At 40.5% G+C, this 144,179-nt stretch overlaps 14 protein-coding genes, 1 non-coding gene and 1 pseudogene across 16 annotated transcripts; all 16 read left to right on the plus strand.

Annotated features, from left to right (window-relative positions):
• Positions 1–17,073: 17,073 nt before the first annotated feature.
• On the plus strand, positions 17,074–20,866 carry PCDHB4 (protocadherin beta 4). The gene has a single exon (XM_037802040.1). It carries the CDS (start codon positions 17,224–17,226, stop codon positions 19,621–19,623), a length of 2,400 nt encoding a protein of 799 aa, XP_037657968.1. The 5' UTR covers positions 17,074–17,223; the 3' UTR covers positions 19,624–20,866.
• A 7,056-nt stretch (positions 20,867–27,922) lies between these two features.
• PCDHB5 (protocadherin beta 5) lies at positions 27,923–30,794 on the plus strand. Its single transcript, XM_037801270.1, has one exon. It carries the CDS (start codon positions 28,129–28,131, stop codon positions 30,514–30,516), a length of 2,388 nt encoding a protein of 795 aa, XP_037657198.1. The 5' UTR covers positions 27,923–28,128; the 3' UTR covers positions 30,517–30,794.
• A 9,573-nt stretch (positions 30,795–40,367) lies between these two features.
• LOC119507940 (protocadherin beta-17-like) lies at positions 40,368–48,492 on the plus strand. 2 transcript variants are annotated; one of them, XM_037801272.1, is made up of 2 exons: positions 40,368–41,387; positions 46,215–48,492. In XM_037801272.1, the coding sequence occupies exons 1-2, from the start codon at positions 41,070–41,072 to the stop codon at positions 48,264–48,266; spliced, it is 2,370 nt and encodes a 789-aa protein (XP_037657200.1). In that variant the 5' UTR covers positions 40,368–41,069; the 3' UTR covers positions 48,267–48,492. The 2 variants fall into 2 exon arrangements, with proteins under 2 accessions (XP_037657200.1, XP_037657199.1); XM_037801271.1 differs by lacking the exon at positions 40,368–41,387 and having other exon boundaries at positions 45,376–48,492.
• Positions 48,493–50,731: 2,239 nt separating this feature from the next.
• On the plus strand, positions 50,732–54,901 carry LOC119508063 (protocadherin beta-13-like). The gene has a single exon (XM_037801507.1). It carries the CDS (start codon positions 51,356–51,358, stop codon positions 53,732–53,734), a length of 2,379 nt encoding a protein of 792 aa, XP_037657435.1. The 5' UTR covers positions 50,732–51,355; the 3' UTR covers positions 53,735–54,901.
• Positions 54,902–57,184: 2,283 nt separating this feature from the next.
• On the plus strand, positions 57,185–60,110 carry LOC119508064 (protocadherin beta-16-like). Its single transcript, XM_037801509.1, has one exon. It carries the CDS (start codon positions 57,512–57,514, stop codon positions 59,882–59,884), a length of 2,373 nt encoding a protein of 790 aa, XP_037657437.1. The 5' UTR covers positions 57,185–57,511; the 3' UTR covers positions 59,885–60,110.
• Positions 60,111–62,349: 2,239 nt separating this feature from the next.
• LOC119507909 (protocadherin beta-13-like) lies at positions 62,350–66,529 on the plus strand. The gene is given in 2 exon segments (XM_037801211.1): positions 62,350–64,494; positions 64,496–66,529. Coding segments are annotated over 2 exon segments (2,379 nt in total). The 5' UTR covers positions 62,350–62,973; the 3' UTR covers positions 65,354–66,529.
• A 2,273-nt stretch (positions 66,530–68,802) lies between these two features.
• LOC119507911 (protocadherin beta-16-like) lies at positions 68,803–71,729 on the plus strand. The gene has a single exon (XM_037801212.1). It carries the CDS (start codon positions 69,131–69,133, stop codon positions 71,501–71,503), a length of 2,373 nt encoding a protein of 790 aa, XP_037657140.1. The 5' UTR covers positions 68,803–69,130; the 3' UTR covers positions 71,504–71,729.
• Positions 71,730–73,968: 2,239 nt separating this feature from the next.
• On the plus strand, positions 73,969–78,035 carry LOC119507910 (annotated as a pseudogene).
• A 93-nt stretch (positions 78,036–78,128) lies between these two features.
• Positions 78,129–83,342, plus strand: LOC119508298 (protocadherin beta-16). Its single transcript, XM_037801928.1, has one exon. It carries the CDS (start codon positions 80,745–80,747, stop codon positions 83,058–83,060), a length of 2,316 nt encoding a protein of 771 aa, XP_037657856.1. The 5' UTR covers positions 78,129–80,744; the 3' UTR covers positions 83,061–83,342.
• A 993-nt stretch (positions 83,343–84,335) lies between these two features.
• LOC119508411 (protocadherin beta-10-like) lies at positions 84,336–87,825 on the plus strand. Its single transcript, XM_037802020.1, is given in 2 exon segments — positions 84,336–86,164; positions 86,166–87,825. Coding segments are annotated over 2 exon segments (2,319 nt in total). The 5' UTR covers positions 84,336–85,340; the 3' UTR covers positions 87,661–87,825.
• Positions 87,826–92,281: 4,456 nt separating this feature from the next.
• Positions 92,282–92,388, plus strand: LOC119508612. The gene has a single exon (XR_005211515.1). It is a non-coding gene; the product is annotated as a U6 spliceosomal RNA (small nuclear RNA).
• Positions 92,389–96,000: 3,612 nt separating this feature from the next.
• LOC119508452 (protocadherin beta-12-like) lies at positions 96,001–99,052 on the plus strand. Its single transcript, XM_037802046.1, has one exon. It carries the CDS (start codon positions 96,393–96,395, stop codon positions 98,772–98,774), a length of 2,382 nt encoding a protein of 793 aa, XP_037657974.1. The 5' UTR covers positions 96,001–96,392; the 3' UTR covers positions 98,775–99,052.
• Positions 99,053–102,710: 3,658 nt separating this feature from the next.
• LOC119508322 (protocadherin beta-14) lies at positions 102,711–108,165 on the plus strand. Its single transcript, XM_037801956.1, has one exon. The coding sequence runs from the start codon at positions 102,959–102,961 to the stop codon at positions 105,338–105,340; it is 2,382 nt and encodes a 793-aa protein (XP_037657884.1). The 5' UTR covers positions 102,711–102,958; the 3' UTR covers positions 105,341–108,165.
• A 6,373-nt stretch (positions 108,166–114,538) lies between these two features.
• On the plus strand, positions 114,539–117,716 carry LOC119508416 (protocadherin beta-18-like). Its single transcript, XM_037802022.1, has one exon. The coding sequence runs from the start codon at positions 114,862–114,864 to the stop codon at positions 117,235–117,237; it is 2,376 nt and encodes a 791-aa protein (XP_037657950.1). The 5' UTR covers positions 114,539–114,861; the 3' UTR covers positions 117,238–117,716.
• A 2,526-nt stretch (positions 117,717–120,242) lies between these two features.
• LOC119508093 (protocadherin beta-15-like) lies at positions 120,243–123,998 on the plus strand. The gene has a single exon (XM_037801538.1). The coding sequence runs from the start codon at positions 120,575–120,577 to the stop codon at positions 122,855–122,857; it is 2,283 nt and encodes a 760-aa protein (XP_037657466.1). The 5' UTR covers positions 120,243–120,574; the 3' UTR covers positions 122,858–123,998.
• A 206-nt stretch (positions 123,999–124,204) lies between these two features.
• PCDHB15 (protocadherin beta 15) lies at positions 124,205–129,070 on the plus strand. The gene has a single exon (XM_037801537.1). The coding sequence runs from the start codon at positions 125,347–125,349 to the stop codon at positions 127,735–127,737; it is 2,391 nt and encodes a 796-aa protein (XP_037657465.1). The 5' UTR covers positions 124,205–125,346; the 3' UTR covers positions 127,738–129,070.
• Positions 129,071–144,179: the final 15,109 nt, after the last annotated feature.

Here is a 144,179-nt window from a genome sequence, read left to right on the forward strand (position 1 = left end):
CATTCAGATTATATTTCAGTGCTGTTGATTGCATTCACGATGTGGTACCATCATCACCATCCATTACCAGAATATTTCCATCATTCTAAATAGGAACTGTACATTTTAAGCCTTAACTTCCCACCCCATCCCCTAGTAACCTCTTTTCTAGATTCTGACTCTATGATTTTGTGTATTTGAATTGTTTCAAATCAGTGAGATCATACAATATTTGTTCTTTTGTATCTGGCTCATTTCACTCAACGTGATATCTTCCAGGTTCATCCATACTGTCACATGTATCAGGAGTCCATTCCCTTTTAAGACTGAATAATATACCATTGTATGTACATACCACATTTTATTTATCCATTTGTTGGTCGTTGAACACTAGGGTTGCTTCCATCTTTTGGCAATTGTGAATAATGCCTCTATGAACATCAGTGTGAGTCCCTACTTTCAATTCTTTAGGGTATATACTCAGTAGTAGGATTTCTGGGTCACATGGTAGTTCTATACTTAGCTTTCTGAGAAACTACCAAACTGTTTTCCACAATGGCTACACCATTTTACATTGCCATCAGCACTGAATGAGTGTTCCTATTTCTCCTCATTCTCTTCAACCTTGTTATTTTTCATTTTTAAATAGCTGCCATTCTAATGGGTGTGAGATGGTATGTCACTGTGGTTTTGATTTGCAGTACACTGATGACTAGTGACGAAGAATGTATTTTCATGTGCTTTCTGGCCATTTGTTTATCTTATTTGGAGAAATGTCTGTTCAAGTCTTTTGCCTATTTTTTAAATTGTGTTTTGTCTTTTTGTTGTTAAGTTGAAGAATTTCTTTATGTATTCTGGATATTAATCCTTTATCAAATATGTGGTTTCCAAATATTTTCTCTGATTGTGTAGGTTGCTGTTTTACTTTCATGATACAGTCCTTTGAGTAACAAAAGTTTTAATTTTGATGAGGTCCCACTTACTTGTTCTTTCTTTTGTTGCTTGTGCTTTGGGTTTACAGTCTAAGAAACTGTTGCCTAACACAAGGCCCTTAAGATATTAAGCTGTTTCCCTATGTTTTCTTCTAGGAATTTGATAGTTCTGGCTCTTATATTTAGGTCTTTGATCCATTTTTAGTTGATTTTTGTATATGGTGTGAGGAATGGTCCTTTTTTTTTTGCAAATGGATGTCCGGTTTTCCAAGCACCATTTGTTAAAGAGACTATTCTTTCCCAGCTGAGTGGTCTTTGCCACCTTGTCAAAAATCAGTTGGCCATAAATGTGAGGGTTGATATCTGAGATCCCAATTCTATTCCATTGTTCTATATGTCTGTCCTTGTGCCAGTACCGTGCTGTATTGATAACCGTGACTTTGTAATAAATTTTAAGATCATCCCCCATTAGATTTTAAATGCAATTTTATTGAGGTATACTCACAAACCATATAATCCACCCAAAGTATACAATCAGTGACTCACAGAATCATCATATAGTTGTGCATTCATCACCACAATCAATTTTAGAACATTTTCATTACTCCCCCCAAATAATAAAAATTTAAAAAATAAAAATTAAAAAGAATACTCAGAACATCCCATACCCCTTTTCCCCCCTATTATTTATATATATTTTTTGTCTTTATTTTATTACTCATCTGCCCATACATTGGATCCAGGGAGTGTCAGCCACAAGGTTGTCACAATCACACGGTCCCATGATAAAAGCAATATAGTTAACAATCATCATCAAAAATGAAGGCTGGAGAGGCGGGGCAAGATGGCAGACTGGTGAGCTGTATGTTTTAGTTACTCCTCCAGGAAAGTAGGTAGAAAGCCAGGAACTGCATGGACTGGACACCACAGAGCAATCTGACTTTGGGCATACTTCATACAACACTCATGAAAACGTGGAACTGCTGAGATCAGCGAAATCTGTAAGTTTTTGCGGCCAGGGGACCCACGCCCCTCCCTGCCAGGCTCAGTCCTGGGGGAGGAGGGGCTGTCAGCTCCGGGAAGGAGAAGGGAGAACTGCAGTGGCAGCCCTTATCGGAAACTCATTCTGCTGATCCAAACTCCAATCATAGATACACGGAGACCAGACACCAGAGAATCTAAGAGCAGCCAGCCCAGCAGAGAGGAGACAGGCATAGAAAAAAAACAACACGAAAAACTCCAAAATAAAAGCGGAGGATTTTTGGAGTTCTGGTGAACATAGAAGGGGGAAGGGCAGAGCTCAGGCCCTGAGGCGCATATGCAAATCCCGAAGAAAAGCTGATCTCTCTGCCCTGTGGACCTTTCCTTAATGGCCCTGGCTGCTTTGTCTCTTAGCATTTCAATAACCCATTAGATCTCTGAGGAGGGCCTTTTTTTTTTTTTTTTTTTAAATCCTTTTTTCTTTTTCTAAAACAATTACTATAAGAAGCCCAATACAGAAAGCTTCAAAGACCTGCAATTTGGGCAGGTCAAGTCTAGAGCAGAACTAGGAGAGCTCTGAGACAAAACGCAATAATCCAGTGGCTGAGAAAATTCACTAAACACCACAACTTCCCAAGAAAAGGGGGGTGTCCGCTCACAGCCATCATCCTGGTGGACAGGAAACACTCCTGCCCATTGCCAGCCCCATAGCCCACAGCTGCCCCAGACAACCCAGTGTGACGGAAGTGCTTCAAATAACAGGCACACACCACAAAACTGGGCGTGGACATTAGCCTTCCCTGCAACCTCAGCTGATTGTCCCAGAGTTGGGAAGGTAGAGCAGTGTGAATTAACAAAGCCCAAATCAGCCATCATTTCAGCAGACTGGGAGCCTCCTTACACAGCCCAGCAGCCCAGAACTGCTCTGGGGGGACGGCACTCACCTGTGACATAGCACAGTCATCCCTCAACAGAGGACCAGGGGGTGCACGGCCTGGAAGAGGGGTCCACTTGCAAGTCTCAGGAGCCATACGCCAATACCAAGGACTTGTGGGTCAGTAGCAGAGACAAACTGTGGCAGGACTGAACTGAAGGATTACACTATTGCAGCAGCCTTAAAACTCTAGGATCACCAGGGAGATTTGATTGTTAGAGCCACCCCCCCTCCCTGACTGCCCAGAAACACACCCCATATACAGGGCAGGCAACACCAACTACACACGCAAGCTTGGTACACCAATTGGACCCCACAAGACTCACTCCCCCACTCACCAAAAAGGCTAAGCAGGGGAGAACTGGCTTGTGGAGAACAGGTGGCTCGTGGACGCCACCTGCTGGTTAGTTAGAGAAAGTGTACTCCACGAAGCTGTAGATCTGATAAATTAGAGATAAGGACTTCAATTGGTCTACAAATCCTAAAAGAACCCTATCAAGTTCAGCAAATGCCACGAGGCCAAAAACAACAGAAAATTACAAAGCATATGAAAAAACCAGACAATATGGATAACCCAAGCCCAAGCACCCAAATCAAAAGATCAGAAGAGACACAGCACCTAGAGCAGCTACTCAAAGAACTAAAGATGAACAATGAGACCATAGTACGGGAGACAAAGGAAATCAAGAAGACCCTAGAAGAGCATAAAGAAGACATTGCAAGACTAAATAAAAAAATGGATGATCTTATGGAAATAAAAGAAACTGTTGACCAAATTAAAAAGATTCTGAACACTCATAGTACAAGACTAGAGGAAGTTGAACAACGAATCAGTGACCTCGAAGATGACAGAATGGAAAATGAAAGCATAAAAGAAAGAATGGGGAAAAAATTGAAAAAATTGAAATGGACCTCAGGGATATGATAGATAATATGAAACGTCCAAATATAAGACTCATTGGTGTCCCAGAAGGGGAAGAAAAGGGTAAAGGTCTAGGAAGAGTATTCAAAGAAATTGTTGGGGAAAACTTCCCAAATCTTCTAAACAACATAAATACACAAATCATAAATGCTCAGCGAACCCCAAATAGAATAAATCCAAATAAACCCACTCCAAGACATATACTGATCACACTGTCAAACACAGAAGAGAAGGAGCAAGTTCTGAAAGCAGCAAGAGAAAAGCAATTCACCACATACAAAGGAAACAGCATAAGACTAAGTAGTGACTACACAGCAGCCACCATGGAGGCAAGAAAGCAGTGGCACGATATATTTAAAATTCTGAGTGAGAAAAATTTCCAGCCAAGAATACTTTATCCAGCAAAGCTCTCCTTCAAATTTGAGGGAGAGCTTAAATTTTTCACAGACAAACAAATGCTGACAGAATTTGCTAACAAGAGACCTGCCCTACTGGAGATACTAAAGGGAGCCCTACAGACAGAGAAACAAAGAAAGGACAGAGAGACTTGGAGAAAGGTTCAGTACTAAAGAGATTCGGTATGGGTACAATAAAGGATATTAATAGACAGAGGGGAAAAATATGACAAACATAAACCAAAGGATAAGATGGCTGGTTCAAGAAATGCCTTCACGGTTATAACGTTGAATGTAAATGGATTAAACTCCCCAATTAAAAGATATAGATTCGCAGAATGGATCAAAAAAAATGAACCATCAATATGTTGCATACAAGAGACTCATCTTAGACACAGGGACACAAAGAAACTGAAAGTGAAAGGATGGAAAAAATATTTCATGCAAGCTACAGCCAAAAGAAAGCAGGTGTAGCAATATTAATCTCAGATAAAATAGACTTCAAATGCAGGGATGTTTTGAGAGACAAAGAAGGCCACTACCTACTAATAAAAGGGGCAATTCAGCAAGAAGAAATAACAATCGTAAATGTCTATGCACCCAATCAAGGGGCCACAAAATACATGAGAGAAACACTGGCAAAACTAAAGGAAGCAATTGATGTTTCCACAATAATTGTGGGAGACTTCAACACATCACTCTCTCCTATAGATAGATCAACCAGACAGAAGACCAATAAGGAAATTGAAAACCTAAACAATCTGATAAATGAATTAGATTTAACAGACATATACAGGGCATTACATCCCAAATCACCAGGATACACATACTTTTCTAGTGCTCACGGAACTTTCTCCAGAATAAATCATATGCTGGGACATAAAACAAGCCTCATTAAATTTAAAAAGATTGAAATTATTCAAAGCACATTCTCTGACCACAATGGAATACAATTAGAAGTCAATAACCATCAGAGACTTAGAAAATTCACAAATACCTGGAGGTTAAACAACACACTCCTAAACAATCAGTGGTTTAAAGAAGAAATAGCAAGAGAAATTGCTAAATATATAGAGACGAATGAAAATGAGAACACAACATACCAAAACCTATGGGATGCAGCAAAAGCAGTGCTAAGGGGGAAATTTACAGCACTAAACGCATATATTAAAAAGGAAGAAAGAGCCAAAATCAAAGAACTAATGCATCAACTGAAGAAGCTAGAAAATGAACAGCAAACCAATCCTAAACCAAGTACAAGAAAAGAAATAACAAGGATTAAAGCAGAAATAAATGACATAGAGAACAAAAAAACAATAGAGAGGATAAATATCACCAAAAGTTGGTTCTTTGAGAAGATCAACAAGATTGACAAGCCCCTAGCTAGACTGACAAAATCAAAAAGAGAGAAGACCCAAATAAACAAAATAATGAATGAAAAAGGTGACATAACTGCAGATCCTGAAGAAATTAAAAAAATTATAAGAGGATACTATGAACAACTGTATGGCAACAAACTGGATAATGTAGAGAAAATGGACAATTTCCTGGAAACATATGAACAACCTAGACTGACCAGAGAAGAAATAGAAGACCTCAACCAACCCATCACAAGCAAAGAGATCCAATCAGTCATCAAAAATCTTCCCACAAATAAATGCCCAGGGCCAGATGGCTTCACAGGGGAATTCTACCAAACTTTCCAGAAAGAACTGACACCAATCTTACTCAAACTCTTTCAAAACATTGAAGAAAATGGAACACTACCTAACTCATTTTATGAAGCTAACATCAATCTAATACCAAAACCAGGCAAAGATGCTACAAAAAAGGAAAACTACCGGCCAATCTCCCTAATGAATATAGATGCAAAAATCCTCAACAAAATACTTGCAAATCGAATCCAAAGACACATTAAAAAAATCATACACCATGACCAAGTGGGGTTTATTCCAGGCATGCAAGGATGGTTCAACATAAGAAAATCAATCATTGTATTACAACACATTAACAAGTCAAAAGGGAAAAATCAATTGATCATCTCAATAGATGCTGAAAAAGCATTTGACAAAATCCAACATCCGTTTTTGATAAAAACACTTCAAAAGGTAGGAATTGAAGGAAAGTTCCTCAACATGATAAAGAGCATATATGAAAAACCCACAGCCAGCATAGTACTCAATGGTGAGAGACTGAAAGCCTTCCCTCTAAGATCAGGAACAAGACAAGGATGCCCACTGTCACCACTGTTATTCAACATTGTGCTGGAAGTGCTAGCCAGGGCAATCCGGCAAGACAAAGAAATAAAAGGCATCCAAATTGGAAAAGAAGAAGTAAAACTGTCATTGTTTGCAGACGATATGATCTTATATCTAGAAAACCCTGAGAAATCGACGATACAGCTACTAGAGCTAATAAACAAATTTAGCAAAGTAGCGGGATACAAGGTTAATGCACATAAGTCAGTCATGTTTCTATATGCTAGAAATGAACAAACTGAAGAGACACTCAAGAAAAAGATACCATTTTCAATAGCAACTAAAAAAATCAAGTACCTAGGAATAAACTTAACCAAAGATGTAAAAGACCTATACAAAGAAAACTACATAACTCTACTAAAAGAAATAGAAGGGGACCTTAAAAGATGGAAAAGTATTCCATGTTCATGGATAGGAAGACTAAATGTCATTAAGATGTCAATTCTACCCAAACTCATCTACAGATTCAATGCAATCCCAATCAAAATTCCAACAACCTACTTTGCAGACTTGGAAAAGCTAGTTATCAAATTTATTTGGAAAGGGAAGATGCCTCGAATTGCTAAAGACACTCTAAAAAAGAAAAACCAAGTGGGAGGACTTACACTCCCTAACTTTGAAGCTTATTATAAAGCTACAGTAGCCAAAACAGCATGGTACTGGCACAAAGATAGACATATAGATCAATGGAATCGAATTGAGAATTCGGAGATAGACCCTCAGATCTATGGCCGACTGATCTTTGATAAGGCCCCCAAAGTCACTGAACTGAGTCATAATGGTCTTTTCAACAAATGGGGCTGGGAGAGTTGGATATCCATATCCAAAAGAATGAAAGAGGACCCCTACCTCACCCCCTACACAAAAATTAACTCAAAATGGACCAAAGATCTCAATATAAAAGAAAGTACCATAAAACTCCTAGAAGATAATGTAGGAAAACATCTTCAAGACCTTCTATTAGGCGGCCACTTCCTAGACTTTACACCCAAAGCACAAGCAACAAAAGAGAAAATAGATAAATGGGAACTCCTCAAGCTTAGAAGTTTCTGCACCTCAAAGGAATTTCTCAAAAAGGTAAAGAGGCAGCCAACTCAATGGGAAAAAATTTTTGGAAACCATGTATCTGACAAAAGACTGATATCTTGCATATATAAAGAAATCCTACAACTCAATGACAATAGTACAGTCGGCCCAATTATAAAATGGGCAAAAGATATGAAAAGACAGTTCTCTGAAGAGGAAATACAAATGGCCAAGAAACACATGAAAAAATGTTCAGCTTCACTAGCTATTGGAGAGATGCAAATTAAGACCACAATGAGATACCATCTAACACCGGTTAGAATGGCTGCCATTAAACATTCAGGAAACTACACATGCTGGAGGGGATGTGGAGAAATTGGAACTCTTATTCATTGTTGGTTGGACTGTATAATGGTTCAGCCACTCTGGAAGTCAGTCTGGCAGTTCCTTAGAAAACTAGATATAGAGTTACCATTCGATCCAGCGATTGCACTTCTCGGTATATACTCGGAAGATCGGAAAGCAGTGACACGAACAGATATCTGCACGCCAATGTTCATAGCAGCATTATTCACAATTGCCAAGAGATGGAAACAACCCAAATGTCCTTCAACAGATGAGTGGATAAATAAAATGTGGTATATACACACGATGGAATACTATGCGGCAGTAAGAAGGAACGATCTCGTGAAACATATGACAACATGGATGAACCTTGAAGACATAATGCTGAGCAAAATAAGCCAGGCACAAAAAGAGAAATATTATATGCTACCACTAATGTGAACTTTGAAAAATGTAAAACAAATGGTTTATAATGTAGAATGTAGGGGAACTAGCAATAGAGAGCAATTAAGGAAGGGGGAACAATAATCCAAGAAGAACAGATAAGCTATTTAACGTTCTGGGGATGCCCAGGAATGACTATGGTCTGTTAATTTCTGATGGATATAGTAGGAGCAAGTTCACAGAAATGTTGCTATATTAGGTAACTTTCTTGGGGTAAAGTAGGAACATGTTGGAAGTTAAGCAGTTATCTTAGGTTAGTTGTCTTTTTCTTACTCCCTTGTTATGGTCTCTTTGAAATGTTCTTTTATTGTATGTTGTTTTCTTTTTAACTTTTTTTTTCATGCAGTTGATTTAAAAAAGAAGGGAAAGTTAAAAAAAAAAAAAAGAAAAAGAAGGAAGAAAAGAAAGATGCAGTGCCCCCTTGAGGAGCCTGTGGAGAATGCAGGGGTATTCGCCTACCCCACCTCCATGGTTGCTAACATGACCACAGACATAGGGGACTGGTGGTTTGATGGGTTGAGCCCTCTACCACAGGTTTTACCCTTGGGAAGACGGTTGCTGCAAAGGAGAGGCTAGGCCTCCCCATGGTTGTGCCTAAGAGCCTCCTCCCGAATGCCTCTTTGTTGCTCAGATGTGGCCCTGTCTCTCTAGCTAAGCCAACTTGAAAGGTGAAATCACTGCCCTCCCCCCTACGTGGGATCAGACACCCAGGGGAGTGAATCTCCCTGGCAACGTGGAATATGACTCCCGGGGAGGAATGTAGACCTGGCATCGTGGGACGGAGAACATCTTCTTGACCAAAAGGGGGATGTGAAAGGAAATGAAATAAGCTTCAGTGGCAGAGAGATTCCAAAAGGAGCCGAGAGGTCACTCTGGTGGGCACTCTTATGCACACTTTAAACAACCCTTTTTAGGTTCTAAAGAATAGGGGTAGCTGGTGGTGGATACCTGAAACTATCAAACTACAACCCAGAACCCATGAATCTCGAAGACAGTTGTATAAAAATGTAGCTTATGAGGGGTGACAATGGGATTGGGAAAGCCATAAGGACCACACTCCACTTTGTCTTGTTTATGGATGGATGAGTAGAAAAATAGGGGAAGGAAACAAACAGACAAAGGTACCCAGTGTTCTTTTTTACTTCAATTGCTCTTTTTCACTCTAATTATTATTCTTGTTATTTTTGTGTGTGTGCTAATGAAGGTGTCAGGGATTGATTTGGGTGATGAATGTACCACTATGTAATGTTACTGTAAACAATCGAAAGTACGATTTGTTTTGTATGACTGCGTGGTATGTGAATATATCTCAATAAAATGAAGATTAAAAAAAAAATGAAGGCTAAAGCATTACAGTTCAACAGTTTCAGGTATTTCCTTCTAGCTTTTCTAGCACACTAGAACCTAAAAAGGAATATCTATACAACGCATAAGAATAACCACCAGACTGACCTCTTTATATTTGAAATCTCTTAGCCACTGAAAAACTTTATTTTGTTACATTTCTTTTCCCCCTTTAGGTCAAAAAAGGCATTCTCAATCCCATGATGCCAGAGCCAGGCTCATCCCTGGGAATCTTATCCCACATTGCCAGGGAGACTTACACACCTGGGAGTCATGTCCCACATAGTGGGGAAGGTAGTAAGTTAAGCTGCAGAGTTGGCTTAGAAATACAGGCCACATCTGAAAAACAACAGAGGTTCTCTGGGGGCGACTCAGGCATAGTGATAAGTAGGCTTAGCTTAGCCATTGGGGAGAGAACTTTCATAAGGGCAAGTCTATAGATTGAGGGCTTGGCTTATTAAATTGGGAGCCCCTGTTGCTTAAAAGAACAGCAGGAATCCCCCAGGTGGGGAAGCTTAATATTTCCACATTTCCCCCCAGTCCCTCAAGGGAACTTTGCAAATACTTTTTTGTTTTCTGCCCAAAATATTCTGGAATGTATTGGAGTATTACTGGTTTTAATAATCTAGTGAAAGGGAGATGGAGAGGAAAAATCTCCAGGTGGTTTCAGCTCCAGTTTCTGCAAGTCCAAGTCTTAGTTAAGAAGCTTAGCTCTCTTTGCTACATACAGGTAGAAGTATTGGACCAACCCCTACAGATGTGTCTGAACTGAGCCCAAGGTTCCCTTAGGTAGGACTGCTTTGCATTTTCCCTATGAAGCAAAAATCTCAGGGAATTCATTTTCTTGGTTGTCATGGTGTCTGCTTAGGTTGTAGACCTGAAAGCAAACAGAGAAATTTTTAATATTTTCATCTTCACAGTAAGCAAACTAATTCTGAGGAAGATTGAGTCTCATTGGTTGTAACTGAAATAATTGATGCATGGGGAATGCCTACTGGACAAAATCATGGTCTTAGTTCAGGAAATGAATATGTATAACAATGCACAGAAAGAGAAAATACAATCTAAAATACCTCCCCTGAAATAGTGGCTGTGAGTTTTTAGAAAATGGGACTGAATTCCAGTGATAATGCAAAACTGACATGTTCTATCCAAGACAATCTCCCACTCTGTTCTAGTGTGCTAATGCTGCTGGAATGCAAAACACCAGAAATGGATTGGCTTTTATAAAAGGGGGTTTATTTGGTTATACAGTTACAGTCTTAAGGCCATAAAGTGTCCAAGGTAACACATCAGCAATCGGGTACCTTCACTGGAGGATGGCCAATGGTGTCCGGAAAACCTCTGTTAGCTGGGAAGGCACGTGGCTGGCGTCTGCTCCAAAGTTCTGGTTTCAAAATGGCTTTCTCCCAGGACATTCCTCTCTAGACTGCAGTTCCTCAAAAATGTCACTCTTAGTTGTTCTTGGGGCGTTTTTGCTCTCACAGCTTCTCTGGAGCAAAAGTCTGCTTTCAACGGCTATGTTCAAACTGTCCCATCATCTGTAGCTCCTCTCTCAGTTCCTGTGCATTCTTCAAAGTGTCCCTCTTGGCTGTGGCTCCTCTTCAAAATGTCACTCACAGCTGCACTGAGTTCCTTCTGTTATGTCAGCTCATTTATATGGCTCCACTGATCAACTTAGACCCACCCTGAATGGGCGGAGCAACACCTCCATGGAAATTATCCAATCAGAGTCATCACCCACAGCTGGGTGGGGCACATTCCAAAGAAACACTCAAAGAAATCTAATCAACACTGATAATCTCTGCCCACACAGATTACATCAAAGATAATGGCGTTTGGGGGACACAATATATTCAAACTGGCACACCCTCCTTATGAAAATATCTGTCAAGAATTATTACATTCTTGTAACAGAGAAGTAAGTACTGAGTACCAACTCTGTCACCAGGGTGGGTGTCCTCCAGACAGAAGTACAGCATAACATAATCGTACTGGACTTTGACATTGATGACAACTCCCTGGTCTTTATCCAAACCTTGTTCACCTTATTAGTCCACAATAAAAGCAGTCCTACTTTGCAAATTGGTAACATCAGTGCCAAAAATAGAGGCTACCTAGGGATTGGCACTAAATTCATCTTCTCACTGCTGTCCGAGAACACATACTTCAACCCTATTTGGTATCAATCAGCATAGAAAAATGGAAACTTGTTTTCTTTGAGTTCCTGGTTTTTGAAGACCATGAAGAGTTTGAGTATTACAAGAGTTTGTTGCTCGCTGGGATTGTTACAGTTGGTGATTTTGGATTTTACTATCAACTTTCTGGATGACAAAGAAAACCCACTGCAAAGCAATTCTGCATTTTGTACTAAGCCAGTACTAGGTCTACTGGGACAGGCTACCTGGAACAAGATGGTAGCCTGGATGGCAACTTGGGCCAGAATTCATGACTACTTTACCAGTGACTCAAGGCCTCAGAGCCCTGGATGTTTAGCATGTGGGCCTACAACCTGAAAGTATGACATATGTGAAGCACATCTAGGTGACAGAGACACATAAAGCCATAATCTGGCATTGTTATCAAGGACAACTGGAAGCCAACTTTGTCTACCATGGTCATCCTACATACTGTTTAGGACCTCTCCCATACTTACTTTCCATTCCTTGAACCATCCACAGAAGCACACTCAAACTTTTAGGTCTACCATCTTTTGATTATTGACTTGGCTCAATCTTCTTTCAATTCTCTGTGCTCCTGTTTAATGTTTTCAAGTTTGGGAGGATGAACAGGAAACTTTTAGTGAACTGATGCTCATCAGAAGGCCCCTTTCTAAGCCTCTTTGGTATATCAGCACCACCAGGACTTAGTTACAGAGCCGTTAAGTGTGAGCATTTTCTTATTAGAATATCAAGTACAAGTGGGTTAAAATTTCTGAAGTCAGATTTGTTGGAAGATGCTGGAGTAAAGAGCTTCAGGACTTAGTCCTTCCACCAGAACAACTATTAAACAGGCAGGAACTTTCTGAACAACTATTTTGAAACTCCAGAGGCTAGAAGAACACTGTACAACATCCAGGGAAGAGTGGGAGAAAGAGGTTCATAAACTACAATAAAGAACAGTAAACTGGGTGGGTGGCTACCAATGCCCATCTCCCACTCTCGAGGCAGGCCACCATGGTGTCCAGCCCCTGGCTATCCCACTGGTGATAGAAAGGGACATAAAAATCCTTTTCCCCAAGACAAGTGGTGGACATGGCCTATCAGTGACCATGGCTTTTGATTAGCAACTTTGGATCATTGGAGACCCAGCTCTGAGGGAGACCACTGTTTTAACCCAGTAAGGACAAACGTAATGTCAGCCATTGTTTCAACCCATCCAGCTGAGTTGGGGAGACTTAAGATGCTATGCTTCCCCAGGGCTATGGGGGACAGTTAGTTGAAGGGCTGCATCTGCTGGGCAGGCAAAGAAAGTCCAGTTTTGTGGAACCATGGTAAAAGCTCTTGGCACCCTTCCTGATCCCTCTCCCAGGGCACTTTGGAACTAGTCTTTGTCTCCTTCGTGGGTCCCTGGCCCCGTTTGGGCTGGGAAGGACTGACTTGGGAAAGTCCTGTCCAGCATGCCCTATCTTCCAGAATTTGCCTCCAGGTAAATAGAAGCTTCGAAAACGTCTAACATATTCCTGCAAATCTAAAAGGATACATACATGTGTAGGGCTGTGTGTATGCCAGAGCTGTACACATGCTCAGGTAAGAGCTAAAAAGGCTGTAAGTTCTCACCTCTTGCTAACCTTGAGGATCTGTACAAGCAGGGAGTGAAGGCTAGGGCAAAGTTGACAAATATCTAGCTGAATATTGAAGGTGTGCCACAAAATGCACATAGAGACCCTTGGCAAAGACTGAGATAGCTGTTGGTTCCATAAATGTAAGGAAATCTCTGTCCAGTCATTAACTTACTACTAAGCTAACTGAGCAGAGACTTCAGTAGCCACACAGAATTAGTTCCTAAAAGTCACAAAATAAACAACAACAAGCAGCAACAGTGAACCCCAAAAAGAGGGGGAGAATCTGGTTTCCAGAGTTTGCACATTATATTATTTAAGACGTACACTTTTCAACAACAAATAGACATGCAAAAAAACTAGAAAGTATGAACCATAAAGCAACCAACAGAAGCTGTCCCTGAAGAAGCCCAGATTGGGCTTACTAGAGAAAATTTTAAATCAGCTATTTTAAATATGTACGAAGAATCAATGGAAACCATGTCTAAAGAATTAAAGGAAAGCATTAGAAAAATGTCTTACCAAATAGAGAATATTAATAAAGAGATGGAATTATTTTAAAAATAGAAATACTGGCGTTGAAAAGTACAATAACCAAAATGAAAATTGTATTAGAGGGGCTTAATAGCATTTTTGAGCAGGTAGAATGAAGAAAAATGAACAGAGACCTGTGGGACACCATCAAGCATATTAACATACACAAATAGGAGTCCTAGAAAGAGAGGAGAGAGGAAAGGGGCATAAAGAATAGTAGAAAAGATAATGGTTGTAAACTTCCCAAATTTCTCAAAAAACATTAATCTGCATATCCAAGAAGCTCAAGAAATCTCAACTGTAATAAAGTCAAGGAAGTCTATGCATTGGTCCACTATGATCAAACTGTCAAAAATCAAAGACAAAGAAAGAATCTTGAAAGTAGGAAGAGAGAAGCAACTCATCACATACAAGGAATTCTTAATTAGATTAACATCTGATTTCTCATCAGAAATCATGGAGGCCCAAAGCTGGTAGGATGACATATTCAAAGTGCTGAAATAAAAGCTATCAACCAAGAATTCTATATCTAGCAAAACTATCTTTAAAAAATGGAAGTGAAAATAAGACCTTTCCAGATAGGTAAAAACTGAGAAAATCTATCTGTCGTTAGCAAAACTGCCCTACAAAAAATCCTAAAGGCAGTTCTTTGGGCTAAAATGAAAGGACACTAGACAGTAACTAATCCACTTAAAGAGCACCAGTAAAGGTAACGACATACATATATTTAAAAGACAGTATAAATGTATCTTTGTAACTTTTTTCTCCTATATGATTTAAAAGACAACTACATAAAACAATAAGTAAGTTCTATGTTGATGGGCATGCAATGTAAAAAGATGTAATTTTTATAACGTACCACACAAAGGCAGGGAAAGGCAATGGGGCTATATAGGAGCAAAGTTTTTGTAAACTTTGGAAATTTTTTAGATCAGTCCAAACTAGATTGTTATCAGTTAAGATGTTAATTGTAATCCCCAGGGCAATCAATAAGAAAATAACAACAACAACAACAACAAACAGTTAAAGAAATGACAAAGGAATTAAAATGGTACACAGTAAAATATCTACTTAAAAAAGGATAAAGTAACGGAGGGATAGAAGAACAAAAAACTCTACAAGAGATATGAAAGACAAATAGCAAAATGGCAAACATGAAGTCTACATATCAATAACTAAATTAAATGTAAATGGATTTCCTACTTCAATCAAAAGAGATTGGTAGAATGGAATTTTAAAAATGTTTGAATTATATGTTGTCTACAAGAGACTGATTTAAGACTCAGAGACACAAATAATTTGAAAATAAAAGAATGGAAAAAGATATACCATGCAAACAGTAACCAAAAGAGAGCTAGAATGGCTATATTAATATCAGACGAGATAGACTTTAAGACAAGCTTGGTTACTAGAGACAAAAAAAGGATATTTTTATAATGATGAAAGGGTCAAGCCATCAAGAAGACATAGCAATTTAAAATATATGCATATAACAACAGATACATAAATACATAAAACAAAACTGTCAGCATTGAAAAGAGAAAAAGATAATTCAACAATAATAGCTGGGACTTCAATACCGCACTTTCAATAATGGATAGACAAGATATCAATAAGAAAACAGAAGACTTGAACAACACTAAAACCAACTAGACCTAACAGACATTGTGCCATTGCCAAATCCCTTACAAGAATTAACAGGAATAGAATCAAAGTAAATTAATTGAATGTTCTTAGCACGTATTATATTCTCATATCTTGGAATCCTGTACTCATTTTCAGACATGTTCATGGCTGAGTGAGTGATCTGATAATAATGCTTAAATAGTCAAGGACAATTATATGAATGGATTAATTTACATATTCAACTGATAATTGAGTGACTACTGTAATCCAGGCTTCAGGATTATTTTTGCTCATCTTTTTCATCACCATAAGAATCTAAGATTATTGACATTCTTTAAAAAGTATTCATCAATCCAAATTATTTGCTTTTATTATAAAGCAAGTTAATGCATTGGAGATCTCACTTCATTTTTTCTGTGTAGTTTAGTCTAAAAAGGCAGCTACATTCATGAATTTCGATTGAGGGTTAAAGAAGAGATTTTAAGGGGAAAAATCTGTTTATGCCAAGGTAAGTGGTATTCCATTCAACATCCTAACAGTAAACAATAAACTAGTTACTGCGTCTCAGTGGTGCCCTCTTCCTCACTGTATCTGGGCAGTCTCAACAGCTGCAGACTGTGCCGGAATCCACTTTATAAATGAGTTTCTCCCCTTTGCCATCTATAAGTGGGCAAAGACTGAGGCACTCTTTGCACACAGATTAAAATGTTTTAAATCTGTACTTCGTGTTTTGCACAGAATCAGCTGGTCAAGGAATATGATAACTGGGACACAGGATGGTTATGGTAACAGGAAATCTCATAAAATATAAATTGTATCTATTTAGCTAAATAAGTTGAAGCTTAAATCCTTTTTGTTAACAAAATTCCATGATTTTTTTATCACATGATTTTTTATATTATTCTGATAGTAGCTAAATAGAATAATCAAGTCCTACCACCCTCTGAGCTTCAGTTTCCTTATCCGTAAAAGTCCTTTCATTTCCCCTACATTTCTAAGAATCTGTGATTCTAATACTATTTGCCTTCTAAACTGAATGTGAGTTCACATTGTAAAATGAGTTATGACAAAGCAACATGCCCCTTCATTTAACTGCTTTATGTTTGCAGACCAGCCTAGGAAATACAATCCATGGTACAAAAAAATAGTTCCCCTTTAGGTCTGTAACAAACTTTTGCATTATCATAAAGTACTCACATACTTGGACAAAAACAGATATATTGAAATTTTATAGGAGCTTACCTCCCATGCTTCAAGTGTGCAAAGGGGAAATGCAGTTCTTTGAAGCTGCACTGATAGGGTTGTGGAGAGACTGAGAAATCCTTTTGTTTTGTACTCACAAAAATTCTTGTTCATACAATTTAATGGAAAAACTTTATAAGTTAGGCAACTTTATGTAATAAAGTTTGTAAAAACTCTACATACTTTTCAAAAGTGGGTTTCACTTGGACATTTCCAAAATGTGCTTTGACTTGAGAACATTAAGACGCAGGGTGGCGCTGCAGGCTAAGATTGTAAATAAAGACCCCTAAAGAGCTCGCAGATTCCTTTGTGCTGGGGCGGAATCAAAAACACACGAAGCAGCTTTGCAAGCAGCTCGGGGTTACCGACAGATTTGGGGCAGCAATATACCAGGTGAAATTAAGGTTAAAGGCAACTTTGTTACGACTCCTCCAAGCAAGAAATCAGGATCGAAAGTTCCAAGTTTTTTTGGTTGCTGAAATGGATTTTATGCACTCGGATTCCAACATGAAGACTCAAAAGAGAATTCAACCAAACAGGCAAGTGATGGCTTTTATTTTGGTGGTGATTTTGTCTAGGGCTTGCTCCGAGCCTATTCGTTATTCTGTGCTGGAAGAAACAGAGAGCGGCTCCTTTATAGCCCATCTAACCGAGGACCTGGGCCTGGGATCTGGGGAGTTGGCCGCCAGGTCGGCCCGGTTGGTTTCTGACGATGACAAGCAGCGTTTGCAGCTGGACCGTCAGAGTGGAGATTTGCTTCTGAGGGAGAAACTAGATCGGGAAGAGTTATGTGGTCCTATTGAACCATGTGTATTGCATTTCCAAGTGTTTCTGGAAACACCAGTGCAATTTTTTCAAGGAGAATTATTGATCCAAGACATAAATGACCATTCTCCAGTATTCCCTGATAGGGAAATGCTGTTGAAAATACCGGAAAACAGCCAGCCAGGGAATATATTTCCGTTGAAATTAGCTCAGGATTTGGATGTGGGCAGCAATGGTCTTCAAACATACACGGTCAGCCCTGATTCTCATTTTCACATTCTCACTCGAAATCATAGTGACAGCAAGAAATACCCAGATTTGGTGCAAGCCAAACTGCTGGATCGAGAGGAACAGGATGAGTACAGCTTAACTCTAATGGCTCTGGACGGCGGGTCTCCACCTAGGTCTGGGACTCTCATGATCCGAATCCAAATAATGGATGTCAATGATAATGCTCCTGAGTTTGTGCACTCGCCATATAAGGTGCAGGTCCTGGAAAACACCCCTCTAGGCTCCCCAGTAGTTAGTGTCTTGGCTAGGGATGTAGATGCTGGAAACTTCGGGAGTGTTTCTTATGGCTTGTTCCAAGCAACAGATGAAATTAAACAAACTTTCTCAATAAATGAAGTAACAGGAGAAATTCAACTGACAAATAAATTGGATTTTGAGAAAATTAAAACTTACCATGTGGAAATTGAGGCTACAGATGGAGGGGGTCTATCTGGGAAAGGCACTGTTATCATAGAGGTGGTGGATGTGAACGACAACGCCCCGGAACTGACCGTATCTTCACTCACCGGCTCCATCCCAGAAAACGCTCCTGAGACCGTAGTCTCTATCTTCCGAATTCGAGATAGAGATTCCGGAAACAATGGAAAGATGATTTGCTCTATTCCAGATAATCTGCCATTCATTCTAAAACCGACTTTTAAGAATTTCTACACCCTGGTAACAGAGCGCCCTCTGGACAGAGAGAAAAGAGCCGAGTACAACATCCCAATCACCATCACTGACTTGGGTACCCCCAGGCTGAAAACCGAGCACAACATAACCGTGCGGGTCTCCGACGTCAATGACAACGCGCCCATCTTCACCCAAACCTCCTACACCCTGTTCGTCCGAGAAAACAACAGCCCCGCCCTGCACATCGGCAGCGTCAGCGCCACTGACAGAGACTCGGGCACCAACGCCCAAGTCACCTACTCGCTGCTGCCTCCCCAGGACGCGCACCTCCCCCTCGCCTCCTTGGTCTCCATCAACGCCGACAACGGGCACCTGTTCGCGCTCAGGGCCCTGGATTACGAGGCCCTGCAAGCGTTCGAGTTCCGCGTGGGCGCGGCCGACGCGGGCTCCCCGGCGCTGAGCAGCGAGGCGCTGGTGCGCGTGGTGGTCGTGGACGACAACGACAACTCGCCCTTCGTGCTGTACCCGCTGCAGAACGGCTCTGCGCCCTGCACAGAGCTGGTGCCCAGGGCGGCCGAGGCGGGCTACCTGGTGACCAAGGTGGTGGCGGTGGACGGCGACTCGGGCCAGAACGCCTGGCTGTCCTACCAGCTGCTCAAGGCCACGGAGCCCGGGCTGTTCGGCGTGTGGGCGCACAACGGCGAGGTGCGCACCGCCAGGCTGCTGAGCGACCGCGACGCGCCCAAGCACAGGCTCGTCGTGCTGGTCAAGGACAACGGCGAGCCGCCGCTCTCGGCCAGCGTCACGCTGCACGTGCTGCTGGTGGACGGCTTCTCCCAGCCCTACCTGCCGCTCCCGGAGGCGGCCCCGGACGAGGCCCAGGCCGACTCGCTCACCGTCTACTTGGTCATTGCTTTGGCCTCGGTCTCGTCGCTCTTCCTGTTCTCGGTGCTGCTGTTCATCGCGGTGCGGCTGTGTGGGAGGCGCAGGGCGGCCTCGGTGCCTGAGGGCCACTTTCCGGGCCACTTGGTGGACGTGAGCGGCACCGGAACCCTGTCCCAGAGCTACCAGTACGAGGTGTGTATGACTGGAGACTCGAGAACTGGTGAGTTCAAATTCCTAAAGCCAATATTCCCCAACCTCTTGGCTCAGGACACTGGGAGACAAATGGAAGAAAATCCCAACTGCAGGAATAGCTTTGTATTCAGTTAAGTATTATATTTGGTCAGTGAACTTCTCATTTTAATTTGGCAAAATTAACTCCTACTGCGATGCCTTTCTTTTAAAATATTGTATTGCTATCTAAATATCATACCACTGTTCCAAACCTATGCATGTCCTTCATAGTACTAATTTTCTGCTTTTTTATTGGTTTTAATCGCATTTATTATTTTTAGTTATACTAGATACTGAGTATATATTTTTGGTATATTTGACATTGTCTTGGTGATTAATGTTTCCAAAAGTCTAAATTACTCAAGTACAATGAAAAAAATTATTTTAATGAATTTCTTAAATTAGTTAATATACCTTATTAATGAAAATTTTAAAGGTTTTATGTAATCTTGAATTTCTATATGTTTTGGTTGTCTTTGCCACATAATTTTATCTTTGCAAGGCCAGTGTGTTTGAAATTCTTTATAGCTACCTAGGCCTTTCTTCTTAACTGCTCATGGCTAAACCACCTGAATAACATGAGCATAAAATTTAGCGTGCTTATTTATTCCAAATGTTATATAAACATGCACTTCATTAAAATATTAATCCACTAGAATTGTGACCATTCTCCCATTACAAGCACCATATATGCTAGTGTCCTATTTATTTGGTTGCTACCTAATGCCATCTATGTAGCACATTGTAAGTGCTTCATAACACTCCCTACTACTAATTTTTTTAAACAAAGATCATTTCTAAGTAATAAAGAGTAGAGCTCACATAATTTGGCATCTCCTTCATTAAATAAAACTGTTAAGTCACCACTTGATATAACCCTTTAAAAACAAATCTCAAAGCCTTTAATAAACCCTAAATCCTTTCAGAGCATTCAAGGGCATCCAGTCTCCTTGCTCTTCATTTTGCCCTATAAAAAAAAGTTCACTTGTAGATTAATGTATATATTTCTCTGTTTTCCTGCAGCTTTTCTCACCTTTAAAAAGATTCAGGGAATTTCTTTTGAGTCTTGGCTATTCTGTTCAGCTCTGATTATTGGGTAATATCAGATTTTTCACTTTAAGTTACTTTATAGATATGGACAATCTTTATCGACTAAATAGTGATTTCTTTTTGATGTTCACGTTATCTTCCATTTTGTTCTTCAGTGTAGACTTCAGGCATTTCATATAAATTTATTTTTTTCAGTCATGCTCAAGTTGCATTTGTATGAAATAAGTATTCATTTGTCCCTGAATAAATAAGACTAGTAATGAATTTATCTGAATTATAATTGTTTTTTGTTGTGTTCAATGAGTCAAGTAAGCTGATCATGTGATTCCCAAGCAGTTGAATTTATATGGCTATAACTTTAAACAGACTTAGTTGGACTTTTGGCACAATGTGAGCAATGAAAGAGCTTGCTTTATAATCTAAAATATTTATTTTTCAATCTCAAATATCACTCTACTGAAGTTTAAGTACACACATTTCCACCATTACTCTTTTTCCTAAGGATATAAGGAAATAGAAAGTGGAATTACTGAATGTTAAGTTTTATTCTAGAAACAGCTTTTGGTCTTGATCCAGTCTAAAAGTTGAAGTGAGGAACTGACAAAAGTGCAAACCAAATTAAATACAAACAAATATATAAGATATAAATATGGCAATATTTAATTAATCCATTTATCACTAGCTATTTAAATTAAATTGATTTTATGTGTGATGAAAAGTAAGACATTTGATTGACGTTTTCACCAATCTATTTAAACATCATGGAAATCGAAGTTCACTTTTTTTATTTATGTCAAGAAAGTCCAATTTGAATATTCACCCACATGACACTGCCCAGATAACCTCCGGAACCCACCTCATTCCTATGCGTACTCATAAAGCATGAATCCTTCCTTACCAGCTAGGGGCCATCACTAGACTTTGGTGTGGAATAGATAGATCCACATTTTGAAATTCAATTATTCAAAATTCAATTATTAGAATTTAATAGTAAGTATGATCCAAATGCATACCTTAAGAAAACCAGGCCAGTTCTATCGTTGCAAAACAAAACAGAGCATGGAAGCCTAATATCTTGATAATAACAACCATTTCAATCTTATTTTCTCAAATGCTTCTACAATATATACCTACTTTACAATTTTTTTGTTTTTGTTATTTTTAGGCATGGTATTATAGTGAGTTTAACACATGCTGTTTGGGGGGCAGAAGTTCTACTGGGGGCAATGAAGCCCACAATTACTTTGCTTCTTTCTTTACTATCAGAAGTTACAAAAATAGATTTTAAATAATCCGAGGTTAAAAGTTATGCAGATATTTGGTGAAATTCTGCTTCTAGGTTAAATGGATTATCTAGAAGTAGCAAACAACTATATAAGCTGATTAAAATTCAGAAATTATCTGTTTGAAGCTTCAGAAAGAAGATGATGATCTCTTAAGAACTGAAGGGGCCAAGATTCCTGAAAAGTAAAGTTTTTATGTGAACAGACTTCTACAGTCATTTTTACTCTGAGGAAATTTGCTAAGCCTGAGAACAGACAAAAGGCTCTTGCCATGGATGAGTAATTTCAATGGCCTTTGGTAGACTGCAGGAGTCAAGCTGATGGCCGCTTTATCCCTCAGGACACTTGTGAACTATGGGGTAGCCCAGGGAAGACAACTAAAAACCTAATTGGAAAATTTCTGAAGAGCAGATTGAATAGAATTTGGGAACTGCCATGGTTCCAAAGGCACTGTAAAGAATACACAAAGTTCTCAACTGAAAATTCCAAGGGCTTATCATGACTGTAAGGAACTTTGAGTACTCATATAGCCTGTTTGGATTAAGGTGATTTGATTAGACACTACTTTACCAAGCTAGCAGAAGAAAAGGTGAGCTCTTTTGGAGGAAGATAAAATATATGGATCCTGGATAGCTTTTTGCATACATATACAGCATTCAATAAAAAATTTCTAGGAACACATACAAAGAACTGGATGACATGAATAAAATCTGGAGAAAAAAAATAAACACAAACACTCCACAGATGATCCAAATACCATCAATAACTGACAACTATGTTGAAATAAGTACGACTAATATGTTAAAAAATTAGATAAGATAGAAAAAAAGATTAAAAGATTGGAAATTTCACCAAAGAAATGAAATTTCAAAATTTTCATTAATTCTGTAATTGAAAAATATGTATCTGGAACCTAAAACTAATTAATATTAGTGAATGCAAGACAAGTCAGTAGAAAATACCCAAATAGAAACACAGAGAAAAAAATAAAAAATACAAAACAGCATTAGAGACATGTGTGACATAATGGAAAACCCTAACATATATTCAATTGGAAACCTATAAAGAAGAGAGAATAAGAATGTGGAATAAGCCATATTTGAAAATATAAGGAACAAGAATTTTCAAAAATTGATGAAAAACCTTAATCCCTGAAAAAGCTCAGTAAAACCCAATCAGGATAAATGAAAACCAAAGGACTGTATTATAGGAACGATGATGAAGATCAAAGTCAGAGCAAAAAGCTTAAAGACAACCACATAAAATATGTTACCTTTAAAGGAGCAATAACAAAATGGAAAGGTGGCTTCTCAAAATAAATCAAGAAACCAGAAGACAAAGGAACAATGTCTTTAAAGTCCTGAAAGAAAGTAAATATTCTAACAAAAACTAGAATTGTATTAGCAGCAAACATTTCCTTCAAAAATGAAGTTTTCAGATAAACAAAAACTGAGATAATTAATTAAAGTCATACCTGGAAAATAGCCCTAAAGGAATTACAGAATGGAAGGAATAAAGAGCAACAGGAAGTGTAAATATATGAGTAAATATAAATGAATATTGACTGAATATTGATTATATGAGGCAATAATAGTAATTTGTTGCAGTATTGGAAATATTTGTAAAGTTTTTATTCATAACAACAATAGTGTAAAAGGCAGAAGGAGTAAATGGAGTTAAATAGTTCTAAGGTTCTAAACATTATCATGGAAGTAGTAAAATTAATAATTTATATTAGACTTTTGTAAGTGAAAGATGCATTACTGTAATATCCAGAACACCACTGAAAGAATAACTAAAAACTAATTAAAGGAAAAATGGAAAATAAATATTCAAATTATAAGAAGATAAAATAATGAGAAAAAAGAAACACAAAACATGATGCAAAACAAAACAGTACAGATGGGAGAAAATAATTAGGTGGCCAACATAAATGGTAAGACATCAGATATTACATTAAATGTAATTGGACTAAATAATCCAATTAAAACCCAAATTATCGGATTGGATTTGAGAAAAACAGCTATGTTCTCTCTCTCTCTCTCTCTCTGGTATTGCTGTAGTCACATAAAAGGGGATTTTAAGGAAAGATGCATTACTAGAGATAAAATGAGACATTTTATTATAATAACAAAGAGTTAAATCTACCAGAAACATCTCATTGTTCTAAGACTGAATATACTCCCATGACCCCATAAGATAACACAAAATGTATAAAGTTAAATTGACAGTACACAAAGGAGAAATAGACAAATCCACAATCATAGTGGGAGACTTAATACAACTTTTTCAATATCTATAGAATAAGCAGACAAGAAAAAATACAATAAGAATATAGAATAAATGAACAATGTAGACATCATCTTTGAATAAATTGACATACATAGCACATACATATATGCACATTCTTTGTATGTGCATATAGAATATATCAAAATTGTCCATGTTCTGGGTCATAAAGCAAGCCTCAAAAAAGAATTGGGATAACTCATGAACTCTGACCACAGTGGCATTAAGCCAGAAATAAAAAATATACCAAGAAATCCCCCAAATATTTCAAAATTAAGTTATGTAACCTATGGATCAAAGAAGAAATCACAACAGAACATTCAAAATATTTTGTGCTGGGTAAAAATTAAGATCTGACATAATCAGGGCCTACAGAGAAATTTAAAGCCTTACATGCACATATTATAAAAGAAGGAAGACTAAAAGTCAATAATCAAAACTTTAATCTCAAGAATCTAGGAAAAGAACAGCAAATCAAATGCAAATAAAGAAGGAATAAATTAACATATATATATACAGAAATCAATAAAATAGATAATAAATATGTATCAGAGAAAATCAGTAAAGCCATAGTAATTAATAAAATTAAAATCTCCTAGTAAGATTACTCATGAAAAATAAACACCAACTACCAATCTTAGGGACGAAGAAAGGAACCTCACTACCAATTCTACAGATGTTACAAAAAGACAAAAAGGGGATATTATGAACAACTTTATGACAATAAATTTGACAATTTCTGTAAAATACACAAGATCCTTTTAAAACACAATTTACAAAAATTGAAGAAATAGAAAATTTGATTAGTCATATTTGTTAAATATAGTAATATTGTTATTAAAAACCTTCCCACTCCAGTATACACTAGTGAATTTTTCCAGATATTTTTGGAGAAATTAATACCAATTCATAAAGCTCTTTCAGAGAATAGAAAAATAGGAACTATTTTCCAAATTATTTGGCTACCAGCACAACATCAATATCCAAAATCTGAGTAGGACATTATAAGAAAGCAAACTATAGACCAATCTTTTTTGTAAAAATAAACAGAAAAATTCTAAACAAGATATCAGCAAATAAAATTCAGAGATATATAAAAGGGAAATAATTTATCACAAGACATTAGGGTTTATTTTAGGAATGGAAATGTGGCTTAATATTTGAAAATTGATCAATGCAAGTCACCACACTAACAAATAAAGAAAAAATCACACCTTTATCTCAATGGATGCAGGAAAAGTCATTTGATAAAATTCAACACACATTCATGATAAAATTGTAAGCAAACTAAAATTAGAAGGGAACTTTCACAGTGTTTTTAGAAAACTTACAGTAAACATCATATTAATGATACATTATTGAAAGTTTTCCCCTAGAGATCAAGAATGAGACAAGGATGGTGGCTATCAGTACTTTGATTTGGTATTTAACACTAAGTCCTAACCAGTGGAAAAAGGCAAGAAAGAAATAAAAGGCATGGCGATTGGAAGAGAAGAAATAAAAATGCCTTTTTAAAAATTGGTATGATTGTATACATAGATAGTCAGAAAGACTCTACATCTACAGGAAAGAATAAATGATATTAGCAATGCCACTAGATACAAGATATAAATTAATACCGTATTTCTATATAGAAACAATAGACAATGAAATTTTAAAATATCATTTACAATAGCTTCAAAATATCAGTCACCTAGGAACAAAACTAATAGAACATGTGTTAAGACCTCTACACTGAAAGCTATAAAACATTAGTAAGAAAAATTAAAGATTTAAATAAATAGAGGGATATACAATGTTTATTCATTGGAAGACTCAATATTGGGAATATGTCACTTCTCCCCAACTTGATCTATAGATGCAATAAAATCCTAAACAAAGTTTCAGCATATTTTTTTGTGAAAATTGGTATTCTGAATCTGAAGTTTATATGGAAATACAAAGGGACAATAACAACTAAAGAAAATCATTAAGAGTAATAAAGCTGGAAGACTTACCTATTGGATAACAAAACCTATTATAAAGCAATAGTAATTCAGACAGTATGGTATTGCAGGATAGACAAAGAGAAAAATGGAATAAGAGTCTTGAACAGATCTACAGATACAGTCACCTGATTTTTAACAAAGATGACAGCAGAAACAATGAGGAATGCATCCTTTTAAATAGATGGTGCTAGGCCATTTGGATATTTATATGAAAAAATTTTTTGACCTTAACCTCATTCATATGAAAAAAATTAATTTCAGGTAGATAATAGCTGTAAATGTGAAAAATAAAGTAGTGAATCTTTCAAATGCATCATACTAAAATATCTTTGTGAATTCAGGGTAAGCAAAGATTTAAACAGGACACAAAAACTGCTAACAATAAATTAAAAATATTGACAAATCACGCTAAATTAAAATTAGGAAGTTTTGCTCTCCATAAGAGTTAGAATGCAAGCCATAGTGAGATATTTGCAGTACATGCATATGGAAAAGGACTTATATTCAGAAAATACAAGGAACTCCTACAAGTCAATAAGCAAACAAGCAAATCCCCAAATAGAAAAATGTACAAAAAGACAAACATTTCACGAAAGTGTATCCTAACGGCCAATAAATATGTGAAAATGTGCTCAGTTTCATTTATCACCAGGGAAATACTAATTCCAATTACAAATATGATACCACCACGTAATCACCACTATGGTGATTGAAAAAGACAATACCAAATGTTGTCAAGGATGTGGAGCAACTGGAACTCTCATGTTTTGCTGGTATTGGTACAACTACTTTTGAAAATTGTTTAATATATGTGCACAGATATTGAAGCTAAATATATGTGCACACCTTCACAGCGGTCCCACTCCTAGGAATATATTCAACATAAATGCATACATATGGTCACCAAAAGACATATACAAGCATGTACATAACAACACTATGTATAATAACCCCAACTGGAAAAACTCCATTTGTTCCTCAACTGGAGAATGGATAAACAAATTGTAGTACATTCATACAATAGAATAATATAATGCAGTCAGAATAGAGCAAATAAGAGCAACATGCATCAGAGGAATTCTACAAATATAATGTTGAGTAAAAGCCAGACAAAAGAGTAAGTACTCTATAATACCATTTATAAAAGTTGGGGGAGGGAGGCAAAAAGAAAAAACAAAAAACTATCATGATTATACATGTCAGGATAGTGCTTAATTTGGGGAGGGGGGATAGATGGGAGAAGGTAATGAATGGAATATGGCAGGAGGGGGCTTCTTGTATTTTGGTAATGTTTTATTTTTTAATTGGATTCTGCACATACCAGTGCGTCCCCTTTGTGAAAATCCCTTGAACTGTATAGCTTTAATTTGTGCCCATTGCTGGATGTATATTATACTTCAAAATAAAAATGATTTTTACAAATTTTAAAGTTTTGTAAATACCCTTTATCACTTATTTCTTGAATGTAATCAAATAAGAAACCCAAAAAAATAAGTTTCTTCATGTACTCAAAAGTCAATTTTATGGGGACTACTAATGTATCATTTTTGTTTCTTTTTTTTCAAAAGTATTCTTTCATTGAAAATACACTGCAAATGTTCGATTAGAACCTAATAACTAAGAACTGGAGATACGGGAGGCTTCTATGGCTTAAAAGGGTTTTGATACACACCAGGGTTAGAATTTGGAATGGAATAGTACATACTATGTGAAATAGTAAATGTGGACGCCTGGTGGCGCTGCAGGCTAAGAGTGTGAATAATAACCTCTGCGGATACCCCGGGCGCCATTAAGCTGGAAATCAGAGCTCTGAATGTTCACTAAAAGAAGGAAACATTTTAGGTAAGATCTAGGAACAGAGATCATCAGAGAGGACATCATTCCGGTGCAAGTCAGAGTCAGAAAGCTCTAATTTGAGGTTATTTACCCAAATCTTCTGGCCTGATTGAATACCGAGTTGAAGAAACTGCATTCTGGACCAGGACTGAACAATGGAGACAGCGCTAGCAAAAACGTCACAGAAAAGGCAAGTTGTCTTTCTTGCTGTACTGTTGCTTTTGTGGGAGGCTGGCTGTGAGTCAGTTAGGTATTCCATGCCAGAAGAAACGGAAAGCGGCTCCTTTGTGGCCAACCTGGCAAAAGACCTGGAACTCAGGGTGGGGGAACTGGCCACTCGGGGCGCGCGAATCCATTACAAAGGAAACAAACAGCTCTTGCAGCTAGATATAAAGACCGGGAATTTGCTTGTATATGAAAAACTAGACCGGGAGGTACTGTGCGGGGCAACAGAACCCTGTATACTGCATTTCCAACTATTACTGGAAAACCCGGTGCAGTTTTTTCAAGGTGATCTGCAGCTCACGGATATAAATGACCATTCCCCAGAGTTCCTAGAGAGTGAAATGCTCCTTAAAATCGCAGAGAGCGCCCAGCCAGGGAGCGTGTTTCCTTTGAAAACAGCTCATGACTTTGACATAGGTAGCAACACTGTTCAGAGCTACACAATCCGCCCCAACTCCCATTTTCATGTTCTCACTCATAATCGAGGAGATGGCAGAAAATACCCGGAGCTGGTGCTGGACAAAGCGCTGGATCGAGAGGAGCATCCCGAGCTCAGTTTAACCCTTACAGCGCTCGATGGTGGGGCTCCGCCTAGGTCCGGAACAACCACAGTCCGCGTTGTCGTCTTGGACAATAACGATAACGCCCCTGAGTTTTTACAGTCGGTCTATGAAGTGCAGGTCCTCGAGAATATTCCCCTCAACTCCTTGGTGGTCGCTGTCTCCGCCCGAGATTTAGATGCAGGAACATATGGGAGTGTAGCCTATACACTATTCCAAGGCGACGATGTTACTCAACCATTTGTAATAGACGAAACTACTGGAGAAATCCGTCTAAAAAGGACATTGGATTTTGAGGCAACTCGATATTATAACGTAGAAATTGTAGCCACAGACGGCGGAGGCCTTTCAGGAAAATGTACTGTAGCTGTACAGGTGGTGGATGTGAACGACAACGTCCCTGAACTGATCATGACCACACTCACCAGCCCTACCCCAGAAAATTCCCCTGAGACTGTAGTTGCTGTTTTCAGTGTTTCTGATCCAGACTCCGAGGACAATGGTAGGATGATTTGCTCCATCCAGAACGATCTCCCTTTTCTCCTGAAACCCACATTCAAGAATTTCTATACCCTAGTGACAGAGAGGCCTCTGGACAGAGAGAGCAGAGCCGAGTACAACATCACCATCACCGTCACTGACTTGGGTACCCCCAGGCTGAAAACTGAGCACAACATAACCGTGCTGGTCGCGGACGTCAATGACAACGCGCCGAACTTCACCCAAACCTCCTACACCCTGTTCGTCCGAGAAAACAACAGCCCCGCCCTGCACATCGGCAGCGTCAGCGCCACTGACAGAGACTCGGGCACCAACGCCCAAGTCACCTACTCGCTGCTGCCGCCCCAGGACGCGCACCTCCCCCTCGCCTCCTTGGTCTCCATCAACGCCGACAACGGGCACCTGTTCGCGCTCAGGGCCCTGGATTACGAGGCCCTGCAAGCGTTCGAGTTCCGCGTGGGCGCGGCCGACGCGGGCTCCCCGGCGCTGAGCAGCGAGGCGCTGGTGCGCGTGGTGGTCGTGGACGACAACGACAACTCGCCCTTCGTGCTGTACCCGTTGCAGAACGGCTCTGCGCCCTGCACAGAGCTGGTGCCCAGGGCGGCCGAGGCGGGCTACCTGGTGACCAAGGTGGTGGCGGTGGACGGCGACTCGGGCCAGAACGCCTGGCTGTCCTACCAGCTGCTCAAGGCCACGGAGCCCGGGCTGTTCGGCGTGTGGGCGCACAACGGCGAGGTGCGCACCGCCAGGCTGCTGAGCGACCGCGACGCGCCCAAGCACAGGCTCGTCGTGCTGGTCAAGGACAACGGCGAGCCGCCGCTCTCGGCCAGCGTCACGCTGCACGTGCTGCTGGTGGACGGCTTCTCCCAGCCCTACCTGCCGCTCCCGGAGGCGGCCCCGGACGAGGCCCAAGCCGACTCGCTCACCGTCTACTTGGTCATTGCCTTGGCCTCGGTCTCGTCGCTCTTCCTGTTCTCGGTGCTGCTGTTCATCGCGGTGCGGCTGTGCGGGAGGCGCAGGACGGCCTCGGGTGGTCGCTGCTCGGTGCCTTCGGGTCACTTTCCGGGCCACTTGGTGGACGTCAGCGGCACCGGGACCCTGTCCCAGAGCTACCAGTATGAGGTATGTCTGACAGGAGGCTCCAGGACAAATGAATTCAAATTTCTGAAACCGATTATCCCCAACCTCCAACCCCAGAGCACTGGCAAAGAAATTGAGGAAAATGCCCCCTTCCAGAACAGCTTTGGATTTGATTAGGGATCTTGATCATGATAGATCATGATATTCCCCAGATACAGAGTTTAAGAATGTAATAGTGAAAAATCCCATATTCAGGTACAGTCTTGATTTCCCTTTTGTAATGGATTTGTCCTTTGAAGTTTATCTTGTCCAGTTTTGGAAAACTCATTTCCACTTCATTGCTTTTATTTACCTAGCACCCATTCCAAATCTGTGCATGTCATTGATTTTTCTGAAATTTTTGCTTCTTTTTGGGAATTGTAGTGACGAAGCATCTTAATAAAATAAAATAGTTATATTTTCTCTGTAGTCTCTTTTGTCACACCCTAAACATATTTGATGCTAAATAGCAAAAATAAAGCATGTTTGCATCATTTTATTTATTTTGGTTGTTTTCTAAGGAATACTTATGTATGATAATGAATCTAATAAATAAGAAATCATTAGGATGGAAAGCAACCATCTATTAACTCTTCTTTCTCAGCCCTAATCCCTTTAACACACATTTCTTAATAAGCTTTTTAAAATTAAATTATAATATACCTACCAAAAAGTACACAAATACTCAATGTTCAGCTGAATGAAGTTTCACAAAGTGAACATACAGAGCATCTAGCACACTCAAGTGCTTGATGAAGAAACACATTACCAGCACCCCAGATGCCACACAAATTATCCCTTACAGTCACCCCCAGACAAGGATAACAAGTGTCCCAACTTCAATACCATACTTTAGTTTTGCCTGCTTTCAATTTGTTTACATGGAATACTAGAGTATGTTTTGTATCTGGCTTTCATACAGCATTATATTTATGATATTTTTCCATGATACTGCTTTTTATTTTTAATTCTTTCATTCTCATTGATGCATAGTATTCCATTGTATTAATATATCTCAATTTATTATCTGTCTTACAGTAGATGAGTATTTGGGTTGGTGCAGGTTTGTCTATCATGAATAGTGCTGCTATGAATATTCTTGCACATGACTTTTGGTAAATGTGTATACATTTCTGGTCATTTAGTAAGTACATGTTCACTTTTAGCAGGTATTTTCAGTTTTCCAAAGTGGTTGCACCAGTCTGCACTGCCTGTTCATTCTTTATCTTTTTTTATTCTCTGTCTTCCTATTTCTCTATATCTCCATCTCTATCTCTCCTCCCTACCCTCTCAGATTTTAGAATTTTCACTTTATTTTAGGTGATTAAATTTCATAGTAATGCTATGTTCTTTTTCATTCACTGTGCTGGATACTCGATGTACTTGGGTATTCTAACAATTCATATCTCTTCTTCTCTGGGATTATTTCTTCTCAATACTATTGTTTCCTTAATAATTATATTCCTAACTTTATCTTTTTATTCCTTTCTGAGACTTATAATTGCCAGATATTGAACATTCTCAGTTGTTTCCTTATGTTTCTTATGAGTCTCTTTTTTATTACATTTTTGTCTTTTCCTTTACATTCTGGAGTCTCTCACTTTTTTCAGTGTTTCTATTGAATTTTTAGTTTTAGTGGCATATTTTAATCCCTAAGAGCTTTCTTATTATCTGATTGTGCCTTTTTCCATAGCATCGTGTGTTTTTTTATGGATGAAATAAATTTCCAAATTTTTCTGAGTGTATTAAATAGGGTTTTCTAAATTCACTTTATTTCCTGAATTATCTGTTTCTTGCAGAATCCATTTTCTGTTTATTATTCTTTTTGTTAAATGTTTGAAGTTTTCATATGTCTGGTTAGCTGTTATTATCTGTTCATATGTTAGAAAGAATTGAGTAGCTGGTGTGAAGCAGCTACAGTTTTTATAAATTTTCTCTGCCTTTGTATGATAGGGTGGTCTCCACCCAGGTCTTTGTCTAAGTAGAAATTCTGACAGGGTGCTCTGTGTGAAGCAGGGCTAGGTTCATCAAATGTTAGACTACACTTTAAGATGCACTGTGATGAATGAGCAGAAGTGCTTTTCAAAATACAGCCCTTCAAGTGGCAGAATGCAAAAGACATTATGCTGGGATTCCAACATCCCCACTAAATGTCTTAGTGTTTTCCAGAAAACTCCTTCAGTTTCTTTAGAAATGAGTGTAAAGTTTTTAAAGGAAGGTGTTGGCAGAAAAAAATAACAACCCATTGCAATACATTATATTATTCTCACTTACATTTCATTTAATCATCAAAATCATATCACATTTAATCTCATTTAAACATCAAGACAATGATACACTTGGTATTTCCATTTTATAGATAAACAAACTGGAGCACAGAGATGTAAAGCAACTTGCCTAAGGCCACCCAGCTAGTAAGTGATGGAATCAGAATTTGAGTCAAGGCAGTTTGACTCCAGAAACATTGCTTTTTTCTTTGTTGTTACTTTTTTCTATTTTGAAATCTATTAAATATCAAAACATATATATATATACACACACACACATACACATATAGAGATACAGATATATACAATTTAAAATAAATAAATAAGATGGTCATCCATGTATCCATTGACCCACTTAAGAATTAAGAATTAGAACAATACCGTTATCTTGAATTGAGTTTCTACCATATACAACCACAAGGATCTTGAATAATTAACCTTAAGTCACTGTTGGAGATTAAATCCTGTCCCCTACAAAAGGCATGTCCAGGTCTCAATCCCTGGCCCTGTGGGTGTGAACCCATTTGTTAATAGGACATTTGAAGATGTTATTAGTTAAAATATGCTCAAAGTGAATGAGGATAGGCCTTAATCCAATATAGCTGAAATCCTTATAAGTAAGGAAATAGGACATGGAAAGAGAATCCCCAGGGAGCAGATAGAAGCTGAAAGTCAATGGAACCTAGAAGAGAAAGGGGAAGATGCCACCATGTGGATTGCCATGTGACAGAAAAGCCAAGGACCAAAGATCTCCAGCATCCAGCCCCTGAATGCCACAGTCTTCAGGAAGAAAGCATTGCCTTGATGACACCTGGGTTTTGGACTTCTCCTGGCCTCAAAAACATGAGTCAATACATTCCCATTGTTTAAGCCAACCCATTGTACAGTATTTGTTTTAGCATTTTGGAAGCTAAACTACTCACTAATAAGGATTGAAACAATCTACTTAAGGTAATCCTTATTTTTCATTTTGTATTTATTTAAAAATTTACCTTCAACCAAATCTGAACCCATTTATTTAGTCCAAAATAATAATAAGTTTTTTATCTGGAACTTCCAAAGAACAATATAACAGTGAGTTCTTCGAAGTTTTGTTCTGTTTTGCCTCACATATCACACACTGGGTACCAGAGAAGGCGGCAACCTGAAAACACAACGGCACCAACCAAAAAGAGCCCCAAAAAGCCTGCTCTCTCTAGCCAAAGGACCAGGAAAGAGGGAGCCTAGAAAGACGTAAAGCTTTTAGAAAATAACCACTCTACTGCACCAAACACCACATTAAAAAACTGTGGTCTCATTATCACCAGCAAAGGCTAAGTGGGGAGCTTGGACTTCCACCTTTGCCAGATTGTAATGAAATGCCCCAACTCTCCCTGACCCCAGGGAAGTATCAGAGAAATCTGAGTGGGGAGTCTGCACTTCCACCCATACTTGGCAGTAATGAGGCACTCTCTCTTTGTGTGTTCAACAGAAGCCAGATAGAGAACCTGGACTTCTACCCCCATCTGGAAGTAACAAGGCAATTCTCCTCCTTCCCCTTCCAGAGAGGTATAAGAAGAAGCCAGCTAAAACAGAATGTTTAAATGTGATCTAGTGTCTCATAACATATTTCCTAAAATGTCCAGGTTTCAATAAAAAATCATGCATCATACCAAGAAACAGGAAGATCTCAAAGCATGTGAAATAGATAATTAAGAGATGCCAACATTGAGAGGACAGAAATGTTAGAATTATCTGACAAGTATTTTAATAAGGACTTCAAAAAAATCCTTCAATAAGAAATTATGAACACTCTAGAAACAAAAGAAAAAATGGAATTGCAGAAAGAAAATAGAAAGTCTAAGCAAAGAACTAGAAGATATGAAAAATTAATGGACATTTTGGAAATTAAAAGTATAACTGATACAGAAAACAATGAATGGGTTCAAAAGCAGTATGCATGGGATAAAGAAAGAATCAGTGAACTGGAAGATAGAATAGAAATTACCCAATCTGAACAAAATAGAGCCTGTGGGGCTCTAACAAAAGGTCTAACATCTGTATCATTTAAGTCCCAGAAGAAAAGAGAGTGGAACTGTAAAAGTATTCAAAGAAATAATAGTTGAAAACCTACCAAATTTGGCAAAAGACATAAACATGAAGATTCAAGAAGCTGAGAAAACCCCAAACAGGATAAACTCGAAGAAATCCATACCAAGACACATCATAGTCAAATTTCTCAAAACTAAAGACAAATAAAAAATCTTGAAAGCAGCCAGGAAAAAAAAATGACAGCTTACCTATAGAAGAGTAACAATTTGAGTGACAGTAGATTTCTCATCAGAAGCCATTGAGGCCAAGAGGAAACAGCACAACATTTTTCAAGTGCTGAAGGAAAAGAACTGTCAACCCAGAATCCTGTAAAAGTGTGAATATGAAGGTGAAATCAAGATTTTCACAGAGGAAGTAAAGTGAAGAGATTTTTGCCTTCAGACCTACCCTAAAACAATGGCTAAAGGAAGTTCTCTAAAGAGCAAGGAATTGATGAAAGAACAAATCTTGAAACATCAGAATATAAGAACACAGTAAGCAAAAACATGGGTAAATACAATACACCTTCTCCTCTTGAGTTTTCTTAATTAATTTTGATGGTTGAAGTAATAACTTTAACATTCTCTGATGAGATTCTAAATGTTTGCAGAGGGAATATTTAAGGCATTTATGAATAGGAGAGGGTATAGGGATGTAAAGGGGTAAATTTTCTACACTTCACTTCAACTGATAAAATTATGACATACTAAGCTATTATTAGTTTTGTTTATACCATGTAATATGTAGAGCAAGTACTAAAAACCTACATGAAGGGATACACTAAAAAACAGTATAGATATATAAAAATGAAATTCTAAAAATTTTTCTAATAATCCACAGTAAAGGCAGGAAAAAGAAAACAGAGGAACAAAACCCAAAGAAAAAATAGGAAATGAAAAATAAAATTGTAGATTTACCCTTTAGCTTATCAATAATTACAATAAATGTGAATGACCTAAATACACCAATTTAAAGAAAGAGATTGGTAGAATGGACTTAAAACATAACCCAACTACATGCTGACTGCAAGAAAATCACTTCAAATATAATGATATAGGTGGGTTGAAAGTAAAAGGCTGGAAAAATTTATCACATTAACATTAAGAAAAAAAGCACAGGTAGCTATGCTGATATCAGATAAAGTAGACTTTGGAGCAAAGAAAATTACCAAAGACAGAGAGGGACATTATATAATGATAAAAGGGTAAATCTTCCAAGAAGACATAGCAGTCTTAAATGTGTATGTACAAACAACAGAGTTTCAAAATAGTGAAGCAATATTGGTAAAACTGAAAGGGAAAATAGAAAAATCTACATATAGACTTCAACACCCCTTTCTCAACAACTGATAGAACATCTACACAGTAAATGAGCAAAGAAATAGAAGAAGTCAACATCATCAACGAACAGAATATAATATATATTTTTAGAACATCCCACTCAATAACAGCAGAATACACATTCTTTTCAAATGTTCAGGACAACACTAATGTAGTGTTGAGAAGGAAATTTATAGCACTAAATGCATACATTAGAAAAGACAAAAATTCTAAACCTATCATCAAAGATTCCACTTCAAGAATCTAGAAAAAGGTGATCAAAATAAAGCAAGCAGAAGGAAGGAAATAATAAAGATGATAGTAGAAATCAATAAAATTCATAAGAGAAAAACAATAGAGAAAAATTCATTAAACAAAGAGCGGGTTCTTGGAAAATATCAGTAAAATTGACAAACCTCCAGCAAGACTTACAAAGAGTCTTCCTGCCTGACCATTTGAGATTTCAAATGTGGTTTAGCATCAAATCCTTTTCATTTTCAAACATCTCTGCAGCATACCTCACGTCAACTAAAAGGCTTCTCTAAGTGCTTGCATACATATCTTCTACATCTTTTCCCTGATTTATTGCATTTTTATTTGCATATAACTAACTTAAAGAAGAGTATAGAAAGTTGAATTCATCTTGGAAGGTTAGTATTGGCTTTATCTTTCATTTTAATAAACTTGAAGAATTTTTCAAATGATAGTGGAATTAAAGGAAAATAGATCTTTGTAGTATAAAGTGGAACTTGGCTTGACCAACTCAGCAATGATTAAAACTAACTAAATAAAATTAAGTTAATATACTTAACAGTGTTTTATCAATTAAGTTAATATACTTTACAGTGTTTTATGAGTTTAAGTACTATTTCAATGCATTAGTAATCATCCACCTCATTAGTATTCATCCACTTTAGAATATATGAGCAGAGAGAGCATGGGGCATGTTGTTTTTTGTTTTGTTTTGTTTTGTTTTGTTTTACTTTATCTGCCTTTCCACGTTGTGTTCAGAGGAGACCAAAGTTTTGCCACCCAGTCATTAAAATTAAGCTGGGAATATGATTAAGATGATCCCCAGTAAGTGACTGAAATGTTCTGCATCTTGAAAGAGGTATGGGGTTACACAAACATATCTATTGTTAAAATTACCGGTACCCTTAAGATTGGTACATTTTCACAGGAGATATATATATACCAACGGAGTAGAATTGAGAGTTCAGAAGTAAATCCTCATATATATGGCCAATTGATTTTGACAATGGTGCCGAGTCCACTCAATGAGGAAAGAATAGTCTCTTCAACAAATGGTGCTGAGAAAACTGGGTATCCATATGCAAAGGAATGAAAGTGGACCCGTGCTTCACACCATACACAAAAGTTAACTCAAAGGATCAAAGACTTACTTAGAAGAAGTAAAAGTATAAAACTCCTAAAAGAAAACATAGAAGATTATCTTTAGGACCTGTACTGGGCAATGGATTCTTACACCTTACATCAAAAGCACAAGCAACAAAAGAAAAAAATAGATAAATTGGACCTCATCAAAATTTAAAACTTTTGTTCATCAAAGGAAATTATCAAGAAAGTGAAAAAGACACCTAAGAATGGAAGAAATCATTTGGAAACCGTATGTTTGATAAGTGTTTAATATCCAGAATATATAAAGAAATCTTACAACTAAACAACAAAAAAGACAAATAACCCAATTTAAAAATGGGCAAAGGACTTGAATAGACATTTCTCCAAAGAAGATATACAAATAGCCAATAAACACATGAAAAGATGTTCAACATCATTAGCCATTAGGGAAACATTAATTAAAACCACAATGACATGCCATCTCAAAACCACTACAATGACTACCATTTAAAAAGTGGAAAATAAGAAATGTTGGTGAGGATGTGGAGAAATAGGAACCGAAATGTAAAATAGTGCAGCTGTTGTGGAAAACAGATTGGTGGTTCCTCAGAAAGGGAAGTATAGAATTACCATATAACCTGGCAATCCCACTTCTAGGTATATACCTCCCAAATTTAAAAGCAGGAACTTGAGCAGATATCTGTATACCAGAGTATATAGCAGCATTATTCACAATTGTATAAAGGTGGAAGCAACCAAAGTGTCCATTAATGGATGAATGGATAAACAAAATGTGGTACATAGATACAATGAAATATGTTTCAGTCATAAAAAGGAATGAAGTTCTGATACAATGTGCAACATGGATGAACCTTGAAGGACATCATATATGAGTGAAATAAACCAGAAACAAAAGGATAAATATTGTATGATTTCACTTAAAGGAAATAACTACAATATGCAAATCCATAGAGCCAGGAAGTACATAACAGGGTACCAGGGACAGGGGTAGGGGGCGGTGGGAATGAAGAGTTAATGGTTAATGGGTACAGAGTGTCTGTTCGGAGTGATAGAAAAGTTTTGGTCATGCATGGTGATGATGATAGAACAACATTATAAATGTAATTAACACCACTGAATTGTAGAATTGAAAGTGTTAAAATGGAAAATATGTTTTACATATGTTACTACAATAAAATTCTTTAAAAGATTGGTGCATTTCAGTTTATTTAAACATTACCTAAAGAAAAGAACTATACAAAATTAATCATTGAATAGGAGACAGAGTGGAGGGGAAGGTATAGGGTGACAGAATGTTGTGAAATGAGGTGACATCTACATGGAGATTATACTATTTTATTTATGTTTAAATTGGAATATTTCCATAATAACATGCCTTCAAATAAAATTTTTTAAATGATTCATTGTGAGAACTTGTCTTTTCAAGCAAAGTCAATTCAGCTCTACTCTAGGAAATAAAATCAAAGCAAAAGAGAGCAAAGAAGAGAAGCATTCTCTTGAAGGACTACTGTAATCTACTTTCCCAAAAAAGGCAGTTTCTTGACATATCCAATTCATACCTTTTTGGGGGTACATTAGGTTATTATTTTCATTCTATCAAAACTACCAGTGTTCTCAGGAACTAGACTGTAAACACTTTTTAAAAAGTCATTTCAATGATCGAAAGTAAGTTTGACATATACTATACTGCTGTTAAATTTTGCTTTAAAACACACAAAAAATAACGGACTAAGATGCTTTGGGGATGCCTGGTGGTGCTGCAGAAAAAAAGAGTGATAAAAAGACTTTGCAGATGCCAGGTATGCCATTAATCTGGAAACAGAACTCCAAATGCTCATTGAAAAAAGGAGGCATTTAGGATTGAGCTGGAAATGGATTTGTTTTGGAGAAGAAACTAAACCCATCTAAGATGTTTATGATTATTGGTTTTACTTCAACAGTGCATTTTGTTTTGAGTATAAGAGAAGCAGGCTGCTCATACCATCAAGGAAAAGTCTGTTCTTCTTAACATTCATCAATGAAACTCTGAAGCTGGTAATATCGATCTTCTCTTTGCTCTTCTGGGTAGATAGAAGTGGTTTTTAACTACAAAATGATCTCATCTGGTCAGAGTTGAGATTTTATTTAGCTTCATTTGTTTTACCTGGATTTAAAGTATCTTGAAAAATAATAACTTCATTTTTAATCTTCCGTCATCTTGGCTCTTGCCTAAAGTGAATTTTGTTTGAACTCAATTGAAATGGTCTCTAAATAAATAGGAAATCAATCTGAATTGACCTATGTTTGGTGTATTCTGTGTTCTTATTTGTGCTCTGTGACCCAGTTCTATTTCATACATTTTCAGGATATTTAGAGATACGTTTTCCAATTTATCTTACCAGAAACTGGTGAGATAGGGATGGATATAGGCATGATGTTTTATCATTGAATTCTATAGTGTCCACTCAAATGTAATTCATCTTAACAACATCTTTTCATTCCATCTTATTTGGCCTATAATTATAAAAATTAGTGTCACCCATTTTGTGAGAGGATGGTGGAGGTGATTCTTAAATGTTTGTTTTCTGCACTGCGTCCTGTTCCTACAACAGGGTGACATATTTGTAGTTTGATTAATTGATTAATATAGGAGGGGAATTTGACAAAAAATACTGTATGTGTGCCCCTTAAAATAATGATCAACTCTACTTATACAAAACTTAAGTGGAATTCCAAAGTGATTATAACAAATACTTGTTGCTCCTGGCTCTTATTTGAATAATTTAATTTACTTACATACTTCTATCATAAGTATTTGTTGGCTCCAAATTTTCTTCCAATAACTTAATAACCTATTCTATTTATTGTGCAAGCAAAACCATATAACAAAGTCTGTTGTTCATGCCATTTTATTAGTCATATAATTTAGAGAAATGGTTGTTTATTTTACCATCAATATTGCTAACCAATTTCTTCCAAGTTTTATATAACTTGCTGATGTGCTTCTTGGGACAATTAAATGGTGTACTTCTTGGACTCAAGAATTACACTGCTCATCAGAGATAAATTGCAATGTTGAAGAATCAAAATTGATTGTAGAAAGTTTATGTTACCTGAGGGAATGATTCTTAAATGTTAATATACCTGATAATCCCTTAAGGAGAAAGACTGAAATGCAGATTCCTGTTAGCATTGCTAGACAATTTGTTTCAAGATCTGGGGAAGATCCCAGGAATCGGGTTTAAAAAAAAAAAAAAGACTCCCAAATGATTGTTTATGCATGGGGTTCACACATTACTGTATGAGAAATATTGACTTGACATAGAAGTCTTTATAATGCACAGATTTCTGAAATGGTATTAACTCGAAAGCACTTCATGAAGTTGTTAATTCGAACGCGTGGTGGCGGTACAGGCTAAGAGAATGAACAAAAGCTGGCAGATTCGATAGACTCCATTTCACCTAGAAGCCGTGGGGGAGGAGGGCGTGGACAGAACACATTTACAGCTAGAACTAAGATACGAGTGCTCAGGAAGGCAGTTATCACCATACAAGATCTAAGAGCGAATTCGAAATTCTGTAGCAGAGACATTTCGGTTCCAGGAGGGTCAACGGTGGACGTGTTAATTGGGAGCTGAAAAGGTTTTTTCCTCTGGAATCAGACACACCAATAGGGATGGCTCAAACAAAAATACAGCACGAGAAAAGGCAAGTGACCAGCTTTATTATACTGATGCTTTTGTGGGAGGCGGGTTCAGAATCGATTCAGTATTCTGTGCTGGAGGAGACAGACAGCGGCACGTTTGTGGCCAATTTGACAAAGGACCTGGGACTCAGTGTGAGAGAGCTGGCGGCGCGCGGCGCCCGGGTTGTTTTCAAGGGGAACAGACAGCATTTGCAGCTGGACCCACGGACCCATGATTTGCTGTTAAATGAGAAATTGGACCGGGAAGAGCTGTGTGGCTCCACTGAGCCATGTGTGCTCCCTTTCCAAGTGTTACTGGAAAATCCGTTGCAGTTTTTTCAGGCTGAGTTGCGGGTCAGAGATATAAATGACCACACTCCGGAGTTCCCTACCAGAGAAATGCTCCTGAAAATATCAGAAATTACTTCGCCGGGAAAGATATTTCCTTTGAAAATGGCACAGGATTTAGACGCTGGCAGCAACAGCCTTCAAAGCTACACAATCAGTTCCAACCCTCACTTCCACGTTCTCACTCGCAATCGCAGCGACGGCAGGAAGTTCCCCGAGCTGGTGTTGGACAAAGCATTGGACCACGAGGAGCAGCCCCAACTCAGGCTGACCCTCACTGCGCTGGATGGCGGGTCTCCGCCCCGGTCAGGGACTGCAGAGATTCAGATCCTCGTCTTAGATATCAATGACAACGCTCCTGAGTTTGCTCAGGAGCTCTATGAGGCACAAGTCCCGGAGAGCAAACCTCTTGGCTCCTTGGTTGTCACCGTCTCAGCGAAAGATTTAGATGCAGGATCCTTTGGGGAAGTATCTTATGCCTTATTTCAAGTTGATGAGAATCAACCCTTCGAAATAAACGCAATCACAGGAGAAATTCGACTGAGAAAGACCTTGGATTTTGAGGAATTTCAGTCTTATCACGTGGATGTTGAGGCCACAGATGGCGGGGGACTATCAGGAAAATGCTCTTTAGTTGTTGAGGTACTGGACGTGAATGACAATGCCCCTGAACTGACCATGTCGTCATTCACCAGCCCCATACCGGAAAATTTGCCAGAGATCATAGTGGCAGTTTTCAGTGTATCAGATGCAGATTCTGGACAAAATCAACAGGTTATTTGTTCTATAGATGACAATTTACCCTTCCTTCTGAAACCATCCATTCAGAATTTCTATACCCTAATAACAGACGGGGCACTGGACAGAGAGAAGAGAGTCGAGTATAAGGTCACCATCACTGTCACTGACTTGGGTACCCCCAGGCTGAAAACTGAGCACAACATAACCTTGCTGGTCTCCGACGTCAATGACAACGCGCCCACCTTCACCCAAACCTCCTACACCCTGTTCGTCCGCGAAAACAACAGCCCCGCCCTGCACATCGGCAGCGTCAGCGCCACTGACAGAGACTCGGGCACCAACGCCCAAGTCACCTACTCGCTGCTGCCGCCCCAGGACGCGCACCTCCCCCTCGCCTCCTTGGTCTCCATCAACGCCGACAACGGGCATCTGTTCGCGCTCAGGGCCCTGGATTACGAGGCCCTGCAAGCGTTCGAGTTCCGCGTGGGCGCGGCCGACGCGGGCTCCCCGGCGCTGAGCAGCGAGGCGCTGGTGCGCGTGGTGGTCGTGGACGACAACGACAACTCGCCCTTCGTGCTGTACCCGCTGCAGAACGGCTCTGCACCCTGCACAGAGCTGGTGCCCAGGGCGGCCGAGGCGGGCTACCTGGTGACCAAGGTGGTGGCGGTGGACGGCGACTCGGGCCAGAACGCCTGGCTGTCCTACCAGCTGCTCAAGGCCACGGAGCCCAGGCTGTTCGGCGTGTGGGCGCACAACGGCGAGGTGCGCACCGCCAGGCTGCTGAGCGACCGCGACGCGCCCAAGCACAGGCTCGTCGTGCTGGTCAAGGACAACGGCGAGCCGCCGCTCTCGGCCAGCGTCACGCTGCACGTGCTGCTGGTGGACGGCTTCTCCCAGCCCTACCTGCCGCTCCCGGAGGCGGCCCCGGACGAGGCCCAGGCCGACTCGCTCACCGTCTACTTGGTCATTGCCTTGGCCTCGGTCTCGTCGCTCTTCCTGTTCTCGGTGCTGCTGTTCATCGCGGTGCGGCTGTGCGGGAGGCGCAGGGCGGCCTCGGTGCCTGAGGGCCACTTTCCGGGCCACTTTGTGGACGTAAGCGGCACCGGGACCCTGTCCCAGAGCTACCAGTACGAGGTGTGTCTCATGGAAGACCCTGGGACCAGCGAGTTCAAGTTCCTGAAGCCGATTATGCCCAACTTCCCTCCCCAGAGCATTGGGAGAGAAATGGAGGAAAACCCCACCTTTCCGAATAGCTTCTGATTCAGTTAAGTATTCGGTTATTCTACTAAACCTTCTTCATTAAGTTTGGAGGTTTCTTTTAACTTAAGTTTTCATGTTATTGATATGTTATTGATGGTCCATTTCTTGCTGATTTTACAAATATTTGTTAGTTGCAAAAAAAAAAAACACTAGATACTGGAATCCAGAATATTTTCTCTATATTTTGCTTATTAGTTTTTTAATTACTCTCACTCAATTACATCTGACAATCTGAATAAAAAATAATTTTTTTTGCATAATTTAAATTTTTGAAATTACTCGATTCTTTTTACAAACATTATTTTTCGAAGTCCTTGAGGAAGATTGTACTTCAAAATATTTGTGATGATTGTCACTATCACTGTGTAGGAGAATTTTAAAATTTATGTGTTTGATATTTAACCTTCCAACGTACGTCTCATTTTGGGGCAACTCCTACAGTGTAAGACCCTAACAATAAACACTAAAAATCACTAAACACTAAGATAGTAGCCGTTCATATTTATATGTATGTCTGTATACCATGATAATCAATGCATATTTTCTATGAATGTAAATTTTAGTGTCAGCATGTTAAATAACCCACATTCTGTGCATTTCAAGTAAAGCAGTGATAATCTTTTTTGTCGTTGTTACTACCAGTCAATTATAAATGCTTAACAAACATTTGCTTATTTGTGTACTGTATTTGCTTATTGTTTACTATTTACATTCCAATAGTAAAATTTTAAAATAATACATTTTTGAGAAATAAAGGAATGCTAATATCCCTGTAGTTTCCTCCCAATGAGTGAAATTATTAAATGCAACTGCTTAGTTAAATCACTTTTTTGCTTTCCTTATAAATAGAAAACACCCTTTCACTCACCCTAAACTCTATTACAGAACATAAAATACTTGAGAGCACATTTTTTCTCTTGTCTTTGACTAACAAGTTGGACATTCAAAGTTATTGTCTTGGAAAAACCAAATTATGTTTCTCAAACTCCTCCTTCCACCTCTCAGGTTTCTATAGGTGATACTTGCAAAGACCTAATAGTAATACTAGGTAATGTCAATTTCTCCCTTTAAAAGCATCATTTGTCTTTATTAACTATAAAACCATTTATTTTCACATTTTAGCCCATATTGTGTTTTATTTATATCAGATTTTGGCATTTTATGAAAAATTCCTCCTTTCAACTTCTTATCAGAGGCAGGCAATTTATATTAAAGTAACATTTGAGTGAATATTTTATTTTTATCCTTAATTAAATTGGAACTGGGCTTAACTAAATTGTATTTGGCTGCATTTTGTCCAAAGAAGTGACTTGTCATGGATGAGTACCAATTGGTTCAATAAGTGTAGGGAAACATTTACTGTTTTGTATTCCCAGTATTTACCCTCCCCTCCTTGTAATAGCATTCTTTGGAAGAACTGTTTCTTCCACTATTCTCACTCCAACCACATGACTTTAGTTGAAACAGTGATGTTTTAAAATAACCCCATCCATAGTCCCAGAGAACATAGACAAGGATAGGCCACTGTCCTAAGCAGATAGGTAAGAACTTCCTCCAGGCAGTATATTAGTTTTTTCTTCATTGACATATTTCTTTCATCATGTTTGTAGACAACACCTTGCCTGACTTCTGAGCTTATATTAATTTCAAGTAAAACAAATGGTCATTTCCTCTCATGTTTACTGAGCACTGCACAAAGTGAATTTATGCAAGGAAAAAATTTTCCAAAGATTATGTATCCCAGAGCCTGACAAGAAATAACATTTTCATTGTCTTCCAGTAGTTACAAAGATTATAATTTGAAAGTAGAAACTGGATAAAAATTTCACAATTTCTTCCAACATACTAGAACAAATTATTGCTTTTGTTTTGCTCCAGGAGAACAGGAATTTTTGTGCTTCACTTACTGTTTTATCTCCAGAAAATAGAAGGATGTCTGCATAGATAAATACTTTTAAAATGAATAAATGAGATTTTTCTTTTGAGTAAAGTTTTGAGTACCAAACTTGTACCTTTATAAAGAAGGTGAATGTATATATTACTTTTGCTCCTCCAATTATTGCTTGCTACCTGAACCAGGGTGCCTAATAGGTGGGGATGGAGGAGGCGTATATAACACTATATGACCTAAAAGGTGTGCGCTGCGTTTTAGCTATTACAGTGTGCTTTGAAATTTTGAACTGTATGAAGTTGTAAGGCAGAACACTTGGTGGCGCTGCAGGCTAAGAGAGTGCAAAACTGGAGCGGTGACTCGTGACTCCAGGAAAGCTGAGCTGTTTCCGTCAGCTCGTAGAAGTCAGGAAACATTTTACATTACTAGGGATAGAAGGTTTAAAAGTGGTAACTATCCTCATGTCAGTCAATGTTAAAAAGAACTAATTCAGGATTCTTGAACCAAGACAACCGGGTTGGCTGTAAAACAAGAATTTTGTAATTAAATACTGCATCTTTTGGACCCGAGGAACAATGGAGACTCCGCTCCCCAAAGCGCCGCAGAAAAGGCAAGTGACCACCATTATTATCCTATTGCTACTGTGGGAGGCGGGCGGTGCGACCATTAAGTATTCCGTTCTAGAAGAGAGGGGCAGCGGCTTTTTTGTGGCGAATCTAGCGAAGGATCTGGGTCTGGGCGAAGGGGAGCTGGCCACACGGGGAGCCCGGATTCTTTCCAAAGGGAACAAACAATACTTGCAGCTTGAGCAGAAGAGTGGGAATTTGTTCCTAAAAGAAAAATTGGACCGGGAGGAGCTGTGCGGTGATACGGATCCATGTGTGCAGCATTTCCAGGTGTTGCTAGAAAACCCTGTGCAGTTTTTTCAAGGTGAACTACAGCTGCAAGATGTAAATGACCATGCCCCAGAATTCTTGGAAAATGAAATCCTCCTGAAAATCTCAGAAAGCAGCCATCCAGGGACTGCATTTCCTTTGAAAATAGCTCAAGATTTGGACGTAGGCAGCAACACAGTTCAGAACTACACAATTAGCACCAACTTCCATTTCCACCTTTTCACTCGCAATCACAGCGACGGTAGGAAATACCCGGAGCTGGTGCTGGACAAAGCGCTGGACCGTGAGCAGCAGCCTGAGCTCAGATTAACCCTCACAGCGCTGGATGGTGGGGCGCCGCCCAGGTCTGGGACTTCCCAGGTTCTCATCATAGTCCTGGACATCAATGACAACACCCCTGAATTTGCTCAGGAGATCTACGAGGTGCAGATACCAGAGAACAGCCCTATAGGCTCCCTTGTCATCACCGTCTCCGCTAGAGATTTAGATACTGGAACCCACGGGGAGCTATCCTACTCATTTTTCCAATCTTCAAATCAAGTTATTCAGGCTTTTGAAATAAACGCAGTGACAGGAGAAATTCGATTAAAAAAAATGTTAGATTTTGAAGAAATTCAGTCTTACCGAATGGAAATTGAAGCCTTAGACGGTGGGGGTCTTTCAGGAAAATGCACCATAGCCGTAGAACTGGTGGATGTAAACGACAACACCCCTGAACTGGCCATGTCATTACTCACCAGTGATATCCCAGAAAACTCCCCTGAGACTGTGGTCGCTATTTTCGGAATTTCAGATCCAGACTCCGGGGACAATGGAAAAATGATGTGTTCCATTCAAGACCATCTCCCCTTCCTTTTGAAACCTACTGTAGATAATTTCTACACCCTGGTAACAGACGAGGCATTGGACAGAGAGAACCGAGTCGAATACAATGTCACCATCACCGTCACTGATTTGGGTACCCCTAAGCTGAAAACTGAGCACAGCATAACCGTGCGGGTCTCCGACGTCAATGACAACGCGCCAAACTTCACCCAAACCTCCTACACCCTGTTCGTCCGAGAAAACAACAGCCCCGCCCTGCACATCGGCAGCGTCAGCGCCACTGACAGAGACTCGGGCACCAACGCCCAAGTCACCTACTCGCTGCTGCCTCCCCAGGGCACGCACCTCCCCCTCGCCTCCTTGGTCTCCATCAACGCCGACAACGGGCACCTGTTCGCGCTCAGGGCCCTGGATTACGAGGCCCTGCAAGCGTTCGAGTTCCGCGTGGGCGCGGCCGACGCGGGCTCCCCGGCGCTGAGCAGCGAGGCGCTGGTGCGCGTGGTGGTCGTGGACGACAACGACAACTCGCCCTTCGTGCTGTACCCGCTGCAGAACGGCTCTGCGCCCTGCACAGAGCTGGTGCCCAGGGCGGCCGAGGCGGGCTACCTGGTGACCAAGGTGGTGGCGGTGGACGGCGACTCGGGCCAGAACGCCTGGCTGTCCTACCAGCTGCTCAAGGCCACGGAGCCCGGGCTGTTCGGCGTGTGGGCGCACAACGGCGAGGTGCGCACCGCCAGGCTGCTGAGCGACCGCGACGCGCCCAAGCACAGGCTCGTCGTGCTGGTCAAGGACAACGGCGAGCCGCCGCTCTCGGCCAGCGTCACGCTGCACGTGCTGCTGGTGGACGGCTTCTCCCAGCCCTACCTGCCGCTCCCGGAGGCGGCCCCGGACGAGGCCCAGGCCGACTCGCTCACCGTCTACTTGGTCATTGCCTTGGCCTCGGTCTCGTCGCTCTTCCTGTTCTCGGTGCTGCTGTTCATCGCGGTGCGGCTGTGCGGGAGGCGCAGGGCGGCCTCGGTGCCTGAGGGCCACTTTCTGGGCCACTTGGTGGACGTGAGCGGCACCGGGACCCTGTCCCAGAGCTACCAGTACGAGGTGTGTCTCATGGGAGATTCTGGGACCAGCGAGTTCAAGTTCCCGAAGCCGATTATCTCCAATTTCCCACCCCAGAGCATTCGTAGGGAAGGCGAAGAGACTATCTCATTTCGGAATAATTTGGATTTCTGATATGGAATGAAAATTAAAAGTGTCTGTGAATATAATCCTACTAAGGAATTCTTCCTGATCTTCCTGTAGAGAGCTTTCACATTATTTCATGTACTCTGAGTGTAAAAGAAGGACTTCTGCCCCAATAAGCCCTCCACAAAGCTTGGAATTTATTGTCATATTTTATCTTAAACAATTTTGCCTCATGTGTAGCCTATTACATAATAAAATCTTAGTTTGAGACGTTTTCAATTGTCAATTGTCTTCAATCTTTTTGGCTATTTTCATTTTCTGATTTATTAGAGTGCTATACTAGTACACCTAACCTAAATTTGGAAAGCACAGCTTGTAGAGTACCTCTTTTAAGATAATTTTTTAGCACCTATACTATATATCATATACTACTTTAACACTTTAAAACTCCCTAATAAACCCATAGGGAGAGGTACATTATAAAGTGTCAGTGAGTTCACCAAGGTCATCAAATAATAAGTGTGGCAAAATTGAGCATCTCCCTAGATCTGACTCTGGATCAGTGACCTTGTTACCAAGCCATACTGTTTCCTGTCATTAGCTAACACCTGGCAGCATCTTTAATATATTTAGAAATAACAATGTATGTATTGGTACATTGTATTTTTTATAAGCCAGTAGTCCAGCATTTCTGGATCAATTATTCAACTATTGTTATGAAAGTCTTTATCAATTTCCAAGTAAAAAAAACAAAGAAATAGGCAAAAGATCAACCTGTGCTTTTTTGTTATCTGAGCATATGACCTTCATTTCACAGGGAAAAAATAAATTATCTTGAATAGAAATTTTATGAATTTCAGTTGCTTTATTAGTTTATGTGTTTTCTTCACATTTCAGTAATTTCTCTCCAGTAATCCCTATCTACCTTTGTAATATTTTCCTGATTTAATTTGCAAGTTTATTTTCAAAAATTTCCTACTTAATATACTGTGATGTTGTAGCAGGAAAGCAAAAGGAAAGGAATAGTTTTAAATATGTAAAATTAAAGAGAAATGTAAATTATCATTAAGTTACCTAAAGATTATTGGGAGTTAAAGAGAAGCTTTATTTGTTATGATAGTCTGTAACTACTTTTTCTTTAAAAATATATCCAGATGTTTTTGGCAAAGCTGTGTTCTGAAAATATGAACTGGTGCTTCTAAGTCTAAAAATAGTAATACTATTAATGTACATCACTAATGGGATAGAGTTTAAGGACAAAAAATACTTCAAGCAGTAAAATCTTAATTTTTCATAATGGCATGATAAATTGATTTAGTTTCTCCAACAAATCAATGGCATGGAAAAAGGGAAGGAGGGAAGTTTACATATGAGAGAACATAGCAACCAAATGCAATGTGTGGACTTTGTTTGAATCTTGATTCACAAAACGGAACTATGAAATATTGGGGGAAATTTTGAATATACAGGGGTATTAAATAATATTAAGATATTGTTCATTTTCTTAGTTATGATAATTGAGTCAAATTGTTTTAAAATCACTAACAGAGATGCATAATGGAGTGTTTATGGGTGAAAATTGAGGTTGCCTGGGATGTGGAAATGTTAGGGGGACAGAATAAACAATAATGGTGAAATATTGATAATTGTTGAAGCTAGTTATACGTCACGGGGCTTCATCATATTCTTTCTTTGTGGGATTTGAAATTATTAAAAATAAAAAGTATTTTAAAAGTTGATGGTGTAAGAAGTGGAAGTTACAAAAGAGACATCCTTGTGAGATACAGAATAACCACTGCTGTCACAGATTATACCTTTATTTAGATAAACTTTCCAGTCTTTCTTGTTCAGCCACCTTCATCATTTGTTATGATCACTTCTATTTGAGATCATCCTGCTCATCTACTCTGCTACCATGTGAGTTTCAGGATGTCTTTCTAGCCATGGCAATGGATTTAGGTAGATTCAGCTACCTGATGGCATTAGGTTGCATGCCTGGTTTGTTTCTTGGGACTTACCTAATGGCACACCAAAGGGAGAATTAAGGGCTTAATGGAGAACTTGGTTTTCCTGTGTTGGTGCTATTATTATCATAGGCTACTCACAGGCTTCTTTCATTATATTATTCTCAAGAAAATAGAAGTAACAAAGATGCCCTGTACCACAAACCAATGCAATGCAATTGTGTAACTGGATTTTCTGGCCAAAGGAACTGGTAGGCCCATCTGTAAATGTTTATGCTTGACAGATTCTTTTTCAATAATTTGAAGGTTGAATATAGCCATACTTTTAAATTTAGAGATAGGAATTGGCAGTGTCCTATTCTAGAGTAATGAGTCATTGATTCTTTAGAGAGCCAAGATTTAATTCTGAAAAGACATTATTTTTATTAATATAATATATATATAATTTATTTATAAGGTTAACCTCTCTCTGCCTCAGTTTCTTCATTTGTAAGGCTGGAGGGGCCGGGTCAGAATCACAACAGCCCTATGTGGCAGGTAGTATTATTATCCACCTTACACATCAGGAAACTGAGGCAGAGAGAGGTTAAATAATTTTTCCAAAGTCTACAGCTACTAAGTATTCCCATGGTTCATGGTAATAAAAACATATAATTCTAAAAGTTTTCTGTTGCTCTGATAATATATATTCTTTCTTTCCAGCCAGGCTATCTTCTTTTTGCCCCAAACTCAATTAGCATTTTTGGAAGACCCTCTACTAATTTCCTTTCTCTTGTGTAGCCTCCAGACTATTGTCTGTACAGCAAGAGTCTAGCGATATTAGAGATAGTATTGTAACCTTACATAGCCGGTGGTACAAAGGCAGTCAGGAAGAGTGCATCCTTTTCAACCTAGAAAATGTAAGATCATGTGAGGACGCGTGGTGGCGCTGCAGGATAAGAAGGTATAAACCGGAACCGCAGCTGCGGCTCCATTAACAAGCTAAATTTACCAGCAGAGCCTGGAAGCCCGCTGGAAGATTGGGCGCCACAAAAGAGGAATGGATCCTCTGAAAAAAAGGCTACTGACGTGAATATTTTTGCGATATCTTGTGGAATAACCGCAGTCTCAGATACTGTGGTTTTTACTGTTCTGGGGAACCATTCTCGCAAGAGGCTGTGCTAAGCAAGAACTATGGAGGCCAGCAGGAAGCTCATTTGCAGAAAAAGGCAAGTCCTTTTTTTATTTCTTCTCCTGGGCTTATCTCTGGCCGGCAAGAAACCCGGGCGCTACTCAGTGGTGGAGGAAACTGAGGGCAGCTCTTTTATAACCAATTTAGCAAAGGACTTGGGTCTGGGGCAGGGGGAACTCTCTAGGCGGGGGGTTAGAGTCGTTTCCAAAGGGAACAAACTGCGTTTGCAGCTCGATCAGGAGACCGGGGATTTGTTGTTAAAAGATAAATTGGACCGGGAGGAACTGTGCGGTCACATGGAGCCCTGTGTGCTACGTTTCCAGGTGTTGCTAGAAAATCCCTTAGAGTTTTTTCAAGCTGAGCTACAAGTAATAGACATAAATGACCACGCACCGATGTTCGTGGAGGGTGAGATGTTAATAAAAATATCAGAGAGCAGTCCTCCTGGGACTACATTTCCTCTGAAGAATGCTCAAGACGTGGACGTAGGCCGAAATAATATTGAGAATTATATAATCAGTCCCAACTCCTATTTTCGGGTCCTCACCCGCAAACGCAGCGACGGCAGGAAATATCCTGAGCTGATGTTGGACAAACGGCTAGACCGCGAGGAGGAACCTGCGCTCAGGTTAATCCTCATCGCACAGGATGGCGGCTCTCCACCCCGGTCTGGCACAGCCCAAGTCTATATCGAAGTCGTAGACACCAATGACAACGCCCCTGAATTTGAGCAGTCTCTCTATAGGGTGCAGGTCGCCGAGGACATTCCCGTAGGCTTCCTGATTGTCACCGTCTCGGCTACGGACATAGATACAGGAGTCAATGGAGAGATTTCGTATTCACTTTTACAGGCTTCCGAGGAGATTAGCGACACCTTTGAGGTAAATCCCATGACAGGAGAAATTCGACTGAAAAAAGAGCTTGATTTTGAAACATTTCAGTCTTATGAAGTCCATGTCGAGGCCAGAGATACTGGAAGCTTCACTGGAAAATGCACTGTTCTGGCTCAAGTCACGGATGTGAACGACAATGCCCCAGAAGTCACCATGTCTGCATTTACCAGTCCCATCCCTGAGAACTCGCCTGAGACTGTGGTTGCAGTTTTCAGTGTTTCAGATCTTGATTCTGAGGAAAGTGGCAAGATAAGCTGTTCCATTCAGGACAATCTACCCTTCCTCCTGAAATCTGTCGAAAACTTCTACATGCTGCTAACAAACAGACCTCTGGACAGAGAAAGCAGATCTAACTACAACATCACCATCACTGTCACTGACTTGGGTACGCCCAGGCTGAAAACTGAACACAACATAACCGTGCTGGTCGCCGATGTCAATGACAACGCGCCCATCTTCACCCAAACCTCCTACACCCTGTTCGTCCGCGAAAACAACAGCCCCGCCCTGCACATCGGCAGCGTCAGCGCCACTGACAGAGACTCGGGCACCAACGCCCAAGTCACCTACTCGCTGCTGCCGCCCCAGGACGCGCACCTCCCCCTCGCCTCCTTGGTCTCCATCAACGCTGACAACGGGCACCTGTTCGCGCTCAGGGCCCTGGATTACGAGGCCCTGCAAGCGTTCGAGTTCCGCGTGGGCGCGGCCGACGCGGGCTCCCCGGCGCTGAGCAGCGAGGCGCTGGTGCGCGTGGTGGTCGTGGACGACAACGACAACTCGCCCTTCGTGCTGTACCCGCTGCAGAACGGCTCTGCGCCCTGCACAGAGCTGGTGCCCAGGGCGGCCGAGGCGGGCTACCTGGTGACCAAGGTGGTGGCGGTGGACGGCGACTCGGGCCAGAACGCCTGGCTGTCCTACCAGCTGCTCAAGGCCACGGAGCCCGGGCTGTTCGGCGTGTGGGCGCACAACGGCGAGGTGCGCACCGCCAGGCTGCTGAGCGACCGCGACGCGCCCAAGCACAGGCTCGTCGTGCTGGTCAAGGACAACGGCGAGCCGCCGCTCTCGGCCAGCGTCACGCTGCACGTGCTGCTGGTGGACGGCTTCTCCCAGCCCTACCTGCCGCTCCCGGAGGCGGCCCCGGACGAGGCCCAGGCCGACTCGCTCACCGTCTACTTGGTCATTGCCTTGGCCTCGGTCTCGTCGCTCTTCCTGTTCTCGGTGCTGCTGTTCATCGCGGTGCGGCTGTGCGGGAGGCGCAGGGCGGCCTCGCTGCCTGAGGGCCACTTTCCGGGCCGCTTGTTGGACGTGAGCGGCACCGGGACCCTGTCCCAGAGCTACCAGTACGAGGTGTGTATGACTGGAGGCTTACCCCCCAGGGAATTCAAGTTCCAGAAGCCAATTTTACCCAAGTTACAGGGCCAGTGCTTTGAGCCAGAAATAGAGGAAAATCCCAACTTTAGGAATGACTTTGATTTCAGTATTCAGTGACCACAGTTGTTTTCAAATTCCATATTTAATTTTTTGTGATAAATTCAGGTGTTAGTTTTTCTATAAACCTATTATAGATTTTAAAGTCCACCAAACTTGCTTGGAAATTTCTTAAGTTATTCCTAGGTTTAAAAAACGGTATCTTAGCTTTTCTTCACACCTATAACAAGATGAATGGCTCTAAATCTAGCATCTCAGAACAAAGATGAAGTCAATTTTTCCATAAACTCTTGTTTTGGAATAGCTTAGGAATATGTTAGGGAAAAACAATGGAATGTTTATTCTGTTAACTCATTTTTAATTGTGTTTCCATTCTCTTGTTAGTAAACCATTAGGTACATACATAGCAATAATACACTACAGTTATCCTGCAGTATGCCTATTCAGATAGGGAAAAGAAGTTGTGCAGTAAGAATATCTCACCCTTGCTTTAGGTTGCCCTCAAGGCACTAAACTTCTTTGAATTTGTTTTCTCTTAAAATGTTATGCTAATTGTGTACTTTCATTATTATGTGTGTTGGTTGCTTTTGATTTAGTTTCATTGGTGTTAGATGGGGGGGAGGGCGACTACATTGTGTTTATCCAATGAGATGTAGTAGTATGTAACAAATGGGTTTTTCTCATTTGAGAAACATTGATCATAATTTATCTGTGACAAAAACTCTAGTAGCCACCCCAATACATTCGTCTTTTCTTCTTTGGTAAAAGATTTCAAATTGTACTCAAATTGTGTTTAATCAAAGAATACATCTTGCCCATCTCCTTGGCAGCTAGCACTAGTTATGGTCAATGAGACCTATATACAAATGTTGCAGGGAAAGTCCAAGAAGGGTGCTTAAAGGGAGTTGATTCATCTAGGAAGTGGTCCCCTTTTCCCTAGCTGTTTCTTGCTGCCTGAAATGTGGGTGTGGTGGCTGGTGTGCAAACAACCATATTGGAACACAAAACAACTTTAATGATTGAAACAATAGACTGAGACAGTGTAGAATAAACATAAAAGGAGCAAGGGTCCCTGATGACCTTGGAGTCATCCCTCAATTGCGTATTTCTGAGTTTCTTTAAAGGAATGTCTATATCATTTAAGCCACCTTCATTTTTGTTTTTGTCCTACTTCCAGTGGAAACTAATCCTAATTTTTTAACAGTAAGATTTTTAGTAAGATATTATATAAATACATATAGATCTTAAGTGCACAGTTTGATTTAACTGATCTTTTTAAAGCCCTTATTTCTTAATTTCTAACTCAGTTAAAAGTAGTCTACAGAGTGCTTTATATGCATTTTCTTTTTAATCCTCCACAAAACTCTAAGGGTGTTAGCATTATTATTATTCCCTTTGTACCTATGCGGAAACTGAAGAATAGAAAAGTTAAGTAACTAGTTCACATTTCTGATATGAGGAAAATTTGAAATTGAATTTAAATCTGAGCCTAATGCCCCAGTTCTTAACCAATAAGTGACACTGGCAGGCATTAACTGGTAGCACTGTCTTCCTGAGGAAGTAAAAGTCATCTAAAATTCCTATTTCATGAACTCTACTCCCATGTTAAAATATAACTTCTAGCCTATAGTTCATATGTTTCTATACCTATTGCCACACTGCTGGACCAAAAAAACTCAAAGTCCCTATAGAAGTAGTGACCTAAGAAAGGTAGATCAGCACCACAATTGATCTCCATCATGAGGGAATCAGCCCAATTATCTTTCTGTACCTTCTCAACATGTCATATTCATTACTGCAGAAATGAGTCTCCTGAATAGAGAGTAGTTTGTATTTCTCGAAATTTTTTGTTCTTTCTTTAGCTTTTTTCTTTGGAATTTGCTCTATTATATACATTTTTATAAGCTCCTTATTCAAATTAAAAACACTATATTCATTTTAGCATATCTTTTGCTTGAAAGTATTCACTATTCAAGTATTAATTCTAAATGAAATGACTGATTTCAGAAAAGTATAGGTAATGTTGTGGAGAAATTTTTATCACTTAATAACTTAGAGATTCTGGAAATTTAGTAGGGAAAAACCTGATGGGCTCCAGTTACTTTCTGTTAAAATGAACCATTTGTTTTTGGAATCTCCTCCTTAAAATTATGCTGAAAAATATATGTGGGTCATAAATGGCTTCGTTCTGAGAGGATGAATCAGACATTCTCCAAATTTGTTGCAATAATATTATTCTTGTAGAAGTGATGAATTTATGTTGATTCAGCTGCTGAGTGATTGAGAATCCATGCTTGGGCTGAATTAGTTTTCTATTGCTACTTTGCCAAAGTACCATTAATGTAGCGGCTTAAAACAATACAAATTTATTGTCTTACAATTCTGTAGATGAGAAGTTCAATACAGGTCTAAACCAGACTAAAATCAAGGTGTTGACAGGCTTACATTCCTTTCTGGTAGCTCTGGGGGAGAATGCATTTCTCTGTCTTTTCCTGCTTCTAGAAGCCACCCACATTCCTTTGGTTGTAGCCTCCTTTCTCCATATTCCAACTCAGCAACATTGCATCTCTCTGACCAATCTTTCATAGTCACCTCTCCCTCTGACCATAGCTGGGATAAGTTCTCCACTTTTTGGACCTATATGGTTAGATTAGGCCCATCCAGATAATCCAGGATAATCTTCCCCTCTCAAGGTCCTTAACTTAATCACATCTACAAAGTCCCTTTTGTCATGTAATGTAACTTAGATACAAGGTTCTGGAGATGAGGATATGGACATCTTTGGGGGAAGGGGTGGCATTATTCTGCCAACCACAAGCTAGCTGCTTGGAAGAGAGTTATCCAGTCTGGTGGTACTACCTGTGGCCAAACGAGGGAATGTGAAGATCTTTGTAACAGGAATTTAGGCCTCATGAGTTAGGTGTTTTTACTCCAGATAAGGTTAAATAGGAAGACTTCTAAAAATTATTGACAATAACATTGAATTGATAAAGATAAGAATATTTATTGCAATCCAATTCAAATTATGCATACAGAATGCCCCAACAAAAGAATCTCAAAACACAGTAGAACCAACCTTGAGTTCTATTTGGTAAGTAAATTTCCAATAATTTGAAAGTTGTGAAAATCCACAGTTTTCATGCTTAAGTGTAGGAAAGAAAAGGAAGTAAACTACTCTTTGATAAAGCATTGGTTAAATATTCCTTTTAGAACTGCCACTGATTGCAATTTTACAATGTCCATGCACTTGTAATTTGATAAAATGTACCATGAAAAATATCTAGTTGTGAAATGGTTCCCATGTAACTTCAGAAACATTTTGCTTCTATGTGCATATTTTTCTAAGCTTAAGTGTTGATTAAATTATTTTATTTAATTGTTAACATCTCGGCCACACTGAACAGTCAATAATGTGACAGTTTGTTCTTTGTATTCCTTCCTGTACAATGACACAGGGGCCTATCTGAACCCATAAAAATAATATGAAAATATAACTCAGTGTTTTACATTACAAAACACAGTTTGCACAGCTTATTTGGTATGTCTAGAATTTTGCCTCCAGTATTAAACCACAATATGTAAGAATCAGTGGGAACACGTGGTGGCGCTGCAGGTTTAAGATAAAGGAAAACAGAATTGCCTACGCAGCTCCAGTACCTAGCTAACACCACCGCCCAGAAGGGAAAGAAAACCTTTCAGCTAGAGCAAAAGCGGATGTTAGACCTCTTTTAAAATCTAATAAATGTCATAGTTTTGACGTTCTGGACTTCAGGACCGTGCTACCAGGATCTTGGCCATAATTGAAGCTCCTGTGAACCAAATTTGCAGGAAAGAGCAATGGAGATTGGATGGATGAGCAATCGGAGACAAAGGCAAGTCCTACTTTTCTTTGTTTTGCTGATCGTGTCTCTGTCGGGCGCCGAGTTGGGGCCCTATTCAGTGGTGGAAGAAATGGAGCGAGGCTCCTTTGTGGCAAATCTAGGAAAAGACTTGGGTTTGGGATTGACAGAGATGTCCATGCGCGGGGTCCGTATCATTTCTCAGGGGAACAAAAAGCACTTGCAGCTCAAGGTTCAGACTGGGGATTTGCTTATAAATGAGCAATTAGATAGAGAGGAGCTATGCGGCCCCACTGAGCCCTGCGTACTACATTTCCAAGTGTTAATGGAAAAACCCTTAGAGATATTTCAGGCTGAACTGAGGGTGAGAGATATAAATGACCATTCTCCGGTATTCACTGACAGAGAAATGACCGTAAAAATACTGGAAAACAGTCCTCTAGGAAATGTGTTCCCTTTGGAGAATGCTCTGGACTTGGACATAGGAAGCAATAATGTTCAGAATTACACAATTAGTCCCAACTCCTATTTCCGGGTTCTAACCCGAAAACTCAGGGACGGCAGGAAATACCCCGAGCTGGTGCTAGATAGAGAGCTGGACCGGGAGCAGGAGCCTGAACTCATATTAACCCTCAAAGCGCTGGATGGCGGCTCTCCGCCCAGGTCTGGGACAGCTCAGGTCCGCATCGAAGTGGTGGACACCAACGACAATGCCCCTGAGTTTGAGCAGCATCTCTACAAGGTGCAGATTCCCGAGAACAGCCCGATAGACTCCCTGCTTGTCACTGTCTCTGCCAGCGATTTAGATAGTGGAGTAAATGGAAAAATATCCTATACACTCTTTCAACCTTCTGAAGATATTAGCAAAACTTTGGAGGTAAATTCTATGACAGGAGAAATTCGACTGAGAAAACAAGTAGATTTCGAAAGAATTCTGTCCTATGAAGTGGACATCAAGGCCACAGATGGGGGAGGTCTTTCGGGGAAATGTACTCTTCTGGTGCAGGTGGTGGATGTGAATGATAATCCCCCAGAAGTGACCATGTCTGCCCTCACCAGCCCCATCCCAGAGAACTCGCCTGAGATTATAGTTGCTGTTTTTAGTGTGTCGGATTCTGACTCCGGGGAAAATGGAAAGACGGTTTGCTCCATTCAGGATGACCTTCCCTTTCTTCTGAAACCTTCAGTCAAGAATTTTTACACCCTGGTAACGGAGACAGCACTAGATAGAGAAGTGAGAGCCGAGTATAACATCACCATCACAGTCACTGACTTGGGTACCCCCAGGCTGAAAACTGAGCACAACATAACCGTGCTGGTCGCCGACGTCAATGACAACGCGCCGAACTTCACCCAAACCTCCTACACCCTGTTCGTCCGAGAAAACAACAGCCCCGCCCTGCACATCGGCAGCGTCAGCGCCACTGACAGAGACTCGGGCACCAACGCCCAAGTCACCTACTCGCTGCTGCCGCCCCAGGACGCGCACCTGCCCCTCGCCTCCTTGGTCTCCATCAACGCCGACAACGGGCATCTGTTCGCGCTCAGGGCCCTGGATTACGAGGCCCTGCAAGCGTTCGAGTTCCGCGTGGGCGCGGCCGACGCGGGCTCCCCGGCGCTGAGCAGCGAGGCGCTGGTGCGCGTGGTGGTCGTGGACGACAACGACAACTCGCCCTTCGTGCTGTACCCGCTGCAGAACGGCTCTGCGCCCTGCACAGAGCTGGTGCCCAGGGCGGCCGAGGCGGGCCACCTGGTGACCAAGGTGGTGGCGGTGGACGGCGACTCGGGCCAGAACGCCTGGCTGTCCTACCAGCTGCTCAAGGCCACGGAGCCCGGGCTGTTCGGCGTGTGGGCGCACAACGGCGAGGTGCGCACCGCCAGGCTGCTGAGCGACCGCGACGCGCCCAAGCACAGGCTCGTCGTGCTGGTCAAGGACAACGGCGAGCCGCCGCTCTCGGCCAGCGTCACGCTGCACGTGCTGCTGGTGGACGGCTTCTCCCAGCCCTACCTGCCGCTCCCGGAGGCGGCCCCGGACGAGGCCCAGGCCGACTCGCTCACCGTCTACTTGGTCATTGCCTTGGCCTCGGTCTCGTCGCTCTTCCTGTTCTCGGTGCTGCTGTTCATCGCGGTGCGGCTGTGCGGGAGGCGCAGGGCGGCCTCGGTGCCTGAGGGCCACTTTCTGGGCCACTTGGTGGACGTGAGCGGCACCGGGACCCTGTCCCAGAGCTACCAGTACGAGGTGTGTCTCATGGGAGATTCTGGGACCAGCGAGTTCAAGTTCCCGAAGCCGATTATCTCCAATTTCCCACCCCAGAGCATTCGTAGGGAAGGCGAAGAGACTATCTCATTTCGGAATAATTTGGATTTCTGATATGGAATGAAAATTAAAAGTGTCTGTGAATATAATCCTACTAAGGAATTCTTCCTGATCTTCCTGTAGAGAGCTTTCACATTATTTCATGTACTCTGAGTGTAAAAGAAGGACTTCTGCCCCAATAAGCCCTCCACAAAGCTTGGAATTTATTGTCATATTTTATCTTAAACAATTTTGCCTCATGTGTAGCCTATTACATAATAAAATCTTAGTTTGAGACGTTTTCAATTGTCAATTGTCTTCAATCTTTTTGGCTATTTTCATTTTCTGATTTATTAGAGTGCTATACTAGTACACCTAACCTAAATTTGGAAAGCACAGCTTGTAGAGTACCTCTTTTAAGATAATTTTTTAGCACCTATACTATATATCATATACTACTTTAACACTTTAAAACTCCCTAATAAACCCATAGGGAGAGGTACATTATAAAGTGTCAGTGAGTTCACCAAGGTCATCAAATAATAAGTGTGGCAAAATTGAGCATCTCCCTAGATCTGACTCTGGATCAGTGACCTTGTTACCAAGCCATACTGTTTCCTGTCATTAGCTAACACCTGGCAGCATCTTTAATATATTTAGAAATAACAATGTATGTATTGGTACATTGTATTTTTTATAAGCCAGTAGTCCAGCATTTCTGGATCAATTATTCAACTATTGTTATGAAAGTCTTTATCAATTTCCAAGTAAAAAAAACAAAGAAATAGGCAAAAGATCAACCTGTGCTTTTTTGTTATCTGAGCATATGACCTTCATTTCACAGGGAAAAAATAAATTATCTTGAATAGAAATTTTATGAATTTCAGTTGCTTTATTAGTTTATGTGTTTTCTTCACATTTCAGTAATTTCTCTCCAGTAATCCCTATCTACCTTTGTAATATTTTCCTGATTTAATTTGCAAGTTTATTTTCAAAAATTTCCTACTTAATATACTGTGATGTTGTAGCAGGAAAGCAAAAGGAAAGGAATAGTTTTAAATATGTAAAATTAAAGAGAAATGTAAATTATCATTAAGTTACCTAAAGATTATTGGGAGTTAAAGAGAAGCTTTATTTGTTATGATAGTCTGTAACTACTTTTTCTTTAAAAATATATCCAGATGTTTTTGGCAAAGCTGTGTTCTGAAAATATGAACTGGTGCTTCTAAGTCTAAAAATAGTAATACTATTAATGTACATCACTAATGGGATAGAGTTTAAGGACAAAAAATACTTCAAGCAGTAAAATCTTAATTTTTCATAATGGCATGATAAATTGATTTAGTTTCTCCAACAAATCAATGGCATGGAAAAAGGGAAGGAGGGAAGTTTACATATGAGAGAACATAGCAACCAAATGCAATGTGTGGACTTTGTTTGAATCTTGATTCACAAAACGGAACTATGAAATATTGGGGGAAATTTTGAATATACAGGGGTATTAAATAATATTAAGATATTGTTCATTTTCTTAGTTATGATAATTGAGTCAAATTGTTTTAAAATCACTAACAGAGATGCATAATGGAGTGTTTATGGGTGAAAATTGAGGTTGCCTGGGATGTGGAAATGTTAGGGGGACAGAATAAACAATAATGGTGAAATATTGATAATTGTTGAAGCTAGTTATACGTCACGGGGCTTCATCATATTCTTTCTTTGTGGGATTTGAAATTATTAAAAATAAAAAGTATTTTAAAAGTTGATGGTGTAAGAAGTGGAAGTTACAAAAGAGACATCCTTGTGAGATACAGAATAACCACTGCTGTCACAGATTATACCTTTATTTAGATAAACTTTCCAGTCTTTCTTGTTCAGCCACCTTCATCATTTGTTATGATCACTTCTATTTGAGATCATCCTGCTCATCTACTCTGCTACCATGTGAGTTTCAGGATGTCTTTCTAGCCATGGCAATGGATTTAGGTAGATTCAGCTACCTGATGGCATTAGGTTGCATGCCTGGTTTGTTTCTTGGGACTTACCTAATGGCACACCAAAGGGAGAATTAAGGGCTTAATGGAGAACTTGGTTTTCCTGTGTTGGTGCTATTATTATCATAGGCTACTCACAGGCTTCTTTCATTATATTATTCTCAAGAAAATAGAAGTAACAAAGATGCCCTGTACCACAAACCAATGCAATGCAATTGTGTAACTGGATTTTCTGGCCAAAGGAACTGGTAGGCCCATCTGTAAATGTTTATGCTTGACAGATTCTTTTTCAATAATTTGAAGGTTGAATATAGCCATACTTTTAAATTTAGAGATAGGAATTGGCAGTGTCCTATTCTAGAGTAATGAGTCATTGATTCTTTAGAGAGCCAAGATTTAATTCTGAAAAGACATTATTTTTATTAATATAATATATATATAATTTATTTATAAGGTTAACCTCTCTCTGCCTCAGTTTCTTCATTTGTAAGGCTGGAGGGGCCGGGTCAGAATCACAACAGCCCTATGTGGCAGGTAGTATTATTATCCACCTTACACATCAGGAAACTGAGGCAGAGAGAGGTTAAATAATTTTTCCAAAGTCTACAGCTACTAAGTATTCCCATGGTTCATGGTAATAAAAACATATAATTCTAAAAGTTTTCTGTTGCTCTGATAATATATATTCTTTCTTTCCAGCCAGGCTATCTTCTTTTTGCCCCAAACTCAATTAGCATTTTTGGAAGACCCTCTACTAATTTCCTTTCTCTTGTGTAGCCTCCAGACTATTGTCTGTACAGCAAGAGTCTAGCGATATTAGAGATAGTATTGTAACCTTACATAGCCGGTGGTACAAAGGCAGTCAGGAAGAGTGCATCCTTTTCAACCTAGAAAATGTAAGATCATGTGAGGACGCGTGGTGGCGCTGCAGGATAAGAAGGTATAAACCGGAACCGCAGCTGCGGCTCCATTAACAAGCTAAATTTACCAGCAGAGCCTGGAAGCCCGCTGGAAGATTGGGCGCCACAAAAGAGGAATGGATCCTCTGAAAAAAAGGCTACTGACGTGAATATTTTTGCGATATCTTGTGGAATAACCGCAGTCTCAGATACTGTGGTTTTTACTGTTCTGGGGAACCATTCTCGCAAGAGGCTGTGCTAAGCAAGAACTATGGAGGCCAGCAGGAAGCTCATTTGCAGAAAAAGGCAAGTCCTTTTTTTATTTCTTCTCCTGGGCTTATCTCTGGCCGGCAAGAAACCCGGGCGCTACTCAGTGGTGGAGGAAACTGAGGGCAGCTCTTTTATAACCAATTTAGCAAAGGACTTGGGTCTGGGGCAGGGGGAACTCTCTAGGCGGGGGGTTAGAGTCGTTTCCAAAGGGAACAAACTGCGTTTGCAGCTCGATCAGGAGACCGGGGATTTGTTGTTAAAAGATAAATTGGACCGGGAGGAACTGTGCGGTCACATGGAGCCCTGTGTGCTACGTTTCCAGGTGTTGCTAGAAAATCCCTTAGAGTTTTTTCAAGCTGAGCTACAAGTAATAGACATAAATGACCACGCACCGATGTTCGTGGAGGGTGAGATGTTAATAAAAATATCAGAGAGCAGTCCTCCTGGGACTACATTTCCTCTGAAGAATGCTCAAGACGTGGACGTAGGCCGAAATAATATTGAGAATTATATAATCAGTCCCAACTCCTATTTTCGGGTCCTCACCCGCAAACGCAGCGACGGCAGGAAATATCCTGAGCTGATGTTGGACAAACGGCTAGACCGCGAGGAGGAACCTGCGCTCAGGTTAATCCTCATCGCACAGGATGGCGGCTCTCCACCCCGGTCTGGCACAGCCCAAGTCTATATCGAAGTCGTAGACACCAATGACAACGCCCCTGAATTTGAGCAGTCTCTCTATAGGGTGCAGGTCGCCGAGGACATTCCCGTAGGCTTCCTGATTGTCACCGTCTCGGCTACGGACATAGATACAGGAGTCAATGGAGAGATTTCGTATTCACTTTTACAGGCTTCCGAGGAGATTAGCGACACCTTTGAGGTAAATCCCATGACAGGAGAAATTCGACTGAAAAAAGAGCTTGATTTTGAAACATTTCAGTCTTATGAAGTCCATGTCGAGGCCAGAGATACTGGAAGCTTCACTGGAAAATGCACTGTTCTGGCTCAAGTCACGGATGTGAACGACAATGCCCCAGAAGTCACCATGTCTGCATTTACCAGTCCCATCCCTGAGAACTCGCCTGAGACTGTGGTTGCAGTTTTCAGTGTTTCAGATCTTGATTCTGAGGAAAGTGGCAAGATAAGCTGTTCCATTCAGGACAATCTACCCTTCCTCCTGAAATCTGTCGAAAACTTCTACATGCTGCTAACAAACAGACCTCTGGACAGAGAAAGCAGATCTAACTACAACATCACCATCACTGTCACTGACTTGGGTACGCCCAGGCTGAAAACTGAACACAACATAACCGTGCTGGTCGCCGATGTCAATGACAACGCGCCCATCTTCACCCAAACCTCCTACACCCTGTTCGTCCGCGAAAACAACAGCCCCGCCCTGCACATCGGCAGCGTCAGCGCCACTGACAGAGACTCGGGCACCAACGCCCAAGTCACCTACTCGCTGCTGCCGCCCCAGGACGCGCACCTCCCCCTCGCCTCCTTGGTCTCCATCAACGCCTGACAACGGGCACCTGTTCGCGCTCAGGGCCCTGGATTACGAGGCCCTGCAAGCGTTCGAGTTCCGCGTGGGCGCGGCCGACGCGGGCTCCCCGGCGCTGAGCAGCGAGGCGCTGGTGCGCGTGGTGGTCGTGGACGACAACGACAACTCGCCCTTCGTGCTGTACCCGCTGCAGAACGGCTCTGCGCCCTGCACAGAGCTGGTGCCCAGGGCGGCCGAGGCGGGCTACCTGGTGACCAAGGTGGTGGCGGTGGACGGCGACTCGGGCCAGAACGCCTGGCTGTCCTACCAGCTGCTCAAGGCCACGGAGCCCGGGCTGTTCGGCGTGTGGGCGCACAACGGCGAGGTGCGCACCGCCAGGCTGCTGAGCGACCGCGACGCGCCCAAGCACAGGCTCGTCGTGCTGGTCAAGGACAACGGCGAGCCGCCGCTCTCGGCCAGCGTCACGCTGCACGTGCTGCTGGTGGACGGCTTCTCCCAGCCCTACCTGCCGCTCCCGGAGGCGGCCCCGGACGAGGCCCAGGCCGACTCGCTCACCGTCTACTTGGTCATTGCCTTGGCCTCGGTCTCGTCGCTCTTCCTGTTCTCGGTGCTGCTGTTCATCGCGGTGCGGCTGTGCGGGAGGCGCAGGGCGGCCTCGCTGCCTGAGGGCCACTTTCCGGGCCGCTTGTTGGACGTGAGCGGCACCGGGACCCTGTCCCAGAGCTACCAGTACGAGGTGTGTATGACTGGAGGCTTACCCCCCAGGGAATTCAAGTTCCAGAAGCCAATTTTACCCAAGTTACAGGGCCAGTGCTTTGAGCCAGAAATAGAGGAAAATCCCAACTTTAGGAATGACTTTGATTTCAGTATTCAGTGACCACAGTTGTTTTCAAATTCCATATTTAATTTTTTGTGATAAATTCAGGTGTTAGTTTTTCTATAAACCTATTATAGATTTTAAAGTCCACCAAACTTGCTTGGAAATTTCTTAAGTTATTCCTAGGTTTAAAAAACGGTATCTTAGCTTTTCTTCACACCTATAACAAGATGAATGGCTCTAAATCTAGCATCTCAGAACAAAGATGAAGTCAATTTTTCCATAAACTCTTGTTTTGGAATAGCTTAGGAATATGTTAGGGAAAAACAATGGAATGTTTATTCTGTTAACTCATTTTTAATTGTGTTTCCATTCTCTTGTTAGTAAACCATTAGGTACATACATAGCAATAATACACTACAGTTATCCTGCAGTATGCCTATTCAGATAGGGAAAAGAAGTTGTGCAGTAAGAATATCTCACCCTTGCTTTAGGTTGCCCTCAAGGCACTAAACTTCTTTGAATTTGTTTTCTCTTAAAATGTTATGCTAATTGTGTACTTTCATTATTATGTGTGTTGGTTGCTTTTGATTTAGTTTCATTGGTGTTAGATGGGGGGGAGGGCGACTACATTGTGTTTATCCAATGAGATGTAGTAGTATGTAACAAATGGGTTTTTCTCATTTGAGAAACATTGATCATAATTTATCTGTGACAAAAACTCTAGTAGCCACCCCAATACATTCGTCTTTTCTTCTTTGGTAAAAGATTTCAAATTGTACTCAAATTGTGTTTAATCAAAGAATACATCTTGCCCATCTCCTTGGCAGCTAGCACTAGTTATGGTCAATGAGACCTATATACAAATGTTGCAGGGAAAGTCCAAGAAGGGTGCTTAAAGGGAGTTGATTCATCTAGGAAGTGGTCCCCTTTTCCCTAGCTGTTTCTTGCTGCCTGAAATGTGGGTGTGGTGGCTGGTGTGCAAACAACCATATTGGAACACAAAACAACTTTAATGATTGAAACAATAGACTGAGACAGTGTAGAATAAACATAAAAGGAGCAAGGGTCCCTGATGACCTTGGAGTCATCCCTCAATTGCGTATTTCTGAGTTTCTTTAAAGGAATGTCTATATCATTTAAGCCACCTTCATTTTTGTTTTTGTCCTACTTCCAGTGGAAACTAATCCTAATTTTTTAACAGTAAGATTTTTAGTAAGATATTATATAAATACATATAGATCTTAAGTGCACAGTTTGATTTAACTGATCTTTTTAAAGCCCTTATTTCTTAATTTCTAACTCAGTTAAAAGTAGTCTACAGAGTGCTTTATATGCATTTTCTTTTTAATCCTCCACAAAACTCTAAGGGTGTTAGCATTATTATTATTCCCTTTGTACCTATGCGGAAACTGAAGAATAGAAAAGTTAAGTAACTAGTTCACATTTCTGATATGAGGAAAATTTGAAATTGAATTTAAATCTGAGCCTAATGCCCCAGTTCTTAACCAATAAGTGACACTGGCAGGCATTAACTGGTAGCACTGTCTTCCTGAGGAAGTAAAAGTCATCTAAAATTCCTATTTCATGAACTCTACTCCCATGTTAAAATATAACTTCTAGCCTATAGTTCATATGTTTCTATACCTATTGCCACACTGCTGGACCAAAAAAACTCAAAGTCCCTATAGAAGTAGTGACCTAAGAAAGGTAGATCAGCACCACAATTGATCTCCATCATGAGGGAATCAGCCCAATTATCTTTCTGTACCTTCTCAACATGTCATATTCATTACTGCAGAAATGAGTCTCCTGAATAGAGAGTAGTTTGTATTTCTCGAAATTTTTTGTTCTTTCTTTAGCTTTTTTCTTTGGAATTTGCTCTATTATATACATTTTTATAAGCTCCTTATTCAAATTAAAAACACTATATTCATTTTAGCATATCTTTTGCTTGAAAGTATTCACTATTCAAGTATTAATTCTAAATGAAATGACTGATTTCAGAAAAGTATAGGTAATGTTGTGGAGAAATTTTTATCACTTAATAACTTAGAGATTCTGGAAATTTAGTAGGGAAAAACCTGATGGGCTCCAGTTACTTTCTGTTAAAATGAACCATTTGTTTTTGGAATCTCCTCCTTAAAATTATGCTGAAAAATATATGTGGGTCATAAATGGCTTCGTTCTGAGAGGATGAATCAGACATTCTCCAAATTTGTTGCAATAATATTATTCTTGTAGAAGTGATGAATTTATGTTGATTCAGCTGCTGAGTGATTGAGAATCCATGCTTGGGCTGAATTAGTTTTCTATTGCTACTTTGCCAAAGTACCATTAATGTAGCGGCTTAAAACAATACAAATTTATTGTCTTACAATTCTGTAGATGAGAAGTTCAATACAGGTCTAAACCAGACTAAAATCAAGGTGTTGACAGGCTTACATTCCTTTCTGGTAGCTCTGGGGGAGAATGCATTTCTCTGTCTTTTCCTGCTTCTAGAAGCCACCCACATTCCTTTGGTTGTAGCCTCCTTTCTCCATATTCCAACTCAGCAACATTGCATCTCTCTGACCAATCTTTCATAGTCACCTCTCCCTCTGACCATAGCTGGGATAAGTTCTCCACTTTTTGGACCTATATGGTTAGATTAGGCCCATCCAGATAATCCAGGATAATCTTCCCCTCTCAAGGTCCTTAACTTAATCACATCTACAAAGTCCCTTTTGTCATGTAATGTAACTTAGATACAAGGTTCTGGAGATGAGGATATGGACATCTTTGGGGGAAGGGGTGGCATTATTCTGCCAACCACAAGCTAGCTGCTTGGAAGAGAGTTATCCAGTCTGGTGGTACTACCTGTGGCCAAACGAGGGAATGTGAAGATCTTTGTAACAGGAATTTAGGCCTCATGAGTTAGGTGTTTTTACTCCAGATAAGGTTAAATAGGAAGACTTCTAAAAATTATTGACAATAACATTGAATTGATAAAGATAAGAATATTTATTGCAATCCAATTCAAATTATGCATACAGAATGCCCCAACAAAAGAATCTCAAAACACAGTAGAACCAACCTTGAGTTCTATTTGGTAAGTAAATTTCCAATAATTTGAAAGTTGTGAAAATCCACAGTTTTCATGCTTAAGTGTAGGAAAGAAAAGGAAGTAAACTACTCTTTGATAAAGCATTGGTTAAATATTCCTTTTAGAACTGCCACTGATTGCAATTTTACAATGTCCATGCACTTGTAATTTGATAAAATGTACCATGAAAAATATCTAGTTGTGAAATGGTTCCCATGTAACTTCAGAAACATTTTGCTTCTATGTGCATATTTTTCTAAGCTTAAGTGTTGATTAAATTATTTTATTTAATTGTTAACATCTCGGCCACACTGAACAGTCAATAATGTGACAGTTTGTTCTTTGTATTCCTTCCTGTACAATGACATAGGGGCCTATCTGAACCCATAAAAATAATATGAAAATATAACTCAGTGTTTTACATTACAAAACACAGTTTGCACAGCTTATTTGGTATGTCTAGAATTTTGCCTCCAGTATTAAACCACAATATGTAAGAATCAGTGGGAACACGTGGTGGCGCTGCAGGTTTAAGATAAAGGAAAACAGAATTGCCTACGCAGCTCCAGTACCTAGCTAACACCACCGCCCAGAAGGGAAAGAAAACCTTTCAGCTAGAGCAAAAGCGGATGTTAGACCTCTTTTAAAATCTAATAAATGTCATAGTTTTGACGTTCTGGACTTCAGGACCGTGCTACCAGGATCTTGGCCATAATTGAAGCTCCTGTGAACCAAATTTGCAGGAAAGAGCAATGGAGATTGGATGGATGAGCAATCGGAGACAAAGGCAAGTCCTACTTTTCTTTGTTTTGCTGATCGTGTCTCTGTCGGGCGCCGAGTTGGGGCCCTATTCAGTGGTGGAAGAAATGGAGCGAGGCTCCTTTGTGGCAAATCTAGGAAAAGACTTGGGTTTGGGATTGACAGAGATGTCCATGCGCGGGGTCCGTATCATTTCTCAGGGGAACAAAAAGCACTTGCAGCTCAAGGTTCAGACTGGGGATTTGCTTATAAATGAGCAATTAGATAGAGAGGAGCTATGCGGCCCCACTGAGCCCTGCGTACTACATTTCCAAGTGTTAATGGAAAAACCCTTAGAGATATTTCAGGCTGAACTGAGGGTGAGAGATATAAATGACCATTCTCCGGTATTCACTGACAGAGAAATGACCGTAAAAATACTGGAAAACAGTCCTCTAGGAAATGTGTTCCCTTTGGAGAATGCTCTGGACTTGGACATAGGAAGCAATAATGTTCAGAATTACACAATTAGTCCCAACTCCTATTTCCGGGTTCTAACCCGAAAACTCAGGGACGGCAGGAAATACCCCGAGCTGGTGCTAGATAGAGAGCTGGACCGGGAGCAGGAGCCTGAACTCATATTAACCCTCAAAGCGCTGGATGGCGGCTCTCCGCCCAGGTCTGGGACAGCTCAGGTCCGCATCGAAGTGGTGGACACCAACGACAATGCCCCTGAGTTTGAGCAGCATCTCTACAAGGTGCAGATTCCCGAGAACAGCCCGATAGACTCCCTGCTTGTCACTGTCTCTGCCAGCGATTTAGATAGTGGAGTAAATGGAAAAATATCCTATACACTCTTTCAACCTTCTGAAGATATTAGCAAAACTTTGGAGGTAAATTCTATGACAGGAGAAATTCGACTGAGAAAACAAGTAGATTTCGAAAGAATTCTGTCCTATGAAGTGGACATCAAGGCCACAGATGGGGGAGGTCTTTCGGGGAAATGTACTCTTCTGGTGCAGGTGGTGGATGTGAATGATAATCCCCCAGAAGTGACCATGTCTGCCCTCACCAGCCCCATCCCAGAGAACTCGCCTGAGATTATAGTTGCTGTTTTTAGTGTGTCGGATTCTGACTCCGGGGAAAATGGAAAGACGGTTTGCTCCATTCAGGATGACCTTCCCTTTCTTCTGAAACCTTCAGTCAAGAATTTTTACACCCTGGTAACGGAGACAGCACTAGATAGAGAAGTGAGAGCCGAGTATAACATCACCATCACAGTCACTGACTTGGGTACCCCCAGGCTGAAAACTGAGCACAACATAACCGTGCTGGTCGCCGACGTCAATGACAACGCGCCGAACTTCACCCAAACCTCCTACACCCTGTTCGTCCGAGAAAACAACAGCCCCGCCCTGCACATCGGCAGCGTCAGCGCCACTGACAGAGACTCGGGCACCAACGCCCAAGTCACCTACTCGCTGCTGCCGCCCCAGGACGCGCACCTGCCCCTCGCCTCCTTGGTCTCCATCAACGCCGACAACGGGCATCTGTTCGCGCTCAGGGCCCTGGATTACGAGGCCCTGCAAGCGTTCGAGTTCCGCGTGGGCGCGGCCGACGCGGGCTCCCCGGCGCTGAGCAGCGAGGCGCTGGTGCGCGTGGTGGTCGTGGACGACAACGACAACTCGCCCTTCGTGCTGTACCCGCTGCAGAACGGCTCTGCGCCCTGCACAGAGCTGGTGCCCAGGGCGGCCGAGGCGGGCCACCTGGTGACCAAGGTGGTGGCGGTGGACGGCGACTCGGGCCAGAACGCCTGGCTGTCCTACCAGCTGCTCAAGGCCACGGAGCCCGGGCTGTTCGGCGTGTGGGCGCACAACGGCGAGGTGCGCACCGCCAGGCTGCTGAGCGACCGCGACGCGCCCAAGCACAGGCTCGTCGTGCTGGTCAAGGACAACGGCGAGCCGCCGCTCTCGGCCAGCGTCACGCTGCACGTGCTGCTGGTGGACGGCTTCTCCCAGCCCTACCTGCCGCTCCCGGAGGCGGCCCCGGACGAGGCCCAGGCCGACTCGCTCACCGTCTACTTGGTCATTGCCTTGGCCTCGGTCTCGTCGCTCTTCCTGTTCTCGGTGCTGCTGTTCATCGCGGTGCGGCTGTGCGGGAGGCGCAGGGCGGCCTCGGTGCCTGAGGGCCACTTTCTGGGCCACTTGGTGGACGTGAGCGGCACCGGGACCCTGTCCCAGAGCTACCAGTACGAGGTGTGTCTCATGGGAGATTCTGGGACCAGCGAGTTCAAGTTCCCGAAGCCGATTATCTCCAATTTCCCACCCCAGAGCATTCGTAGGGAAGGCGAAGAGACTATCTCATTTCGGAATAATTTGGATTTCTGATATGGAATGAAAATTAAAAGTGTCTGTGAATATAATCCTACTAAGGAATTCTTCCTGATCTTCCTGTAGAGAGCTTTCACATTATTTCATGTACTCTGAGTGTAAAAGAAGGACTTCTGCCCCAATAAGCCCTCCACAAAGCTTGGAATTTATTGTCATATTTTATCTTAAACAATTTTGCCTCATGTGTAGCCTATTACATAATAAAATCTTAGTTTGAGACGTTTTCAATTGTCAATTGTCTTCAATCTTTTTGGCTATTTTCATTTTCTGATTTATTAGAGTGCTATACTAGTACACCTAACCTAAATTTGGAAAGCACAGCTTGTAGAGTACCTCTTTTAAGATAATTTTTTAGCACCTATACTATATATCATATACTACTTTAACACTTTAAAACTCCCTAATAAACCCATAGGGAGAGGTACATTATAAAGTGTCAGTGAGTTCACCAAGGTCATCAAATAATAAGTGTGGCAAAATTGAGCATCTCCCTAGATCTGACTCTGGATCAGTGACCTTGTTACCAAGCCATACTGTTTCCTGTCATTAGCTAACACCTGGCAGCATCTTTAATATATTTAGAAATAACAATGTATGTATTGGTACATTGTATTTTTTATAAGCCAGTAGTCCAGCATTTCTGGATCAATTATTCAACTATTGTTATGAAAGTCTTTATCAATTTCCAAGTAAAAAAAACAAAGAAATAGGCAAAAGATCAACCTGTGCTTTTTTGTTATCTGAGCATATGACCTTCATTTCACAGGGAAAAAATAAATTATCTTGAATAGAAATTTTATGAATTTCAGTTGCTTTATTAGTTTATGTGTTTTCTTCACATTTCAGTAATTTCTCTCCAGTAATCCCTATCTACCTTTGTAATATTTTCCTGATTTAATTTGCAAGTTTATTTTCAAAAATTTCCTACTTAATATACTGTGATGTTGTAGCAGGAAAGCAAAAGGAAAGGAATAGTTTTAAATATGTAAAATTAAAGAGAAATGTAAATTATCATTAAGTTACCTAAAGATTATTGGGAGTTAAAGAGAAGCTTTATTTGTTATGATAGTCTGTAACTACTTTTTCTTTAAAAATATATCCAGATGTTTTTGGCAAAGCTGTGTTCTGAAAATATGAACTGGTGCTTCTAAGTCTAAAAATAGTAATACTATTAATGTACATCACTAATGGGATAGAGTTTAAGGACAAAAAATACTTCAAGCAGTAAAATCTTAATTTTTCATAATGGCATGATAAATTGATTTAGTTTCTCCAACAAATCAATGGCATGGAAAAAGGGAAGGAGGGAAGTTTACATATGAGAGAACATAGCAACCAAATGCAATGTGTGGACTTTGTTTGAATCTTGATTCACAAAACGGAACTATGAAATATTGGGGGAAATTTTGAATATACAGGGGTATTAAATAATATTAAGATATTGTTCATTTTCTTAGTTATGATAATTGAGTCAAATTGTTTTAAAATCACTAACAGAGATGCATAATGGAGTGTTTATGGGTGAAAATTGAGGTTGCCTGGGATGTGGAAATGTTAGGGGGACAGAATAAACAATAATGGTGAAATATTGATAATTGTTGAAGCTAGTTATACGTCACGGGGCTTCATCATATTCTTTCTTTGTGGGATTTGAAATTATTAAAAATAAAAAGTATTTTAAAAGTTGATGGTGTAAGAAGTGGAAGTTACAAAAGAGACATCCTTGTGAGATACAGAATAACCACTGCTGTCACAGATTATACCTTTATTTAGATAAACTTTCCAGTCTTTCTTGTTCAGCCACCTTCATCATTTGTTATGATCACTTCTATTTGAGATCATCCTGCTCATCTACTCTGCTACCATGTGAGTTTCAGGATGTCTTTCTAGCCATGGCAATGGATTTAGGTAGATTCAGCTACCTGATGGCATTAGGTTGCATGCCTGGTTTGTTTCTTGGGACTTACCTAATGGCACACCAAAGGGAGAATTAAGGGCTTAATGGAGAACTTGGTTTTCCTGTGTTGGTGCTATTATTATCATAGGCTACTCACAGGCTTCTTTCATTATATTATTCTCAAGAAAATAGAAGTAACAAAGATGCCCTGTACCACAAACCAATGCAATGCAATTGTGTAACTGGATTTTCTGGCCAAAGGAACTGGTAGGCCCATCTGTAAATGTTTATGCTTGACAGATTCTTTTTCAATAATTTGAAGGTTGAATATAGCCATACTTTTAAATTTAGAGATAGGAATTGGCAGTGTCCTATTCTAGAGTAATGAGTCATTGATTCTTTAGAGAGCCAAGATTTAATTCTGAAAAGACATTATTTTTATTAATATAATATATATATAATTTATTTATAAGGTTAACCTCTCTCTGCCTCAGTTTCTTCATTTGTAAGGCTGGAGGGGCCGGGTCAGAATCACAACAGCCCTATGTGGCAGGTAGTATTATTATCCACCTTACACATCAGGAAACTGAGGCAGAGAGAGGTTAAATAATTTTTCCAAAGTCTACAGCTACTAAGTATTCCCATGGTTCATGGTAATAAAAACATATAATTCTAAAAGTTTTCTGTTGCTCTGATAATATATATTCTTTCTTTCCAGCCAGGCTATCTTCTTTTTGCCCCAAACTCAATTAGCATTTTTGGAAGACCCTCTACTAATTTCCTTTCTCTTGTGTAGCCTCCAGACTATTGTCTGTACAGCAAGAGTCTAGCGATATTAGAGATAGTATTGTAACCTTACATAGCCGGTGGTACAAAGGCAGTCAGGAAGAGTGCATCCTTTTCAACCTAGAAAATGTAAGATCATGTGAGGACGCGTGGTGGCGCTGCAGGATAAGAAGGTATAAACCGGAACCGCAGCTGCGGCTCCATTAACAAGCTAAATTTACCAGCAGAGCCTGGAAGCCCGCTGGAAGATTGGGCGCCACAAAAGAGGAATGGATCCTCTGAAAAAAAGGCTACTGACGTGAATATTTTTGCGATATCTTGTGGAATAACCGCAGTCTCAGATACTGTGGTTTTTACTGTTCTGGGGAACCATTCTCGCAAGAGGCTGTGCTAAGCAAGAACTATGGAGGCCAGCAGGAAGCTCATTTGCAGAAAAAGGCAAGTCCTTTTTTTATTTCTTCTCCTGGGCTTATCTCTGGCCGGCAAGAAACCCGGGCGCTACTCAGTGGTGGAGGAAACTGAGGGCAGCTCTTTTATAACCAATTTAGCAAAGGACTTGGGTCTGGGGCAGGGGGAACTCTCTAGGCGGGGGGTTAGAGTCGTTTCCAAAGGGAACAAACTGCGTTTGCAGCTCGATCAGGAGACCGGGGATTTGTTGTTAAAAGATAAATTGGACCGGGAGGAACTGTGCGGTCACATGGAGCCCTGTGTGCTACGTTTCCAGGTGTTGCTAGAAAATCCCTTAGAGTTTTTTCAAGCTGAGCTACAAGTAATAGACATAAATGACCACGCACCGATGTTCGTGGAGGGTGAGATGTTAATAAAAATATCAGAGAGCAGTCCTCCTGGGACTACATTTCCTCTGAAGAATGCTCAAGACGTGGACGTAGGCCGAAATAATATTGAGAATTATATAATCAGTCCCAACTCCTATTTTCGGGTCCTCACCCGCAAACGCAGCGACGGCAGGAAATATCCTGAGCTGATGTTGGACAAACGGCTAGACCGCGAGGAGGAACCTGCGCTCAGGTTAATCCTCATCGCACAGGATGGCGGCTCTCCACCCCGGTCTGGCACAGCCCAAGTCTATATCGAAGTCGTAGACACCAATGACAACGCCCCTGAATTTGAGCAGTCTCTCTATAGGGTGCAGGTCGCCGAGGACATTCCCGTAGGCTTCCTGATTGTCACCGTCTCGGCTACGGACATAGATACAGGAGTCAATGGAGAGATTTCGTATTCACTTTTACAGGCTTCCGAGGAGATTAGCGACACCTTTGAGGTAAATCCCATGACAGGAGAAATTCGACTGAAAAAAGAGCTTGATTTTGAAACATTTCAGTCTTATGAAGTCCATGTCGAGGCCAGAGATACTGGAAGCTTCACTGGAAAATGCACTGTTCTGGCTCAAGTCACGGATGTGAACGACAATGCCCCAGAAGTCACCATGTCTGCATTTACCAGTCCCATCCCTGAGAACTCGCCTGAGACTGTGGTTGCAGTTTTCAGTGTTTCAGATCTTGATTCTGAGGAAAGTGGCAAGATAAGCTGTTCCATTCAGGACAATCTACCCTTCCTCCTGAAATCTGTCGAAAACTTCTACATGCTGCTAACAAACAGACCTCTGGACAGAGAAAGCAGATCTAACTACAACATCACCATCACTGTCACTGACTTGGGTACGCCCAGGCTGAAAACTGAACACAACATAACCGTGCTGGTCGCCGATGTCAATGACAACGCGCCCATCTTCACCCAAACCTCCTACACCCTGTTCGCGAAAACAACAGCCCCGCCCTGCACATCGGCAGCGTCAGCGCCACTGACAGAGACTCGGGCACCAACGCCCAAGTCACCTACTCGCTGCTGCCGCCCCAGGACGCGCACCTCCCCCTCGCCTCCTTGGTCTCCATCAACGCTGACAACGGGCACCTGTTCGCGCTCAGGGCCCTGGATTACGAGGCCCTGCAAGCGTTCGAGTTCCGCGTGGGCGCGGCCGACGCGGGCTCCCCGGCGCTGAGCAGCGAGGCGCTGGTGCGCGTGGTGGTCGTGGACGACAACGACAACTCGCCCTTCGTGCTGTACCCGCTGCAGAACGGCTCTGCGCCCTGCACAGAGCTGGTGCCCAGGGCGGCCGAGGCGGGCTACCTGGTGACCAAGGTGGTGGCGGTGGACGGCGACTCGGGCCAGAACGCCTGGCTGTCCTACCAGCTGCTCAAGGCCACGGAGCCCGGGCTGTTCGGCGTGTGGGCGCACAACGGCGAGGTGCGCACCGCCAGGCTGCTGAGCGACCGCGACGCGCCCAAGCACAGGCTCGTCGTGCTGGTCAAGGACAACGGCGAGCCGCCGCTCTCGGCCAGCGTCACGCTGCACGTGCTGCTGGTGGACGGCTTCTCCCAGCCCTACCTGCCGCTCCCGGAGGCGGCCCCGGACGAGGCCCAGGCCGACTCGCTCACCGTCTACTTGGTCATTGCCTTGGCCTCGGTCTCGTCGCTCTTCCTGTTCTCGGTGCTGCTGTTCATCGCGGTGCGGCTGTGCGGGAGGCGCAGGGCGGCCTCGCTGCCTGAGGGCCACTTTCCGGGCCGCTTGTTGGACGTGAGCGGCACCGGGGACCCTGTCCCAGAGCTACCAGTACGAGGTGTGTATGACTGGAGGCTTACCCCCCAGGGAATTCAAGTTCCAGAAGCCAATTTTACCCAAGTTACAGGGCCAGTGCTTTGAGCCAGAAATAGAGGAAAATCCCAACTTTAGGAATGACTTTGATTTCAGTATTCAGTGACCACAGTTGTTTTCAAATTCCATATTTAATTTTTTGTGATAAATTCAGGTGTTAGTTTTTCTATAAACCTATTATAGATTTTAAAGTCCACCAAACTTGCTTGGAAATTTCTTAAGTTATTCCTAGGTTTAAAAAACGGTATCTTAGCTTTTCTTCACACCTATAACAAGATGAATGGCTCTAAATCTAGCATCTCAGAACAAAGATGAAGTCAATTTTTCCATAAACTCTTGTTTTGGAATAGCTTAGGAATATGTTAGGGAAAAACAATGGAATGTTTATTCTGTTAACTCATTTTTAATTGTGTTTCCATTCTCTTGTTAGTAAACCATTAGGTACATACATAGCAATAATACACTACAGTTATCCTGCAGTATGCCTATTCAGATAGGGAAAAGAAGTTGTGCAGTAAGAATATCTCACCCTTGCTTTAGGTTGCCCTCAAGGCACTAAACTTCTTTGAATTTGTTTTCTCTTAAAATGTTATGCTAATTGTGTACTTTCATTATTATGTGTGTTGGTTGCTTTTGATTTAGTTTCATTGGTGTTAGATGGGGGGGAGGGCGACTACATTGTGTTTATCCAATGAGATGTAGTAGTATGTAACAAATGGGTTTTTCTCATTTGAGAAACATTGATCATAATTTATCTGTGACAAAAACTCTAGTAGCCACCCCAATACATTCGTCTTTTCTTCTTTGGTAAAAGATTTCAAATTGTACTCAAATTGTGTTTAATCAAAGAATACATCTTGCCCATCTCCTTGGCAGCTAGCACTAGTTATGGTCAATGAGACCTATATACAAATGTTGCAGGGAAAGTCCAAGAAGGGTGCTTAAAGGGAGTTGATTCATCTAGGAAGTGGTCCCCTTTTCCCTAGCTGTTTCTTGCTGCCTGAAATGTGGGTGTGGTGGCTGGTGTGCAAACAACCATATTGGAACACAAAACAACTTTAATGATTGAAACAATAGACTGAGACAGTGTAGAATAAACATAAAAGGAGCAAGGGTCCCTGATGACCTTGGAGTCATCCCTCAATTGCGTATTTCTGAGTTTCTTTAAAGGAATGTCTATATCATTTAAGCCACCTTCATTTTGTTTTTGTCCTACTTCCAGTGGAAACTAATCCTAATTTTTTAACAGTAAGATTTTTAGTAAGATATTATATAAATACATATAGATCTTAAGTGCACAGTTTGATTTAACTGATCTTTTTAAAGCCCTTATTTCTTAATTTCTAACTCAGTTAAAAGTAGTCTACAGAGTGCTTTATATGCATTTTCTTTTTAATCCTCCACAAAACTCTAAGGGTGTTAGCATTATTATTATTCCCTTTGTACCTATGCGGAAACTGAAGAATAGAAAAGTTAAGTAACTAGTTCACATTTCTGATATGAGGAAAATTTGAAATTGAATTTAAATCTGAGCCTAATGCCCCAGTTCTTAACCAATAAGTGACACTGGCAGGCATTAACTGGTAGCACTGTCTTCCTGAGGAAGTAAAAGTCATCTAAAATTCCTATTTCATGAACTCTACTCCCATGTTAAAATATAACTTCTAGCCTATAGTTCATATGTTTCTATACCTATTGCCACACTGCTGGACCAAAAAAACTCAAAGTCCCTATAGAAGTAGTGACCTAAGAAAGGTAGATCAGCACCACAATTGATCTCCATCATGAGGGAATCAGCCCAATTATCTTTCTGTACCTTCTCAACATGTCATATTCATTACTGCAGAAATGAGTCTCCTGAATAGAGAGTAGTTTGTATTTCTCGAAATTTTTTGTTCTTTCTTTAGCTTTTTTCTTTGGAATTTGCTCTATTATATACATTTTTATAAGCTCCTTATTCAAATTAAAAACACTATATTCATTTTAGCATATCTTTTGCTTGAAAGTATTCACTATTCAAGTATTAATTCTAAATGAAATGACTGATTTCAGAAAAGTATAGGTAATGTTGTGGAGAAATTTTTATCACTTAATAACTTAGAGATTCTGGAAATTTAGTAGGGAAAAACCTGATGGGCTCCAGTTACTTTCTGTTAAAATGAACCATTTGTTTTTGGAATCTCCTCCTTAAAATTATGCTGAAAAATATATGTGGGTCATAAATGGCTTCGTTCTGAGAGGATGAATCAGACATTCTCCAAATTTGTTGCAATAATATTATTCTTGTAGAAGTGATGAATTTATGTTGATTCAGCTGCTGAGTGATTGAGAATCCATGCTTGGGCTGAATTAGTTTTCTATTGCTACTTTGCCAAAGTACCATTAATGTAGCGGCTTAAAACAATACAAATTTATTGTCTTACAATTCTGTAGATGAGAAGTTCAATACAGGTCTAAACCAGACTAAAATCAAGGTGTTGACAGGCTTACATTCCTTTCTGGTAGCTCTGGGGGAGAATGCATTTCTCTGTCTTTTCCTGCTTCTAGAAGCCACCCACATTCCTTTGGTTGTAGCCTCCTTTCTCCATATTCCAACTCAGCAACATTGCATCTCTCTGACCAATCTTTCATAGTCACCTCTCCCTCTGACCATAGCTGGGATAAGTTCTCCACTTTTTGGACCTATATGGTTAGATTAGGCCCATCCAGATAATCCAGGATAATCTTCCCCTCTCAAGGTCCTTAACTTAATCACATCTACAAAGTCCCTTTTGTCATGTAATGTAACTTAGATACAAGGTTCTGGAGATGAGGATATGGACATCTTTGGGGGAAGGGGTGGCATTATTCTGCCAACCACAAGCTAGCTGCTTGGAAGAGAGTTATCCAGTCTGGTGGTACTACCTGTGGCCAAACGAGGGAATGTGAAGATCTTTGTAACAGGAATTTAGGCCTCATGAGTTAGGTGTTTTTACTCCAGATAAGGTTAAATAGGAAGACTTCTAAAAATTATTGACAATAACATTGAATTGATAAAGATAAGAATATTTATTGCAATCCAATTCAAATTATGCATACAGAATGCCCCAACAAAAGAATCTCAAAACACAGTAGAACCAACCTTGAGTTCTATTTGGTAAGTAAATTTCCAATAATTTGAAAGTTGTGAAAATCCACAGTTTTCATGCTTAAGTGTAGGAAAGAAAAGGAAGTAAACTACTCTTTGATAAAGCATTGGTTAAATATTCCTTTTAGAACTGCCACTGATTGCAATTTTACAATGTCCATGCACTTGTAATTTGATAAAATGTACCATGAAAAATATCTAGTTGTGAAATGGTTCCCATGTAACTTCAGAAACATTTTGCTTCTATGTGCATATTTTTCTAAGCTTAAGTGTTGATTAAATTATTTTATTTAATTGTTAACATCTCGGCCACACTGAACAGTCAATAATGTGACAGTTTGTTCTTTGTATTCCTTCCTGTACAATGACACAGGGGCCTATCTGAACCCATAAAAATAATATGAAAATATAACTCAGTGTTTTACATTACAAAACACAGTTTGCACAGCTTATTTGGTATGTCTAGAATTTTGCCTCCAGTATTAAACCACAATATGTAAGAATCAGTGGGAACACGTGGTGGCGCTGCAGGTTTAAGATAAAGGAAAACAGAATTGCCTACGCAGCTCCAGTACCTAGCTAACACCACCGCCCAGAAGGGAAAGAAAACCTTTCAGCTAGAGCAAAAGCGGATGTTAGACCTCTTTTAAAATCTAATAAATGTCATAGTTTTGACGTTCTGGACTTCAGGACCGTGCTACCAGGATCTTGGCCATAATTGAAGCTCCTGTGAACCAAATTTGCAGGAAAGAGCAATGGAGATTGGATGGATGAGCAATCGGAGACAAAGGCAAGTCCTACTTTTCTTTGTTTTGCTGATCGTGTCTCTGTCGGGCGCCGAGTTGGGGCCCTATTCAGTGGTGGAAGAAATGGAGCGAGGCTCCTTTGTGGCAAATCTAGGAAAAGACTTGGGTTTGGGATTGACAGAGATGTCCATGCGCGGGGTCCGTATCATTTCTCAGGGGAACAAAAAGCACTTGCAGCTCAAGGTTCAGACTGGGGATTTGCTTATAAATGAGCAATTAGATAGAGAGGAGCTATGCGGCCCCACTGAGCCCTGCGTACTACATTTCCAAGTGTTAATGGAAAAACCCTTAGAGATATTTCAGGCTGAACTGAGGGTGAGAGATATAAATGACCATTCTCCGGTATTCACTGACAGAGAAATGACCGTAAAAATACTGGAAAACAGTCCTCTAGGAAATGTGTTCCCTTTGGAGAATGCTCTGGACTTGGACATAGGAAGCAATAATGTTCAGAATTACACAATTAGTCCCAACTCCTATTTCCGGGTTCTAACCCGAAAACTCAGGGACGGCAGGAAATACCCCGAGCTGGTGCTAGATAGAGAGCTGGACCGGGAGCAGGAGCCTGAACTCATATTAACCCTCAAAGCGCTGGATGGCGGCTCTCCGCCCAGGTCTGGGACAGCTCAGGTCCGCATCGAAGTGGTGGACACCAACGACAATGCCCCTGAGTTTGAGCAGCATCTCTACAAGGTGCAGATTCCCGAGAACAGCCCGATAGACTCCCTGCTTGTCACTGTCTCTGCCAGCGATTTAGATAGTGGAGTAAATGGAAAAATATCCTATACACTCTTTCAACCTTCTGAAGATATTAGCAAAACTTTGGAGGTAAATTCTATGACAGGAGAAATTCGACTGAGAAAACAAGTAGATTTCGAAAGAATTCTGTCCTATGAAGTGGACATCAAGGCCACAGATGGGGGAGGTCTTTCGGGGAAATGTACTCTTCTGGTGCAGGTGGTGGATGTGAATGATAATCCCCCAGAAGTGACCATGTCTGCCCTCACCAGCCCCATCCCAGAGAACTCGCCTGAGATTATAGTTGCTGTTTTTAGTGTGTCGGATTCTGACTCCGGGGAAAATGGAAAGACGGTTTGCTCCATTCAGGATGACCTTCCCTTTCTTCTGAAACCTTCAGTCAAGAATTTTTACACCCTGGTAACGGAGACAGCACTAGATAGAGAAGTGAGAGCCGAGTATAACATCACCATCACAGTCACTGACTTGGGTACCCCCAGGCTGAAAACTGAGCACAACATAACCGTGCTGGTCGCCGACGTCAATGACAACGCGCCGAACTTCACCCAAACCTCCTACACCCTGTTCGTCCGAGAAAACAACAGCCCCGCCCTGCACATCGGCAGCGTCAGCGCCACTGACAGAGACTCGGGCACCAACGCCCAAGTCACCTACTCGCTGCTGCCGCCCCAGGACGCGCACCTGCCCCTCGCCTCCTTGGTCTCCATCAACGCCGACAACGGGCATCTGTTCGCGCTCAGGGCCCTGGATTACGAGGCCCTGCAAGCGTTCGAGTTCCGCGTGGGCGCGGCCGACGCGGGCTCCCCGGCGCTGAGCAGCGAGGCGCTGGTGCGCGTGGTGGTCGTGGACGACAACGACAACTCGCCCTTCGTGCTGTACCCGCTGCAGAACGGCTCTGCGCCCTGCACAGAGCTGGTGCCCAGGGCGGCCGAGGCGGGCCACCTGGTGACCAAGGTGGTGGCGGTGGACGGCGACTCGGGCCAGAACGCCTGGCTGTCCTACCAGCTGCTCAAGGCCACGGAGCCCGGGCTGTTCGGCGTGTGGGCGCACAACGGCGAGGTGCGCACCGCCAGGCTGCTGAGCGACCGCGACGCGCCCAAGCACAGGCTCGTCGTGCTGGTCAAGGACAACGGCGAGCCGCCGCTCTCGGCCAGCGTCACGCTGCACGTGCTGCTGGTGGACGGCTTCTCCCAGCCCTACCTGCCGCTCCCGGAGGCGGCCCCGGACGAGGCCCAGGCCGACTCGCTCACCGTCTACTTGGTCATTGCCTTGGCCTCGGTCTCGTCGCTCTTCCTGTTCTCGGTGCTGCTGTTCATCGCGGTGCGGCTGTGCAGGAGGCGCAGGGCGGCCTCGGTGCCTGAGGGCCACTTTCCGGGCCACTTGGTGGACGTGAGCAGCACCGGGACCCTGTCCCAGAGCTACCAGTACGAGGTGTGTCTGATGGGAGGCTCAGACACCAGCGATTTCAAGTTCTTGAAGCCAATTGTCCCCACCTTAGCTCCCTAGGGTCCTGGGAGGAAATTTGAAGAAAACTCCACCTTCCTAAATAGCTTTGCATTTAATTGATAGGAATCCATCTAATAAAGACATTTCCTTTTCTAGAATTTTCTTGTTAATTAACTAAATTGTTTATGCCCACCACAGCCATAAAATACTATTTAATTTCTTCCATTTGATTGATCCTTAATTCCCAATTTTATGTCTAACTTCGCCTTTCCTTTCCCTCACATTTCAGTCCAAGAGTTTTTTTTTTTCCCAGTAGAATCCCAGTGAGTGAAATAGGATTTATTTTCAAAGTTTATATCATTTTTAAAAACTTTCTTTCACTGTATAAATGTATATGATGTTCATTTGTCTACGTTATTGTTTGTTCTCTGTTTCCTAGAACTTCTTCAACTCTTACAATAAATCGGCTGTGTGTGGTATTTATAGTTTTTACTTGATATTTCTTCTATTCTCCTTTCAAAATTATTATCATTGGTTTGTCAACTTCAGTTTTCATCATAACACTTTTTGAATGATGCTCTTTTTTAAAAAAAGTGTTCTATATTCCCATTTTCACACTTGAATTCTGAAATATAATGTTTCATTATAAATTATATGATAGTTGAATCCCCAATTAGCCTTGTCTGAAAATAAGAAAAACCACTGTAAGATATTTGTGTATGTGTTTAAGTTTGAAGACAAAAAAAAAAAAAAAAAAGCAACAGTTTAGGCATTCTATATCATCATGTGGAAATCTGTAAGAATTTGTTGCTTTTAATTCTATGGAAAAACCAGAAGTCTGTGGTATGTTTCTAATGGCTAATAACTCAATCCCATTCAACTGAAAAAACAATAGAAATAATTATGTAGAAGTTGATATAATGTAAATTTTATAGTCAAGAATTAGAGGGTTGTTTGGGTGGTATCTTGCCCTTTCCTTGTACAATAACTCTCAGTTTAATCTGTACCTTTTGCTTATTATGGAACAATTAGAATTCCCCTATATATATTAGACCTTTGCATAAATTTGATGGGAGGTAGAAGTTACAATTTTGTTCTTGTTTTTTTTTTAAGTGTTTGGATAGGCATTAGTGTGGTCTATTTTTTTTTTTTTTTTACCTCACGTTAGTCATTGAAGAGAAATCATATCCACCAGATTTCAGTTAAGAGGGGCCTTAAAATAAAGGTCAGTCACTTTTAACACTGCAAGTAAATTTAAGGGTAATATGAGAAAAAGAAAAAAAAGAATAGAAATTGCAGTGAATAAGGGGCATGTAAATAAGAATGAAGTCAAATAAATTTTCAAAAGGTAGGGACTGAAGGCACTGAAAATTATTGTTTCATGTTCTATTCACTAGAATTTATACATGTATGCATCAAAACAGCAAGCATTTAGTGAGTATATAATGTGCCAACCAAATATGATTAGTACATAATTCCTGTCCTCAACTAGGTCAGGTATTGAAGCTGGGGCAGACTTATAAACAAGAAGCAATAATGTTTCCAAGGGAAATCATAGTTGTATGCACATGTTTTTATGGGAGCACAGAGAAGTGACAGCCTAAATGCTTTGTACTAGATTATAAAGTGAAATTTAGTCAATTTAACTAAATTTTGAAGAGGTTTGTTGAATGAAGGTGTGAAATACATTTCTTTCATCAATTTTGGTGTTCCTATGTTCCATGTTGCTGGAAAAGTAAGATATTCTGTTATTTTGGTGATTCTAGAGGTTACCACAATTTCCTCTTCAGTCTGAAAATTGGTAGTTGTGTCTGGAGTGAAAGGCCTAGTACAGAGCTAAATCTAGGAGAGTGAGGTGGTAGAATTACTGCTAGAAAATTTTTTTTTACTGTTGAATTTTTAACTTTTCCCAACAAGCAGTGAAGAATGCCAACAACATGAACAGTTCTCTCTCCCAACGTTATTTACAAAACAAACCAAATAATAGAAAATGAAAAATTTTAAGTGAGCCAATAAAAGGAAAATTATATAAATGCACACAATACACGAACACATTCAAAGCAATTGGACCCAGCCATTCGAGCCAGCAGGAGTCCACGCGATGGCGCTGCAGGCTAAAGAGAAAAAATGACGAGTTTGCTAAGGAAGTCAGTAACAAAAAGGAAGATCAGGACAGATGAACTGGGAAGAAAAGCTGTAGCAGCCCAAGATTGGGAAAGGAAACACCTAGACCCCTACTGCTTCACAGCGCAGGTCTGGGGTTTGGAACTGCTCCTTCATTTATGCTGGAGATGGGGTTGTGAGCGAAACTGACAAAATCCGTGTCAATCAGGAATAGCCATGGAAGCCAGAAGATTGCACTTCCAGAGACAAAGGCAAGTCCTGTTTGTCTTTCTGTTTTGGGAAGTGTCCTTGGCAGATTCTGGGTTTGGACGTTATTCTGTGACAGAGGAAACAGAGAGGGGAACGTTTGTGGTCAACCTGGCAAAGGATCTGGGGCTAGGGCAGGGAGAGCTGTCTGCAAGGGGAGCCCGGTTAGTCTCTGATGCTAATAAACAGCAATTGCTACTGGATTCTCATACTGGGGATTTGCTCACAAATGATAAACTGGACAGGGAGACTCTGTGTGGCCCCACCGAGCCCTGTATGCTGTATTTCCAAATATTAATGGATAACCCTTTTCAGATTTATCGTGCTGAGCTGAGGGTCAGGGATATAAATGACCATTCACCAGTGTTTCGGGAGAAAGATATAGTCTTAAAAATATTAGAAAATACAGCCGAAGGGACATCACTTCCACTAGAAAGAGCACATGATTCTGATGTAGGACTTAACGGTATCCAAAAGTACATCATCCACCCCAACTCTTTTTTCCATATTAAAATTAGTGACAGTGATGAAGGCATTATATACCCAGAGCTAGTGTTGGACAAAGCGCTGGATAGGGAGAAGCAGCGCGAGCACAGTTTAACACTCACGGCGCTGGATGGCGGCTCTCCGCCCAGATCTGGGGCCGCTGCTATACACATTGTGGTCATGGACATCAATGACAACGCCCCGCAGTTTGCGGAGGCATTCTATAAGGCCCAGGTTCCAGAGGACAGCTCCATAGGGTGTTTCATTGTTAAAGTCTCGGCAGTGGATGTAGACTCGGGAGTAAATGCTTCACGCCTCTGAAGATATCCAAACAACTTTTCAAATCAATCCTTTCTCTGGGGAAATTGTTCTTACAGCGTTGCTTGATTATGAGGTAATAAAGTCTTACAAAATAAATATACAAGCAATGGATGGAGGGGGCCTTTCTGCAAGATGTACGGTTTTTGTCGAAGTATTGGACACGAACGACAACTCCCCTGAACTGATAATGTCATCAGTTTCCAGCTACATTGCCGAGAACTCCCCAGAGACAGTACTGGCTGTTTTTAGGATTAGAGACAATGACTCAGAAGAAAATGGAAAAATGGTTTGCTATATTCAAGATGATCTGCCATTCCTTCTGAAACCCTCTGTGGAGAATTTTTATATCCTAATGACAGAGGGAGCGCTGGACAGAGAGAGCAGGGACGAATACAATGTCACCATCACCGTCACTGACTTGGGTACCCCCAGACTGAAAACGGAGCACAGCATAACCGTGCTGGTCTCCGACGTCAACGACAACGCGCCAAACTTCACCCAAACCTCCTACACCCTGTTCGTCCGCGAAAACAACAGCCCCGCCCTGCACATCGGCAGCGTCAGCACCACTGACAGAGACTCGGGCACCAACGCCCAAGTCACCTACTCGCTGCTGCCGCCCAAGGATGCGCACCGCCCCCTCGCCTCCTTGGTCTCCATCAACGCCGACAACGGGCACCTGTTCGCGCTCAGGGCCCTGGATTACGAGGCCCTGCAAGCGTTCGAGTTCCGCGTGGGCGCGGCCGACGCGGGCTCCCCGGCTCTGAGCAGCGAGGCGCTGGTGCGCGTGGTGGTCGTGGACGACAACGACAACTCGCCCTTCGTGCTGTACCCGCTGCAGAACGGCTCTGCGCCCTGCACAGAGCTGGTGCCCAGGGCGGCCGAGGCGGGCTACCTGGTGACCAAGGTGGTGGCGGTGGACGGCGACTCGGGCCAGAACGCCTGGCTGTCCTACCAGCTGCTCAAGGCCACGGAGCCCGGGCTGTTCGGCGTGTGGGCGCACAACGGCGAGGTGCGCACCGCCAGGCTGCTGAGCGACCGCGACGCGCCCAAGCACAGGCTCGTCGTGCTGGTCAAGGACAACGGCGAGCCGCCGCTCTCGGCCAGCGTCACGCTGCACGTGCTGCTGGTGGACGGCTTCTCCCAGCCCTACCTGCCGCTCCCGGAGGCGGCCCCGGACGAGGCCCAGGCCGACTCGCTCACCGTCTACTTGGTCATTGCCTTGGCCTCGGTCTCGTCGCTCTTCCTGTTCTCGGTGCTGCTGTTCATCGCGGTGCGGCTGTGCGGGAGGCGCAGGGCGGCCTCGATGCCTGAGGGCCACTTTCCGGGCCACTTGGTAGACGTGAGTGGCACCGGGACCCTGTCCCAGAGCTACCAGTATGAGGTGTGTCTGACGGGAGACTCTAGGACCAGCGAGTTCAAGTTCCTGAAGCCGATTATCCCGGATATCCAAGCACAGGGTGCTGGGAGGAATAATGAATAAATTCCCATATTTTGAAATAGCTTTGGATTTAATATTCAGTAATAATTCCGTTCATATTTTCATGTACTTTTTGTGTATGGTATTCATACTGATATCAATTTAGTTTTAAATCTCAAAGTTAAATAATTATGCAACTTCAAACATAATTTTGAAATAGTATATACCTCTGTCATAAATCTTTTTCATCTTTTTTGAAATAATAATAGCTACCTTTATTTTCCATTTTTAATAATATTGTTAAGGTTTTAAGCTTTTCAGATGCACACGGATTTAGTTTTTTTTTCTCATTGTAGAAAACCGAGGTTATGATGCTTTTCCTGCAAGTTTCAGAACTTAGAACCCACGATCCTAAACACTTTTGTGTATTATACTTGCTTCATGTTAGAAGAGATAACCACATTCCAATCTCGTTCTAACATTCTATGTATTCATGTTCAAAAACTATGTCATCTTTTGTTCTAAGTCTCAGTGTTTAGAATGGAATATTTATCTATAACTCTCCTCATGAGAACTGAAACATCATTTTGCAAATCATATGTATTTATTTGCATGTATATGACACCAATAATATCCTGTGTTCATATTATTATTTCATTTTCTTTCAATACACTATTCTTGCTTGGCTAATATTTTGTTATGTTTATTTTTGCAGGTATAGAAAATAGATATGTCTTAGAATTCAAACCATATAATAGCCTGCATAAACATGAATATGAATAAAAACATTTTGAAAATTTGCATGTAAGAATGTTGGTGATTTGGGGGAATATATTCATTTTTCATTTTATTTTGCAAATTTATTTTAATTTTATCAAATTTAAATCAAGAAATACCAAAGATTATAATGAGAAACAATTTGTTGATTAGTCCCTTTTCAAATTCTAGTCCCCACTCACAGAGTGGTTTCTTTTACAATTTATCCTAATATTTCCAAACAATATGTTTATACTGCTATATCTTGACATTCAATTTTATACTCTAATCACTTCTTGCTATGACGAATAAGAATTTTACTTTCATATTCCCCAACCAAACCATACATACAAACATTGCACATTCTGTTTCTCCTATTCTTCCAATATAATTATCACAATTTCTTATGTTAAACTAGTAGATAGTGTCCATATTGCAAGTCAATTCAGAATTCACATTGGTGTACTATGATTACATTTTATTTCTTGCAAAGCATTAAATGCTAATAGTTGTTTTTTAATAGAATTATTTTCTATGTGCCATTGACTTTTTCATAGTCTCTCTCATTTGAAAATAACTTTTTATCCTTAAAATATTTAAATATATCAGATACTCTATCAATTATACTTATTTCCTGGAGATCTTTCACCTAGAACAACCCAGTTCTTCATTTCCACTGGCTGCTCCAGAGGCTGTCACCCTAGGACTTTTTCCCTTCCAACACTTTCTTCTGTTAATCTTCTTTTCTAAGGTCCAATGTAGTCTTCTTTCTTTGTTTTTATCCCTTATTTAGCAGCACACATTTCAATACCTTCATAAAATGTGCACAGAGGAGGTAAAAGAATATTGAGACCTTGCATTGTGAAATATCTTGTTTTCTTTTCATTAGAGTAGACAGTTTGACTGGGTATAAAATTCTATGCTGAAAATAATTTTCCCTGAGCTTTTGAAAGTACTGTTCCTTTTACCTATTGCATATAGATTTGATGTTCAGAAGACTGATTCCTTACTGGTTCCTTTACCTTTTAGTGGCATTTTGTTTTGCTTTGTTTTCTTTCTGGAAGCATTGAAAAACCTTCTCCTGGTACTCTGAGAATTCACAGTGATGTGCCTTATTGTAGGCTTGTTCATTTATTTATTAAACTTGCCACATGGGCATAATCACTTAATGTTCAGGTGCTCATTTTCAGTTTTGAGAAATTTTCTCATTATGTTTCATAATTTCTTTCCCAAATTTTGTATTATCTTACTTTAACAAGACTCTCATTGGTTAAATATTTACCCTCCTAGATTGAGCCTCTATGACTCTAAACTTCTTTCCTTTCCTATTTTCCATCTATTTGGAAACTTAAAATCTTTATATTAAAGTTTTTCTTTTTGACTAACATATTTTTAGGAACTGTTTTTTTTTTGTTTTTTTTTTTTTTTTGGTTATCTAGTTGGTTTTCACAGCATCCTGTTACAGATTTATAAATGTAATATCTTTCCTCATCTCTCATTAACCCATTTCTTCTCCAAAACGCATTATAAAGTAAAAACTATCATTATACCCATTTTACAAAGGAAAGTGAGTAACAGAACTCACTTGCTGAGGTCATACAGCTAGTAAAAGGCAAAGATGAATTTTAAGATTCTAAAATCTCCACTCTTAAGCCCTAAGTTATTTTTCCTCTTGCCCTAAGATTAATTACTTCATAGAATTAATTATATTAAATGGATAAATTTATCCATGAAGCATTTAGAACAATGGGTGGTACAGACTAAGTAAGCATTCAGTAAGTATTAGCTCTTAGTAGATTTCATTTCTCTGGGAATTTTAGATTTTTTAAGGCTTTATTCTGTTTTCTGTATTATATCTGTTTCCTCCTGTTCCATTTTAGTGGTGGTGGTGGAGGTAATGGTGATCTAGGCATTTCTGTTTCATGTTGTAGGCTTTTCCTCATGTATCTGTAGTCCTTGGCTGTCTTTTATTTAAGAATGATGAAATAGCGAAATGCTGACTAAGCTCTCTGTAAGTGCATGGGGTATGTTGTTGGCAGGGCTTCACTCTAATGTAACCATGCAAGGACAACACTATTACTTTTGTAGAATCTCAAATATCAGTAAGTGTCTTTATTTGGCCTTTCATATATTACAGGTAGTTTAGCAATAGCCTCTGTGTAGGGATAGAGTAGGGCAGGGGTCAGGCATATACCTTGTGTCCTACAATCTGAGAGTACTGAGTGGAAGGGGCTAGAAGTCTCTCCACTCAGGATACACATTTTTGCTTAATCCACCTATTTTTAATTTCACACTTCACACTTGCTTTCTACTGTGCCTGGGGTCTCCAAGACTAAAGATACTCCCAATTCCATCTCTCTAGAAAATAAACTTTCCAATCTCTGGCCTGGAGGTATTTATGTGTCTATGTAGGATGGCAAGAGAACCAGAGAATTCAATTCTCCTATAAACACACTTTCAAGTAATAGCTTCTTTTTAAAACCCTTACTGGAATTCACCCTTATTATGTATCTGGTTCCTCCAAATCTTGAACCTAAATGAGATTATGTGGGACAAACAAGCTTCTTGTTCCTGCCAATGCAGGAAATTTAGACATTTCTTGACCTTGTCAAGCTAATTGTTCTTCTATCTGCTTTCTATCATAATACTTTTGTGCATTCTTAGTGCTTGTGAGTTTGTACCATTTCTAATACATTTCTGTCACTTTAGTGGGTATTTTAAAAGGAAGGGAAATATCTATGTGTGGTCAATCCATGTGCTTTTCAAAATGTAATTTGAAATTAACAATTTTCAGGCAAACTTGTTAGATCCCTCTTCCATCCATTCTTGAGCTTACTTTGGGGCCTCCTGTAATGGACCTCATTTGTGGGATCCTACCATCTATTCCTTCATTAGTAACTATGCACTTTGGCTAGGACTGAAACCACACCAAGCTCTAGGGGTGGCCCCTGACTGGATTAATCAAAGTAAAGGGAAAAGATGGGTATTCAGGTTCTGGAACTAGAATCTCCACCTATAACCGAATACCTCTTAAAACATTGATTGGTTCAATAGCAGAAAGTAGTCTTAGTTAGGAAATTTGAGTGAAAGCCTGTTTTGTTCTGTGACTGGGGAACAGAATCTCTCTTCTGATATCTTCCTGAGCTGAAAGAAAAAACATGTAGCCATAGTTGTTGCTGCTGTAAGAAATTTTGGGAATCTGAGGAAAGGCCAGTCTTAGGAGCATGTCTCTAACATTATGAAAAGGTGAGGCATAGCAGATAAGAAACCTGGTCCTTGTGATATAGTTGATCTTCTGAATAAAGTTTGCTTGAAGCTTGCTCAATATTGGACACTTGCATTACATCAGCCATGTTACTTACATCTGAAAGCATTCTAAATGAAGCATCTACTCAATGTTGTAGCCACTTATAGACATTGATTTATAAATAAAATAAAGCAAATGCTTTCAGTTAAGGCTCTTAAGTTGCTTCGTAAGTGTAACAAAATTTTGGTGTGTCCAGTTCATATGTAATATAAAAACAAGTATGAGGAATTTGTTTAATACATAAAGTGGTTCCACAGATAGTTTTATATATTTATGCATATGCTCCTATGGATTTAAATACATAAACTCTAAGAAATGAGATAAATGTATCTCAGTAAATTTGATATACTAATAAATCTGAGTGCATAATTAGTTTCAAAGTTATATATCCTCAAGGTTATTATTATTTTCTTTATTTCTGTTTCATGGCATTTCATGAGTATCAACCTCACCTTGAACTATGTTAGGCATACAGCAACAGAGATGACTTCCATTTCACATACAATTATTAGATATTTATAATAAATAGTGTGCAGCTTTATTTACCTTATGTGAACCAGGCAGGTAAAAAAATGTCCATGGATACCACTAAAAAATCAAGGAATCAAGAAGGAAAAGACAGTGCTTGCTTCGGCAGCACATATACTAAAATTGGAACGATACAGAGAAGATTAGCATGGCCCCTGCGCAAGGATGACACACAAATTCGTGAAGCGTTCCATATTTTTAAAACAAAGTGGGAGAACTTACACTCCCTGACTTTGAAGGTTATTATAAAGCCACGGTAGTCAAAACAGCATGGTACTGGCACAAAGATAGACATACTGATCAATGGAATCGAATTGAGAATTCGGAGATAGACCCCCAGATCTATGACCGACTGATCTTTGATAAGGCCCCCAAAGTCACTGAACTGGGTCATAACAGTCTTTCCAACAAATGGGGCTGGGAGAGTTGGATATCCATATCCATAAGAATGAAAGAGGACCCCTACCTCACACCCTACACAAAAATTAACTCAAAATGGATCAAAGATCTCAATATAAAAGACAGTACCATAAAACTCCTGGAAGATAATGTAGGGAAACATCTTCAAGACCTTGTATTAGGCAGCCACCTCCTAGACTTTACACCCAAAGCACAAGCAACAAAAGAAAAAATAGATAAATGGAAACTCCTCAAGCTTAGAAGTTTCTGTACCTCAAAAGAATTTGTCAAAAAGGTAAAGAGGCAGCCAACTCAATGGGAAAAAATTTTTGGAAACCATGTATCTGACAAAAGACTGATACCTTGCATACAAAAAGAAATCCTACAACTCAATGATGATCATACAGACAGCCCAACTATAAAATGGGAAACAGATATGAAAAGACAGTTCTCTGAAGAGGAAATACAAATGGCCAGGAAACACATGAAAAAATGTTCAGCTTCACAAGCTATTAGAGAGATGCAAATTAAGACCACAATGAGATACCATCCAACACCGGTTAGAATGGCTGCCATTAAACAAACAGGAAACTACAAATGCTGGAGGGGATGTGGAGAAATTGGAACTCTTCTTCATTGTTGGTGATACTGTATAATGGTTCAGCCACTCTGGAAGTCAGTCTGGCAGTTCCTTAGAAAACTAGATACAGAGATACCCTTCGATCCACCGATTGCACTTCTTGGCATATACCCGGAAGATCTGAAAGCAGTGACACAAACAGATATCTGCACGCCAATGTTCATAGCAGCATTATTCACAATTGCCAAGAGATGGAAACAACACAAATGTCCTTCAACAGATAAGTGGATAAATAAAATGTGGTATATACACTCAATGGAATACTATGCAGCAGTAAGAAGGAACGATGTAGTGAAAAATATGACAACATGGATGAACCTTGAAGACATAATGCTGAGTGAAATAAGCCAGGCACAAAAAGAGAAATATTATATGTTACCACTAATGTGAACATTGAAAAATGTAAAACGAATGGTTTATAATGTAGAATGTAGGGGAACTAGTGATAGAGAGCAATTAAGGAAGGGGGAACAATAATCCAATAAGAACAGATAAGCTATGTGGATAAATTTAACGTTCTGGGAATGCCCAGGAATGACTATGGTCTGTTAATTTCTGATGGGTATAGTAGGAACAAGTTCACAGAAATGTTGCTATATTAGGTTACTTTCTTGGGGTAGAGTAGGACCATGTTGGAAGTAAAGTAGTTATCTTAGGTTAGTTGTCTTTTTCTTACTCCCTTGTTATGGTCTGTTTGAAATGTTCTTTTAGTGTATGTTTTTAAAAAATTTTTTATTTTTTTATTTTTTATACAGTTGATTAAAAAAAGAGTTAATTAAAAAAAAACAAGGAAAAACAATATGCAGAGCCCCCTTGAGCAGCTGGTGGAGAATGCAAGGATATTGGGCTGCCCCACCTCGATGGTTGCTAATGTGCTCACAGACATAGGGGACAGGTGGTTTGATAGGTTGAGCCCTCTACCACAGGACTTGCCCTTGGGAAGACTGTTGCTGCAAAGGAGAGGCTAGGCCTCCCTATAATTGTGCCTAAAAGCCTCCTTCTGAATGCCTCTTTGTTGCTCAGATGTGGCCCTCTCTCTCTAGCTAAGCCAACTTGAAAGGTCAAATCACTGCCCTCCCCCCTATGTGGGATCAGACACCTAGGGGAGTGAATCTCCCTGGCAAATTGGAATATAACTCCCGGGGAGGAATGTAGACCCGGCATCATGGAATGGAGAACATCTACTTGACCAAAAGGGGGAAGTGAAAGGAAATGAAATAAGCTTCAGTGGCAGAGGGATTTCAAAAGGAGCCGAGAGGTCACTCTGGTGGGCACTCTTACGCACAATATAGACAACCCTTTTTAGGTTCTAATGAATTGAGGTAGCTGGCAGTAGATACCTGAAATTATCAAACTACAACCCAGAACCCATGAATCTTGAAGATGATTATATAAAAATGTAGCTTATGATGGGTGACAATGTGACTGGAAAAGCCATATGGACCATACTCCCCTTTGTCTAGTTTATGGATGGATGAGTAGAAAAATGGGGGAAGAAAAAAAGCAAGCAAACAAACAAAGGCACCCAGTGTTCTTTTTTATTTTAATTGCCCTTTTTCACTTTAATTATTATTCTTGTTATTTTTGTGTGTGTGGTAATGAAAGTGTCAGGGACTGATTTTGGGGATAAATGCACAACTATGTAATGGTACTGTGAACAATTGAAAGCATGATTTGTTTTGTATGACTGCATGGTATGTAAATATATCTCAATAAAATGAATTTTAAAAAAAGGGAAAGACAAAGAGCAAGAAAAACAGGAGTAAGGCAGAGAGTAGGAATAATGAACAGTTCCAGAAATTGCTAATTCCATTCAAAAGAATTGTTCAACAAAGAGTAGAGACAGAGTCTGCATTTTAGCACAGTGAAGAAGATTGTATAAATACATGAACCAAAATGTAAAACATTGTATTAGCATCCCAAGACCCTTCAATTGTGTGTATATAATAATTTTCCCTTTAAAATCAATTATTTGGGTAAATAGAAATTCAGGAAATCTAAAGAACCAAATCTAATGAATATCTTTGTAGCCCAAATGATCAAATGGGATGACAGCAAAGAGAATTTCACCCCTGGGAAACTTATGTTTCTAAAAAATGATAAATTCCACTTTATAAAATTATCTGTCAAAAATATGCACTAATCACTGTTCTAGGGACTTGGGACACAGCAATGAACAAAACTGATAAAAGACTCTTTCCCCATAATGTACCTTTATACATTCAAAAAGGTGGAGAACTACATCAAACAAATAAGCAAATATATATAGTAATAAGTCAGATGGTAATTGTTGCTAAAAAATATGTCCAGTAAACATGTTTTTGTGCTCATTAAATGTTTTGTAAATTATGAGAAAATAAATTGCGGATTTACCTAATTTAAATTGCCTTATTTCCTACCAGTTCAAAGTTCATTGCTATCAAGGAATTCTACAGATGTGCCTTCTGGTGCTATAACAACTATCTATATATATGTCCCATCTCATGGTTAATCCAGTTTTACATCTTCTGAAAGGGCTTCTGAAATGAGCCACACACATGTTCCTTTTCCCTTCCCACCTAAGGAAGGACTAGTAGTGACAGAATTCTGTTCACTAGAACAATCAGTTATACCCGTCCTTGTTTCAGATTTCCGGTCTTATAATGATTTCCAGTTCCTGGAGGCCAGGTACTTCTGCACTTCTTGTACTTCTGTATTCACAACTGGGTGTATTTGGTTGTGTGGAGAGTGGGGAGGGATACGTAATAAACAAATGCTAGCAGCATCACAGACTATAAATTTAAAACAATGAAGATGAGGGATAGAATATATTTGTAATTAGTTAAGAAACACAATGGATAAAGCAATATTTGCTACTGAAGGACATTTAAGCCAATGGAATTTAAGTAGCTTTCATCAAACTGTGAAAATCTATGGAGACACTTGGTGGCGCTGTAGGATAATATCGTGGAGGAAAAATTACATTAGATACTGGTCTGGACAATTACCCAGTGCACAGAGAGAACTGGGAAGACAGAAGGAGGAAGCCTCTAAGGTCAGAAAACCTAGAAGTCATTCAACACAGTTAATATCATTAGACCTCCGAGGATATCGTGGACAGATCAGAGGCACGTTTCCCGAAACTGGGAGGTGGAGCTGAAGCCATAAGCCTTTGGGAAAGGAGCTATGGAGAACGGAGGGACAGGCACTCTGCGGATAAGGCAAGTCCTACTTCTCTTTGTTTTGTTGGGAATGTCTCAGGCATACTCTGGGCTAGGGCTCTTTTCTGTGGAGGAGGAAATGCAGAGCAGAAGCTTTGTAGGAAATTTGGCAAAGGACCTTGGACTCGAGGTGGGTGAGCTGTCCTCTCGGGGGGCCCGGGTAGTCTCTAATGATAACAAAGAGTGTTTGCAGCTGGACATCAACACCGGCGATTTGCTCCTAAGCGAAACATTAGACCGGGAGGAGCTCTGCGGCTCCACTGAGCAGTGTGTGCTGCATTTCCAGGTGTTAATGAAAAACCCCCTGCAGTTTTTTCAGATCGAGCTCCAGGTCAGGGACATAAATGACCACTCTCCCCTCTTTATGGAAAAAGAACTGCGCCTACAAATTCCAGAGAATAGTCCTGTCGGTGCTGTGTTCTTATTAGAAAGTGCAAAGGATTTAGATGTAGGAATCAACTCGCTAAAAAACTACACGATCAGCCCCAACTCTCATTTCCACATTAAAATTAGAGTCGATCCAGACAATAGAAAATATCCAGAGTTAGTTTTGGACAAGGCACTGGATTATGAAGAGCAGCCTGAACTCAGTTTCATCCTCACTGCACTCGATGGTGGGTCTCCGCCCAGGTCGGGGACTGCCTTAGTTAGCGTGATGGTCGTGGATATTAACGATAACTCCCCTGAATTTGAGCAGCCTTTTTATGACGTGAAGATTCCAGAGAATAGTGTTCTAGGCTCACTGGTTGTCACCGTCTCAGCTTGGGATTTAGATTCAGGAATAAACGCGGAAATATCGTACACATTTTCCCATGCCTCAGAAGACATTTGCAAGACATTTGAAATTAACAAAAAATCTGGAGAAGTTAGTCTAGCAGGATTCTTGGATTTTGAATTAATTGAATCATACTCCATAATAATTCAAGCCACAGATGGGGGCGGCCTGTTTGGAAAATCCACAGTCAGAATTCAGGTGACGGATGTGAATGACAATGTTCCTGAAGTTACTGTGTCATCAATTACCAGTCCAATTCCAGAAAATTCGCCTGAGACTGTGGTTATGGTTTTTAGCATCCGAGACAGAGACTCTGGAGACAACGGGAGGATGATTTGTTCAATCCCAGAAGACCTACCATTCAAGCTAAAACCTTCGTTTAAAAATTATTACACGTTGGAAACGGAGAGAACGCTGGACAGAGAGAGCAGAGCCGAGTACAACTTCACCATCACCGTCACTGACTTCGGTACGCCCAGGCTGAAAACCGAGCACAACATAACCGTGCGGGTCTCCGACGTCAACGACAACGCGCCCATCTTCACCCAAACCTCCTACACCCTGTTCGTCCGCGAAAACAACAGCCCCGCCCTGCACATCGGCAGCGTCAGCGCCACTGACAGAGACTCGGGCACCAACGCCCAAGTCACGTACTCGCTGCTGCCGCCCCAGGACGCGCACCTGCCCCTCGCCTCCTTGGTCTCCATCAACGCCGACAACGGGCATCTGTTCGCGCTCAGGGCCCTGGATTACGAGGCCCTGCAAGCGTTCGAGTTCCGCGTGGGCGCGGCTGACGCGGGCTCCCCGGCGCTGAGCAGCGAGGCGCTGGTGCGCGTGGTGGTCGTGGACGACAACGACAACTCGCCCTTCGTGCTGTACCCGCTGCAGAACGGCTCTGCGCCCTGCACAGAGCTGGTGCCCAGGGCGGCCGAGGCGGGCTACCTGGTGACCAAGGTGGTGGCGGTGGACGGCGACTCGGGCCAGAACGCCTGGCTGTCCTACCAGCTGCTCAAGGCCACGGAGCCTGGGCTGTTCGGCGTGTGGGCGCACAACGGCGAGGTGCGCACCGCCAGGCTGCTGAGCGACCGCGACGCGCCCAAGCACAGGCTCGTCGTGCTGGTCAAGGACAACGGCGAGCCGCCGCTCTCGGCCAGCGTCACGCTGCACGTGCTGCTGGTGGACGGCTTCTCCCAGCCCTACCTGCCGCTCCCGGAGGCGGCCCCGGACGAGGCCCAAGCCGACTCGCTCACCGTCTACTTGGTCATTGCCTTGGCCTCGGTCTCGTCGCTCTTCCTGTTCTCGGTGCTGCTGTTCATCGCGGTGCGGCTGTGCGGGAGGCGCAGGGCGGCCTCGGTGTCTGAGGGCCACTTTCCGAGCCACTTGGTGGACGTGAGCGGTACCGGGACCCTGTCCCAGAGCTACCAGTTCGAGTTGTGTCTGACGGGAGACTCAGGGAGTAATGAGTTTAAATTTTTGAAGCCGATTATCCCCAATTTCCCGGCCCACTGCCCTGGGAGAGAAATAGAGGATAATCCTACTTTCTGCAATAGCTTTCGGTTCAGTAATCAATGACTATAATTGACCTTTATATTTCTTATGTATTTCATTTTATGGTAGTTGCAAACCACATCTTGAATAAACTTTCCCCAATTGTGTGTATTTTAAATTTTAAATTGTACTGATGTTGCTATTATACTTTCTCATATTCTCCCCTCTTAAGTGAATGTTTATCTTTATTTCTGGTTATAATGTGATGATAACTTATTCTCTAGGCCAGGCAGCCTATATTTTTAGTAAATTTACCACCTTAAATAACTTAAAATCACTTTTTAAAGAATTATCCCCCTTCCACTAAACTTTCAGTCACAATTCTTCTTATAGTAAAATAAAACTGACTGGAAGTAATTCAAGTGTCCAAGCATTTCTTCATTTGATTCTTTGATTCTGCTTTGCGGTTTTTTTTTTTCTCATAGTTTAGTAACAGATTGCTATCCAGAATTCTCTTTTTTTTCTCCTTAATAAATTCACTGCATTTTCTTTGTTAACATTTTAAATGCTTATTACTATTGAATATAAGCCTGAGAAATCATGTCCTAAGATACAATCATAAGTAATCATCTGATTAGAAAGGGCCAGAGGCAAGTTTCCTAGTATTGCTTCTTTATTCATACTGGAGAGTGTGAAAGCACATGAATATTGTTGCCACTCATTGAGTCTTGGAATACAAAGCTATAGTTTTGCAGATGCCTCATAATGTTACAAAACTATAATGTCATCCTGTTGAATGCAGGCACCTAAATAATATGGATAACAAAGGGGACTTGTGTGCTAATGTGTTTACTTTTTTGCATGTGTTCTTCTAGAATTTAGTGTATATACACACTGGACAGCATTTTTCAAACTCTGTTTTTTTTTTATTTTTTACCACAACCAATAGTAAAAAACATTGTTATATTATTACTCAATACAAGACATAATAGAAAGAAATGTTTCATGAACAATGCTTAGTCTTTTGATGATGCAGTCTGAGATTGTCTATACTGTTATTTAATTTTCATATGTGGTCATGATCCTCTAGATTGGTTTTATGACCTATTAATTGGTAGCTATCCAAAGCTTTAGAAATACTTTTCTTGGGGATATAAAAGTAGCTATTCACTAATGGATGTATCAAATACAGAGTATTGAGAAGTATAAAAAGTTGGACCTTTAGAGTTCTCATTTTAAAAATTTCAAACAATTGTAGGAGGAGCAGTGTTATACCACACAGGCCAACCAACTGCTCTTGCCTTTAATTATCTGACATTTTGAAGAAAAGAGCCTTCATTGTTGGATGGGAGATTTCCCATGAATTTCATCAAAAAGTTTAAAGTCTATATGTTGCAGAAGGAAAATACAGATGAACAAAAGGAGTAGGAGTATAGAGGGAGAGGAAACGTGTGAGAGAGAAAGCAGGCATGGGAAATAGGACATAAGAAAGGATGAGTAAAATGCTTGTTTTTGAAGCCACCGCCTAGTTCCAATACAAATGATTAGGTAAACAGGGCACCTTTGTTCTTCATGGTCCTTCTGAAACCAAATTTTGTTCTAAGTTGTTATGGCAGTGTCATAGTCTGCATGACAATAGCTGAGTCACTGCCACATCTGGATTCTAGCTGGCTGGAAGGGAGGATGCACATCCAGATGTCTTTCATTCCAGACCTGAAAGTGGCAAGCAAAAGTCTGCTTACAGCCTGTGAGAATTTAACTCACTACAAGGGAGGCTGGGATAGATAGGCTGTCTGAGAAGTCATGTAGCTGGGTACAATTCTATTACTATGGAGGAAGGGGACAGCAGATTTTGGCAGAATGACCATCTTCCTAAATCCAATGGGCAGTTCTAACACTGTTTTTCTTGACTTTTCTGAAGTATTTGATACTGTCGATCCTTAACATGCTATTTACTGTTGATTTCATGGTTTCGAACCTTGGGCACACTTCTTAACCTCGCTACTCTAAATTAATATGTTTCTTGGAGTTCTAAGTCCTCTTCTAGTCTTATTCAACACACTTTGCTTGCTTATCTTAGAGCTCTCTTGGTTTCAATGACCAGTTTCAATGACCATATATAAACTGATGAATCCCAAAGTTCATATCTCCAGCCTAGATTTATTTCCTATGCTTCAGTTTTATATACATATGTTTATGTTTATATTTATTTTTATGTATTTATATACATACATACACACAAAATACAGATAGAGTGTGTGTGTGTGTATATATATATATATATGTATATATGTGTATATATATATATATGTATATATGTATATATGTATATCTGTGTATGTGTGTATATATAAACCAAGTACTCACTAGTCACTTTATAAATATTAACTCATTGCATTCCTACAATAGTAATTCTAGAAGACAGATACTATTATTACCCCTATTTTACAGATGGTGAAACAGAGGCACAGAGGGGCTAAGTAACTTGCCTAAGTCTACAGCTAGTGAGTGGTAAAGCCATCCTTAAGATTCTAAAGCAGACGTTTTGGTTCCAGAATCCATGTTCCTAACAATTATGCTACTGCCTCCAAGGTACAAGATATCTCTTCTAGGTATTTCTCTACTACTCTTTACCCACACATGCATTTATAACATATTTTAATTACTTACCTGCCAATTTTTCTAACCTATTAGAGCCATTAAGACAAGGATTATATCTATTTTTTCATGTTGAGTCCTTAGAGCCTATTTCTGTGACTGAAACTTAGAAAGTATTTGAATGCCTGATGAATGAAAAGGTAAACATATTTAAAATTATGCCTCTGGTTTTACACAAGGACAAGTTCTATTCTGAAAATTGGCTCAATTTAGCAACTAAATAAATTACAACGTACAAGCATTCACTTCACAGGTTTTCAGAAATGGAAACTAAATACTCTTGTGATCATATTTCTTATTATGGTACTGTTTACTTCTTGTTCATCTCTATCCTGCTGTCTGGGACCTCTCTGCTGTATATCTTCAGTGATGCCATGCTCTGCTTCCCGTTTGAAATGTTTTCAATCCCTTCAACAACAATCCACATATACTCTGTTTAAGGCCAGTTCCAATTTTGCTTGCTACGTGAACACCTGTCAGGATTTAGAGGAATACAGTATAGGCATTCTTGGGTGCACACTTCTATTTTCCATAAGTACTCACTGCCCATGAAACCAGGCCTAGTCTAGATTACCAGTTATTTATTACTTGTTCCATTTTTAAAATATGTTTATAAGCTTTTTAATAACATGGAACATGTTTTAGATTCCTTTACATACACCATGAATGAATGCATAATTGGGATATGATGTGATTAAATGATTTTACTTTCATATAAGCTAATAGATGCATAGATGTCTATAGAAGGGAAATACAAGACTCGAATTTCCTCTGAGAAAGCAAGATTGGAGATCAACTTAGGGAAACACTTATTCTTAACTTGTACCATTTGGGGATGTTTGAATTTTTAACCTACAGAAGTGTTTTTTAAAGCATAAAAATGAAAAAGTAATATCATTACTAACTATAAATGACTGAACTCAACAAGAATTTGTAGGATAAAATGTACTTGTAATTACTCAACAAATGGCCTGAATAAAACATTCCTGTAGCCAAGGGCATTTTGATGAATCCTCCTTGCCAGGCATTCAAAAAAGCAATAATTAAATGTAATGTATATTCCTTGTTTGGAACCTCATTCAAATGAACCAACAGTAAGAAAACATTTTTTTGCGGAGGGGAATGGAGAAAATCAAACAGACTATATAGTTAATATAATAATTTTATTATAATTATATTAAGGAGTAATTGTTAAATCTGTTGGTTGAGATTGAGATACTGTGATTACATTTGAAAAGTCCTTTTCTATTAGCGCATACTGAAAACTTTACAAGTAAAAATATATGCTGTCTGGGATTTGCTTTAAGATACTCCAGATGTATTCGTGATTTACTTCTTCAAAGAGGAAAAATTTGTTAATGAAAAAAATATCGTAGAGACACATGGTGGCGCTGCAGGATAAGAGGAAAACAAAGCATGGGCAGGCACTGTGGGTCCATTATTCAGGCAAACAGAGAGCATCCGGTTCACTGAAAAGAGAGGTTTCACCTACAGAGCTGCTGGAGGGTTATATACCTTCCAGGAGGTTCATATAAGAAAATCAGAGCTTTGGCTTCCAAAATTAGAGCTGGGCTTGAATTTTTCCACACAAGAGGTTGCCTGAAGGAACCATGGAAACCAGAAAGGTGCTGGCTCTGCGGAAAAGGCAAGTCCTGATTCTCTTTATTTTGTTGGGATTATCTCGGGCAGGTCCTCAATCTGGGCGATATTCTGTGGCAGAGGAAGCAGAAATTGGCTCTTTTGTGACCAATCTGGCAAGGGACCTGGGGCTGGGGGCAGAGGAGTTGTCCTCACGGGAGGCCCGGGTAATGTCTGATGATAATAAAAAGCATTTGCACCTCAATTTGCTGACTGGGGATTTGCTCCTAAATGAGAAACTGGACCGAGAAGAGCTATGTGGCTTTTTCGAGCCCTGTGTAGTGCATTTTCAGGTGTTACTGAAAAACCCTTTACAGTTTTTTCGGGCTGAATTACACATCAAAGATATAAATGATCATTCCCCTACATTTTTGGACAAAGAAATACTTTTGAAAATATCAGAAAGTACCACTGTTGGAACCTCATTCCTAATGGAGAGTGCTCAAGATTTGGACGTAGGAAGCAACAGTCTCCAAAACTACACAATTAGCTCTAATACTCATTTCTACATTAAAATTCGAGAAAGCAGTGATGGAAAGATATACCCCGAGCTGGTCCTGGACAAAGCGTTGGATCACGAGGAGGAGCCTGAGCTCAGATTAACACTCACAGCGCTGGATGGTGGATCCCCGCCCAGATCCGGGACAACCTTAGTTCTCATCAAGGTCCTGGACATCAATGACAATGCCCCTGAGTTTGCTCAGAGTCTCTATGAGGTGCAGGTCCTGGAGGACACACCCCTTGGCTCATGGGTTATCACCATCTCTGCTAACGACTTGGATGCAGGGAATTATGGGAAAATATCTTACTCATTTTTTCATGCATCGGAAGACATTCGTAAAACATTTGAAATCAATCCAATATCTGGGGATGTTCATTTGAAATCACACTTGGATTTTGAAGTAATACAGACTTACACTATAAATATCCAGGCAACGGATGGAGGGGGACTTTCAGAAAAATGCACTCTTCTGGTTAAAGTAATAGATATAAATGACAATCCACCAGAAGTAACCATGTCGTCAATCACAAACAGAATTCCAGAGAACGCCCCAGAGACCCTCGTCGCTGTTTTTAGTGTCCGTGACCAAGATTCAGGGGACAATGGGAGAATGGTTTGCTCCATCCAGGATGACCTCCCCTTTTTCCTGAAACCGACCTTCAAGAATTTTTTCACTTTGGTTACTGAAAAAGCACTGGATAGAGAGATGAGAGCTGAGTACAACATAACCATAAGTGTCACCGACCTGGGTACCCCTAGGCTGAAAACCGAGTACAACATAACCTTGCTGGTCTCCGACGTCAACGACAACGCGCCAAACTTCACCCAAACCTCCTACACCCTGTTCGTCCGCGAAAACAACAGCCCCGCCCTGCACATCGGCAGCGTCAGCGCCACTGACAGAGACTCGGGCACCAACGCCCAAGTGACCTACACGCTGCTGCCGCCCCAGGACGCGCACCTGCCCCTCGCCTCCTTGGTTTCCATCAACGCCGACAACGGGCACCTGTTCGCGCTCAGGGCCCTGGATTACGAGGCCCTGCAAGCGTTCGAGTTCCGCGTGGGCGCGGCCGACGCGGGCTCCCCGGCGCTGAGCAGCGAGGCGCTGGTGCGCGTGGTGGTCGTGGACGACAACGACAACTCGCCCTTCGTGCTGTACCCGCTGCAGAACGGCTCTGCGCCCTGCACAGAGCTGGTGCCCAGGGCGGCCGAGGCGGGCTACCTGGTGACCAAGGTGGTGGCGGTGGACGGCGACTCGGGCCAGAACGCCTGGCTGTCCTACCAGCTGCTCAAGGCCACGGAGCTCGGGCTGTTCGGCGTGTGGGCGCACAACGGCGAGGTGCGCACCGCCAGGCTGCTGAGCGACCGCGACGCGCCCAAGCACAGGCTCGTCGTGCTGGTCAAGGACAACGGCGAGCCGCCGCTCTCGGCCAGCGTCACGCTGCACGTGCTGCTGGTGGACGGCTTCTCCCAGCCCTACCTGCCGCTCCCGGAGGCGGCCCCGGACGAGGCCCAGGCCGACTCGCTCACCGTCTACTTGGTCATTGCCTTGGCCTCGGTCTCGTCGCTCTTCCTGTTCTCGGTGCTGCTGTTCATCGCGGTGCGGCTGTGCGGGAGGCGCAGGGCGGCCTCGGTGCCTGAGGGCCACTTTCTGGGCCACTTGGTGGACGTGAGCGGCACCGGGACCCTGTCCCAGAGCTACCAGTATGAGGTGTGCCTCATGGCAGACTCTGGAAGTAATGAGTTCAAATTTCTGAAACCGATTTTCCCCGACTTCTCAGTCCAAGACACTGGTAGGAATATGGGGGAAAACACCAACTTCCGGAATAGCTTTGGATTCAACATTAAGTAAAATAACATTTTAAATTACTTTTATCCTTGTATTTTTCTTGGCATAAAACCTGCTGGTAGTTTTTGCTGATCTGTAAAGGATTGTAGGTTGTACTATAATTGCAGGCATCATCATTTCTCATGCTTTCTTTACGTTTGTTTTAAAAATATCAGTGGCTATAAGGAAATGGAAATATAACCAGCACTTTCTGGTTTTCATTAATGTCTTAAGAAGGTTATATTGAGGAACTATGGTTATTTTTGTTGTGTAATGATGTGGTTATTAGGTCAGACAATGTTCTTAATTTTTGCATATGGATACTGAAATATTTAAGAAAGAATGTCAATATGCATGATTTACTTCATCAAAAACATAGATAAAGCAAAATTCCAAAAGATTGTTGCATCTAAGTGGAAAGTATATTGGATTTTATCTAGTATTCGCTCTGGAAATTTTCAACATAAAAAATACTTTTTAAAAAAAAGATGCTACCTTTCCATATTAGGTTCCAGAAAACCTTTTTTTGTTATACATTTTTTAAAGAGTTTACTTGATAATAGAATAAAATTGGAAATTATTGCTTTTTTAAGCATGTAGTTTTTTTTCTTTAGGTATTCTATGCCAATTACACCCATATGATTAGTTTATGTTGATGCTGTTGTAGAGGAGGAGTCTTAAAATATTGTGAGCCTTGATAATGCTATTATGTTTTCTTTAAATATAGCAATGTTAGTAACTTAAAATTCCTGTTATTTTGTATTGTTAATTACCTAAGTAACCAGAATGTGGTTCATCATCTAAATAATAACCTTCATCAGAAGAGTACAAGATGAAGATTACTTAAGAAATTGAACTGAAAATCCAAACTGTTAAAATGACACTTTTCTATTTATTCTGAAGAGTGAATATAAAATATCCTTAATACTTTGTGGCCTCACACAGAAGGAACATGTCTTCATTTATGATTTACATATGCCTTATCTGTGTTACAAATTACAATGTCTCTAATTTATAATTGGACAGTTCAATGTAAGATTATAGGCAGAGATTTTGCTAATTGAAATATAGTGTGGCTATATGACTAATATGCACATACACTTCTGCATGGGCCTCATAAAACTAAGTAATATAGACTAGACAGTGTAGTAAAATGAAATTGCACTCACAATTGTGAAGTGGATGAAACAAATTCTGATTAGGCATCTATTTTTTCCTACTTCAGGCAATTTTAACTGGTTTTGTGTTGCAACAGGTATTTACTAGCTGTGAGAATTTCAATTAAATAGATATTTAAAGAATAAAATCCTAAAAAGAATGTTTGGGTTCTCTTTATCACCCAGAACCTCTTAGAAGCAAAATTGTGCCCATGAAAGTTCCTGGAAGGTTTAAGGAGTAAACACTGCAGAAAGAAAGAAGAGTTGAAAGAATAGAATATGAAGATAGAAAAAAAGTGAGATGGAAAAAGGATTGAGTGTTGTGTATTTACTGCCAGACTTAGTCAATTAGAAATGAAATTTAAAAATACCAATTAAACTATTTCTAGGAACTAGACAACAAAGAATGAAGGAATCCCTTATTGGAAAATGAATGAAATGAATACATTATTAAATGAAATTAAATAATTGAATAAACTGAGAAAGATACAGGTTTCTTGATAGAGCAACTTAACATGATAAAGATGTCTATTCTTCCCAAAATAATTTATAAATTTAATGCAATTTCTAATATTTACATGGAGTAAAAAGTTGCATGAAGAGCTAAGACAATTTTTATGAAGCTGTGGGGATGCCTAACCCTGTTATCACAGGGTTATCACAGATCTGAGGTAAATAAATCTATTTGAATGGTTCAGAGGAACAGGCTAGTGGACCACCAGATAAAATTATAACCCAGGGTCAGATCTGTTTATATAAAAGAACTTGGTCTTGATAGAGTGTCAAAATCACTGTGGGGAAAAACTGATTACCTAGCAAAAGGTATTGGAAAATATTGGAAAAAAATATAAAGAAACAAAATCCCTATCACATGTCATATAAAAGTAAACGTCTATGGATCTAAGAGCTGAATTTGAAATATTTGAATTGTAAAAAAATTAAAATCAAGGTAAATATATTTTTATGACCTTAAGATTGGTCTTAATTTCTTTAGCAAGGCTGTAAAAGCACAAACTATGAAGACAAAAATTGATGAATGTTACTACCTCTATACTAGACAACACTTGTCCGACTGGGAGAAGTTACTCATAATATTTTAACTGAGAGGGATTAATATTTAGATTAATTCAAATCATTCTTACCGATGAGCAAAAACTCAGGAAAATCAATCAGATAAACAAAAAAAAGGAAGAGGAGATTCACAAAAGGAGAAATGGAGAGTCTGCAAAGAACTTGAACAGATGCTCAACTTCATTAACATTTGATGAGATGCATACTAAAATGAGATGCCAATTTACATCCATAAGATTAGTAAAGATGAGAAACTTGAATAATATCAAGTGGAACAATAAGAAATCTCATTTACAGCCTATTTTGTGAACTTTCTGGTAGCATTTTGTGAAATTTAGTATGTCTTACCCTAAGATCCAGCGATTCTAATTTGAGGTATAGAAACCAAAAAATTGTAACAGATTTACAAAAACGTATGTATGAGAATGTTCATCTTAGGATAGGCTGTGTTAGCAAAGAATAGGAGTCCATTTATATGGAATATTGATGAGTAAAATGTTGAACGTTCTTGTGAAGGGATATTATGAAGTAATCAAAAGGAATAAACTATAATTACATATGACTACATGGATAAATCTCAAATGTTTTTAAAAGGAAGAAAGAGACAGATTTACAGTATAGTGCCACTTATATATATTATACACAATATCTTATATTTGTAGAAATACACAAGTATGTAAATAAACATATTGGAGATGGATTCATTCATTAGTTCAATATTTTTGAATGTCCAAAATGTGCCAGATATTGTTTTCAGTGCTGAAAATACAGCAGTGAAGAAAATGCACAAAACCTCTCTTTTCTGGAGCTTACATTCTAGTGAAAGAAAATATAAATAAATAAGGACATTGCATATTATGTTGAAACATTAATTTACTTTGTAGAAAAATAAAGCAGGAAGAGAGGGATGAGAAATGCTGGGAGTTGTAATTTCAAATTGGCTTATCAGAATGAGCCTCTCTTTCGGGGGACTTTTGAGTAAAGTCTTGAAGGATGTGTGGGAGGAACTAAGGTGACTATCTGAGGGCAAAGAATTCTGCAAAAGAGAACAAAAGAAAGCCCTGAGACCAAGGAGGCTGGGCATATTTACTCTATTAGAAATTAAAGCTGCGATGTTTTAAAACTATTAATTTATTTAAAAATAACTATATTAAAGCTATTACATGCTAAACTAAATAACATTTTTTTGGTAAAAATTAACTGCATTCTCCAAAACAGAAAATAGTGAGAAGAATTGCACCGTTTTACATTTTTTAAATCTAACTTTCGTGTCTGGTTTAATAGAAGATAGCTGTATTCTCCTTTCTGCTTCTGCATTCAATTTTTGTAATATTATAAATGTAGCATCTGGATAACTCCATTCCATGCTTGTTTGGGCCCAGACCGAGCTCATGCAGAGCTTGGGAGGGTGCAGCTGCCAGACCGAAAAACACACCAGGTACAGAAGTGGACATGTGTTTATTGGGACTTACGAACAGGAGAAGTTTTCCGGTGACAGCCAGCCAGATGTTAGCGCTCCACAAAGGGAATAGAAATGCTCCAGGCAATATATGATTGCAGAACTTATAGTATAGTATGAGGACATAGGGCCTCCAGTATAATTGTTAAAGGGTCCCAAGACCTGATGTTTTACTAAGGTTAGTGTTTAAGAATAAGATATAGTCAATGCCATTTTTTTTTTTTTTGCATCTATAGTTACATTCTTCCCCCTCTGGGGAGACTGTTTACTTTCTTGACCTTTGTACTTGGCTAAAGCAGTCTTGTTAGGGGCATTTAGGAGGGGGGCCAGGCATTGGGCCTCTACAGTAGTCATAAGAGAATGGCAGTGAAAAAAGGACAAATTATATGTTAGGATTTTATGAAAATAGCTTTGACCTTATGATTCCCATGAATGGGTCCTGGGAACTGCCAGGAGTCCTTAGAATACATTTTGACAACCTCTAGCTGTGGCAGAGGAATTGAATGGAGAATCAATTTGTGAGAGAACAGAAAGGTAACGGGAAGCAGGGTTGCTTAGGCATTTGTCTTTTACTGTAAGGGGGTGAATATATGAGCAGTTAGAGAGTTTAGAGCAGGAGAATAACATAATTGGACTTATATTTTAAAAAGAATCAGTGTAATTTCTGTCTTGAAAATATATTGTATTAGGACAAAAATAGAAGCAAGAATACCAATTAGGGGGCCACTGCAATAATTTGGGTGAAATATGGTAGCTTTGTCCAAGGTGATAAAAGTAAATTTAGTGAAGTGGTTAAATTCTTTAGATGCTTTAAAGACAGAAACAGTAAGTTTTTCTGATGGTATTGGTATGGAATATGAAAGAGAAGAGTTAAAGATGACTCCATAGTTTTCAATCAGAGACATAGAAGAATGGAGTTGCTAGTTAAAATGGATCAGGTTTGTGTGAATGATCACCAGTGCTGTTTTGGACATGTTTAAGCAAAGAAGGATATTAGATATTCACATAGAGGTGTTGAGTAACATCTCAGTGCTTTTAAGGAGAGGTCTGGAGATAGAAATAATTTTTGGAAAAATATATTGATTCATTAGTATTGGTGCCAAACAAGGGCTAAGTTGAAACTTGCTATGAAAGGAGAAATAAATAAACAAATAGTTTTCAAGGACTATTGATGAGAGTGTGTCATTAAAAAAGGATTGTGAAGAACTCACTTCTATTCACCTGAGTCTGGGAGAGACAAAGAAAGAGAGCGAGAGGAGAGAAGAGAGATAGGAAAGAGGTGTGTATATATACAGAGATTAGTGGTACAGAGAGAAATGGGAAGTAATGCAAATGTCAGTGACAGAAAATGCCTCTTCCAAGAGATTGTTTAAATTGACTGTAGCATTATAGACTTGTATTGATCAGCTGAATTATAGACTTTAGTATTGATCAGCTGAACTTGGTAAGAAATAAAAATTATTTCCTAGCCTCTTGAGAAGGTTTATTGCCCATACCCCATGAAAGCTAAAAGTTTGCTGGTAATTTTGAGGTATAACAAATATTCTTCAAACTTTACAATTTTAATGATAGTGTAGATTATATAAACCAACCCTTCCACTGAAAACATTTGATTAGCCAACAAAACATTAATATATTGTCAGGTCAACACTGAAGGTAAAAAGGAACCTGGAGAGATAAATGAGCATAAAACCCACCATTTCCAAGAGAATATTTGGGACCCTGAGAAATTTGAACCTCCATTTGTATATTTATAATGGTTTTTATAATGAAGGGGAAATAAAAACTTAACAAAATGAAAAGATCACAGAAGACCCTCTCATCAATAGGCATGGATCTCCAAGAGCTACACCATCAGGGTGAGAGTAAACTGGACATGGATGAGGCTTTGTGTGAAATTTCAGCCTTGAACTGATTTAAGGTGGTCATTGACAGGTAGTGCACCCAGGTCCTGATGGAACAATACACAGATCTTCTATGAAAGAAGCTTTATTCATCCTAAGCCACAAATTATTCATATACACAATACATAATTTTTGTGTCCATAACTTGAACACAAAGATAACTGCATACACAAGGAAACATGACACCATGAATGAGAGCCAGCAGAAATGACATAACACAGAAATAAACTTGCAAGTATTTTAAATATTGTAATTATAGACAGTCTAAAAGATGCTAACCACTTAACTGAAATACAAGATACACTTGAAGATATACAGAGAACCAAAAACTACAAACTGTGGCAGATTAGAATTCCTAGAAATGAAAAATACAGTAATGAAAATTTAAAACTGAGTAGAATGGTTTAATAGAAAATTAGATACAACTAAATAATTAATTAGTGAAGTGAAAGATCAGGATATAACTTATTTAATAAGTAGCTCAGTGAGTTAATAAGATGAAAAATACACAGAAGATGGTTAGAAACAGAATAGAGTAAGAAAGTCTAACATATTTAATCAGAGTTCCAAAAGGAGATATGAGGATGTATTAATCAGGGCCCTCTAGGGCAACAGAACCAACAGGAGATATCTGTGTACATAAAATTTTATAAAAGTCTCTCATGCAACCGTGGGGATGCACAAGTCCAAATTCCGCACGGCAGAAGTTCTTCGATGAACTTCCCAGGAGAGGCTGGCTCGCTGAAGAAGTGAAAGTTCTCTCTTCTCCCTTCAATGTCTTCAACTGACTGGATTCTCTCATTGTGGAAGACACTCTCTTAGTTGATCATAGATGTCATCAGCCACAGATGCAATGAACTGACTGGTGATTTAATAAACTAGCCATGAAATATCTTTGTAGTAACCATCAAGCTGGTGTTTGCCTGACCAAACAACTGGGCACCATCACCTGGCCAAGTTGACACATGAACCTAACCATCACAGAGGAAGATTGGGGAAGAAGCAATATTTGAAGAAATAATGGCTGGGAATTTTCACGGAACTGATGAAAACATCAATGCACAGAGTCAAGAGACCCAAATAAACTTAACAGAATAAATTTAAAAAGATAGCCATGCCTATAAACAACATAGTGAAATTGCAAAAGACCAAAGACAAATCTTTAAAAAAGCCACAGGAAAATGATATTTAACCCTCAAAGGCATAACAAACAGACTGAGAGATGGTTTCTCAACAGTAGCAATGGAAACTAAAAGCAAGTGGGATAATATCTCCACTTTACAGAAAGAAATTAGCAAATCTTTCTGCCTAAACAGTCTTTGCATATATTAGCTCTAAAATGAGAGAATTGAGTCAACTGAATATTGGTTTAGTTTGAAATTAATGAAAAACATGGAAGAGAAGGGACATAGAGATATTTTATCTCTCAAATATAACTTGTTACAGTTTTCTTCTTTGCCCATCCTTTCCACAATTTTGGGTTCAGAAGTTTAACCTGTTTCCAGCTTTCTTCCTTCCTAGTGACATTCACTTCTACTATAGTTCAATCCCTTAAGAGTGAGGCCACGGTCCAGAGTTGGTAGTTTCTTAGAGCCACAGCATCTCTGAAATCACAAATTCAGACATCTTTTTCTCAATTTGCCACTTAATATCTTGCTCAAAGCACTTCAATCACCATTTATGTTGATAAGTCTCAAATTTGTCTCTGAATCCCAAACCTCTTTCCTTAACTTCATTTATATAACTATAGAGATGCTCTATGGAAACCTCAAATGCAACAGGTTTTAAATTAAAAATGCCCTTTCCTCAAAATCAAATATCTTCACCAGCTCTGTACCTGTTGCCCTCCCTTCCCCTCTTTTGGTGTTCACTCTTATCAATTACTACCACCAACATTCCCTCAGTTCTCTAAGCCTGAATAAAAAGTATATTTACTTTCAGTTCTTCCTATCCCATTCCCTCTATATCTAATCTATCATCACATCCTGTACATTTTATCTTTATTTTTCTAATACAACTAAACTACTGTATGTCTATCTCAGGCCAAGATCATCTCTTACCTGTATGTCCACAATTTCTTTTTTTCCCAAGGTGAAAAGAGGAGCCTTTAAAGCAGTTAATCTACCATGTCATACAATACATTTTAAAAATTATTTCATATATATAGCTTCCAAATAAGAAATATAAGGGCACCCCAGGGCAGAGTCTATGTCACCAATGTATTTTTAATGCAATTTTTAAAAGATACACCACACACCATATAATCCATCAAAATACACAATCAATGGCATACAGTATCATCATACAGTTGTGCATTCATCCACATTCACTTTTAAGATATCTTCTTCCTCTAGGGTTACTACTCTGTAGTTTATTCTCCACTCTGAAACAGGTGATCTATAGAAGATGAAACATGATCATGTCACTTTTCTACTTAAAACCTTTTAATAATCTTGCATTTCCTCTGGTGTAAAGTCTAAATGCTTTGGCATGGCTTACAAAATATTTAGTTATTTTTCCTATCCCGACTCTCAGCTCTTGTCTCCTTTGCTCTGTAGATCACATTTCCATTCCTCCAAACCACCTGTCTCATCTTGGAGTTGCACAATCATGTGTTTAGTCTGTCTGGAAAATTTCACCCTACACTCAATTTTTGTTTAGATCACTCATACTCATTTTTAATGTATCAATTTAGAATATAATTCTCCAAAAAAGTATTTCCTGTACTTCCAAATTCTGGTTAAATGATCCTCATTGATGTTCTTAAAGTAGCATGAATTTTCCTTACCATGGCATTCATTATGCTCTCTATTCCAGATGTGTGATCATTTTCAGCCTCCCTTTTTCAGGGCAAGGACTATGTCTGTATTGTTCACCACTCTATCTGTAACACTTGTCACTATGTCTAGAATAATATATGTTCAATAAATATTTACTGAACAAATTAATGAATGGATGAATGAAATATTTAAAATTATACCTCTAAAAATGAAGAAATTCAGTCCACAACTAAGCTGGGATCTAAGTTACTCAACATTTTTTTAGGTGGTCAGAAATTGGAATGGAATAATTTATAATAGCAGCTCTGCCCTACATATCTTACTTTATTCATTGCCATTGAACATTTACTTTCTACTCCTCTCAGGGAAGTCTCCTATGGAGTATCCCCAAATAACTGTATCACTTACCCAGACTGAAATGTCTAGCCTCCCCCAAATAACTATTTACGTATATCACACTCAGTTTCAAATGCATGACCTCATTCTTTTTCAGTCTCTTCTAAGAGTATTTGCTATTAGAGAAGACTGAGATTTCTGTTTCCCATTTGAGATTTCTGTTTCCCATTTCCAACTTTCCTGAGAATCTTTGATCATTAAGTCAATTACATTCAACAGTGCTCTTAAATATTTTTTGTTTCTTGTATTGTCTTATAGAAAGTTTATAACTTAAATTGAGACAGGGACTATATTTTAAATATGCTCTTTATATCCATCACAGCTCTAACAGATTGTGGCTTATTGTGTTAACGACTAAATGATAATAGCATCACAAATCACAAAGAATACAACGCAGAAAAAATAGGGATGTAGAAGAAAATATAACTTAGATTTATCAACAAACACAAGTAAATTAATATTTTGCTTCAAACTTACTTGACTTGGTCTAAAATCTTAAAATCTGCAGAATCGCATGGTGGCGCTGCAGGATAAGATGGCGAAATATTTGCAGCATAGCAGATGCTCTAGTTTCCTTTAATCAGTGGAACTGAGAACACCGGAGGAAGCACACAAAAAAAGAGGCTTTCAAGAGAAAGGTAGGGAGCCAGTAACAACCTCCTGGTAGAATTACAATTCTTTAGATTTCTAAGGACCTGAGCTGATAGAGGACCAATTCCTAGAGCTGTCTGAGATTGAGTTGAAGTGTTTCCACAGAAAGACGTTTGGCTAAGGAGCCATGGAGCTGCTAGAGGGGAGCGCTCCGCAGATAAGGCAAGTGCTGCTCTTTGTTTTCCTGGGAGGATCTCTGGCCGGTTCTGAGACCTGGCGCTATTCCGTGGCAGAGGAAACTGAGATCGGTTCCTTTATAGCCAATGTGGTGAAAGATGTGGGTTTGGGTGTGGAAGACCTGGCTACGCGGGGGGCTAGAGTCATCTTTGATGACTATAAACCGCATTTGCGGTTGGATCTGCAAACAGGCAACTTGCTCCTAAATGAGCAACTGGACCGGGAGGCACTTTGCGATATCACCGAGCCATGTATATTGCATTTCCAGGTGTTATTTGAAAATCCTTTGCAATTTTTTCGGGGTGAGCTTTGGGTGAAAGACATAAATGATCACATTCCCACGTTCTTAGATAGACATATACTTCTGAAAATCTCAGAAGGTACTGCTCCAGGAACCTCCTTCCAAATGGAAAGTGCTCAGGATTTGGATGTAGGAAAGAATGGTGTCCAAAATTATACACTGAGTCCCAATTCCTATTTCCATCTTAAATTACAAGATAATGATGAGGGTAGACAATATCCAGAGCTTGTACTTGTCCAACCTCTGGATCGAGAAAAGGAGCCTGAACTTAGTTTAACGCTATCTGCTGTGGATGGTGGGTCTCCGCCCAGGTCTGGGACTGCAGTAATTCGCATTATGGTCCTCGATCTTAATGACAACGCCCCAGAGTTTGAGCAGCCGGTCTATGAAGTTCAAGTACCGGAGAACAGCCCTTTGGACTCCTTGGTCGTCACCGTGTCTGCTACAGATTTAGATGAGGGAACAAATGGAGACTTATCCTACTCATTTTCCCACGCCCCCAGAGATGTAAGAAAAACATTTGAAATTCATCCAATTTCTGGAGAAGTCCATTTGAAAGCACTTCTAGATTTCGAATTAATTCGGTCTTATACAATAAATATCCAGGCCACAGACGGTGGGGGCCTTTCTGGAAAATCATCCATTCTAGTTCGAGTTGTAGATGTGAACGACAACCCTCCTGAAATAACTATGACATCCCTTACCAGCCCCATACCGGAAAACTCGTCACCTGAAATGGTGGTCGCTGTTTTCAGTGTGCGCGACAAAGACACCGGGAACAATGGGAAGACTGAATGCTCAATTCAGGACAATCTCCCCTTTCTCCTAAGGCCTACCTTCAAGAATTTCTACACCCTACTAACAGAGTACCCACTGGACAGAGAGAAGAGAGCCGAGTATAATGTTACCATCACTGTTAGTGACTTTGGTTCACCCAGGCTGAAAACCGAGCACAACATAACCGTGCGGGTCGCCGACGTCAACGACAACGCGCCCATCTTCAACCAAACCTCCTACACCCTGTTCGTCCGCGAAAACAACAGCCCCGCCCTGCACATCGGCAGCGTCAGCGCCACTGACAGAGACTCGGGCACCAACGCCCAAGTCACCTACTCGCTGCTGCCGCCCCAGGACGCGCACCTGCCCCTCGCCTCCTTGATCTCCATCAACGCCGACAACGGGCACCTGTTCGCGCTCAGGGCCCTGGATTACGAGGCCCTGCAAGCGTTCGAGTTCCGCGTGGGCGCGGCCGACGCGGGCTCCCCGGCGCTGAGCAGCGAGGCGCTGGTGCGCGTGGTGGTCGTGGACGACAACGACAACTCGCCCTTCGTGCTGTACCCGCTGCAGAACGGCTCTGCGCCCTGCACAGAGCTGGTGCCCAGGGCGGCCGAGGCGGGCTACCTGGTGACCAAGGTGGTGGCGGTGGACGGCGACTCGGGCCAGAACGCCTGGCTGTCCTACCAGCTGCTCAAGGCCACGGAGCCCGGGCTGTTCGGCGTGTGGGCGCACAACGGCGAGGTGCGCACCGCCAGGCTGCTGAGCGACCGCGACGCGCCCAAGCACAGGCTCGTCGTGCTGGTCAAGGACAACGGCGAGCCGCCGCTCTCGGCCAGCGTCACGCTGCACGTGCTGCTGGTGGACGGCTTCTCCCAGCCCTACCTGCCGCTCCCGGAGGCGGCCCCGGACGAGGCCCAGGCCGACTCGCTCACCGTCTACTTGGTCATTGCCTTGGCCTCGGTCTCGTCGCTCTTCCTGTTCTCGGTGCTGCTGTTCATCGCGGTGCGGCTGTGCGGGAGGCGCAGGGCGGCCTCGGTGTCTGAGGGCCACTTTCCGGGCCGCTTGTTGGACGTGAGCGGCACCGGGACCCTGTCCCAGAGCTACCAGTACGAGGTGTGTCTCATGGGAAACTCTGGGACCAGCGAGTTCAAATTCCTGAAGCCAATTATCCCCAATCTCGCACCCCAGGGCACTGAAAGGGAAATGGAGGGAAATTCCAGCTTTCTGAATGGCTTTGGGTTTAATTAGCGATCTGATTCTGATGTAGAACTTTGAAATTTTCTTTGAAATTTTATTGATTGTAATGTAAGGTTCTTCATTTTTGGTAATGTCATCTTAAGAGTTTTCAAAACTTCAATTATTTGTCTTTATTTTTTGCTCTTCTTTATATTTACTGTGAAAAAATTAAGGGAGCTAGGATTTGCTTTGTCTTTGGTCCAAAACACAACCTCAAATAATTTAGTCAAACTTACAGCATTTTCCCTTCAAACTTAATTGTACCTTGACCCAGTCATGTTCTCTGGGTGTTCTAATCCCTGGATCCTCCTGCCAAAACAGTTTCTATGTTTTATATTATTATAGAGAAAATGCCTGACATGAATAAAAACATAATTGCTTTGTTATCTGGCTAGGTTGGCTTTTAAAATGTTAACAATTTAGATTGGGCTTTAATTTTTTCTTTTTTAGTATAACCAATCTTCCCATTCTACTTTTCTACCAAATACTGCATGTAATTTTTCTGCACTAAGGTATTTTCCTTCATATAATTTTGTGAATTATACAGATTGCTGGTAGATGTTTTGTTAAAATAAATTCTTGTTTGGATTTTTAGGGAATATACTATCCAGCCCACACTCCTTGCTTGGCTGAGAACTTCCCTGTACCACCCAAGGGAGGTGATCACTATTGCAGTGTTTACACTAGTGTTCTTGGCCTCTCCTGGTCATTTCAGTTGGTCCAATGGATTCCTTACAAAAGCTGGAGTAATCACATTCTCCCAGCCCCTGAATTTGCAATTAAGATATAGTTCATCTATTGTTTTCTCTTACTTGTAACTAGGAATTAGATGTTATGCATGGGCTAAGGTAGGCATGTTTATACCTGTGTAACCGGAAGCACAGAATAACCTCTGGAGAGGGAGGAAAGAAAGGAAGAAGGGAAGGAAAGAGTAAAAGTGAGAAAGAATAAAGGAGTGGGAGTGGAGTAGACAGAAGTAAAGGCTAAGACAGGTTCTTGGGTCTAGACCTATTAGTTTCTAATTCCAGCCCTTCCTAAGTTCCCAATATGTAATAGCCCTTGGGTTCTGTAGTAGAACTCCAGTTTCCTAATAATAAAACTCTTTTATTTAATCTGTTTTGGAGAGGGAATTTCTTGCAACTAAAAGAGACATGATGTATAAATGCAGCTATGTGTACTCAAAACATCTACCACCAAACCCAGGTCTTTTATTTCATGCTTTCAACATTAACTTAATGAGTGGGAAAAAATGTTCAAGGTTGGAGATAACTAATCATTAACAGCGGCTTTTGTTATAAAATTTAAATTTGTAAACAATTTATGAGATATTTCAACAGAAAAGTGCTAAAAAGAGTTTAATGAAATATGTTGTTAATTTGGTTTCCCTTCATTATTTTATGCATCCCCAGTTATATTTTTAAAGTAACATTGAAATTGTTATTATTTTGGTGTCTATACCTTTTTTTTCAGGATCATCATACCTTCCTTTATAGAATCTTTCTTTTAAAAAAAACTATTAAGCTCGGTATGAACAGAATGTTTATCATTTAATGTAAAATCTTCTGGATCTATAAATAATCCTAATTTATAGATCAAATGGATTGAGTCATGATTCCAGTAATAGTAATAGATATTATTGGATTGATACATACTCTATTACTAGAAAGCCTCATGAAAAAAAAATTCAAACTTCCTGCCAAGGCTAGGGGGCTTAAATGTGATCTTAGAAAGAAGAACATTTATCTCAGAGATGAAAGAAGGAATGGAAAAATAACTGTTCCATGAGCTTATTGACAAGGGTACCAACTTCAGGCTCATTAATAGCAAAAATGCCTGGACAGTTAGGGCACATTTTCTTGAACATTTAAGTCCATATAAAGAGTTTGGATCCATTACTAAGATATTTTTGTAAGGAAAAGTCTGTCAGATTTTAATGGTGACTAGCATATTCTCAAGTAGTAAAAATTTAATCAAATGTGTTTCACTGTATGGAAGAAAATATTCTAAATAGAATGTCGATTTGAGTGATCTGTACCTTAACAGAGTTAAATCATATGAAACACAATTCTTACACTTGGCTTACACTAAGTTAGTCAGGTAATTGAAGTGTTAGAATAAATGACCGTACCTATTGTTTACTAAAATGTTGGCTACATGTTGTTGTAATTGGAAAGCCCTTACCCCCAACAAGATGCTTTCCCCTTCTTAGGAGTAAAAGAACCTCAGTCCTATGCAAGGGTACCAGTATCCCAAGATATCCAGTTGCTTGATGAAAGGAGTTGAGAACTTTCCTAGTTGTGAATAAGTTCAATCTGTTGTTTCACATGAATTTAACATATTTTCATCTACACTTCGTTTTTTACTTTAACTGCAGCCTTTGTGATCTTGACTGTCCCCTTTTCAAGATTCATTGAATCTCAGCTTTAACCTATATGTACCTTAGTTTTAGTAATGAATGTATATGCTCTTTATAGAGTTTTAAGATAATGTTGCAGGACATTATCTATAATCTGCTCATAGAAGTACATTGTTCTTAGACAATATTTAGAAATGTTATCCACAGCCCCTTAAGCTGCCTTTTGCTTTTGCCTAATAAACTAGTTCTAGCTCTTCTATCACTTAAGTTTATAATCCTGAGAGGTGTGAATGAATTTCTTCATTTACCATGCTATCAATGAATTAAGAGTTTAGTGGTGCATGTTCTTTCTTTTTGAATAGACTGATAGCCACACATCTTTTTTTTCCTGCTCAATCACCCCCAGAGCTCTCATTACACAGTATAGTAGACACTATATTGCAAGCTCCATGAGGCCAGAGAAGGGATCTGTTTTCCAAGCAACTTTCTACAGTGCCTGACACTTATTATAAAATCAGTAAGTATTTGTTGAATAAATAACAAATATAGTTAACTGTGCTTGCATTATTTCCCAAAGTGTCTGGCACTATTTCCACATTCATAATCTCACATGAGAATAGAAATTACTGTTTTTATTTATAAATCACCCCATATATGTAATTAGAAGTTTGTGGTTTTCTGCATAAATCTGAATAAGTGAAATGCATGTTTTCTAACAATTTAGCAAAGTAGGTTTAAGTACAACACATGGTGGCGCTCTAAGCTAAGGCTCAAGAAAAACAAAACAAAACAGCCCTGCAGATTGTTACTGCTCTGGCAGAAAGTCATATATAGAGCTATCTAAGAGGAGTCTTAACCGGATTGCATTGTTGCAAGGATTGCTTCCCAGACCCACCTACATCCCGGAGCAGACTACCGACAGATCCACCTAGGCACTCGGACCCAGCACTGCCTGAGGCCTTATTTCCCTGAAGGCTTTTTTGTATTACAGAAATGGAGGCTGAAGAGGGGCGCTTTCCTAGACTAAGGCAAGTTCTGCTTCTCTTTGTTTTACTGGCTCAGACGTGCTCGGAGCGAGTAGGGTATTCTGTGGCAGAAGAAACAGAGAGGGGTTCTTTTGTGGCCAATCTAGCAAAAGACCTGGGGCTAAAGGTAGGAGAACTGTCCTGGCGGAGGGCTCGGGTCATTACTAACGATAACAAAAAGCACTTTCAGCTGAATCTTCAGACCGGAGATTTGCAAGTAAATGAGAAACCAGATCGGGAAGAACTGTGCGGCTTTACTGAGCCTTGTGTGTTGCAATTCCAGGTGTTACTGGAAGAACCTTTGGAGGTACATAGGTTTAACATTTTGGTCGGTGACATAAATGACAATTCCCCTGTGTTCCCAGAAGTGGAAATGACTCTGAAAATCATGGAAAACAGTCTTCCAGGGACTGTCTTTCCCCTGAAGAATGCACAGGATTTGGACGTAGGCATCAACAACATTCAAAACTACACCATCTATCCCAATTCCCATTTTCATGTTTTCACCCGCCACGGCAGTGAAGGCAGAAAATACCCAGAGCTGGTGCTGGACAAAGCCCTGGATCGTGAGGAGCAGCCTGAACTCAGGTTAACCCTTCTGGCGGTAGATGGGGGGGCTCCTCCCAAGACTGGCACCGCCCTGGTCCTCATTGATGTATTGGACATCAATGACAATGCTCCTGAGTTTGCAAAGCCAATCTATCACGTGCAAATCCCTGAAAATAGCCCCCTGGGATCACTTATTGTCACTGTTTCTGCTACAGATTTAGACACAGGAATAAACGGCGAAATATTCTACTCATTTTTTTATGGTGATGAAGAGATTGCCAAGACATTTGCACTTAATGAACTCACAGGAGACATTAAAATAATTAGTACCTTAGATTTTGAAAAAATTGCATCATACCACGTAGATATTAAGGCCTCTGACGGGGCAGGTCTTGCTGGAAAATGTACTGTCCTAATGCAGGTGATGGATATAAACGACAACACCCCAGAACTGACAGTGGCGTCACTTACAAGCCTCATCCCGGAAAATTCCCCTGAGACCACAGTAGCTATTTTCAGTACTCAAGACCAAGACTCTGGGGAAAATGGAAAGATGGTTTGCTCCATCCAGGAAGATGTCCCTTTCAAGCTGAAACCTTCCGTTGAGAATTTCTACAGGCTGGTAACAGAAAGAGAGCTAGACAGAGAGAGCAGAGCCGAGTATAACATCACCATCACAGTCACCGATTTGGGGTCTCCTAGACTGAAAACTGAGCGCGTGATAACAGTGTTGGTCTCCGACGTAAATGACAACGAGCCCACCTTCACCCAAACTTCCTACACCATGTTCGTCCGCGAAAACAACAGCCCCGCCCTGCACATCGGCAGCGTCAGCGCCACTGACAGAGACTCGGGCACCAACGCCCAAGTCACCTACTCGCTGCTGCCGCCCCAGGACGCGCACCTCCCCCTCGCCTCCTTGGTCTCCATCAACGCCGACAACGGGCACCTGTTCGCGCTCAGGGCCCTGGATTACGAGGCCCTGCAAGCATTCGAGTTCCGCGTGGGCGCGGCCGACGCGGGCTCCCCGGCGCTGAGCAGCGAGGCGCTGGTGCGCGTGGTGGTCGTGGACGACAACGACAACTCGCCCTTCGTGCTGTACCCGCTGCAGAACGGCTCTGCGCCCTGCACAGAGCTGGTGCCCAGGGCGGCCGAGGCGGGCTACCTGGTGACCAAGGTGGTGGCGGTGGACGGCGACTCGGGCCAGAACGCCTGGCTGTCCTACCAGCTGCTCAAGGCCACGGAGCCCGGGCTGTTCGGCGTGTGGGCGCACAACGGCGAGGTGCGCACCGCCAGGCTGCTGAGCGACCGCGACGCGCCCAAGCACAGGCTCGTCGTGCTGGTCAAGGACAACGGCGAGCCGCCGCTCTCGGCCAGCGTCACGCTGCACGTGCTGCTGGTGGACGGCTTCTCCCAGCCCTACCTGCCGCTCCCGGAGGCGGCCCCGGACGAGGCCCAGGCCGACTCGCTCACCGTCTACTTGGTCATTGCCTTGGCCTCGGTCTCGTCGCTCTTCCTGTTCTCGGTGCTGCTGTTCATCGCGGTGCGGCTGTGCGGGAGGCGCAGGGCGGCCTCGGTGCCTGAGGGCCACTTTCCGGGCCACTTGGTGGACGTGAGCGGCACCGGAACCCTGTCCCAGAGCAACCAGTATGAAGTGTATCTGGCGGGAGGCTCAGAGAGCAGTGAGTTTAAGTTCCGTTAGTCTGGTGTACCCAACCATGGGAAGGCTATCAGTGATATGGAGGAAAATTCCAACTTTGGAGATAGTTTTGGATACAATTAGGAATCTTTTGATTTTTCATTGCAGTCGACATGAAGGTTATTTCTAATATACTAGTTCTGCATTAGCTATTCGGGTCCATATATAATTCTTTTTTCTAATTTCATCATCCTAGTTAAGGAGATTAGAAATTTTCTTTGAGTATATCCTCATATTAGTTTTTATTATTTCCATTTTGATGGAGACAATAGAACCTTCAATTTTACTCCATTACTGTAAAATCAAGAATATTTTTTCAATTTATCAACATTTCCATTTCAAATACTATTGAATTGAAGGTCACCCCACCCCCATTCTCTGTGTGATTGTTGTCCAGAAACTTTTTATAAACTGCTGATGCCTGTGGTTTTACTTAGAGGACAAACATGATAAGAAAACAATTTGTTAGCAGCGTATCTTCTGTTGAATCTGATATTGTGGTTACCATATCTTTTGAATTTTTCAAAGGAAATATTTGCAAAAATTGTTTTAGTTCATAGTTGCATTAAATGGAAAATACTACAATCTCTCCCATACATATAGGCTTTCCCTTGTTTATATCAACCATCAATATATAATACAATGAATATTATGGAAAGATAATTATTTCAAGATTTTAATAGATCCCTTTTGTGGTATTGTTTAGGCCACACACCTTTCTCTAGAAACTACTCCTGTCTTCAACAGAACATTTTGCAGCCATGTTTATTTTACATGACCCATCTCCCTCTGTTATTTCAGACAATCAGACAAGGTGTCAAGAATCGCTGATTCAAGCTGGACCAATCTGATTCTCTCTGTTTAAAAAATAGCTTTAGAAACAAGATGTAACGTGTTCTTTCAAAAACTTAACAAGAAAGTGATGTTGTATTAGCTTAAGTGCATGGAAAGAAATACAGAAAATCAATCCACTGAGAGACAAGAATGAAAGAGATGCTTAACCAGAGAAGCAGAGCATCCAAGAGAGTCACCTTGTTGTAGATTTTCTTTTTGTAAATTTTTCAGTCCCTCCCAAGTTTACTTTCTCCTTTGGGTTTTGGAAACAAATGTGGGTTCTTTTAATAAATTTCTCCTAATTAAGACAGTTAAGTGGGTTTTCTTCTCATCAAAAGCATGTTGAAATATTCTTGTGGGGATTAGTAAACTAGATCTTAACATTAATTCAATATTTTATTGTTGATTTTCATATTAATATGAACATTTATGATCAAAAAAGTTCTAGAATATTGGTATTTTGTAAGGGACAAGCACAAGCTTTTGTTAAAAGATATAATTTTGGAGTAATTTATGGATATTTCCAATGGTACCATCTTTGGGGAGTTTAATAGAACTTCTTAGAAAATGCTACTATATAAGAAAGAGCTTCTTTTGGATGTCATTAGTGTTATAATAGCATTAGTGTAAAATAACGTTGGCAATGTAAAACGTATTTCCAAAAGAAATGTACACTTTACTTGCAGGATCATCAGAGCCTTCTTGTTATGTTCTTTCTTTTTAAAATGTATCCTTTTGCTTATGGGAGCTATGGTATTTTATGCCATTTAATGAAAATGGATTTTAGATCATTCCAAGTAATTTCAACTTACCATTCAAAAGGGCATGAAAAATGGCTACTTGGCAATATGATGTCTTGTTTATCCAGTTCATATAATGAAAAGGGCCCCCAGCAAAAAAGGGGCCTTCTACAGAAGGAGGAGAATCTACCTGTCACATTTAAAATTAATTGTGATTTTTTTCACTGAGCCATTCAACAAGTATTTGTTGAACATCTATGTGCTAGGCATTTTTCTAGATGTTGGGATGTAGCAGAGAACAAAAAAAGTTCCCACACTCATGGGGTGATACAGAAAAGAAACAATGAAATATGTACATATAAGATATGGAGAAAAGGCAGGGTAAGAATGATAGAAAGTGCCCTTATACACATTTTTTCCATAGTATGAAACTTTCATAAAATCAGAACTCTATGATCTTACTTAGAAAGAGTATTATAAACAGGAATATACTTGTAGTTTTTCTCTTGGTATAATTCAACCAATAAAAACCACAATTCTGTCTTAAAGACTTTTTATAACTTGAAAGAGAATGCTGAGTGAGGCCACACGTGAATCTAAAGGAATTTATCCGTTTTGTTGAGAGCACTTAATAAAATCTTATTGCCCTTCGTGCGATTCTATTCAAAGCAACGACAACGCATGGTGGCGCTGCAGGCTAAGCATCCAAAAAAAAAAAAAAAAAAAAGTATATGCTACGAACTCTACCTCAGATCTGTATCTGTATAGCCAAAAAGAAAAGCCTGTAACCAGAGCTTGGAACCAGTAAGTGTCCAGAACGTGCTACGCACAGACATTTTCGGACTGCTTATCAACTGACAGATCACTGTCTCAGTCCCTTAGCTCTCCGAGGTACAGCTGGGCACTGTTCATTAAAAGATGTTTACGGATCTAAAGATGGAGGCCGGAGGCGAGCGCTTTCCCAAACAAAGGCAAGTTCTGATTCTCTTTCTCTTGCTGAGACTAGCTCTGGCAGGCTGGGAACCCCGGCGTTACTCCGTGATGGAGGAAACTGAGAGGGGCTCCTTTGTGGCCAACCTGGCCAAGGACCTAGGGGTGGGTGTGGGGGAGCTAGCTGCGCGGGAAGCCCGGGTGGTCTCTGAGGACAATGGACAGTGCTTGCAGCTTGATCTGCAGACCGGCGGGTTGATATTAAATGAGAAGCTGGACCGGGAGGAGCTCTGCGGCCCCACGGAGCCCTGTGTAATGCATTTTCAAGTGTTACTGAAAAAACCATTGGCAGTATTTCGAGCTGAGCTACTAGTGGGAGACATAAACGACCATTCTCCTGAGTTTCCAGAAGGAGAAATGACCTTGAAAATCCCAGAGAATAGCCCTCCCGGGACTGTGTTTCCTTTGAAAAAAGCCCAGGATTTGGACGTGGGCAACAACAACATTCAAAACTACTATATAAGTCCTAGCTCTCATTTCCATGTTTCTACCCAAAACCGGGGGGACCGCAGAAAATACCCAGAGCTAGTGATGGACAAAGAGCTGGATCGTGAGCAGCAACCTGAGCTCAGATTAACCCTCACAGCGATGGATGGCGGCTCTCCGCCCCGGTCAGGAACAGCCTGGGTCCGCATCCTGGTCTTGGACATCAATGACAATGCCCCTGAGTTTGAGCAGACACTCTACAAGGTGCAGGTCCCAGAGAGTAGCCACGTAGGTTCCCTAGTTGTCAAGGTCTCCGCTAGGGATTTGGATGCTGGGACGAATGGAGAAATATCATACTCACTTTTTTATAGTTCTCAGGAAATAAGCAAAACTTTTGAATTAAGCCGCCTTTCAGGAGAAGTTCGACTAATTAAAAAATTAGATTTCGAAGCAATATCCTCATATGAGTTGGATATAGAGGCGTCTGATGGTGGGGGACTTTCTGGAAAATGCTCTGTGTCCATTAAGGTGCTGGATGTTAACGATAACATCCCAGAATTAACTATTTCGTCATTTACCAGCCCTATTCCCGAAAATTCCCCGGAGACAGAGGTGGCACTATTTAGGATACGAGACCGAGACTCAGGAGATAACGGAAGGATGGTTTGCTCCATCGAGGATGATTTTCCCTTTCTCCTGAAACCTTCTGCAGAGAATTTTTATACTCTGATAACTGAAGGAGAGCTGGACAGAGAGACCAGATCCGAGTATAACATCACCATTACCGTCACTGACTTGGGTTCACCCAGGCTGAAAACCGAGCACAACATAACCGTGCGGGTCTCCGACGTCAATGACAACGCGCCAAACTTCACCCAAACCTCCTACACCTTGTTCGTCCGAGAAAACAACAGCCCCGCCCTGCACATCGGCAGCGTCAGCGCCACTGACAGAGACTCGGGCACCAACGCCCAAGTCACCTACTCGCTGCTGCCGCCCCAGGACGCGCACCTGCCCCTCGCCTCCTTGATCTCCATCAACGCCGACAACGGGCACCTGTTCGCGCTCAGGGCCCTGGATTACGAGGCCCTGCAAGCGTTCGAGTTCCGCGTGGGCGCGGCCGACGCGGGCTCCCCGGCGCTGAGCAGCGAGGCGCTGGTGCGCGTGGTGGTCGTGGACGACAACGACAACTCGCCCTTCGTGCTGTACCCGCTGCAGAACGGCTCTGCGCCCTGCACAGAGCTGGTGCCCAGGGCGGCCGAGGCGGGCTACCTGGTGACCAAGGTGGTGGCGGTGGACGGCGACTCGGGCCAGAACGCCTGGCTGTCCTACCAGCTGCTCAAGGCCACGGAGCCCGGGCTGTTCGGCGTGTGGGCGCACAACGGCGAGGTGCGCACCGCCAGGCTGCTGAGCGACCGCGACGCGCCCAAGCACAGGCTCGTCGTGCTGGTCAAGGACAACGGCGAGCCGCCGCTCTCGGCCAGCGTCACGCTGCACGTGCTGCTCGTGGACGGCTTCTCCCAGCCCTACCTGCCGCTCCCGGAGGCGGCCCCGGACGAGGCCCAGGCCGACTCGCTCACCGTCTACTTGGTCATTGCCTTGGCCTCGGTCTCGTCGCTCTTCCTGTTCTCGGTGCTGCTGTTCATCGCGGTGCGGCTGTGCGGGAGGCGCAGGGCGGCCTCGGTGCCTGCGGGCCACTTTCCGGGCCACTTGGTGGACGTGAGCGGCACCGGAACCCTGTCCCAGAGCAACCAGTACGAGGTGTGTCTGACGGGAGATTCTGAGAATAATGAGTTCAAATTCTTGAAGCCTGTCTTTCCCAACCTTCTGGGCCAAGAACCTGGGAGGAAAATAGAGGGAAACCCCACCTTCCGGAAGAGTTTAGGTATCTGAAACTTCCCCTTTGGATGTACTAGTCTTGTCTCCTTCATTTTTCTCTTTCTTTTTCTAAACCCATAATAATCTTTAATTCTAATTTTTCTTTTTTCTCTACTACTTTCCTTACTAATGATATTCCTGACTTTATTGGCTAGGTTGTTCTGTAATTGCTTTTCCAATTATTGTATTAGTAAAAAAAAAAGTATGTCAGGAAATTTCATAGTTTCCTTTCTAATTAAATTTTTATTACTTTTTCCTGAGGGATGATGTGAAAGTTAACCTTCCTAATAAACATAATTCTCATTTAAAAAGTACCTTTCACCCTATATGAAACTACATAAGAATGTATAATTTCTTTTGATCCTACTGTATTTTAAAAATATTAGAAGTGTTTTTAGGTTATTATTTACACAATCATGGCTTTTTTGTAACCTCTTTTCTGTTTGGGCTGGAAACAGTATATATTTATCCATGCTCAGTTTCTCCCAATGACTGTATTTGTGTTTTTGTATTTTAATTTTTTCCAATAGACAGCAACATGTATAATATTAAACTATTCATTTCAAAATTACACTTGAAATTACAGACTTCACTCTAAAATACATATGTCATCTCATGAAATATGTGTGCATCATCTATTTTATCTCTTCTAAACCATTGTTTAAAAGACATACAGGTTCTTTTCTCTAACTCAAGTTATGATACTGATAGGAGTTTTTGACAGGTTTACTCATACCCAGACTGACTCTGTTTAAAGTGATACTATATATACTCTAAAGGCCAATAAACTCTAGAATCAAGTAATGCATTACCTGCAATTGTAGGTTGCTGTAGCAGGGAAATTCTCAAGTGACCTCTGAATTCTGGGCCTAGAAGAGCTTTTGATAGATATGCCAGTATCAGTTTCCCTTTGTATGATGATATTCTGGTTGAAAGTGACTCTGAAAGAAAATACATTGTATAATTAATAGTAGTTAACAAAGCTTAATTTATTAAAGGATACATTGGTGTTGGGGTTGATTAATTTGGAGAAATAACCAGTTCTATTGTCTTGACTCCTCTATCTCCAGAAGCCTCTCACCTTTGCAGGGCCTCTCTGCTTTCTACCCCAAATATTCACATTCCCATAATCCCTTGCAGCTAGGAGTGTCTTATGACTCCTCAGTTATTGTCAATGATTTAAAAATTCAATTGGGGGATTGGGCTTTATGGAAAGATTTTTCAAAGGGCTAGTCTGAGATAGCATGGTCCTAAATTACTGATAGTATCACCTTTGCAGATACTAGAGAATGGTGTGGTAGACAGAATATAGCCCCTGCCCAGAGTGACCACATCATAATCCCTGAAATGTGTATATATTATGTACTATGGCAAAAGGGAATTAAAGTTTATATGGAATTAAGATTGCTACTCAGTAAACTTAAGATAGAGAGAATGTCTTAGATAAACTGGGTGGGCCTGATTCAGTCAGCTGAAAGGACTTAAAAGCAGAGCTAAGGCTTCCTTGATATGAAGAGAAAATTCTGCCTATCAAAAGCAGTTCAGTTCATGCCCCAAAGTTCTAGCCTGCCATTCCTGATGGCCTGTCCTATGGATTTTGGACATGCCTAAGCAACCCCCACAATCAAATAAGTCAGTTCCTTAACAGTAAATCTCATAACATATACCCGCTATGCATTCTGTTTTTCTGATTGAACCTCGACTGATACAGATTTTGATACCTGGAAGTGGGGGTACTACTGTAATAAACATCTAAAAATGTAGAAGTGGCTTTGGAATTAGGCACTGAACAGAGACTGGAAGAATTTTGAGGAGCATTATAAAGAAAGCCTAGGGTGATTTGCACAGCCTGCTGGTAGAAATGTGGATGCTAAAACTCTGCTTAGTGAGGACTCAGAAGGAAGTGAGAAACATGGTAGAGAAAATATATTTTACCTTAGAGAGTATCTAAATCATTGTAAATAAACTGTTGGTAGAAGTATGGGTGTTAAAAGTGCTGCTGGTGAAGACTCAATAGGAAATGAGGAACATTTCATTGGGAACTGGAGGAAAAGGAATCCTTGTTATATAATGGCTGGATTGTGTCCTGCAGTTATGTGGAAAGCTGAACTTGTGACCAGTGAAATTCCCAAGCACAGTGTGAAGATATGGACTGGTTTCTTATTGCTGTTTATAGTAAAATGTAAGAGGGATGAGATAGATTGAGGGAACCACTAAGCAAAAAGAAACCACATTTTGATGATTTGGGAAATTCTCTCAGCCTATTCAGACTGCAAACGATGCTAAAATTAGAAAATTTACTGTCAGAAAAGTGTGCTCTGAAGAGAAAGTCAACAATGTGGCTGGACACCTTTTTGCTAGTGCCTTGAAAGGATCAAAGGGTCAGAGTTTTCAGTCATACAGAAGGCTCTTTGAATAGATGAGATAGGACTCAGCAGAGGCCAGGAATAGAGATGAGATTATCCATGAAAGAACTGTGGAGGAGCCTCTTGTCTAATGAATTAAATGGAGGCCCACAAGGTTTTTGAGAATGTTATACCAACAGAAACACTTCCAGCTTGGACTAAAACAGGACAAAATGAAATAAGACTGTTGTACCCACAAAATTCTATAGGCAAGAAACAAATCTATAAAACTACTCAGCTGCAAACACAGGCTACCTCTCACAAAAAAGGAAGTATGACTTAGAGGTTGGAGCCTCAAGTTCAGAGGGTGGAGCTGCAAACCACAGAGGGTTAGTCTCAGGCTTTGAATGGATAAAATGGAGTTTTCCTGGATGAACTTGTACATTGGGATAGGTGACTCTTTTTATACTTTCTATTTTCTCCCTTTTTGAACTGGAATGTCTATTACTGCTACCCTACACCTGTTCTACCATTTTATGTTGGGAGCAGACAAATTGTTTAGTTTCACAGGTGGAGAGGAATTGTGCCCTAAAATATAGCATATCCATATTCTCACCCCTACCTAATTTAGATGCTTTAGATAATGAGATTTGGGATTTTTGAGCAGATTAAACTTAGATGAAGTTTTGGATTTTGAATCAATGCTGTAATGGCTTGAGCATTTCAGGTACCTTGGGATGAAGTGAATGTATTTCGCATGTGAGACTGATGTGAACCTTTGGGGATCAGAGGGTGGACTGTGGTAGGGAGAACAGTGGTCCTCAAAGATGCTCATGTCATAATCCCCAGAACTTGTGAATATATTGTTACATGGCAAAGAGAAATTAATATTGCAGATGGAATACTAATCAGCTGACCTTAAAATAGGGATAATATTCTAGATTATCTGGCTGGGCCTCATGTAATCATAAATCCTTGAAAGTAGAAGTGGAGGCAGAATAAGAGTATCAGGGTGATATGATATGAAAAAGACTTGACTGACCATTGCTGGGTTTGAAGATGGAAGTAAGTCACTAGCCAAGGAATGCGGGCAACCTCTAGAAGCTGGAAAAGGCAAGAAAAGGGATTCTCCTCTATAGCCTTCAGAAAGGAATGAAGCCCTGCCAACACCTTGATTTAGCCCAGTGAGATCTGTTATACTTCTGACCTCAAGAATTGTAAAAATAATGAATTCTTATCATTTTAAGCCACTAGGTTTGTGGTAATTTCTTTCAGCAGCAGTAGGAAATGAATGCAAATGGCTACAAAAAAAGTATTTTCAAGCCCATTTTTCCTTGCCTCCCCCCTTTCTACCCCAAATATTCACATTCCCTTAATCCCTTGCAGCTAGGAGTGTCATATGACTCCTCAGTTATTGTCAATGGTTTAAAAATTCAATTGGGGAATTGGGATTTTTGTAAAGATTTTTCAAAGGGCTAGTCTGAGGTAGCATGGTCCTTAGTCTTTTGCCCTTATTCCTTTTTCTTAACTGGAATGGGTAACGGGGAATAACCCTGGAGCTGAAGTAGCCAACTTACAGTCATGAGGTGAATACCATAATACAAAGGCTATACACTAAGGATGACAAGATGGAAAGATAGAAAGCCCCTAAATTACTGATAGCATTGGTTAGCTGATGCAACAATTCTACACTACCTTCTCCAGGCTTTCTGGAGCTAAAACCCCCATGTATTTATGCAATTGTAGTTGGGTTTTCTGTTGATTACAGACAAATGAATTCCAAACTGACATATGACCCCTCCTCACAATTAATATTTATTTAGACTGTTGCTTGGCTAGGTCCCAAATTGTCTAGGTAGGCTGTGTGAGATGCTTGGAAGAAAAGTAGTTTTGCATTCCCTTAGGTGTTATCAAGGGACTGTACTCTGACCTGCTACTGCTGACTTTAAATCTTCACTCGGTCATCTCTTGGTCTGGCTAATGCAAAGCATATGCAGATAATTAAGGTTTCAAAGAAATATTCCTGGCTAGCAGCATCCCAAAAAGTTGAGTTTTATAGAATAGAATGACAAGTTGAACTGATAAATGCCAGGCATTAGTGACATCCTGAGCAAGATGACTAGGATGTTTATGCAGCAATCCAGAACACCTATTTCTCTCAGGCAGGGAAGTGGTAGGGTCAAAAATTTTACTTAGTAAAATAAATTGATTAAATATGGATCTTGAAAATCTCCATAAGTAGGTCAGCAATCTGAAATTGCTGGTGGAAAGATGAGAAATGAAATCTCCTTTATGTCACACATAATCTTGACTATTGTTTCCTAGTAGGCTTACCAGGATAGAGGCTTCCATCAGCACAAAGTCATTAATTTTCCTTTTCTTTTTCTCTTCCAGACTTCGTAACCTTCTTTTAAAGTTTCTATGAGTTCCAATTTGTCTTTTATGATATTAAGCTAAGGCCATTGCCCTTTTAAAATAATCTCCCTTCCTTGCCCTTTCTTTCCAAATGGAGTTTGAAGTCCACAAATATTTGTGATCACATGAATGTATTCCTGTGGGGGTACCTTATTCCAATAATTGGAAAGTAAAGGAGAGCTTGAATCCTTTACACAAAAGCAGTTACATGGGGGAGATAGTTTCCTGAGAATCACAGTCACTATGTTTGGCATAGTGAGAAGGAGCCGCAGCATCTCTTCACTATCCTCCAAACCACTGTAGAAAATATCATGTAACTTCTGTTCTAGTTCTACTAATATAAATATGGAATGTAATTCTAGAGAGTTTAGCCAATACTAATATTTTGACGTATATGAAATGATTCCTTTTGGCTGGTGGCTGAATTTTGAGGAAAGGTTTTCTTAAAAAATTGGAACTTTGACTATTCCAGCAGGGGTCTCTCTGGGTATTAGGAAGTCATAATGGAGGGTTAAGAGTTATTCTCAGGATAAACCTCTAACGGGTTTCATAAATCCCGGATGAACACTCTGTAATGATGTGTTTTCTTCACATGAGAACAGAGAATACATGAAAATTATTATTATTAATCAAAGGCCTATTCTCTGATCACTTTCCTGTAAAACCAATAGAATATAGGTATTTATAGAAAACTTTCATATGTATATATTCCCAATCTATTTAGGGAGAGATTTGTGTCTTTTTCCCAAATAAAGCAAAATATTCAATGAGAGTTTTCTTTGGTGGTGGGCATTAGAACTTGAAAGGAGGCCTAATTAGAATACTCCATGTGCAGAAATCGAATCCAGGCAAAACCTTCAGTGTTTTTTCTGGGAAAGCAACAAAAAATAATCAGAACATTCTCTCCATTCACTGGATCACTAGCCTGAATTTTTTTTCTGTTTATTTCAAAATTATTTTATTGATAAAAAAAAGTTTCCGAACAAAATAAAGCAAAGCAATGGGAAAAACAAATATCCTGAAATAACTTAATTCCTTCCAATATACTCCTACCATACCAAAAGAAAATTAATGAACCATAGTCACACCTGAGCATTTGCATATCATTACAATCACCACCACTAGCTAAGATCACTAGCCTGAAAATTACTGCATAGGTTTTACCACAGGTCATGCGCACCCATTTCTGTAGTATACCACCACTAGTGAATGATCAGGTCAAGAACCAGAGCTATTCACATTATTGAAAATGCCGAAATAGTTCTGGGAATACCCAAACATTGTTTAGGCATTAGCTTTGATGTGAAACAAAAAGTCCTTTGACCAATTTCTGTCTTTTTCTGCAATGAAATTTCTATCATCTGACAATTGTTGAAAGTTTCATCTGCCACAAAGAAGTCAGACATCTCTAATTTTGGCAAACTCAAAAAGTGGAGGCTAAAAATATTCCTGAGCATACTTCTTGGAGGACCTTCATCTCCCTCAACCTGTCTCCAAATATTTCTCCCCAAATGGACACTACTGCTTGCAACATTCAGAATCATGTTTGGAAACTGTCTTATTTTCCCAGGCTGTTAAGACAAATACCATTGGTCAGCTTAAACAACAGGAATTTATTGGCTCATGGTTTTGAGGCTAGGAGAAGTCCAAAATCGGGAAGTCCAAAATCAAGACGTCAGCAAGATGATGCTTTCTTCCTGAAGACTGTGGTGTTCTGGCGCTGGCTGCTAGTGATCCTTGGAGTTCCTTAGCTTGACCCATCACATGGTGATGTCCTCTCCTTTCTCTACCAGGTTCTGTTGACTTCTGGCTTCTGGCTCCTCCCCATTACTTTCTCTCATACAATCTCCAGTAATACAATTAAGGCCCAACATCATTTGGGTGGGTCACACCTTAACTAAAAATACATCTTTAAAAGGCCTATTTGCAATGGGTTGACACTGATAAAAATGGATTAAGAAGTACATGTTTTTTTTCTGGAGTTCATAATTCAACTTACCACAGAAACCATACGCTTTTCCGCATCTCTCTTATATTCTTTAAATATGTCTTTTAGTAATTCATACTTCATGGTAACAAAAAAATTGTACTAACCAGAAAGATCTCTTAGAAACATAATACTTCTGGTTTAGTCTAAATTCTCTTGGTTGCAACCAACAGAAACCCAATTTAAACTAGCTCAAAGACAAAGACAGAATTAGGTGAAAGAATATTGGAGTATATAGTGTAATTTAAGATATGAATGGAAACATAAACTAATTGAAAGACAAGCCCTTAAAAACAATTAGAAACAAGGACTTGAAAAATCAGTTTCTCTATACTGTCTCTTCTCTGCTCTTTTCTACCTGTTTGTTCCTTTCTCTTTTACAACAGACCAGCTTCCTCCTACACATGGCAAAAATGTTCTCATATTTCAAGAGCCTAAGAATTCTGTCTGTTTTTTGTTTGTTTTGTTTGTTTGTTTGTTTGTTTGTTTGTTTTTACCAAAAACTGACTGATGCTTTTTCTGGCCCAAAGATTAGAAATCCTGGGAATGAGTTTCTATGGGCTTTGTGACCAGGAAGTGGGTGTTGTGTTTTTTTAAAATAATATGACTGCTTCCATTTATTTCACATGATTATAATGAGGATATGAGATCTATGTTCTCCCCAGAATAAAGGGAGGCAAATAAATATCTGTACATGTCAGTAGTAAAAACCAGTAGTGATTTAAGGTAAAGGGAATCACAGCTAGCTTTTCTTTCTTAATTCTTGTATTTTACATATCCACAAAAATTAAAGAACTTTTATCTCACAATCAAGGCCATGTGCAGATAGATGGCAGCTTAATTACTTTGAGCATTTGGCATTTTTCTGTGTAGTGGTTCTTGGTAACAATAACTCAATATTCATGCTGAATTTATGTAAATTGCTGAGCTCTTTAAAGAGAACTGATGACAAGGGAGACCAAAGAAGACTGTCTGGAGTGGTGGCAGTTTATGGTATATCCTCACAAAATGAGAAATAAGACCAGTGAGGCCTGTAATATCTATTTCATCCTCAGAGTCTTTCTTGGAACATTCATTTCATCCAATACTGAAGCCATAAGCATGTTTTCTTTGGCAGTTTTTTTCTCTCACATGCCTAGACACTCCCTCAGTAATATATCAAAGGAAAAGGTAATATCAAAGTGATCTAGATACTTGGTTAATTTTTAGTTTCTATGTTTCTGACAGCAACCACCTTTATAATACAGTTTCTAACCAACTGGAACATTACAGAATGTCTGGTGGATATCAGCACTTTCAGAAGTTGGACCCTTTACCATGGTCCCGCTAGGTCTGCTAACGGGCCAGAGAGCAGAAAATACTATTTCCTCCAGCCTCTTATCACTAGCACTCACATCCTCTGGAGTAGTCCCTGTCACTTGTGGGCAATGAGGGTCATTTTTAAGATAATGTCAATTTGAATACCAAATGAAAGAAGGGAATTCATTTCTAATCCTTCTTGATTTAACATAATTCTTGACATTTGGGTTGTTTCCATCTCTTGGCAATTGTGAATAATGCTGCTATGAACATTGGCGTGCAGATATCTGTTCGTGTCACTGCTTTCCGACCTTCTGGGTATATACCGAGAAGTGCAATCGCTGGATCGAATGGTAACTCTATATCTAGTTTTCTAAGGAACTGCCAGACTGACTTCCAGAGTGGCTGAACCATTATACAGTCCCACCAACAATGAATAAGAGTTCCAATTTCTCCACATCCCCTCCAGCATTTGTAGTTTCCTGTTTCTTTAATGGCAGCCACTCTAATCGGTGTTAGATGGTACCTCATTGTGGTCTTAATTTGCATCTCTCTAATAGCTAGTGAAGCTGAACATTTTTTCATGTGTTTCTTGGCCATCTGTATTTCCTCTTCAGAGAACTGTCTTTTCATATCTTTTGCCCATTTTATAATTGGGCTGTCTGTACTATTGTCATTGAGTTGTAGGATTTCTTTATATATGTAAGATATCAGTCTTTTGTCAGATACATGGTTTCCAAAAATTGTTGTTCCAACAACTGTGGCTTAATAATAAGCTTCAAAGTCAGGGAGTGTAAGTCCTCCCACTTCGTTTTTTATTTTTGTTCCTTTGTGCCTTGTTTTCTGCTTTCTTTTAATTTAATTGTGTATTTTTTGTCTTCCATATTGTATCTTCAATTGACTTTTTTTTATTTTATTTATTTATTTTAAGTCAAGGACTACTCAGAAATTTCTATTTTAACATACCAAGTCAAAGTTGCACATTACTCCGGATCATAATAATAAGAATACAAAGACCGAAGGAGTACAAATCTTTGGTTATCATAGTTCTTAAGGGGAAAATTGAAAAATTTTCAAGTGTTCCACATTTTGGGGAGCATAAAATAATCCATAAAGATATAAAGACACAACACTCTACTTATTCTTTTTTTTGTCTTCATTTTATTGAGATATATTCACATACCACACAGTCATACAAAACAAATAGTACTTTCGATTGTTTACAGTATCATTACATAGTTGTACATTCATCACCTACATCAATCCCTGACACCTTCATTAGCACACACACAAAAATAACAAGAATAATAATTAGAGTGAAAAAGAGCAATTGAAGTAAAAAAGAACACTGGGTACCTTTGTCTGTTTGTTTCCTTCCCCTATTTTTCTACTCATCCATCCATAAACTAGACAAAGTGGAGTGTGGTCCTTATGGCTTTCCCAATCCCATTGTCACCCCTCATAAGCTACATTTTTATACAACTCTCTTTGAGATTCATGGGTTCTGGGTTGTAGTTTGATAGTTTCAGGTATCCACCACCAGCTACCCCTATTCTTTAGAACCTAAAAAGGGTTATCTAAAGTGTGCATAAGAGTGCCCACCAGAGTGACCTCTCGGCTCCTTTTGGAATCTCTCTACCACTGAAGCTTATTTCATTTCCTTTCACATCCCCCTTTTGGTCAAGATGTTCTCTGTCCCACGATGCCAGGTCTACATTCCTCCCCGGGAGTCATATTCCACGTTGCCAGGAAGATTCACTCCCCTGGGTGTCTGATCCCATGTAGCGGGGAGGGCAGTGATTTCACCTTTCAAGTTGGCTTAGCTAGAGAGACAGGGCCACATCTGAGCAACAAAGAGGCATTCGGGAGGAGGCTCTTAGGCACAACCATAGGGAGGCCTAGCCTCTCCTTTGCAGCAACCGTCTTCCCAAGGGTAAAACCTATGGTAGAGGGCTCAACCCATCAAACCACCAGTCCCCTATGTCTGTGGTCATGTTAGCAACCATCGAGGTGGGGTAGGCAAATACCCCTGCATTCTCCACAGGCTCCTCAAGGGGGCACTACATCTTTTTTTTCCCTTGTTTTTCTTTTTTTTTTTTTTTTTTAACTTTCCCTTCTTTTTTAAATCAACTATATGAAAAAAAAGTTAAAAAGAAAACAAACATACAATAAAAGAACATTTCAAAGAGACCATAACAAGGGAGTAAGAAAAAGACAACTAACCTAAGATAACTGCTTAACTTCCAACATGTTCCCAAGAAAGTTACATAATATAGCAACATTTCAGTGAACTTGTTCCTACTATATCCATCAGAAATTAACAGACCATAGTCATTCCTGGGAAACCCCAGAACGTTAAATAGCTTATCTGTTTTTCTTGGATGATTGTTCCCCCTTCCTTAATTGCTCTCTATTGCTAGTTCCCCTACATTCTACATTATAAACCATTTGTTTTACATTTTTCAAAGTTCACATTAGTGGTAGCATATAATATTTCTCTTTTTCTGCCTGGCTTATTTCGCTCAGCATTATGTCTTCAAGGTTCATCCATGTTGTCATATGTTTCACGAGATCATTCCTTCTTACTGCCGCTTAGTATTCCATCGTGTGTATATACCACATTATATTTATCCACTCATCTGTTGAAGGACATTTGGGTTGTTTCCATCTCTTGGCAATTTTGAATAATGCTGCTATGATCATTGGCGTGGAGATATCTGTTCGTGTCACTGCTTTCCGATCTTCCGAGTATATACCGAGAAGTGCAATCGCTGGATCGAATGGTAGCTCTGTATCTAGTTTTATAAGGAACTGCCAGACTGACTTCCAGAGTGGCTGAACCATTATACAGTCCCACCAACAATGAATAAGAGTTCCAATTTCTCCACATCCCCTCCAGCATTTGTAGTTTCCTGTTTGTTTAATGGCAGCCATTCTAACCGGTGTTAGATGGTATCTCATTGTGGTCTTAATTTGCATCTCTCTAATAGCTAGTGAAGCTGAACATTTTTTCATGTGTTCCTTGGCCATTTGTATTTCCTCTTCAGAGAACTGTCTTTTCATATCTTTTGCCCATTTTATAATTGGGCTGTCTGTACTATTGTCATTGAGTTGTAGGATTTCTTTATATATGTAAGATATCAGTCTTTTGTCAGATACATGGTTTCCAAAAATTTTTTCCCATTGAGTTGGCTGCCTCTTTACCTTTTTGAGAAATTCCTTTGAGGTGCAGAAACTTCTAAGCTTGAGTTCCCATTTATTTATTTTCTCTTTTGTTGCTTGTGCTTTGGGTGTAAAGTCTAGGAAGTGGCCGCCTAATACAAGGTCTTGAAGATGTTTTCCTACATTATCTTCTAGGAGTTTTATGGTACTTTCTTTTATATTGAGATCTTTGGTCCATTTTGAGTTAATTTTTGTGTAGGGGGTGAGGTAGGGGTCCTCTTTCATTCTTTTGGATATGGATATCCAACTCTCCCAGCCCCATTTGTTGAAAAGACCATTATGACTCAGTTCAGTGACTTTGGGGGCCTTATCAAAGATCAGTCAGCCATAGATCTGAGGGTCTATCTCTGAATTCTCAATTCGATTCCATTGATCTATATCTCTATCGTTGTGCCAGTACCATGCTGTTTTGGCAACTGTGGCTTTATAATAAGCTTCAAAGTCAGGGAGTGTAAGTCCTCCCACTTCGTTTTTCTTTTTTAGAGTGTCTTTAGCAATTCGAGGCATCTTCCCTTTCCAAATAAATTTGATAACTAGCTTTTCCAGGTCTGAAGAGTAGGTTGTTGGAATTTTGATTGGGATTGCATTGAATCTGTAGATGAGTTTGGGTAGAATTGACATCTTAATGACATTTAGCCTTCCTATCCATGAACATGGAATATTTTTCCATCTTTTAAGGTCCCCTTCTATTTCTTTTAGTAGAGTTATGTAGTTTTCTTTGTATAGGTCTTTTACATCCTTGGTTAAGTTTATTCCTAGGTACTTGATTTTTTTGGTTGCTATTGAAAATGGTATCTTTTTCTTGAGTGTCTCTTCAGTTTGTTCATTTCTAGCATATAGAAACATTACTGACTTATGTGCATTAATCTTGTATCCCGCTACTTTGCTAAATTTGTTTATTAGCTCTAGTAGCTGTACCGTCGATTTCTCAGGGTTTTCTAGATATGAGACTATATCATCTGCAAACAATGACACTTTTACTTCTTCTTTTCCAATTTGGGTGCCTTTTATTTCTTTGTCTTGCCGGATTGCCGTGGCTAGCACTTCCAGCACAATGTTGAATAACAGTGGTGACAGTGGGCATCCTTGTCTTGTTCCTGATCTTAGAGGGAAGGCTTTCAGTCTCTCACCATTGAGTACTATGCTGGCTGTGGGTTTTTCATATATGCTCTTTATCATGTTGAGGAAGTTTCCTTCAATTCCTACCTTTTGAAGTGTTTTTATCAAAAAGGGATGTTGGATTTTGTCAAATGCTTTTTCAGCATCTATTGAGATGATCAACTGATTTTTCCCTTTTGACTTGTTAATGTGTTGTAATACATTGATTGATTTTCTTATGTTGAACCATCCTTGCATGCCTGGAATGAACCCCACTTGGTCATGGTGTATGATTTTTTTAATGTGTCTTTGGATTCGATTTGCAAGTATTTTGTTGAGGATTTTTGCATCTATATTCATTAGGGAGATTGGCCGGTAGTTTTCCTTTTTTGTAGCATCTTTGCCTGGTTTTGGTATTAGATTGATGTTAGCTTCATAAAATGAGTTAGGTAGTGTTCCATTTTCTTCAATGTTTTGAAAGAGTTTGAGTAAGATTGGTGTCAGTTCTTTCTGGAAAGTTTGGTGGAGTTCCCCTGTGAAGCCATCTGGCCCTGGGCATTTATTTGTGGGAAGATTTTTGATGACTGATTGGATCTCTTTGCTTGTGATGGGTTGGTTGAGGTCTTCTATTTCTTCTCTGGTCAGTCTAGGTTGTTCATATGTTTCCAGGAAATTGTCCATTTCTTCTACATTGTCCAGTTTGTTGCCATACAGTTGTTCATAATATCCTCTTATAATTTTTTTAATTTCTTCAGGATCTGCAGTTATGTCACCTTTTTCATTCATTATTTTGTTTATATGGGTCTTCTCTCTTTTTGATTTTGTCAGTCTAGCTAGGGGCTTGTCAATCTTGTTGATCTTCTCAAAGAACCAACTTTTGGTGATATTTATCCTCTCTATTGTTTTTTTGTTCTCTATGCCATTTGTTTCTGCTTTAATCCTTGTTATTTCTTTTCTTGTACTTGGTTTAGGATTGGTTTGCTGTTCATTTTCTAGCTTCTTCAGTTGATCCATTAGTTCTTTGATTTTGGCTCTTTCTTCCTTTTTAATATATGCGTTTAGTGCTGTAAATTTCCCCCTTAGCACTGCTTTTGCTGCATCCTATAGGTTTTGGTATGTTGTGTTCTCATTTTCATTAGTCTCTATATATTTAGCAATTTCTATTGCTATTTCTTCTTTAACCCACTGATTGTTTAGGAGTGTGTTGTTTAACCTCCAGGTATTTGTGAATTTTCTAAGTCTCTGATGGTTATTGACTTCTAATTGTATTCCATTGTGGTCAGAGAATGTGCTTTGAATAATTTCAATCTTTTTAAATTTATTGAGGCTTGTTTCATGTCCCAGCATATGATCTATTCTGGAGAAAGTTCCGTGAGCACTAGAAAAGTATGTGTATCCTGGTGATTTGGGATGTAATGTCCTGTATATGTCTGTTAAATCTAATTCATTTATCAGATTGTTTAGGTTTTCAATTTCCTTATTGGTCTTCTGTCTGGTTGATCTATCTATAGGAGAGAGTGATGTGTTGAAGTCTCCCACAATTATTGTGGAAACATCAATTGCTTCCTTTAGTTTTTTTTTTTTAATCATCATTTTATTGAGATATATTCACATACCACACAGTCATACAAAACAAATCATACTTTCGATTGTTTACAGTATCATTACATAGTTGTACATTCATCACCTACATCAATCCCTGACACCTTCATTAGCACACACACAAAAATAACAAGAATAATAATTAGAGTGAAAAAGAGCAATTGAAGTAAAAAAGAACACTGGGTACCTTTGTCTGTTTGTTTCCTTCCCCTATTTTTCTACTCATCCATCCATAAACTAGACAAAGTGGAGTGTGGTCCTTATGGCTTTCCCAATCCCATTGTCACCCCTCATAGGCTACATTTTTATACAACTGTCTTCGAGATTCATGGGTTCTGGGTTGTAGTTTGATAGTTTCAGGTATCCACCACCAGCTACCCCAATTCTTTAGAACCTAAAAAGGGTTGTCTAAAGTGTGCGTAAGAGTGCCCTCCAGAGTGACCTCTCGGCTCGTTTTGGAATCTCTCTGCCACTGAAGCTTATTTCATTTCCTTTCACATCCCCCTTTTGGTCAAGAAGATGTTCTCCGTCCCACGATGCCAGGTCTACATTCCTCCCCGGGAGTCATATTCTACGTTGCCAGGGAGATTCACTCCCCTGGGTGTCTGATCCCACGTAGGGGGGAGGGCAGTGATTTCACCTTTCAAGTTGGCTTAGCCAGAGAGACAGGGCCACATCTGAGCAACAAAGAGGCATTCAGGAGGAGACTCTTAGGCACAAATATAGGGAGGCCTAGCCTCTCCTTTGCAGCAACCGTCTTCCCAAGGGTGAAACTTATGGTAGAGGGCTCAACCCATCAAACCACCAGTCCCCTATGTCTGTGGTCATGTTAGCAACCATGGAGGTGGGGTAGGCGAATACCCCTGCATTCTCCACAGGCTCCTCAAGGGGGCACTACATCTTTTTTTTTTCCTTGTTTTTCTTTCTTTTTTTTTTTTTAACTTTCCCTTCTTTTTTAAATCAACTGTATGAAAAAAAAAGTTAAAAAGAAAACAAACATACAATAAAAGAACATTTCAAAGAGACCTTAACAAGGGAGTAAGAAAAAGACAACTAACCTAAGATAACTGCTTAACTTCCAACATGTTCCTACTTTACCCCAAGAAAGTTACATAATATAGCAACATTTCTGTGAACTTGTTCCTACTATATCCATCAGAAATTAACAGACAATAGTCATTTCTGGGCATCCCCAGAACGTTAAATAGCTTATCTGTTCTTCTTGGATTATTGTTCTCTACTGCTAGTTCCCCTACATTCTACATTATAAACCATTTGTTTTACATTTTTCAAAGTTCACATTTGTGGTAGCATATAATATTTCTCTTTTTCTGCCTGGCTTATTTCGCTCAGCATTATGTCTTTGAGGTTCATCCATGTTGTCATATGTTTCACAAGATCGTTCCTTCTTACTGCCGTGTAGTATTCCATTGTGTGTATATACCACATTTTATTTATCCACTCATCTGTTGAAGGACATTTGGGTTGTTTCCATCTCTTGGCAATGGTGAAGAATGCTGCTATGAACATTGGCGTGCAGATATCTGTTCGTGTCACTGCTTTCCGATCTTCCGGGTATATACCGAGAAGTGCAATCGCTGGATCGAATGGTAGCTCTATATCTAGTTTTCTAAGGAAGTGCCAGACTGACTTCCAGAGTGGCTGAACCATTATACAGTCCCACCAACAATGAATAAGAGTTCCAATTTCTCCACATCCCCTCCAGGATTTGTAGTTTCCTGTTTGTTTAATGGCAGCCATTCTAACCGGTGTTAGATGGTATCTCATTGTGGTCTTAATTTGCATCTCTCTAATAGCTAGTGAAGCTGAACATTTTTTCATGTATTTCTTGGCCATTTGTATTTCCTCTTCAGAAAACTGTCTTTTCATATCTTTTGCCCATTTTATAATTGGGCTGTCTGTACTATTGTCATTGAGTTGTAGGATTTCTTTGTATATGCAAGATATCAGTCTTTTGTCAGATACATGGTTTCCAAAAAGTTTTTCCCATTGAGTTGGCTGCCTCTTTACCTTTTTGAGAAATTCCTTTGAGGTGCAGAAACTTCTAAGCTTGAGGAGTTCCCATTTATCTATTTTCTCTTTTGTTGCTTGTGCTTTGGGTGTAAAGTCTAGGAAGTGGCCGCTTAATACAAGGTCTTGAAGATGTTTTCCTACATTATCTTCTAGGAGTTTTATGGTACTTTCTTTTATATTGAGATCTTTGGTCCATTTTGAGTTAATTTTTGTGTAGGGGGTGAGGTAGGGGTCCTCTTTCATTCTTTTGGATATGGATATCCAACTCTCCCAGCCCCATTTGTTGAAAAGACCATTATGGCTCAGTTCAGTGACTTTGGGGGCCTTATCAGAGATCAGTCAGCCATAGATCTGAGGGTCTATCTCTGAATTCTCAATTCGATTCCATTGATCTATATGTCTATCTTTGTGCCAGTACCATGCTGTTTTGGCAACTGTGGCTTTATAATAAGCTT

The sequence above is a fragment of the Choloepus didactylus genome, chromosome 13 (assembly GCF_015220235.1).
Source record: "Choloepus didactylus isolate mChoDid1 chromosome 13, mChoDid1.pri, whole genome shotgun sequence".
NCBI classification, from domain to species: domain Eukaryota; kingdom Metazoa; phylum Chordata; class Mammalia; order Pilosa; family Megalonychidae; genus Choloepus; species Choloepus didactylus.

Bases quoted from the DNA above. Each gene is read 5' to 3' on its own strand.
- PCDHB4 (XM_037802040.1), top strand. From the start codon at position 17,224: ATGGATTTTATGCACTCGGATTCCAACATGAAGACTCAAAAGAGAATT.
- PCDHB5 (XM_037801270.1), top strand. From the start codon at position 28,129: ATGGAGACAGCGCTAGCAAAAACGTCACAGAAAAGGCAAGTTGTCTTT.
- LOC119507940 (XM_037801271.1), top strand. From the start codon at position 45,894: ATGGAGACTCCGCTCCCCAAAGCGCCGCAGAAAAGGCAAGTGACCACC.
- LOC119508063 (XM_037801507.1), top strand. From the start codon at position 51,356: ATGGAGGCCAGCAGGAAGCTCATTTGCAGAAAAAGGCAAGTCCTTTTT.
- LOC119508064 (XM_037801509.1), top strand. From the start codon at position 57,512: ATGGAGATTGGATGGATGAGCAATCGGAGACAAAGGCAAGTCCTACTT.
- LOC119507911 (XM_037801212.1), top strand. From the start codon at position 69,131: ATGGAGATTGGATGGATGAGCAATCGGAGACAAAGGCAAGTCCTACTT.
- LOC119508298 (XM_037801928.1), top strand. From the start codon at position 80,745: ATGGAGATTGGATGGATGAGCAATCGGAGACAAAGGCAAGTCCTACTT.
- LOC119508452 (XM_037802046.1), top strand. From the start codon at position 96,393: ATGGAGAACGGAGGGACAGGCACTCTGCGGATAAGGCAAGTCCTACTT.
- LOC119508322 (XM_037801956.1), top strand. From the start codon at position 102,959: ATGGAAACCAGAAAGGTGCTGGCTCTGCGGAAAAGGCAAGTCCTGATT.
- LOC119508416 (XM_037802022.1), top strand. From the start codon at position 114,862: ATGGAGCTGCTAGAGGGGAGCGCTCCGCAGATAAGGCAAGTGCTGCTC.
- LOC119508093 (XM_037801538.1), top strand. From the start codon at position 120,575: ATGGAGGCTGAAGAGGGGCGCTTTCCTAGACTAAGGCAAGTTCTGCTT.
- PCDHB15 (XM_037801537.1), top strand. From the start codon at position 125,347: ATGTTTACGGATCTAAAGATGGAGGCCGGAGGCGAGCGCTTTCCCAAA.